The 135,195-nt window shown below is 55.3% G+C and overlaps 35 protein-coding genes across 38 annotated transcripts; 13 read left to right on the plus strand and 22 right to left on the minus strand.

Annotated features, from left to right (window-relative positions):
• Positions 1–27,516: 27,516 nt before the first annotated feature.
• IUM83_15019 (Coatomer subunit beta) lies at positions 27,517–29,442 on the minus strand (the record flags this gene model as incomplete). Its single annotated transcript, XM_067939802.1, has 3 exons — positions 27,517–27,525; positions 27,628–28,763; positions 28,902–29,442. The coding sequence occupies 3 exons, from the start codon at positions 29,440–29,442 to the stop codon at positions 27,517–27,519; spliced, it is 1,686 nt and encodes a 561-aa protein (XP_067791251.1).
• A 79-nt stretch (positions 29,443–29,521) lies between these two features.
• On the minus strand, positions 29,522–29,947 carry IUM83_15020 (Coatomer subunit beta; the record flags this gene model as incomplete). The annotated part of the gene is made up of 1 exon (XM_067939803.1): positions 29,522–29,947. The coding sequence occupies one exon, from the start codon at positions 29,945–29,947 to the stop codon at positions 29,522–29,524; it is 426 nt and encodes a 141-aa protein (XP_067791297.1).
• A 62-nt stretch (positions 29,948–30,009) lies between these two features.
• Positions 30,010–30,348, minus strand: IUM83_15021 (Coatomer subunit beta; the record flags this gene model as incomplete). Its single annotated transcript, XM_067939804.1, has 1 exon — positions 30,010–30,348. The coding sequence occupies one exon, from the start codon at positions 30,346–30,348 to the stop codon at positions 30,010–30,012; it is 339 nt and encodes a 112-aa protein (XP_067791390.1).
• Positions 30,349–30,551: 203 nt separating this feature from the next.
• On the plus strand, positions 30,552–32,172 carry IUM83_15022 (NAD(P)-binding domain; the record flags this gene model as incomplete). Its single annotated transcript, XM_067939805.1, has 6 exons — positions 30,552–30,982; positions 31,061–31,171; positions 31,259–31,341; positions 31,432–31,549; positions 31,761–31,782; positions 31,849–32,172. 6 exons carry the CDS (start codon positions 30,552–30,554, stop codon positions 32,170–32,172), a joined length of 1,089 nt encoding a protein of 362 aa, XP_067791307.1.
• Positions 32,173–32,269: 97 nt separating this feature from the next.
• Positions 32,270–33,031, minus strand: IUM83_15023 (Acidic fibroblast growth factor intracellular-binding protein; the record flags this gene model as incomplete). The annotated part of the gene is made up of 1 exon (XM_067939806.1): positions 32,270–33,031. The coding sequence occupies one exon, from the start codon at positions 33,029–33,031 to the stop codon at positions 32,270–32,272; it is 762 nt and encodes a 253-aa protein (XP_067791334.1).
• Positions 33,032–37,231: 4,200 nt separating this feature from the next.
• IUM83_15024 (Acidic fibroblast growth factor intracellular-binding protein) lies at positions 37,232–38,023 on the minus strand (the record flags this gene model as incomplete). Its single annotated transcript, XM_067939807.1, has 2 exons — positions 37,232–37,907; positions 37,986–38,023. The coding sequence occupies 2 exons, from the start codon at positions 38,021–38,023 to the stop codon at positions 37,232–37,234; spliced, it is 714 nt and encodes a 237-aa protein (XP_067791327.1).
• An 884-nt stretch (positions 38,024–38,907) lies between these two features.
• On the plus strand, positions 38,908–40,036 carry IUM83_15025 (Midasin; the record flags this gene model as incomplete). The annotated part of the gene is made up of 3 exons (XM_067939808.1): positions 38,908–38,947; positions 39,074–39,943; positions 40,023–40,036. The coding sequence occupies 3 exons, from the start codon at positions 38,908–38,910 to the stop codon at positions 40,034–40,036; spliced, it is 924 nt and encodes a 307-aa protein (XP_067791383.1).
• A 510-nt stretch (positions 40,037–40,546) lies between these two features.
• IUM83_15026 (Peroxisomal trans-2-enoyl-CoA reductase) lies at positions 40,547–41,785 on the minus strand (the record flags this gene model as incomplete). Its single annotated transcript, XM_067939809.1, has 6 exons — positions 40,547–40,813; positions 40,882–41,089; positions 41,168–41,240; positions 41,305–41,486; positions 41,570–41,658; positions 41,726–41,785. 6 exons carry the CDS (start codon positions 41,783–41,785, stop codon positions 40,547–40,549), a joined length of 879 nt encoding a protein of 292 aa, XP_067791295.1.
• Positions 41,786–42,281: 496 nt separating this feature from the next.
• IUM83_15027 (Peroxisomal trans-2-enoyl-CoA reductase) lies at positions 42,282–43,517 on the minus strand (the record flags this gene model as incomplete). The annotated part of the gene is made up of 6 exons (XM_067939810.1): positions 42,282–42,542; positions 42,611–42,818; positions 42,879–42,951; positions 43,027–43,208; positions 43,281–43,369; positions 43,449–43,517. The coding sequence occupies 6 exons, from the start codon at positions 43,515–43,517 to the stop codon at positions 42,282–42,284; spliced, it is 882 nt and encodes a 293-aa protein (XP_067791296.1).
• Positions 43,518–43,814: 297 nt separating this feature from the next.
• IUM83_15028 (Cyclopropane-fatty-acyl-phospholipid synthase) lies at positions 43,815–45,047 on the minus strand (the record flags this gene model as incomplete). The annotated part of the gene is made up of 1 exon (XM_067939811.1): positions 43,815–45,047. One exon carries the CDS (start codon positions 45,045–45,047, stop codon positions 43,815–43,817), a length of 1,233 nt encoding a protein of 410 aa, XP_067791293.1.
• Positions 45,048–46,251: 1,204 nt separating this feature from the next.
• On the plus strand, positions 46,252–47,046 carry IUM83_15029 (uncharacterized protein; the record flags this gene model as incomplete). The annotated part of the gene is made up of 4 exons (XM_067939812.1): positions 46,252–46,433; positions 46,510–46,555; positions 46,629–46,940; positions 47,026–47,046. The coding sequence occupies 4 exons, from the start codon at positions 46,252–46,254 to the stop codon at positions 47,044–47,046; spliced, it is 561 nt and encodes a 186-aa protein (XP_067791294.1).
• Positions 47,047–49,410: 2,364 nt separating this feature from the next.
• Positions 49,411–49,738, minus strand: IUM83_15030 (Acyl-CoA dehydrogenase; the record flags this gene model as incomplete). The annotated part of the gene is made up of 2 exons (XM_067939813.1): positions 49,411–49,423; positions 49,482–49,738. 2 exons carry the CDS (start codon positions 49,736–49,738, stop codon positions 49,411–49,413), a joined length of 270 nt encoding a protein of 89 aa, XP_067791246.1.
• A 281-nt stretch (positions 49,739–50,019) lies between these two features.
• Positions 50,020–51,433, plus strand: IUM83_15031 (YjeF family domain-containing protein; the record flags this gene model as incomplete). The annotated part of the gene is made up of 8 exons (XM_067939814.1): positions 50,020–50,089; positions 50,148–50,596; positions 50,661–50,755; positions 50,821–50,882; positions 50,949–51,001; positions 51,071–51,123; positions 51,200–51,271; positions 51,328–51,433. The coding sequence occupies 8 exons, from the start codon at positions 50,020–50,022 to the stop codon at positions 51,431–51,433; spliced, it is 960 nt and encodes a 319-aa protein (XP_067791245.1).
• A 380-nt stretch (positions 51,434–51,813) lies between these two features.
• On the minus strand, positions 51,814–53,677 carry IUM83_15032 (uncharacterized protein; the record flags this gene model as incomplete). Of its 2 annotated transcripts, none has more annotated exons than XM_067939816.1 (7): positions 51,814–51,928; positions 52,019–52,330; positions 52,515–52,606; positions 52,704–52,808; positions 52,913–53,260; positions 53,339–53,431; positions 53,606–53,677. In XM_067939816.1, the coding sequence occupies 7 exons, from the start codon at positions 53,675–53,677 to the stop codon at positions 51,814–51,816; spliced, it is 1,137 nt and encodes a 378-aa protein (XP_067791368.1). The 2 variants fall into 2 exon arrangements, with proteins under 2 accessions (XP_067791368.1, XP_067791367.1); XM_067939815.1 differs by having other exon boundaries at positions 53,339–53,434.
• Positions 53,678–54,682: 1,005 nt separating this feature from the next.
• Positions 54,683–59,020, plus strand: IUM83_15033 (xanthine dehydrogenase, molybdopterin binding subunit; the record flags this gene model as incomplete). The annotated part of the gene is made up of 1 exon (XM_067939817.1): positions 54,683–59,020. One exon carries the CDS (start codon positions 54,683–54,685, stop codon positions 59,018–59,020), a length of 4,338 nt encoding a protein of 1,445 aa, XP_067791262.1.
• A 2,458-nt stretch (positions 59,021–61,478) lies between these two features.
• On the minus strand, positions 61,479–62,865 carry IUM83_15034 (uncharacterized protein; the record flags this gene model as incomplete). Its single annotated transcript, XM_067939818.1, has 4 exons — positions 61,479–61,580; positions 61,649–62,243; positions 62,320–62,539; positions 62,652–62,865. The coding sequence occupies 4 exons, from the start codon at positions 62,863–62,865 to the stop codon at positions 61,479–61,481; spliced, it is 1,131 nt and encodes a 376-aa protein (XP_067791365.1).
• A 448-nt stretch (positions 62,866–63,313) lies between these two features.
• IUM83_15035 (Chromatin-remodeling complex ATPase chain) lies at positions 63,314–67,577 on the plus strand (the record flags this gene model as incomplete). Of its 2 annotated transcripts, none has more annotated exons than XM_067939820.1 (2): positions 63,314–63,709; positions 63,807–67,577. In XM_067939820.1, 2 exons carry the CDS (start codon positions 63,314–63,316, stop codon positions 67,575–67,577), a joined length of 4,167 nt encoding a protein of 1,388 aa, XP_067791385.1. The 2 variants fall into 2 exon arrangements, with proteins under 2 accessions (XP_067791385.1, XP_067791384.1); XM_067939819.1 differs by having other exon boundaries at positions 63,828–67,577.
• A 140-nt stretch (positions 67,578–67,717) lies between these two features.
• Positions 67,718–68,098, minus strand: IUM83_15036 (SCP-like extracellular protein; the record flags this gene model as incomplete). Its single annotated transcript, XM_067939821.1, has 1 exon — positions 67,718–68,098. One exon carries the CDS (start codon positions 68,096–68,098, stop codon positions 67,718–67,720), a length of 381 nt encoding a protein of 126 aa, XP_067791269.1.
• Positions 68,099–68,520: 422 nt separating this feature from the next.
• Positions 68,521–68,913, minus strand: IUM83_15037 (SCP-like extracellular protein; the record flags this gene model as incomplete). The annotated part of the gene is made up of 1 exon (XM_067939822.1): positions 68,521–68,913. One exon carries the CDS (start codon positions 68,911–68,913, stop codon positions 68,521–68,523), a length of 393 nt encoding a protein of 130 aa, XP_067791369.1.
• A 5,978-nt stretch (positions 68,914–74,891) lies between these two features.
• On the plus strand, positions 74,892–76,352 carry IUM83_15038 (skp1-like protein 21-like; the record flags this gene model as incomplete). Its single annotated transcript, XM_067939823.1, has 3 exons — positions 74,892–75,102; positions 75,177–75,276; positions 75,344–76,352. 3 exons carry the CDS (start codon positions 74,892–74,894, stop codon positions 76,350–76,352), a joined length of 1,320 nt encoding a protein of 439 aa, XP_067791241.1.
• A 253-nt stretch (positions 76,353–76,605) lies between these two features.
• Positions 76,606–78,212, minus strand: IUM83_15039 (putative acetyl-coenzyme A transporter; the record flags this gene model as incomplete). The annotated part of the gene is made up of 2 exons (XM_067939824.1): positions 76,606–77,302; positions 77,386–78,212. The coding sequence occupies 2 exons, from the start codon at positions 78,210–78,212 to the stop codon at positions 76,606–76,608; spliced, it is 1,524 nt and encodes a 507-aa protein (XP_067791366.1).
• A 201-nt stretch (positions 78,213–78,413) lies between these two features.
• On the plus strand, positions 78,414–80,435 carry IUM83_15040 (early endosome antigen 1-like; the record flags this gene model as incomplete). Its single annotated transcript, XM_067939825.1, has 4 exons — positions 78,414–78,596; positions 78,676–78,756; positions 78,833–78,916; positions 78,996–80,435. The coding sequence occupies 4 exons, from the start codon at positions 78,414–78,416 to the stop codon at positions 80,433–80,435; spliced, it is 1,788 nt and encodes a 595-aa protein (XP_067791370.1).
• Positions 80,436–80,760: 325 nt separating this feature from the next.
• IUM83_15041 (Myosin-like protein) lies at positions 80,761–82,500 on the plus strand (the record flags this gene model as incomplete). The annotated part of the gene is made up of 2 exons (XM_067939826.1): positions 80,761–81,507; positions 82,030–82,500. 2 exons carry the CDS (start codon positions 80,761–80,763, stop codon positions 82,498–82,500), a joined length of 1,218 nt encoding a protein of 405 aa, XP_067791271.1.
• Positions 82,501–83,056: 556 nt separating this feature from the next.
• Positions 83,057–84,190, plus strand: IUM83_15042 (Protein phosphatase; the record flags this gene model as incomplete). The annotated part of the gene is made up of 1 exon (XM_067939827.1): positions 83,057–84,190. One exon carries the CDS (start codon positions 83,057–83,059, stop codon positions 84,188–84,190), a length of 1,134 nt encoding a protein of 377 aa, XP_067791272.1.
• Positions 84,191–84,863: 673 nt separating this feature from the next.
• IUM83_15043 (putative protein phosphatase) lies at positions 84,864–89,861 on the plus strand (the record flags this gene model as incomplete). Its single annotated transcript, XM_067939828.1, has 4 exons — positions 84,864–85,990; positions 89,481–89,514; positions 89,603–89,745; positions 89,825–89,861. The coding sequence occupies 4 exons, from the start codon at positions 84,864–84,866 to the stop codon at positions 89,859–89,861; spliced, it is 1,341 nt and encodes a 446-aa protein (XP_067791273.1).
• Positions 89,862–91,552: 1,691 nt separating this feature from the next.
• On the minus strand, positions 91,553–92,626 carry IUM83_15044 (uncharacterized protein; the record flags this gene model as incomplete). Its single annotated transcript, XM_067939829.1, has 1 exon — positions 91,553–92,626. One exon carries the CDS (start codon positions 92,624–92,626, stop codon positions 91,553–91,555), a length of 1,074 nt encoding a protein of 357 aa, XP_067791359.1.
• A 545-nt stretch (positions 92,627–93,171) lies between these two features.
• Positions 93,172–95,061, plus strand: IUM83_15045 (uncharacterized protein; the record flags this gene model as incomplete). The annotated part of the gene is made up of 1 exon (XM_067939830.1): positions 93,172–95,061. One exon carries the CDS (start codon positions 93,172–93,174, stop codon positions 95,059–95,061), a length of 1,890 nt encoding a protein of 629 aa, XP_067791394.1.
• Positions 95,062–96,159: 1,098 nt separating this feature from the next.
• IUM83_15046 (Ornithine decarboxylase 1) lies at positions 96,160–97,599 on the minus strand (the record flags this gene model as incomplete). Its single annotated transcript, XM_067939831.1, has 1 exon — positions 96,160–97,599. The coding sequence occupies one exon, from the start codon at positions 97,597–97,599 to the stop codon at positions 96,160–96,162; it is 1,440 nt and encodes a 479-aa protein (XP_067791371.1).
• A 1,256-nt stretch (positions 97,600–98,855) lies between these two features.
• IUM83_15047 (Anaphase-promoting complex subunit 7) lies at positions 98,856–101,102 on the minus strand (the record flags this gene model as incomplete). The annotated part of the gene is made up of 5 exons (XM_067939832.1): positions 98,856–99,129; positions 99,198–99,939; positions 100,026–100,428; positions 100,511–100,633; positions 100,704–101,102. The coding sequence occupies 5 exons, from the start codon at positions 101,100–101,102 to the stop codon at positions 98,856–98,858; spliced, it is 1,941 nt and encodes a 646-aa protein (XP_067791361.1).
• Positions 101,103–101,393: 291 nt separating this feature from the next.
• Positions 101,394–102,117, minus strand: IUM83_15048 (FK506-binding protein 2; the record flags this gene model as incomplete). Its single annotated transcript, XM_067939833.1, has 4 exons — positions 101,394–101,529; positions 101,608–101,628; positions 101,740–101,753; positions 101,860–102,117. The coding sequence occupies 4 exons, from the start codon at positions 102,115–102,117 to the stop codon at positions 101,394–101,396; spliced, it is 429 nt and encodes a 142-aa protein (XP_067791323.1).
• A 200-nt stretch (positions 102,118–102,317) lies between these two features.
• On the plus strand, positions 102,318–104,136 carry IUM83_15049 (Signaling protein RIC-8/synembryn (regulates neurotransmitter secretion); the record flags this gene model as incomplete). Its single annotated transcript, XM_067939834.1, has 7 exons — positions 102,318–102,369; positions 102,440–102,544; positions 102,771–102,901; positions 103,104–103,270; positions 103,336–103,569; positions 103,666–103,925; positions 104,066–104,136. The coding sequence occupies 7 exons, from the start codon at positions 102,318–102,320 to the stop codon at positions 104,134–104,136; spliced, it is 1,020 nt and encodes a 339-aa protein (XP_067791358.1).
• A 2,251-nt stretch (positions 104,137–106,387) lies between these two features.
• Positions 106,388–107,925, minus strand: IUM83_15050 (trehalose-phosphatase; the record flags this gene model as incomplete). Of its 2 annotated transcripts, none has more annotated exons than XM_067939835.1 (2): positions 106,388–106,394; positions 106,550–107,925. In XM_067939835.1, 2 exons carry the CDS (start codon positions 107,923–107,925, stop codon positions 106,388–106,390), a joined length of 1,383 nt encoding a protein of 460 aa, XP_067791355.1. The 2 variants fall into 2 exon arrangements, with proteins under 2 accessions (XP_067791355.1, XP_067791356.1); XM_067939836.1 differs by lacking the exon at positions 106,388–106,394 and having other exon boundaries at positions 106,568–106,623; positions 106,752–107,925.
• A 609-nt stretch (positions 107,926–108,534) lies between these two features.
• IUM83_15051 (TRM112 protein) lies at positions 108,535–109,158 on the minus strand (the record flags this gene model as incomplete). The annotated part of the gene is made up of 1 exon (XM_067939837.1): positions 108,535–109,158. The coding sequence occupies one exon, from the start codon at positions 109,156–109,158 to the stop codon at positions 108,535–108,537; it is 624 nt and encodes a 207-aa protein (XP_067791279.1).
• A 17,563-nt stretch (positions 109,159–126,721) lies between these two features.
• IUM83_15052 (uncharacterized protein) lies at positions 126,722–127,783 on the minus strand (the record flags this gene model as incomplete). The annotated part of the gene is made up of 1 exon (XM_067939838.1): positions 126,722–127,783. One exon carries the CDS (start codon positions 127,781–127,783, stop codon positions 126,722–126,724), a length of 1,062 nt encoding a protein of 353 aa, XP_067791278.1.
• Positions 127,784–130,639: 2,856 nt separating this feature from the next.
• IUM83_15053 (uncharacterized protein) lies at positions 130,640–131,791 on the minus strand (the record flags this gene model as incomplete). The annotated part of the gene is made up of 1 exon (XM_067939839.1): positions 130,640–131,791. One exon carries the CDS (start codon positions 131,789–131,791, stop codon positions 130,640–130,642), a length of 1,152 nt encoding a protein of 383 aa, XP_067791319.1.
• Positions 131,792–135,195: the final 3,404 nt, after the last annotated feature.

The raw sequence follows: 135,195 nt of genomic DNA on the forward strand, positions 1-135,195 counted from the left end.
TGCACCGTTCGACTCGCCCACCGTTTCCACAGTTATTACAGCCTTGCGGACCCCTTGAGACGACTTGTACAGGTATTTGACTGCTGTGAGGGCTGTACAGACCTCCACATTGATATGGCAGTTGTACTTCGAAAGGTAGGGGTTGTACGGACACCCACTGGTTAATGGTGGCGTTGTCGTACCTTCCCTTGAACTTGAGTACTCTGGAGGCCGGCGGCGACGTCGCAGAAGGAATCCGTTCAGGTTCCTTGGGTAACCTCTACCAACGGCTTCGGGTATCCCTTCGCACTTTCCGTCCTTCATGCAGGGCTGGAGGGTTAGCTGCGCCACATGGACCATGCATCATGCAAGTGAGGATAGTCTCTGACAGCTGGGGTTTGATCGGCGTCCGGGAGCCCGAAGAGCACAACTTGTCGATGATTTGTCTTGCGCGGCTTGTCTTCGTCTGCGAGAATGATAAGAATGTGTGCGTGGGAGGCCCCGCTCTGGAACTCACCACGTAGATCCTCGCCAGAACACGTCCCAGCTCGCCTTCATCCAAGTCTTTCAGCATCGCCGCGAGTTTCTGCTGCCAAACGCGGGCTACGATGTCGGGCGGTCTTGTGCGCTTTGGTTTGGCTCCCGTATCTTCTCCTGGATCTCCTCCCACGTAGGATTGCACGTCATAGTGACGAAGACGTCGGTTTCCGTACTCGCGCACGATAGCCATGGAATCTTGGTAAGACTTGTACTGGCCCGCGGACTCCCCGAATGCGTAGCTGGTAAAACGATGCGCTTGCCGATTTGGTTCAGGAAGTGTCCCGAGCGACGCTGCGGTTCATCGGGGTGCTGGAGCGCCCCGTTTCGCGGTTGTACTCCGTCAAAGGGCTTCTCCTCGCGCAGAACCGCTGTATTCCTTAGAAGCGTCTCGAACCCCGCTGTACTGATCGGCCGTAGTTCGGCTTGATGAGATGCTACCCAACGCAGTTGCTCTTGCTCGCACTCTGGCCCGTTGATCTACGCAGTATGCTGAAATAATCGTTCACCTTGGTGCAGTACCGACTCGTCACCGACTTTCTGGAATAACCGGTAGGCTACATGCTCGCGGAGGACATTTCACGCTTCTTTCTGCGCACCACGTTGTTCGCATATACGTCTGTGTAGGTCCAACCCAGTTCTCCATGCGGAAGAAGGATACTGTAACGGGTCATACACAGAGGTGTGTCTCGAAAAGGCGCAACAGAGAGTGATCTTTGCACACAGAAGGATGTCGCGCGGGCTGTCCAAGTTGCCCTCTCGATAAGAGTCGCCCCAATTTCGAGACCGTTGGTAGGTTGTTTCGCGGGTTCGACCTCTTCTCGTGAGCGGAACACCATATCAACCACCTCCTTTCCGCAGCCTGGTCGGCGCGCAGTCTCCGCGAAATTGAGAAATTGTTGCGCGAACGGATGCACTCTCCATCATCTGCTCGATCTCCAGCAGCGTTCCAGAATCGAGGTCAGCGAAGATACCTCGGCGACGCCCGCTCGCTGTTGCATGTCTGGATCGACGATGTAGATCTGGGCAAACTTGGGAGGCATGGGTGTTTGTGAACGTATTATACGCGGAAGTAGAGATCCCAGGTAGTGCCCCATGGCCTCGAATACGATACGTGTATACACCACGTTGTCCAGCAACGCACTCTCTTGGTTCACGTCCCTGAAGTTGTACGGTTGCTACAGGAAGCCCCAATCGATGTGAAGGCAAACACTGGTTGTAGGCACGAATGCGGCGACGAAATCGGCATCCGATACACACGTGCAATCGCGGAGGCGCAGCGTAGTGGGGTAGTTGCACCGCTCCAAACAACAGCCTTTCTTGGATTCTGCAGGCCATTTCCACGCGTTGCAATGAGGGCAGACCGTAGTCGGAGGCAATCTGTGCGCCCATCGACGATATTGGAACCGCTGAGCATAGAGACTCTGAAATCCTCTTGGTTTGCGAGTGCGACCTCTGCGAAGCGTACGCGCCGTATCGCTCCTGTTGTCGCCGCTCCTCTCTCTCCTCCTCCCGAGCATCGCGAACCATTGCTTGATGCTCCCGGCGGGCGGCTCGTCTCGCTTCGACGACTTCCTGGCTGAGCGCAAGTCGATTCTTCCCGGCGAACGCGCTCGCGTTCCCTGCGTTCTTGACGTTCACCAGGGCCTCTTTGCTGTCGCTGCGTTCTGCATGTTGGAGACGGTCGGTCTCCTGCACGATCTCCCGTTGTTGCTCGGTTTGGTTAGATCTTCTATTGGCCCGTCCTAAACGGTTTTGTTCGCGCACTGAGCTCGTTCGGCCTCGGGGACTGACGCTCGACGTGCACGCTGGAGTTCTGAGTCTATGCCCTGACGCTCGCGTGGATCCCGTCATGTTAGCCCTTCTACTCTCCCGCGCTCTCTGTTGCGTGCTCGAGTGCGTTCCTCTTTGAGAGCCGACATTGCTGCGCGCCTCCTACGTGCTGCCTCCGCCGAGGTAAGGTGGAACTGTTCCCTTGTGGTGGCAACCGCTGCTGCAACTGTAGGAACAACAGGCGCCACTTCCGGGACAACAGGCTGTTGCTGGAGGACTCGTGAGGCGCAGCAGGCTCATCTGCGACCGTGGTGCGACTCGACCGTGACCGTTGCCGCTGTGTCTGCAGTTGCTTGCAATTCCTTGTTGCTGTATCGTTTAGCCCTCCGACGCGCTTGGCGGCTTTTAGCGCAGGCTCCTCTGGGGCAGCCGGGGTTGCGTTGATACGCTCATTGTCCCGCATGGCCTGCCTCGATCTCCTCGCGCGTCCTTTTCCTTTCGTTCGAGCCATTTTGGCCTGCGTACACGCAACAGAGTCAATGACGCGTTGAGACATAAAGTCCAAGAACACCGCCGCCATTTCCTGGGTCCTATACACGCGCCCGCCGCGGACAGAAGCGCAAAAGGTGCGTCCACCTAAAGCGCCGGTCCCATACACGACCATCGCCCGAGAGAGGCAGGTCACCGGCTTCGCCGAGATCTGCCCCATTTACCCTGGATTGGTATGAGATTTCCACGCCGCTGGCGGGCGGACGTGGGCACTCAGGTCGCGGCTCCCAAGAGCGGTCGCTGCGGCAAGGGCACGCGATCCTACGTCGGCGGCGGTGCCAGCTGCAGTCTTTCTTATCATCTTAAAATGATGTTCACCTTTAGAGAAATTAACGGTCAGTATAGTGGAGAGCGCAGTACCAAATGCCATTCCCGCGTAATTAAACCCGGCGGTAAGGAGTAATGTTCAGATCTGGACGGCCTGCTCGGCATCTGTGCACCAACGGGGAGTCTCGACTACATGGCCGTGACGTGGAACCCACTGCAACCCCCCGTGGCCCCACCGGAGTAGGCACCAGGCCGCCCTAATCCCACACTATAATACCTCGACTGCCCTGAAGGTACCAGTTATCCCAACAGGCGGAACTCCCGAAACGCACACTTCTATTACAGTTAGGAAACTATGTAGTAAGCGTACCTCAGTCCTGTGCGGCGCTCGCGTCCTGTGGGGCTCGCTGTAGCGCTCCGACGTTCGAGGCTTCCTCGCTCCGCCGCGCGCGGAATTCAAAAAAAGGAAATGTGAGTGAGGCAAATCAACCGGCCAATCACAGCACGAATAGAAATCACGCAAAAATAAGCCAGTCCGGAAGATGGTGGGATGCCATAGGGCGGGTTACTAATGCGTTAATGCAGGGCGGTAGGACGATGCTCTATGGTAGGCTAAGGCCCGAGACAGAGAACGGACCTTCGGACATGCAAACACACCGGAGACTCGGTTAGTTGTAGAGACTAGTCGATCGCCGCCGCTTCGCGGCGGTGGATGTGGTTAGTCATAGCTGGTTACGCTCGCTGTTCCAGCTCGCTCACTACTTGTTATATCCTCCGCTCTGCTCCGGCGGGTGACAGTCTGCTGTAACACGTTACATGCCTTTCGTCCCAACCCGTTAGCTCTGCTGTTCCAGTTCGCTCCACTACTTGCCATATCCTTGCCGCAACCCGTTACGCTCGGTGGCCAGCTCCTCCACTGCTTGCCATACCGTTGCCAACCCGTTACACTCGCTGTGCCTGCTCGCTCCACTACTTGGCCTACTGTTCGTCAACCTGTTACACTCGCTGTGCCAGCTCGCTCCATTACTTGACCTACTGTTCGTTCTATTCGTTACGCTCGCTGTGCCAGCTCGCTCCAATACTCGACATACCGTTTGTCCAACCCGTTACGCCTGCTGTGCCAGCTCGTCTCTACTTTGCCTACCATTTGCTACTGCCCGTTGCGCTCGCTGTGCCAGCTCGCTTCACTACTTGCCATACCGTTCGTCTCAACCCGTTCCGCTCGCTGTTCCAGCTCGCTCAATACTACGCGATCGCGCTCTGCTTGAAGGTCGGGCGAAGGTCCGACGTGGTTGAAAGTCTGGTTACCGTTGTCCAGCACACGTCTTGTATTTCGCGCTGTATCACGACATGTGTGGCACCACGAATAGCAAATATTCTAACAGAGAGGGTTTCCTGGCCAATCACAGAGCAGTTATGTATTTAGCTCACGCCCAGAAGGTCGTCCTCTATTTATTTATAGCGCTATCGCGCCATGTAAAGGTTGCTTGGTCGCGCCGCAGCGCACCGTCGTCGCTGTGCGGCGCTTCGCGGACGCAGGGCTCGCAGCGGCGCCCGACGTCCGAGCGCTTCCTCCGCTGCGCCCCGAATTCGAATTCAAAACGTAAAATTTAGCGCGGAGGCAATTTCAGCTAATCACAGGGCGTTATAAATATAACGCACAGCTATTTTGTAATATCGGGCATAGATTAGCAAGTCAAAGGATGGTGGGATGCCATAGGGTAGGTATATAATACACTGTCGCCAGGCGGGAAGGGCCCTCGACGATGCTCGACGGTAGGCGATGCCCCAGGGCGGGCGGAACAAACGAACAGTGGACAAACTTACAGGATACTCTGTTAGTTGTAGTAGACTAGTGATCGCGCCAGCTTCGCGGCGGTGTGTGTGCGGTTAGTCATAGGTTACGCTCGCCGTTCCAGCTCGCTCCACTATGTCATAGCCCCTCCGCATCGCGTTCGGGTCTACCGTTCCGCAACCCGTTCCGCTCGCCAAGACAACTTCCTCTACTACCGAACATACCGTTCGTCTTACCCGTTCCGCTCGCTGTTCCAGCTCGTCACTACTTGGCCTACCGTTCGCTAACCGTTCCGCTCGCTGTGCCAGCTCGCTCCACTACTTGCCATACCGTTCGTTGAAACCCGTTACGCTCGCTGTGCCAGCTCGCTTTACTACTTAGCCTACTGTTGTCGCACCCGTTCCGCTTGCTGTTCCAGCTCGCTCCACTACTTGACATACCATTCGTGCAACCCGTTCCACTCGCTGTACCACCTAGATCCATCACTTGCCATACGTTGCATCCCAGCCCGTTACACTTCGCTGTTCCAGCTCGTCCACTACTTAACTTCCTCTCGCACGTATTACGCCTCGCTTGGGTCAGCTCGCTCAACTATTTAGTATACCGTTCGTTAACTCCGTACCGCTCGCTTTCCAGCTCACTTTACTACTTGCCATACCGCTCGTCCTAACCCGTTACGCCTGCTGTTCCAGCTCACTCCACTACTTGGCCTACTGTTCGTCTCAACCCGTTACACTTCGCTGTGCCGACTGCTCCACTACTATACATACCTTTCGTCGTACTTCCGTTACGCTGCTGTGCCAGCTGCTCCACTACTGAATATACCGTTCGTTGTGCCCGTTCCGCTCGCTGTGTCAGCTCGCTCCACTACTCGACTGTACGTTCGACTCAACCCGTTACGCTCGCAATGCCAGTCGTCCATACTACGCGATCGCGTTCGGTGCTTGAAGGTCGGAGGCTTGTAGGTCCAGCGTTCTTGAAGTTCCGGCTTTCGTTGAGGTCCTGCAGGTCGCGCTTGAAGGACCATTCATCGTGACTCGTTACGCTGCGTGCCAGCTCGTCTATCTCTTGACCTACCGTTCGTCCTACCGCACGCTCGCTGTGTCAGCTCGCTCCACCACTGAATATACCGTTCGTGTACTCTACGGTCGCTGTTCCAGCTCGCTCCCCTATTTGGCCTACAGTGTATCGTAATCCGTTCCGTCGCTGTTCCAGCTCGCTCCACTACTGCGCGATCGCGCACGGTGCTTGAAGGTCCGCCCCGCGTGAGGGTCCGCGTGATGTGGGTCCACCGTGCTTGAATGTCCTGTGGGAGGTGCTTAAAGATTCCCCCTGGCCACCGCACGTCTTGTATTTCGCGCGCTGTATCGCGAAATGTGTGTGGCACCCCGAATAACAATGTATTCTAACAGAGGGTTCGGCCAATCACAGAGCAGTAATAATATATTATGTATTTATCACGCCCAGAAGGTCGTCCTCTATTTACTTTATAGGCCTATCGCGCACATGTCAGTTAAGTTAGTCGCGCACGCACGACCGTCGTCGCTGCGGCGCTCGGACGGTGGGGTCGCTGTGTAGCGCCCGACGTCCGAGCGCCTCGCTCCGCGCGCCCGAATTCGAATTCAAAAACGTAAAATTTAGCGCGGAGGAATTTGAATCACAGGGCGTTATAAATATAACGCAAAGCTATTCTGTAATATCGGGCATAGATTGCCAGTCAAAAGGATGCGGGATGCCATAGGGTAGGTTCTAATACACTGTCGCCAGGCGGAAGGGCGCTCCCGACGATGCCTCGACGGTAGGCTGATGCCCCAAGGGCGGGAACAAACGAACAGTGGACAAACTTAAGATACCTGTTAGTTGTAGTAGATCAGTGATCGTGCGCTTCGCGGCGTGTTTGTGGTTAGTCACGGTTACGCTCGCTGTTCCAGCTCGCTCCACTATTTCATTACCTCCGCTTGCCCGGAGGGTACAGTTCCGTTTACCCCGTTACGCTCACTGTGCCTGCTCGCTCCACTACTACGCGATCGCGCACGGTGCTTGAAGGTCCGGTGTTGAAGGCCACCGTGCTTAGGTCCGGCAGGCCGCGCGTGTAGGACCATTCATCATAATCCGTTACGCTCGCTGTGCCAGCTCGCTCACTACCTGAACATACGTTCGTCCTAACCGTTCCGCTCGCTGTGCCAGCTCACCCACCACTCGGCCTACCGTTCGTCACAACCCGTTACGCTCGCTGTGCCAGCCTCGCTCCACTACTACGCCGATCCTGGTGCTTGAATGTCCAGTATGCTTTGAACGTCGGGCGGGATGTGCGAAGTCCCAAGCCGCGTTTGAAGCGTCCGGACTACTCCCTGTCCAGCGCACGTCTTGTATTTCGCGCGCTGTATCGCGAAATGTGTGGCACCCCGAATAACAATGATTCTACAGAGAGGGTTTCCAATCTCAGAGCAGAATAATATATTATGTATTTATCAAGTCACGCCCGTACCCAGAAGGTCGTCGTCTATTAACTGTAGAGCACATATGCAGGTTATGTCCGGACAGCAGCGCACCGTCGTCGCTGTGCGGCGCTCGCGTCCTGTGGGTCTGCAGCGGCGCTCGCCGTCCGCGCGCCGGTGTCGCTCCGCCGCGCCCGAATTCGAATTCAAAACGGAAATTTTACCGGGAGGCAATTTCAGCCTATCACCGCACGAATAAATATAACGCAAGGCTATTTTTTGTAATATCGGGCATAGATTAGCAAGTCAAAAGGATGGTGGGATGCCATAGGTAGGCTACTAATACACGTCGCTTGGCGGGGGCGCTCCCCGACGATGCTCGATGTAGCTGATGCCCGCGGCGGGGAAAACGAACAGTGACAAACTTACAGGATACTCTGTTAGTTGTAGCAGACGTTGAGCCGCTTCGGCGGCGGTGGGTGTGTTGGCCACAGTAGTATCCCGCTTCGCCCGGCGGGCTGGTTGGTTCGCTTACACGGCTTTGACGTTGGGTATAGAGCTTCGCTTCCGTGCTCCGGCGGACGATGGTTTCGCACAAGGATATACTGCTAAACAGAAACGCACTTGAAAAAGGACATAGATTTTACGTAATTATGAAGTGTGTACTGCTGAATGCCTACTCCGCCTAAGCATCTTCGAATATTGCTGCGCTGAAGACGTGTCAGTGTGATGCACCGTCGTCTCCTCCAGCCCGGATAATCGATCAAAGCCTTGAACTTGGACCTGATGTAACCCGCGACAGCGCCACATAGAGCTGTCCGTGGAGAAGCAGGGCGTCGCCAGATACAAACCCAGGTTCTGGACAGTTTGGCCTGGGCTTGCTTTGTTGATGGTCCAGGCGAACGCCAGGTACACTCGGAAACGCTTTGCGTCGCAGCGGAAGGGGAACTTCGCGCGTCTCCATCGCTGACGAAGACGATCCTTGAATTAGAACGTTTTCCAGGCGCCAAATGAGGAGCATGAATAACGTGAGGCTGAGCTGGACAACCCGTAGTCGCGTTCCGTTGCAGAGGCCGCCGGGGTTCGGTTCTCATCATCATAATTAGCACCTTCCTTCGCTGTAAGCTTGTGTGGAGAATACCGTTGAAGTAACCGAATGCAACACCTCCGGCTCAAGAGAAGGCCTTCGTTGTCACTCATCCACTGAATCCACCGATGAGATACTGCGGGCCTCCCGAGAGTCGTTCGAGACGGCTTGTTATGCGCACCACGGCGTGGTAGTCGTCAAGATGGTCCTGTTGGCGAGAATTTCGTCCGTAGCGTACAACTCGATCGTTGATGGCGGCGTACATCTTATCGATAATGTTCTTCAAACCCCTCGGGGCAGCTCCAGGTGTGATTTCTTCGTCTTCAGTCGTCACCCTCTTCGTAGATGTTGTCGATCAGCATATCGCGCGGAATCTTCACAAAGCCCTGCCCAGGGACCTGTTGACCTCGCCTACCCCCCCAATTTGTAGGAGAACTCGAGAAAGCCGCGAGCTCTGCGGCGCTGCTGTCGTTACTTGCGATTGTACACGCATGTTTTCCGTGAGATGCAGCTGCTTGAAGCGTCGCCATAGCGTAGATGACTTCAGACGCGTCGATGGTCTCCGCTGGCTGCGTACTACACCGCAAAATCCGTCGGAAGTCACCGAAATACAATACTTTCCTCCCAAAAGGTCTCCTGGTCTTACTATGATGTCACGCAAAGACCTGTCGACTGCTTCGAAGGCGTGCCTGTGAGTCATCGGAGCTTCGTCCCAAAAACCAAACTGGCCCGCTCGATCAACATCTTGAGGCGCGATTGTTTGTAAATCGCACACGTCGACTTGTCGTTCAGCTTGAGAGGTATCTTGAACGTTGAATGCGCTGTGCGCCCACCATGAGACAACAGCGAAGCAATTCCACTGAAGCCACAGCAATGCGCGATCTTCTGACAGTCGCACCTTCGCAGGATTATGCGCAGCAGAGCTACTTTCCTGTCTCCTGGCCCAATAAAGAACAGCTTCGTTCTTGAACTGGCGCTTCGGCCGCCTGGATGATTTCGTCGCAAATAGCTTCCGTTGGGCGTCGTTCAGCTGGCTTTCTTGGTCCACAACGGTTTGGGTGAGAGGCGGTACCTCCAGTTCGCGTCGAATGATAGTTGTTCCGCAACAGCGAATCCAGCACCAGCCGCGGGTATACATCCAGCTGAGGGAGGTCAATGTCCGCCACTACGCCATTGATCTGGATCAGGCCGTTAAGGTCCTTGCGTGTGTGTGGAACATAATCATGTCTTCCTTCTCCTGTCCTTCCAGCCCCGGTATGTGTACGCGAAGTCTTCAGAAAGAACGTCGTAGAATCGATTCCACAGTACGCGAACCTCCGAAACTTGAGAATAAACAATGATCGTCGCGAAGAGCTGGCGGATTGGTACGGCATCTTGGTGCAGCGGCTTTTTCCATACACGCAATCCATTCTGCGTCGTCTTCAAGGTAGCCCAGTTTGAGTGCGGCCCTGGCGGTACGCGCATACGTAACACCATCCACTGTCCGAGCTTGGCAAAGGACTGAGGTCCTGCGGCGCACAGCAGTACACGCATGTAGAATCGCTCCATGTCCTGAGGGTCACATGAACATCCGCCCAAGCGCCGCTTGGTATTGTTTGCGACGAACCCATCTCTTTGCCTTGTCATCCCAGCGGAATAGCTTCTGGAATGTCTTGGTACAATCAGCGGTTTCCACTTGGTTCTCCGGGCCTCGCTCGCACAAATTCGAAGAACGGTCAACATCGAGTGGCGACCGCGCGTGAGAACTCGATCCGGGTTGTCGCTCGAACGGAAGGTCAGCAAATTGCCTGCTCCTCCAGGTGGATAGTCAGCTGTACGATGGAGTGCGTCTTGCCTTGAACGGAGAAGTCGAGAAGCCGACATGCATGCCTCTATCGGAGGTACTATACCTGCAGTTCAGGTACCGGAGAATCTCGCTGGGCTCCATCCTTGCACGTTCGACTCCCCGCCCACAGTTTCCACCAGTTATTACAGCCTTGTACGGACCCCTTTGTAGACGTATCTTGTACGGTATTTGACTGCTGTGAGGGCCGTACAGACTCTCCAACTGTGGATATGCAGTGTAATTTGGTGAAAGGTAGGCGGTAGGACCACGCACTGGTTAATGGTGGCGTTGTCGTACCTTCCCTTGAACTTGAGTACCGAGGCCGGCGGCGACGTCTTCGCAGACAGGAAACCGTTCACGTTTCCTTGGGTAACCCTCACCAACGGCTTCGCATCCCTTCGGCACTCTTCCGTCCTTCATGCAGGGGTGGGGGGTTAGCTGCGCCACGTGGACCATGCATCCGCACGTGGAGGATGGTCTCGTACAGTTGGGTTTGATCGCGGCGTCCGGGAGTCTGCTACATATAACTTGTCGATGATTTGTCTTGCACGCGTCTGTCTGCAAGAATAATCAGAATGTGCGTGTGGGACCGCCCCTGGAACTCCACCACGTAGATCCTCCAGAACACGTCCCAGTACGCTATCCAAGTCTTTCAGCATCGCCGCGAGTTTCTGCTGCCAAACGCGGGTACGATGTCGGGGCGGTCTTGAGCGCTTGGTTTGGCTCTGTATCTTTTCTTTGATCTCCCCCACGTAGGGGGGTTGCACGTCATAGAACGAAGATCCGGTTCTCGCGTACTTCCTCACGATAGCCATGGAATCTTGGTAGACCGGTGATTACGGCCCGCGACTCTCCGCCCGAATCAACACCTCCGGCTCGAAGAAGTTTCCTTCGTTGTCCTCATCCACTGAATCCACCGATAGATACTCGCGGGCCCCCGAGAGTCGTTCAGAGAGCTTGGTTGATGCGGTGCACCACGGCGTTGGTAGTCGTCAAGATGGTCCTGTTGGCGAAGTACTCGTCTGTAGCAACCTCGGGATCGTTGATGTCGGTACATCTTATCAATAATGTTCTTCAAACCCCGTGGAACAGCTCCAGGTGTGATTTCTTCGTCTTCAATGTCGCTTCTTCGTAGATGTTGTCGATCAGCATATCGCGCGGAATCTTCACAAAGTCCCTGCCCAGGGACCTGTTGACCTCGTGTCTACCCTCTCCCACTTGTAGGAGAAACTCCGAGAAAGCCGCGAGCTCTGCGGCGGTGCTTTCGTTACTTGCCGATTGTACACGCATGTTTTCCGTGAGATGCAGCTTTGAAGTGTCGCCATAGCGTAGATGACTTCAGACGCGTCGATGGTCTCCGCTGTGCGCACCACCACCGGCAAAATCTGGCGGAAGTCACCGGAAAGCACAAATACTTTCCTCCAAAAGGCTCCTGGTCGTTACCCATGATGTCACGCAAAGACCTGTCCACCGCTTCGAAGGCGTGCCTGTGAGTCATGAGCTTCGTCCCAGATAACCAAACTGGCTCGCTCGATCAACATCTTGAGGCGCGATTGTTTATAAATCGCACACGTCGACTTGTCGTTCAGCTTTGAGAGGTATCTTGAATGTCGAATGCGCTGTGCGCCCACCCATGAGCAACAGTGAAGCAATTCCACTGAAGCCACAGCAATCGCGATCTTCCCGGACAGTCGCACCTTCGCCAGGATATGCCGCAGCAGAGTTGACTTTTCTGTACCTCCCGGGCCGTCAATAAAGAACAGCTTGTTGCCTTGAACTGGTTCTTCGGCCGCCTGGATGATTTCGTCGTAATAGCTCGTTGGCCGTCGTTCAGCTGGCTTTCTTGGTCCACAATGGCTTGAAGGGTAGAGTGCTGGTACCCCTCCAGTTCGCGTCGAATGAGGTTGTTCCGCAGCAGCGAATCCAGCACCAGCCGCGGGTAGTCATCCAGCTGAGGGAGGTCAAAGTCCGCCACTACGTAGCCATTGATCTGGAGCAGGTCGTTAAGGTCCTTGAGTGTGTGGAACCTGATCATGTCTTCCTTCTCCTGTCCTTCCAAGCCCCGGTATGTGTGCGCGAAGTCTTCAGAAAGAACGTCGTAGAATCGATTCCACAGTACGCGAACCTCCGAAACTTGAGAATAAACAATGATCGTCGCGAAGAGCTGGCGGAGTTGGTACGGCATCTTGAAGGCAGCGGCTTCTTCCATACACGCAATCCATTCTGCGTCGTCTTCAAGGTAGCCCAGTTTGAGTGCGGCTTGGCGGTACGACGCATACGTAACACCATCCACTGTCCGAAGCTTGGCAAAGGACTGAGGTCCCTTCCGGTGACACAGCAGTACACGCATGTAGAACCGCTCCATGTCCCGAGGGGTCACATGAACCATCCGCCCAAGCGCCGCTTGGTATTGTTTGCGACGAACCCATTTCTTTGCCTTGTCATCCCATCGGAATAGCTTCGAATGTCTTGGTACACCATGGTCTTTGCAACTTGGTTCTCCGGAGCCTCGCTCGCACACAATTCGAAGAAGCGGGTCAACATCGAGTGGCGACCGCGAGTGAGAACTCGATCCGGGTTGTCGCTCGAACGGAAGGTCACGAATTGCTCGTTCTCCAGGTGGATCGTCAGCTGTACGATGGAATGCGTCTTGCCTTGAACGGAGAAGTCGAGAAGCCGCATACATGCCTCTATCGGAGATATATACCTTGCGTTCAGGTACCGAAGAATCTCGTTGGGATCCATCCTTGCACCGTTCGACTCCCCGCCCACCGTTTCCACAGTGATTACAGCCTTGTCGGACCCTTGTAGACGTACTTGTACAGATATTTGACCGCCGTGAGGGCCGTACAAACCTCCACGTTGATATGGCAGTTGTACTTCTGCGAAAGGGATTGTACGGGACCACCCATTGGTTAATGGTGGCGTTGTCGTACCCTTCCCTTGAACTTGAGTACTCCCGGTGGCCGGCGGCGACGTCTGCAGACAGGAAACCCGTTCACGTTTCCTTGGGTAACCTCTACCAACGGCTTCGGGTATCCCTTCGTGCACTTTCCGTCCTTCATGCAGGGGCTGAGGGGTTCGCCGCGCCACATGGACCATGCATCATGCAAGTGAGGATGGTCTCGTACAGCTGGGGTTGATCTCGGCGTCCGGGAGCTCCGAAGAGCACAACTTGTCGATGATTTGTCTTGTACGCGGCTTGTCTTCGTCTGCGAGAATAATCAGAATGTGTGCGTGGAGGCCCCTCTTCTGGAACTCCACCACGTAGATCCTCGCCAGAACACGTCCCAGTACGCCTTCATCCAAGTCTTTCAGCATCGCCGCCAATTTCTGCTGCCAAACGCGGGCTACAATGTCCGGGCGGTCTTGTGCGCTTTGGTTTGGCTCGGTATCTTTTCCTGATCTCGTCCACGTAGGGTTGCACGTCATAGTAACGAAGACGTCCGGTTTCCCGTATCCCGCACGATAGCCATGGAATCTGGGTAAGACTTGTACATGGCCCGCGGACTCCCCGAATGCGTAGCTGGTAGAACGATGCGCTTGCCGATTTGGTCAGGAAGTGTCCCGAGCGACGCTGCGGTTCATCGGGGTGCTGGAGCCCTGAGTTTCGCGGTTGTACTCCGTCAATAGGGCTTCGCCCTCGCGCAGAACCGCCGTGTTTTCTACCTAGAAGCGCGTCTCGAACCCGCTGTACTGATCGGCGCGAAGTTCAGCTTGATGGGATGCCACCCAACGCAGTTGCTCTTGCTCGCACTTGGCTCGTTGATCTACGCAGTACTGCTGGAATAATCGCCCACCTTGGTGCAGTACCGACTCGTCACCGACTTTCTGGAATAACCGGTAGGCTACATGCTCTCGGAGGGACATTTACGCTTCTTTCTGCGCACCACGTTGTTCGCATACACGTCTGTGTAGGTCCAACCCAGTTCTCCATGCGGAAGAAGTAGTGGGTACTGCAACGGGTCATACACAGTGCGTCTCGAAGAGCCGAAGCAGCGAGTGATCTTTAGTACGCAGAAGGATGTCGCGCGGGCTGTCCAAGTTGCCATCCTCGATAAGAGTCGCCCCAACTTCCGAGACCGTTGGTAGGTTGTGGGTTCGTGGGTTTGACCTCTTCTCGTGCAGCCGGAACACCATATCAACCACCTCCTTTCCGCCGCCTGGTCGGCGCAGCTTCTCCGCGAAGTTGAGATATTGTTGCGCGAACGGATTGCACTCCTCCATCATCTCGATCTCCAGCAGCGTCCCGCGTGGAGGGTCAGCGTAAACCTCGGCGATGCTCTTCAGCTTGGTGCAGCGCGACGATGAATCACAATGGGCCAGTTTTTCGGTACGGGAATTGGGAATAGAGCGCTGGAGAGCCTGATGCGATGGTTTCGCTGAAGCCGCCCCATCGTTCCATTCAAAGCGACCGTGAAGTTCAACTTGGTTGTGCGAATGCTGCCGAAGCACAGCCGTCAGCAACCGGCAACGAAAGCGCAGCGTACCGCCTCAAACACAGCCTTTTGAAGGCCATTTTCGCTGGCGGCAAATTTCAATGCGACGTTGAAAAGTCGCCTCAAAAGCGCCCACACCATGCCAGCGAGTGCATGACCGGAGCGGATAGTGCCGCCGCGCCCGCCCTTCACCTCCCCTGTTCCATCTCGAGGACTCCAGCTTCTGCTTCCGCCCGTTGTCGACGCTTCCCTTGACGCGCGCGTTCCTGGCGTTCTTCACGTTCATCTGGCGTTTCTTGCTGGCGTTGTTGGGCGTGTTGTACGAGATCTCCCGCATGATCTCCTTGTTGCGGTTTGGTTCTTCCAGTCGCCTGTCTTCGTTCGGCCTCTGTTATCTGTCCTGGCGTTCTGCATCTCCGTCGACGCGATCCGTCATGTTCGCCCTTCTAACGCGGGCTCTCTCTCTCGCGCGCGCCTCTGTTTGAGACGCCGCGCCCGCCCATCGAGCCGCAGCCAAAGTTTGCCGCCACTGGCGCCCAACGGTGCGCCGCTGCCGACCATCTTCTCTGCGGAGGCTGGCGAGATACGTTTCCGGCCGATTCATCGTCGTGTCTGTCGCGATGCGGGAAATTCCGTTGGTTTTATCGGCATTCTCCGAGCGCTTCGGCGGAGCCGCTCCGCTGGAGCAGCCCGTTCCAATACGCCGTTCGATCCCCAGTTTCGCGCGTTTTTTCCTTTTCGTTCGATCATTTTGGCCTGCGTGCACGTTTGACGCGTTACATGAAGTCTAAGAACACCGTCGCCATTTCGGTCCTATACGCGCCCCGCTACAGAAGCAAATAGTGCGTCACCTAAAGCGCCGGTCCTCATAATGGCGGAGATGAACCGGTTTTGAGATCTGCCCCATTTACCCCGTGATTGAGATTTCCCACGCCGCTGGCGAGCGGACGTGGCAAGGTCGCTTCCCAAGACGCTGCGCGCACGCGCATACGCGTCGGCGGTATGCCAGCTGCAGTCTTTCTTATCATCTTAAAATGGGTATTGCTACCCACTTTAGAAAGTAACGGTCAGTATAGTGGAGGCTGCAGTACCCAAACGCGTTATTCCGGAGCATTAAACCGGTAGCAAGAGAGCAATGTTGCGCTGATTCGCGACTGGTTTGTTCTCGATCTTAACGGAGTCGACGTGGAAAGCGTCGCGTGGAACGCAACCCAAACCCCACCGAAGTAAACCGCCCTTAATCCCACACCATAATACCCGACTGCCCTGAAGGCCCAGTTATCCCAAACGGAACCTCGAAACCTTCTATTACATAGGTAAACTATGCGCTAAGCGTACCTGTCCCTGTGCGGCGCTCGCGTCCCTGTTGGGTTTCCGTAAACGACGCCTGAAGCGTCCGCATCCGGGAAAGGATGTGAGCGAGCGTAACCAGCGCGTACCCGGTGCCGCCGCCTGGCCGCAAACACGATCCGGCGTGATGCGCTGGCGGATGTCCAATGCGCTTCGCAGCATGACGCCCGCATATGACGATGCCCAGGGCGGTGACGATGAACTTAAGGATAACCGAACCAGATGCTCGTTAGTTGTGGCACGATCGACCGCCAGCGAGTATCGTCTGGTTAGTCCTCCGTTACGTTCCGCTGGTCGCTGTCCGGACCTTTGTCGTTCCTTAATCGTTCCGCTCTTCCGCTAAGCCAGCTCGCTCTACTTACTGAACATACCGTTCGTTCAACCCGTTCCGCTCGCTGGTTCCGCAGCCTTCGCTCACTACGGTTTCACTGTTCGCTCTTTCAACTCCACGCCTACCGTTAGCCAGCCTTCGCTCCACCACTTGCCATACCTACCGTTCATCCCAACCCGTTACGCCTGCTGTGCCAGCTCACCTCCACTACTTGACTTCCTGTTGGTCACAATCCGTTACGCTCGCTGTTACAGCTCCCTCACTACTCGTATATACCGTTTGTCCCAATCCGTTACGCTCGTCCGTTACAGATCGCTCCACAACTTGTGTACAGTTCGTCTCAACCCGTTACGCTACTGAACATACCGTTCGTCTCGACCCGTTACGTTCGCTGTGTCAGCTCGCTTCACGACTTGGTCTACAGTTCGTTCAACCCGTTACGCTCTTCAGCCAGCTCGCTCCACTACTGGACTTCCTGTTGCTCGTAGCCCGTTGCGCTCGCTGTGCCAGCTCGCTCCAATTCATTGACTTCGTAACCCGTTACGTCAGCCAGCTCGCTCCACTACTACGCGATCGCGTTCGGTGCTTGAAGGTCGTGGGGCTTGTAGGTCCAGCGTTCTTGAAGTTCTTGCTTGCTTGAAGGTCCTGCAGGTCGCGCTTGAAGGACCATTCATCGTAATCTTACGTTCGCTGTGCCAGCTCGCTCCACCACTGACCATAACCGTTGCCGCTCGCTGTGCCAGCTCGCTCCACTACTGAATATACTGTTCGTTGTATCTGTTACGCTCGCTGTTCCAGCTCGCTCCCCATTTGGCCTACAGTGCATCGCAACCTGTTCCGCTCGCTGTGCCAGCTCGCTTCACTACTGAGCACATCGTTCGTTGTGAACCCGTTACGCTCGCTGTTCCGGCTCGTTTACTACGCGCGATCGCGCACGGTGCTTGAAGGTCCGCCCTGCGTGAGGGTCCGCCGTATGAAGGTCCACCGTGCTTGAATGTCCTGTGGAGGTGCTTAAAGGTCCGGGTTCACCCCTCGTCCAGCGCACGTCTTGTATTTCGCGCGCTGTATCGCGAAATGTGTGGCATCCGAATAATAATATATTCTAACAGAGAGGGTTTCGGTCAGTCACACAGCAGTAATAATATATTATGTATTTATCTCAGGCCCAGAAGGTCGTCCCTCTATTCACTTTAGGCGCTATCGCGCACATGTACAGGTTGCTATGTCGCGCACGCAGCGCACCGTCGCTGCTGCGGCGCTCGCGGACGGTGGGGTCCGCTGTGGCGCCCGACGTCCGCACGCTACGTCGCTCCGCCGCGCGCGGAATTCAAAAAGGAAATGTGAGCGCTGACGCAACATCGGCCAATCACAGCGCGTTATAATTATCACGCATGGCTATGTTGTAATATCGGGCAAAGATAAGCCAGTCCAGAAGACGGTGAGATGCCATAGGGCAGGTTACTAATGCGCTAATGCAGGGCGGTAGGACGATGCTCTATGGCAGGCTGATGCCCCAAGGGCGGAATACGACGAACTTACAGACAAACTTACAGGATACTCTGTTAGTTGTAGTAGATCAGTTGATCGCGCGCTTCGCGGCGGTGTGTGTGGTTAGTCATAGGCGTTACGCTCGCTGTTCCAGCTCGCTCCACTATTTGCCATAGCCCCTCTGCTTCGCTCCGGTGGTGTACTGCTTGTCCCAACCCGTTACACTACTGAACACACCGTTCGTCCCAACCCGTTACATTGTCTGTGCCAGCTCGCTCCACTACTGAACATACCGTTCGTTGTAATCCGTTCCGCTTCCGTTCCAGCTCTCTCGTCACTACTACGCGATCGCGGTCGGTGGTTGAACGTCCGCCGTGCTTCAAAGTCCGGCAGGTCGCGCTTGAACGTCCGAGGTGCTTTGAAAGTCCGGCGTACTTGAAGGATCATTCATCACAATTTCGTTACGCTTGCTGTTCCAGCTCGCTCCACTACTTGGCGTACTGCTCGTTAGCCTATTCCGCTCGCTGTTCCAGCTCGCTCCACTACTGGCCTAACGTTCGTCGTAACACGTTCCGCTCACTGTGCCAGCTCGCTCTTCTACTTGGCTTCCTGTTGGTCGCAACCCGTTACGCTCGCTGTTCCAGCTCGCTCCACTACTTGGCCTACTGTTCATTGTAACCCGTTACGCTCGCTATTCCGCTCGCTTCCCTATTTGTCATAACCCTCCGCATCGTTCCAGCGGGTCTACAGTCGGCGCAATCCGTTCCGCTACTTGGCATACTGTTCGTTCAACCCGTTCCGCTCGCTGTTCCAGCCTCGTCACTACTTGACTTCCTGTTCGTCGCAGTTCGTTACGCTCGCTGTTCCAGCTCGCTCCACCTCACTTCTGGCCTAACGTTCGTCGTAACACGTTCCGCTCACTGTGCCAGCTCGCTCTTCTACTTGGCTTCCTGTTGTCGCAACCCGTTACGCTCGCTGTTCCAGCTCGCTCCACTACTTGGCCTAATTTCGTTCATTGTAACCCGTTACGCTCGCTATTCCCGCTCGCTTCCCTATTTGTCATAACCCCTCCGCATCGTTCCAGCGGGTCTACAGTCGCGCGCAATCCGTTCCGCTACTTGGCATACTGTTCGTTCTCAACCCGTTCCGCTCGCTGTTCCAGCCTCCTCGTCACTACTTGACTTCCTGTTCGTTACGCTCGCTGTTCCAGCTCGCTCCACTACTTGGCCTACTGTTCGATCTACTGTTACGCTCGCTGTGCCAGCTCGCTCCACTACTTGCCATACTGTTCATCCTAACCCGTTACGCTCGCTGTTCCAGCTCGCTCCACTACTATGCGTGCGATCGCGCTCGGTGCTTGAAGGTCCAGCGGGCTTGGTCCAGCGTTCTCGAATCTCCGGCGTGCTTGAAGGTCCGGCAGGTCGCACTTGAAGGACCATTCATCGTAATTCCCGTTACGCTCGCTGTGCCAGCTCGCTCCACTTCTTGACCTACCGTTCGTCTCTGCCCGTTACGCTCGCTGTGCCAGCTCGCTCCACCACTGACCATACTGTTCGTTGTACTCGTTACGCTCGCTGTTCCAGCTCGCTTCACTACTTGCCATACCGTCATGTCTGTTCCGCTCGCTGTTCCAGCTCGCTCCACTACTGAACATACCGTTCGTCCTAACTCGTTCCGCTTCCGCTGTGCCAGCTCGCTCTACTACTTGATCTACTGGTCGTCACAACCTGTTACGCTCGCTGTGCCAGCTCGCTCCACTACTACGCGATCGCGTTCGGTGCTCGAATGCCCAGCATGCTTGAAGGTCCTGCGTGCTTAAAGTTCCTGCAAGTCGCGTTTGAAGGTCCGGGTTTACCCCTGTCCAGCGCACGTCTTGTATTTCGCGCGCTGTATCGCGAAATGTGTGTGACACCCCCGAATAACAATGTATTCTAACAGAGAGGGTTTCGGCCAATCACAGAGCAGTAATAATATATTATGTATTTATCTCAGGCCCAGAAGGTCGTCCTCTATTCACTTTAGGGCGCATGAACAGGTTGCTATGTCGCACACGCAGCGCACCGTCGTCGCTGTGCGGCGCTCGCGTCCTGTGGGGCTCGCAGCGGCGCCCGACGTCCGCGCCCTGCGTCGCTCCGCCGCGCCCGAATTCGAATTCAAAAAAGAAATTTTAGCGCAGAGCCCAAATCGGCCAATCACAGGACGAATAGATATCACGCAAAAATAAGCCAGTCCGGAAGATGGTGGGATGCCATAGGGCAGGTTACTAATGCGTTAATGCAGGGCGGTAGGACGATGCGCTACGGCAGGCTAAGGCCCGAAGACAGAGAACGGACGGACTGACGGACAAACACACAGGATACTCTGTTAGTTGTAGGGGACTAGTTGATCGTTGCCGCTTCGCGGCGGCGGTGTGTGTGTGGTTAGTCATAGGCGGTTACGCTCGCTGTTCCAGCTCGCTCCACTATTTGTCATAGCCCTCCGCATCGCTCCGGCGTGTCTACAGTTCGACACAACCCGTTACGCTACTGGCAAAACCTTTCATTCAACTTCGTTACGCTCGCTGTGCCAGCTCGCTCCACTACTATACATACCTTTCGTCCCAACCCGTTACGCTCGCTGTGCCAGCTCGCTCCACTACTTGCCATACCGTTCATTGCAACCCGTTACGCTCGCTGTTCCAGCTCGCTCCACTACTTAACTTCCTCTCGCAACGTATTACGCTCGCTGGATCAGCTAACACGACCATTTAGTATACCGTTCGTTGCAACCCGTACCCTCGCTCTCCAGCTCACTTCTCTACTTGCCATACCATTCGTCTTACGTTACGCTCGCTGTTCCAGCTCGCTCCACTACTGAACATACCGTTCATCCCGTTCGTTACGCTCGCTGTGCCAGCTCGCTCCCACTTTGCCTACCATTTACATTAACCCGTTGCGCCTGTGCCAGCTCGCTCCACTACTGAATATACCGTTGTCCTGTTCGTTACGCTCGCTGTTGCAGCTCGCTCCACTACTACGCGATCGCGTTCGGTGCTTGAATGTCCAGCATGCTTGAGCGTCGGGCGGGATGTGCTTGAAGGTCCTGCGAGTCGCGTTGAAGGTTCTTCTGTCCAGCGCACGTCTTGTATTTCGCGCGCTGTGTCGTGAAATGTGTGTGGCAACTCGAATAGCAATATATTCTAACAGAGAGGGTTTCGGCCAATCACACAGCAGTAATAATATATTATGTATTTATCCAGTCAACGCTCAGGCCCAGAAGGTCGTCCACTTTGACTTTAGGGCGCATGTACAGGCTACTTTGTCGCACACGCAGCGCACCGTCGTCGCTGTGGCGCTCGCGTCCTGTGGGCTCGCAGCGGCGCCCGACGTCCGAGCACTTCCTCGCTCCGCCGCGCGCGGAATTCAAAAAAGGAAATCTACTACAACTAACCGAGTCTCCGGTGTGTTCGTCTCCTGTTCGTCGTATCCCGCCCTTGCGGCATCAGGCCTGCTGTAGCGCATCGCCCTACGGCCCTGCATTAGCGCATTAGTAACCTGCCCTATGGCATCTCACCATCTTCCGGACTGCCTTATCTTTGCTCGAAATTACAACGCATAGCCATGCGTTATTTTTATTCGTGCTGTGATTGGCCGATTTTGCCTCAGCATTCACATTTCCTTTTTTTGAATTTCGCGGTCGGCGGAGCGAGAAGCGCTCGACGTCGGCGTTGCTGCGAGCGCCGCACAGCGACGACGGTAGCGCTGTGTGCGACATAGTAGCCTGTACATGTGCGCGATAGCGCTATCTACTACAACCAACCGAGTCTCCGGTGTGTCTGTCTCCTGTTCGTCGTATCCCGCCGTTGGGGCATCAGCCTGCCGTAGCGTATCGCCCTACCGCCCTGTATTAGCGCATTAGTGATCTACCCTATGGTATCCCACCATCTGCCAACTGCCTTAACTTTGCCCGATATTACAACACATAGTCATGCGTTATTTTATTCGTGCTGTGATTGGCCGATTTTGCCTCTGCGCTCACATTTCGTTTTTTTGAATTCCGCGCGCGGCGGATGAGGAAGCGCTCGGACGTCGGCGCCGCTGCGAGCGCCGCACAGCGACGACGGTGCGCTGTGCGCGCGACATAGTAGCTCGTACATGCGTGCGCGATAGCCATAAAGTGAATAGGACGACCTTCTGGGCGTGAGCTAAATATATAGTATATTATTACTGCTCTGTGATTGGGCAAACCCTCTGTTACAATATATTGCTATTCGGGGTGCCACACACATTTCGCGATACAGCGTGCGAAATACAAGACGTGCGCTGGACAGGGTAAACCCGGACCATCAAGCACCTCCCACAGGACCTTCAAGCACGCAGGACCTTCAAGCATGCTGGACATTCGAGCACCGAACGCGATCGCGTTGTAGTGGAGCGAGCTGGAACAGCGAGCGTAACGGGTTGAGACGAACGGTATGTTCAGTAGTGAAGCGAGCTGGAACAGCGAGCGTAACGGGTTGAGACGAACGGTATGTTCAGTAGTGAAGCGAGCTGGAACAGCGAGCGTAACGGGTTGGGACAAACGGTATGTTCAGTAGTGAAGCGAGCTGGCACAGCGAGCGGAACGGGTTGCGATGCACTGTAGGCCAAATAGGGGAGCGAGCTGGAACAGCGAGCGTAACGGATTGCAACGAACGGTATATTCAGTAGTGGAGCGAGCTGGCACAGCGAGCGTAACGGGGTAGGAAGAACGGTAGGTCAAGAAGTGGAGCGAGCTGGCACAGCGAGCGTAACGGGTTACGATGAATGGTCCTTCAAACGCGACCTGCAGGACCTTCAAGCAAGCCGGAACTTCAAGAACGCTGGACCTACAAGCCCCCACGACCTTCAAGCACCGTGCGCGATCGCGTAGTAGTGGAGCGAGCTGGCACTGCGAGCGTAACGGGTTGGGTCGAACGGTACGTCGAGTAGTGGAGCGAGCTGACACAGCGAGCGGAACGGGTTGCAACGAACGGTATATTCAGTAGTGGAGCGAGCTGGTACAGCGAGCGTAACGGGTTGCGACGAAAGGTATGTATAGTAGTGGAGCGAGTCGGCACAGCGAGTGTAACGGGTTGAGACGAACAGTAGGCCAAGAGGGAGTGAGCTGGAACAGCGAGCGTAACGGGTTAGGACGAGCGGTATGGCAGTAAAGTGAGCTGGAAAGCGAGCGGTACGGGTTGCAACGAACGGCATACTAAAATAGTTGAGCTGAGCTGACCCAAGCGAGCGTAATACGCTGCGAGAGGAAGTTAAGTAGTGGAGCGAGCTGGAACAGCGCGTAACGGGCTGGATGAACGGTATGGCAAGTAGTGGATCGAGGTGGTACAGCTGAGTGGAACGGGTTGCAACGAATGGTATGTCAAGTAGTGGAGCGAGCTGGAACAGCAAGCGGAACGGGTTGCGACCAACAGTAGGCTAAGTAGTAAAGGAGCTACCAGCGAGCGTAACGGGTTTCAAACGAACGGTATGGCAAGTAGTGGAGCGAGCTGGCACAGCGAGCGGAACGGGTTGAACGAACGGCAGGCTGGCAGTGACGAGAGCTGGAACAGCGAGCGAACGGGTAGAGACGAACGGTATGTTCAGTAGTAGAGCAAGTTGGCTTAGCGAGCGGAACGGGTTGCGCGGAACGGTAGACCCGCTGGAACGATGCGGAGGGGCTATGACAAATAGTGGAGCGAGCTGGAACAGCGAGCGTAACTGCCTATGACTAACCATTACAATACCGCCGCGAAGCGGCGGCGATCGGCTAGTGTGAAAGTTGAGGCAAATCAACCGGCCAATCAGAGCACGAATAGAAATCACGCAGAAAATAAGCCAGTCCGGAAGATAGTGGGATGCCATAGGGCAGGTTACTAATGCGTTAATGCAGGGCGGTAGGACGATGCGCTACGGTAGGCTAAGGCCCGAAGACAGAGAACGGACGGACTGACGGACAAACACACCGAAGACTCTGTTAGTTGTAGTAGACTGTTGATCGTGCCAGCGCTTCGCGGCGGTGTGTGTGGTTAGTCATAGGCGGTTACGCTCGCGGTTCCAGCCTCGCCCACTATTTGTCATAGCCCCTCCGCATCGCCCGGTGGGTTTACAGTTCGGCGCAACCCGTTACGCTACTTGGCAATCCTTTCGTCTCAACCCGTTACGCTCGCTGTGCCAGCTCGCTCCACTACTGAACATACCGTTGTTTCGTAACCCGTTCCGCTCGCTGTGCCAGCTTGCTCCACTACTGAATATACCGTTCGTCCCAACCCGCTCCACTACTGAATATACCGTTCGTCACAACCCGTTACGCTCGCTGTGCCAGCTCGCGCCACTACAACGGATAGCGCTCGGTACTTGTAGGTCCTGCGGCCTTGCAGGTCCGAAGTGCTTGAAGGTCCGGCGTACTTCATCGACAATTTATCGCAACCCGTTACACTCGCTGTGCCAGTTCGCTAGGCCACTACTTACCATACCGTTCATTGCGGCCCGTTGCGCTCGCTGTCCCAGCTCGCTCCACTACTTACCATACTGTTCGTCCCAACCCGTTACGCTCGCTGTGCCAGGTCGGTGCTTGAAGGTCCCGCAGGTCGCGCTTGAAGGACCATTCATCGTAATTCGTTACGCTCGCTGTGCCAGCTCGCTTCACTACTGGATATACCGTTTGTCCTAACCCGTTACGCTCGCTGTTCCAGCTCGCTCTACTACTACGCGATCGCGTTCGGTGCACGAATGTCCAACATGCTTGAAGATCCTGCGCTTGAAGGTCCTGTGGAAGGTGCTTGAAGGTCCGGGATCACCCCTGTCCAGCGCACGTCTTGTATTTCGCGCGCTGTATCGCGAAATGTGTGGCACCCGAATAGCAATATATTCTAACAGAGAGATTTCGGCCAATCACAGAGCAGTAATAATATATTATGTATTTAGCTCACGCCCAGAAGGTCGTCGTCTATTAACTTTATCGACTTTAGGGCGCATATACGGTTGCTATATCGCGCACGCAGCGCACTGTCGTCGCTGTGCGGCGCTCGCGTCCTAGGGGTTTCGTAGCGGCGCTCGCCGTCCGCGCCCTGCGTCGCTCCGCCGCGCCCGAATTCGAATTCAAAACGGAAATTTAGCGGGTGGCAATTTCAGCCTATCACAGCACGAATAAATATAACGCAAGGCTATTTTGTAATATCGGGCATAGATTAGCCAGTCAAAAGGATGGTGGGATGCCATAGGGTAGGCTACTAATACACTGTCGCCAGGCGGAAGGGCGCTCCCCGACGATGCTCTACGGCTAAGCCCCAAGATAGAGAACGGACGGACTTACAGACAAACATACAGGATACTCTGTTAGTTGTAGTAGATTAAGATTATCAAGTGTACCTGCAAACGTCTTGTGGCTACATCGCACAATCAGGGGTTGGTAGTAATATCGATTTCGCCCCTAAAGTATCGTTAATAATGCGGGTGACGATTTAATTTAATAACTGTATTAATATTACTAATTGTGGTGCGTGGAAAATGTAACATTAATAAATGCAGTTACTAAACTACTAAAACGCCCTAACCACACATTCCGCTCGCACTTCCTCATCCTCTCAATCGCTACGTCGTTGTGATGAAGCATTAGCTGGCGCTGGGCTCGCGCATTGCTTGTGCGTGTGCGGAGAGGGCTCAATATAAACGAACCTGTCGAAAATACGCTTGAAAAGCTGTTACCACCCGTTTCAGAATACTTGTCCTCTTTGCTTAAGTGCTTCGGGATTCGTCAATATTTGCCTAAAACGACTACGATTGGTCTTAATAGAACGCAGGCGCTCTGACGGTTTGAATGGTGGGTAGACCTTCACAGAGCTCTCAAAATTGACAACGTGATGGCCTCAAAGGAGCTTTTGCATCCGAATCGGTCCACAGATGTCGCCCAGCCTTCCCTCGTACCCCAAATGTCAGCTATGAATGTCAAACGAATCAGGAGAGAGCTTACAGTGATGGAGCGTCGACAGGCAATCAGCTCTGTCCTCGTGCGTTCAAACGGAGGCAAACCGCGTCGAAAAGTGGTGCATGATGTAGCCAGCATCTTTGGCGTTCACAAGAGGATGATTGCGAGGCTGTGGAAGCGCGCCAAGGCGAATGCAGAGCTTTTGGGGTGTACGAGGCGCCGTCTTTGAAGCACCGATGTGGCAGGAACGGATGCATACTGGGAGTTGCCGGATGAGATGCTTAACAGTATTTTCCTGAGTTTGCAGTGCGCAATGGAGTCATGCATTCGCGAAGGAGGAGAACACATACAAGGTCGCTCACATGGCAAAAGCGAGGCTTCGCCGGGAGGGAAGACTTCCTTTATGCATCCCCTGCTCTGACCATACAGTCTCGGTTATACGAACAGTAACACAACTGGCCATAGTTAAACCAAGTATATTTGGCGACAAGTTGAGGGGTGACAAGTATTCTGAAACGGAGTGGTAGGAGCAACGGGCGTCTCGAGCTCGGGAGGATTTGTAATGGCCAATATCGACTGGAATCCCAACATCGGATTATGACTTGCTGGTGCTTGGGTAAGGTTGTCAGATTCCGTGAGAGTAGCTTCATACACCTCCGTAACGTGATTCGACACAGATATCCCTTGACTGCTCGCTGGGGAGGGCTCACCGTCCGGTTGATCGTTATTCCTGAAGGTTAGAACGCACCCAAGACTGCAAAATTCTACGCATAGAGGTGACCGCGCTAGATGCTAGCAAACTATGGACCCTAGTAGATCTAGTCGTACCGTTTGGAAAGGTCAGCCTCACCGCAGAGTTCATTGCTGCAGACATGATAATAGGATGACTGCAGATGCAACACGGCCCGATATTGTCACTGCCATCGGCCTTGGAGCACCTCATCGGACCCGGTAGCGATCTTCAGGGAGGAAAACGCAAAATGAGTGGAAGAATACGACAGAGCGGATCGGCAACCACCCGTTTGCCACACATTGCGCGCGTCCTTTGAAGATATTGACCTTGAACTTCAAACTTGAATTTAGTAGTGTCTAGTATATTTTTAGTACTAATATCGCGTTATTTTGTCCTACTGTCGATGTTAGTACTAACAACTATACTTTGTAATAATACTATTCATATTATTACTATATTAGTAGTAGTGTATAGTACAATGATTTTACTACCAATTCCTGTTCGTGAGCATTCTTCGATTTCGCCCAGAATAACAGTGGTTGCATCGGAAGGTAATACGAAATCGTATGCGCACAGACGCAGACAAAACGCAAAAGTTTTCATACAAAAGGAAGTCAAACGCCAACGAATTCAAGAGAATCTCCGCGTTCAAGCACTGCCGAAAAAGAGCAGGAACTAATTCACGAAAAACTGTTTTTGCGTTGTTACCTGTGCTAGATCTCTCTCGTCCATTGCAACCGAAACAACAACCACTACTCTCTTACCTGCCTCACACTCCAACGCTGTGACGCCTCTCTCTTCATCATTCCCCGACGTGGTGCACTTCTTACTTCGAGTGCGACGTCTACGCAAGGAGTTTCTTCCGCTTGCCTTGGTCGTCCTTACCGCGCTGCACAGCAGTAATGCGGTCACCTAAGCTGAGCGCGATACCCTGAGTCTTACTGCGGATGCGGATGTAGCCGGCAATACGCCCGCTGTCCTGCTTCTCGACGCTGAGGTTCACTAGCGCATCTTCACCAAATACACTCTTGGCGTACAGGTTAGCAGCCAAAAGTTCGTGTCTCCACCCAGCGAAGCTGTAGGGGTCATACAACGCATGTTCGTCTTGTCTACCACGTGCTGCAAGAACTCGAACACGTTTGAGAGCTCTGTGTGCACAGCCACCTTGTTCTCCCACTCGAACTCGGCCCACATAGCACGGAAAGCTGCGTCTGTGCACGTGGCTGGCTTGATATAGTCCATGATGTCCAGGTGGATATCGTTCAAGTTCACGTATGTCTTCTCGGCTCCTGATGCCGAATCGTACACAATAGTACCAAAGATGTGGCCCGTTTCAGTGGAGCTAACCTTGATATTAGCACGAATCGTGCGCTGGTCAAGTGGTCCAATAGTTTGCGGTTGAGGGCGCTCCACGAGCTTGAGATCACCAATCGTCGAGAGGTCCACCGTCAAGTTGGTGAGTGTCTGAGGAATACGGTTAACCACCAAAATCTCCAGCACAATATCATAGTCGTGAACCGTGACATACGCCTCAGCGTACACAGGGTCAGCGAAACCGGTCAGCTGGTGCACGTGGCGCATCGCACCAGCATACTCGTTGTCGGAGCCATCGCCCTGTTGACCAAGAGCGCGGTTGATATCGGCGCCATCGTCGATGTCGATATCCGTCGATCCCAGAGCCTTCTTGCCACGAAGCTGCCTGAAATTAATAAGATCGTCCGCCTGTGTCACTGGCTCACCTCCAGCACCGCCAGCAGCAGCACGGGCAGCTTCAGCCTCTTGCGTCTTTTGGGTATCCAAGAGGTGGCGGTATGCAGAACGGCACTCTTCTGTGATGATCGTGTGCGTGGCCTGCGCGCTCGCTGGGTCAAGCAAGACACGCACGCCCATAAGAATGCGGCGGGCCGAGTCCTGGTCAATCTCGTGCTTGCTCGCCTTAGATTGTCCGTAAGCAACAATAGCGCACATGCACCGTGTAGAATCCACAACCAGCTTCTTGACAGCAGCGTTACGCGCCGTAGCGCTGGCGACGTCACCATTCGACACACGGAGGCACAATTTAGTCAGCGTCGACGCCACGGCGGCACCGAGGAAGAAGTCACCGTTCAGCAGCAGGCGGCGCAAACCCGGCACGTTCTCCTCTTCTGCCGCACCAGCTTTTGCAGCAGGAGCAGCATACGACGTCTCGGTAGCGTACGTGCCGTCCGCCAGCACAACACTCTTAGTGACAGGCTTAGAATAGGCAGCACCTGCAGTAGCGGGGTCTTCTGCACCTTCTGGGTTCTCCGTGGGCGCCTTGAGCATCGCCTCAGTGGCTAGCGGAAGGCTACCAATTGCAGTGAAGATGGTACTAGCCGCTTCGAAGATGGATGTGTCACTCTCCGTGCCGTCCTCAGGCGGAAGAGTGGCGTATTCACCCAGGATCCAGAGACCAACACGGTACACCTTCGCCAGCGAAATGTCGGTGAATGAGATCATCAGCTTCTGCAGGATGCTCTCGCGCAGCTCCGGGTAGCTCTCGCACATCGCGCGCACGAAGAGCACGACATCCATAGCTCCATCCGGTTGGTTGAGGAACTCCATCAGCAGGTGCACCACAGCGTTGGCAACTTCCGGGAACTTGACGGCGCACGCGTGGATAGCCTTAATGAGCAGGTGACGGTACTCTCCAGCCTTCTCGCGGGTCTTGTCCTGCGTCTTGACCACTTCGCGCTTCAAGTGGGTCACCACCTCGTCGATGTTGCGGACTGAGACGAGGTCCATGGCGATCTCCAGCACCTTCTTGCAGATGTCGAGGTTGGGCGAACTGAGCGCGCGCATGATGTCCATCAAGATCTCCTGCAGCACCTTAGTGTGGTGCTTCTTGAGATCTGCGAGGCGGTCCAGTACGATGAGCTTGACGTTGTTGTCGCTCTGCGAGTTGAGCAGGCCGCAGTACGTCTTGGCCGCGGCGCGCACGGCCGTGGGGCCGCCGAGAGCGTCACGAGCGTCCACGCGGCCTCGTAGCTCACGGCGGGGACGACGAGTTGAGCAGCTGGAAGACGCAGCGCACGAAGCGCGCCTTCTGCGCCGGGTCCTGGCGACAGACCTTGCGCGTCATCTCGAGGATCACGAGCGAGAAGCCGTCGCCGAACTTGGGCACCTGGTCCATGGCGTTCATGAGGAAGGTGACGGCCCGGTCCTGCGCGCAGTCGTTGAGCATGAGGAAGGCGTTGCGTCTGGCGCCGGCGTCGCTCTCGTTGAGGATGAAGCGCTCGATGAGCTCGGGCGCGTCCGGGATGAGCACGTCCCCGAAGGTCTTGTACATGGTGTAGACGGTCATGACGGCGTTCTTGCGCACGTACGAGTGGCGGTGCTCCAGGTTGCTCTTGACGGCGTCCTTGAGCGGCTCCAGGATGTCCTTGTCCTTGATCTTGCACAGGAAGCGCAGCATGCAGCCGCGGATGTACTCGTTCGGGTGGTTCAGGTCGTTCAGCAGCGCGTTGCACACCAGGATCATCTCGGGTAGCAGCTTGGCGGCGCCTTGGGCGCGCCGGGCTCGCCCGCGGGCGGCTGCTCGTACTTGGGCGCGATCTCCCAGTAGACCATGAGCAGCTTCTTGAGCGTGTGGTCGCTCTGCGTGGAGCAGAAGCGGATGATGTGCATCAGCACCTTGGGCAGCTTCTCGCCCTGCAGCAGCGCCAGGATGGCGCTCTTCACGGCGCGGATCTTGAGCTCCACCTTGGGCGACTCGAGGCCCTTGAGGATCTCGTCCTGCGACGGGGGGAGCGCCTTCTCCCCCGTCACCTGCTGCAGCAGCACCGTGCAGTAGCGCTCGTTGGTCACGCCCGCCATGGTGAGACTCTTCCGCTCCGGGATCCTTCCTACGCGGCGGCCCTCAGTCGGTATTATGAGGGGGGAACGACGCGGCGGCAAAGTGGCGGCCTGCGGTTGGCTGAAATGCCAGGATTGAAGTGGCAGGATATCGTCCAATCCCGAGGCAGCACATGCAGGAGTGATGGTCAGTCGGCAACCGAGTGCGCACTCGAGGAAGCAAGATGCGCCCAACGGTGGGCGTCGTGTACTCGGCGGGCAGCGCGCTGTCGAGGGAGGAGGCTCAGCTGGCGCGCTACGTGGCACTGTGCGTGGCTGCGAGCGGCCGCAGCGCCAAGACGTGGCTCGTGGGGGTCCCTAGCAGCGACAAGATCCAAGAGACGAAGGAGGAGACGGATGTGCTGGCGCTGCGCTGCGACGGCGCGCTGCTGGACGGCGCGAAGCTGGGGACGGCGCTGTTCGAGGAGACCCGCGACGTGAAGAAGCTGGACGCGTGCGACCTGTGGCTGCTCGTGGTGGAGGCGGACGCGACGCTGCGGGTGGCCGAGCTGCTACGCAAGAAGCTGGGCAAGCAGCCGCAGGAGGACGCACAGCCCAAGCGCGTGGTGCTGAGTCTGCAGACGACGATGCGGAGGCTCGCACAGCTCAACTCGGCGTACGTTTGCATTGGCTGTGAAGGCGTTTGGCGGTGGATGGAGCGGTGATGAAGAGGATGTTGCGTTGTGTGCGGCAGACTGCCGGACGCCATTGTGCTGCACGGAGGAGCGGCGTTCCAGGTCGTGAAGGACGAGAAGGGGGTGCTGCGCCCGCTGTCCAGTGGGTGTTTCTTCGTGGAGAGACTCTCGTGGGTAGATGGTTGGTGTTGGTTGGGGAGTTGATGGAGCGAAGAGATGCTGAGCCGTTTGAGTTTTATTGTTTTGGGGTGGTGTAGGAAGGAGAAGGCCTCGGCTCTTTACGCGTTGGATGTGCTGGAAGGAACGGGCATTCAGGTTCTCAGTCGACGCAATATTCAAGGTAGGGAAGGTGTTGTCTGTGGCGAGGACAATTGGCTTAGCTGGCGAGGCTGAATTTACGTTTTGTTGTTGTTGTTTTGTGGTGTTGCAGCGCTGAAATGGGGCTGTACGATGCTGCGCAGTTTCTACTACATCAACGCGCTGACGGGGCGGAGCGTCCTGGATGGGCTACGTGATCGAAAACGCGTTTCTTGTTTCTACAGGCGCTGGTGGAGATGGATGAACTGTTCAGCGTTGTGGTGCAAAGTGTTGCTGCGGCGAGTAATAAGTCTGGGCGCGCGGGTGGTGACTCCAAACCGGACACTAGCGCTGCCACACTGTTTCCTGTGCGGTCTCTTATGGTGCTGCTCCCCCTTCCTGATTGGATCTTTAACGCGTTTGTTCTCCGAGTATTCGACCTCGGTTTGGGCGCTCCTCTAGCAAAGATACAGCTGTCGTCACGGTACGCCGCCGCTTCTTAGTTGTTGCTTGTTAGACCGAGTCAAATTAACCAACACTCGGTATGTAGTCCGACTTACAGGCTACGCCACCACTACAGACAAACTTTGAAACCGAGTTCCGTGACATTTTTGAGTTGGCATCGGGACGCAACATGGCTCTGCCAGCTTTGGAAATGTTGCAGAAGACGCTATTGTCTGCCAAGAAGCAACAGCTTCAAGAGCTAAAGGATGGTGTCAGTGCCAGAACGCCGCTGCGCATTGATAGTGGCGTGTTGCTGGCAGGGGTGAAACTATCACCTAACTGTACTGCAGCCTCTCGCACCTTCTTCTTGAAAGTGTTTGTTACCTTCGCGCTTACATTGCTGCTGGGGCTCTACCTCTTTGTCTGGTAAGCTAAATTGTACGTGACCTTTTTCCAGTTGTGGAAAAAAAAATCAACCATATCATTGCCTCGGACAATTATGCCTGCAAGGGTTCCGGATATGTCTTCTAGACTTCTTCGATCTGTGCCAACCTTTGGGCCTTTGCTTCTGCTCGAGCCTTGGCTTCTTCTTGTCGTTTTCGCTGCTCTTCCGCGTACTTGAGAACTGCCAACTTGTGGACCAACACTTTTGCGTGTGCTTGTGAAAACGGTATTAGGTAGGCCACGATGCGCGTCCAAAACGAGATGGGCGGCAGCTTTCCACTGTGAAGGCCCATGGACTTCACGATTACTTCGACTTGCTGTCGACGTACTGTGACTTTTGCCCAGAAGTGTTCGCCGAGTGCGCAAGCACGTACGTTTTGCTGCAGTTGCATTAACGGGTAAAATGCCACCTGAAATTCGGTGGATCCTTTCACCAAGTCCTCAACATCGACGAGCGTGTTTGCCTCGTCAATCTGAAGTTGTCCTGAAGGGGCTTTGTTCAGCTGTCTTGAAGAGTTCTGGTTTAACTGTCGCGAGGATTCCTGGTTTTGTTGTTTACGGTCCCGGGCTGCAAGCTTTTCACGAGCAATGTTGACGTTTTTGGCGAAGTAGAAGCTGCTATCGTTCTTGAGACCCTCGCAGAAAGCACGGAGTTCACGACTGTCCATCACTCCAGAATCATCGACGTCAAACTGTTTGAACGCGTAATGCAGCAACTCGCTCTTGGACCACGTTGCGATGGTCGCCACACTAAGAACGAAATCATCGAAGCGCAACCTCTTGATATCGCGAGCAAGGCCCACCTCCTCAAAAAAGCCCCTTCGTGAGTTGCCGTGGCTGCTCATGTAGCATTGTGAAGAATTCCCCGATTGTAATTTCTCCGGTTCCAAGCTGTTCTTCGTGCTTAAATGCACGATGCAGAGCTATCACATGGCGCTTTTGAAGTGCTAGTGAAATACAGAGCATCTCAGCTCGTTTTGTTTCCAGGAGCATTCCGTAATGTCCACTCGCAAACCCACCCGCATCGGTAACCACTGAAGCTGTAGCCCCCATTAGACGTTGCATCGCCTATGGCGATGGTGGAGCTACTAGTGATTAACCGCGGCTTCACCTCAATTTTCGTGGTGGTGTCTTTGGCTGAATTTCAATTTGGACCTCTACCCCGTAGTCGGCATCGCTAACACTTGCAGTCTCCTTGGTGACGTTTGGTGGAGTCTTTCTTTCCTTGGGTGTTTTACTATTGCTGCTCGTAGAGGTGTCTCTTTTGGGTGTTTTCTTCTTCGGAGCTCCGGACCCGCGCTCTGAGGTTACTACACGTTCTCTTGACTTTGTCATTGCTTGCGGGTGTTGGGCCACCATTCATCTCTATGCGATCAGGCGATTTCGACCTGCGAATCCAAAATGCACATTGCCGACAGAGAGATGGAAGTGAATGAACCCTGCAGCCAGCCAGAGGCTAACGCTGGAATAGCTGGAGCCAAAATATCTGACTATATTTGCTGCAGCGCAGTTCGCAGTTTGCTTTCTCGGGATGTTGTGAAGTGACTACCATCTGCATCCACGTTCAGAAACATGAGTACGAAGTTCTTACAAAAGATCAATGGTCAGCAGCGACAATCTCTTAGCACCACGAAGATAGTGGTCAGATCCTCGAAAACCTTGGCCATATCAGCATCCCCAGCAGAAAATGCACCTGCACGAAAGGACTCACACGTTTCAGTGCTGTACGGCCGATTGCTTGAAACCACAGAGGCAGAGAAAATATGTAAGCGTCTGGGAATGACACGTGACAATGTCCGTGATTTACGGCGGAAGTTTGACGAAGAGGACGGGACAAACAGTGACACTGTGACGATACGGGGCTTTTTTCACCTTATCAACGATGATAAAGCATATGAGAGAGCTCGTCTGTTAACCAAAGAGTTGCTTCGCCTCGGGAACATCACAACTTCGGTGGCGCGGATTACGTTCGATCAATTCCTGTGCATAGTTTGCACTTTTGCAGCGTTTTCAGAAGTTCAGCTTTGGCGTTTCTACTTCGATGCATTCTTTTCTGAAGGGATTGACTCTGTGAGCGCTCGCCGCCTTAATGAGATTTTACAGGCTGCAGGCGGCTCTTATATGCACAACGTCGAGGTGGCTGCCCGAAACTTTACCGCTAATGCGGCATCACTGAGTATGCCGTCGTGCTTCACATTCGACGAATTCCTGGAGCTTGTGCATCGCAACCCCGTTATATTCTTTCCGTTGGTGCAAATCCAGCACAACGTCCGCAAGCGAACACTCGGCAAAAAGTACTGGGAGAGGAAAGTTCGCGAGCAAAATCTCGTGCAGCCTCTCGTAGCACATCTTCATCTTCACCACGGACGCCTTCCTCCCATGGGTTTCAAAAACTGGATTATAAGCGTGCTGCTCAGAGGAAATACCGTGGTGGCACAAGCCCGAGCATTAGCGCGACGGCAGTATCTTGATGAAGTTCGAGCAAAAGTTTGACGAAAAAACTCTTTCTGAACCGTACTCCACAATTTCACCCGCCCATATATCTATGACTTGGCGGAATCACGATTTTCTTCTTGAATGCCCTTTAATGTCTGAGCCTGAGCCTCTGCTTCTGCGCGAGCCTTCGATTGCTCTTGCCATAGTCGCCCTTCTTCTGCAAACTTGAGCACTGCTAACTTGTAAACCACCAACTGCGCGTTCGCACGCGAAAACGGCATCAAATACGCTATAATGCGCTTCAAGATGGAAAAGGAAGGCAGTTTACCGCTGTGAACGCGCATATAGTGTACAATCACTTCTACTTCCTGACGGCGCTGAGCAACCCCAGCCCAAAAGCCTTCTCCAAGGGAGCATGCACGTACGTTTTGCTGCAGTTGCAGCAACGGGTAAAACGCAATCTGGAATTCTGTCGTCCCCTTGGCCAAGTCTTGAAGATCTACAACGGTGTTGGCATCAAGGTCGAGTTGTCCTGGAACCCCCCTGGTCAAATGATTTTGTTCACGTGCTGCAATTTTTTCACGAGCCGTGTTGACGTTCTTAGTGAAGTAAAGGCTGATATTACTATCGTTTTTCAATCCTTCGCAAAACGCGCGAAGTTCTCGGCCATCCATCACCCCAGATTCGTCCACATCGAATTGTTTGAACGCGTAATGCAGCAATTCAGTTTTGGACCACGTCGCGACGGTGGCTACGCAAAGCACAAAATCGTCGAAGCGCAACCTCTTGATATTTCGAGCAAGACCCACTTCTTCGAACAACCCTGTCGTGAGTTGCCGTGGTTGCTCGTGAATCATCGAGAAAAACTCGCCGGTAGTTATTTCTCCATCCCCTAATTGCTCTTCACGCCTAAATGCACGTAGCATTCCTCCCACGTGTCGCTTTTCGAGCGCCAACGATAGACACAGCTTCTCAGCCCGCTTTGTTTCCAATAGCGCTCCGTATTGCCCACTTGCAAATCCTCCTGTTTCATCGACTACCGGAGCAGTGGCCTCAGTATCATCCGCTACATCACCAACAGCTATCGTAGAGCTACCAGTGTCAATTAGAGTGGTAAATGATCGCTGCTTAACCTGAACTTTTCGTTGCGAGGGTTCTTTTCGAAAAACGGGATGAACTTCGACAGATGCATCGCTGACACGGCGTTCTTCGCCGTTCTTGGGAGTTTTCTTCTTCTTGGTTGTCTTTGTATTGCCGGCAGTTGAGGATATGCTGCCATCCTTGCGTGCCTTCTTCTTTTTCTTCTTTCGAGTTTCCGGGATGTCTGTTGTAGCTTCTTCGCTTCCTCTGGTTTTTTTCGAGTTATTCGACACGGACGCGGTTCTGCTGCTTGCGCTGTCAGGCTTGACTTCTTCATGAATATAAGCCAACTTCGCACCAGCCATAACGATTAATGGGATCGGTTGATTTCGATGGGTAGTGTACGCTTGGCTAAATACGCTTTCCACGATTACTAGGGAAGTGAGGGCAGCATCTAGGCACTGACGCGTTATCGAGCTGCAAATATCGAACAGATCTCCTAAATTTATGCAAGGAGCGCTTTAACGGAACGAATTCATCCCAACGCACCTCGCACCCCCACCCAGCAAGGAGGTTTACCTTCATTCGGGCTTTGAGTTTATCGAACGTTCAAGTATTCTCGCAACCATGAGCATTAGACGAATATCGTGGGTCAAAGTCCAGCGTCGATCACTCAAGCCGACGAAGATAGTGGTTGGCTCTGTGGCAGCCCAAGCACCAGCAGCAGAATCGAGGAGAGCGTCTTATGTATCAGCAGTCTATGGTCGACTACTTGAGAGCAAAGAAACCGAGGATATGTGCAAAAGGTTGGGGATGACCCGTGAAGACGTACGTACGCTACGGCGCAAGTTTGACGATGAGGACGGTTCGCATAGTGATACCGTGACAGTGCGTGGCTTTTTCCATTTGATTAATGACGACAAGGCTTTCGAGAGGTCTCATCTGGTGACTAAGGAGCTACTTCGCCTAGCAGGCATCACGACTTCAGTGACCCGAATTACTTTTGATCAATTTCTCCGAGTTGTATGTACGTTTGCGGCGTTCTCCGAGGTTCAGCTTTGGCGGTTTTTCTACGACGCATTTTTCGCTGGAGGAATTGACACCGTGAATGCTCGTCGTCTCAATGAGATATTGCAGGCAGCGGGGGGATCGTATGCACACAACATTGAAGTGGCAGCTCGCCACTTTAAGACCAACGCAATATCTCCGTTAACAGGGTTGCCTTCAACTCTGAGCTTCGAGGACTTCCAGGAGCTCGTACGCCACAATATTGTGGTTTTCTTCCCGCTCATTCAAATGCAACGCACCATCCGCGCGCGAACGCTTGGTGAAAAATACTGGGAGAGGAAGATGCAAGAGCAACAACTTCTGCCGCCGCTTCTCGCGTACCTCCGCGAGCATCGTGGACGGCTACCACGAATGAGTTGGAAGAGTTGGCTCATGGGTTTGATGCTGGGTGGATACAACGCCATGGCTCGGGCACGAATTTTAGCGAAACGCCAGTATCTAGATGAGTCTCGCGTTAAAGTTTAACCCTCCTCGACTTCTCCAGTGTCCAGACGACGTCGTTGGGCAAGTTCAAGCGCGTAAAGTTCGCCAGCACGTTTGCGGATATTGAATATCTCACGAGAGAAAATGCTAGCTACAGATTCGCGGAACGAGAGCTGAGGTACGGCACCGTGATGGTGCCGCATGTAACTTACTAGTTCCTGGACGCGGAGCTTATTGGCTGTGATACGGGACCAATACGACTCACCGAGTGTAGATTCACGCACATTTTTCTGCATGTTCATGATCGGGTAGAAGGCCACAGGAAAGCTTTTCGCGAATTTCATGAATTCACCGAGGTCTACGAGCCCGTCGTCAGGCGCCAATGCAGAGCGACCATCTTTGCCTTGAAGCATGTTAATGGCTGCAGTAACATTGGCTGGGAAGTGGAACTGTTTGCTTTGAAGCTCCAAACTCATCTTGGTAACCTCACGTTCATCAAGCGCACCGGATTGATCAGCATCATAGAGGTCGAAGACGAACTGATACAGTTCTGGCTTTGTGAGCGCTGCAAAGTTCACGACGCACAATAAATACTGGTCGAAGGACAGGAACTTTTGCGACTCAGGCACGTCAGCAAACTTGAAAATACCTAGCGTTAGGGGTCGTCGTTCCTCATTGATCATGAAAAAGAACTCGGCCTGGGTGATCTCGCCGCTGCCGCAGATTAGAAACACAGTCATCAGCTGATCTTCCTAGCCAATCATAGTAGCATAGAGAAATTGCAAGACTTACGAATGATACATGTCGTTATCGTCGTACTTCCGCTTCATTTTCCGGATATCGCTTGTTGTAAGGCCGAGGCCCGAACACAGTTCCTCGCACCGTCGTGTCCGAACAAAGATGCCGTACAGACCTTTGGCGTCTTCTTCCGGATCGCCTGCTTTGTTATCTTTGACCTCTTGTTCAGGATTCGTAGCTGCTGCAGTTTGCACCTCCGATTTGCGTTTCTTCCCAGCACTACCGCTGCGTTTTTGAGCGGCAGTCGACGCCGATTCCTTGACCACTGGAACGCTGCTCCGTTTTGACGCAGCAGCGGTTATCTCTTCGGGCTGTGTCTTGACTACTGGAGCGCTACTTCTCTTTGACGGGGGAATCGACGTTGATTCGGACTTCTTTCCTCCGGCGATGCTACTTCGCTTTGCAGGTGCTGCGGTCTGGAGTGCACTAGCGTCAGTAGAGTTTTTGTGCTTCTTGTCGTGAGCTTCCGGTAATGTGGTGATTCCCGGTGTAACTTTGCTGCCGCGAGGTTGGGGTGGCGTTGCATCCTTCGTGATCTTGGGGAGGAGTTTCTCGCGGTTCAATGCATCGCTAAAGTCGTTCGAGACGTCAAACTTCTTCTTCGAATCCGCTTTTCTGCCCTGATGCGCCATTCAAGCACGTGTACTGTGACAGCGATCCAGGGGGCAACAACCGGTTTGACCTGGCGCTTGAGCAACAGCAGCAGGTGACGACCATGTATCGTTCTCGACAAGGGTGCGAGACTGAAATACCCCCAACAAACTTCAACGTCGTTCCAGAATTAAAATGGCTGCACAAACTTCAACGTCGTTTCAAAATTAAAAAGTTAGAATTCCAAATGTAAAAAAATCAAAATATTCTTAATTCCAAAAGCAAAACTTCTGTCATTCCAGAATTTACCCGATCCAGCGTCAAGATGCGTCGCCGTCCCGGCCACCCGAGCGCCAATGCAGCCGGTACGCCGCCTTCTCCTTCCTCTCACCTTCTCCACCGCGCTCTTCTACACGCCGGTGTCTTTTCCGCCTCTAGAATCCCTCCCAGGCTAATATTCCACCATTTCCGCCAATGTGTCAATCCTCCAGACTCCGACGCCATGCAGCGCGCCCACTACGCCAACGACGGGGGCGATCCGGGCGTCGCCCTAGTGAAGGCTGTAGCCAGCAAAGCGTTGCAGTCGCCCAAGGTGCGCGTGGGGCTCGTGCTGTGGGCTGTGGGCCTCTTCTTCATGCTCCTGGCGCCGGGGCTGCGCACGGTGACGCCGGAGATGAAGGCCACGTACGATAACATGGTCGTGGAGGCCGCCAACATGCCAGAGTACCATGAGGCCTACGCCAAGTTCACGGAGGCCCAAGCCTACGCTGACGAGGCCAAAGTCTGGTTCTGGCGCTTCCGGGAGCCGTACAAGACGCTGGTGGACCAGCGCCAGCCAGTGGCCGACAAGTGGGCGGCCGAGGTGGCGCGAACGGAACGCGAGCGTGAGGACAAGATGAAGAAGGCTCGAGCCTTTGTGGGGCTCTGGTCCGACTTCGGGCTGGCCGATGTGCGCGCGCGCTTCTGGAGCGCCTTTGAGAAGGGCAAGATCTTCGCGCAGCAGCAGACGTTCTACCACATGATCATGCGCGTGCTGGCGGCGCGCGACGAGGACGTGCTGAGCACGGTGCTCAACTGGGTGTTCGTGGCCGTCATGAATTTCACGACGGGGCTGCTGGGAGCGCTCTTCTACTTCTTCTTCTCGCTCGTCAACATGGTCTTCTCGTACCAGCCAGACCCGCTCAGCGCCACGGCGTTCGTGGTGTTGGCTTCATCGGCGCCGCGAGCGTCGTGGCCTCATATTTGTTTGCGATCTACGGAATGGTGGCGAGTGGGGTCTACGTCGTGGGCAAGGTCGTCGTGCGGGACGCACTGGAGCAAGAACGTCGCCAACAACAGTTGCGTGGTGAACGACAGGAGTGGTAAACCCGAAAAAATGCCGATGCTCGGTGCACGAGCGAGATACGCTTTAGTAGTTTTTTTTTCTAACGTGGGTCTTAGTCCAAGATTTGTGAATATCACGGTGGTGGTATCTGCCTCCCTCGAAGCTAGAATCATGCATCGATCTCACGCCTAGACAGTTGATGATCGCGTCGTGTTTCAGTATCTTCGCTCAGCTCTGGCTTTTGCGTACGTTAATTCGCGTTTGAGATTCCCTACAGCACTCAAGGTGATGTTTTGTCTTGGCGTTGTCAGCTTTGCAGCGTTTGCTTTGTTCTAAGCCACTAGCAAAAACCAGTGGGGGAAGTGCTTGATGAATAGATTTCGTTTGGAGCAGAAATATAGTGCTTAAAATGGTTAAGCACGTGAGGGAAAAAAATCGCAGTAGAGCCGACATCGCACGTTCTTGACTGATACTACTAGTACGCAATTCTGAATTGGCATGTCTTGAGTTTCTCTCAACATTATCAGCTTTGCTGCGGGCATTTTGATCGAAAACTACGACAAAGATGTCGAGTATTTACGACTGCAAGCAGAAGTGGTAACTTACGCAAAGTGCTGCAAGCTGCAGTACAAGTTGTAGTCTACAACTTGGCGCCAACCGTGCCGTACGGGGGGTTGTTTTCGTGAGTAGGGACAGCAAGCAGCGGACCCAGCAGATGCCAACCGCCATCAACGTGCATGGTGTCACCCGTCACGTACGCTCCAGCAGGAGACAGGTAGTACAGCACGCCTGCCGATACTTCTTCGACACTCCCAACACGCTTCGCCGCGGTGGCCTTTCTCGCTCCCACGTGGAACTGCTCAGCTCCGCCCTCGTAGTTGTCCACGCCACTTGACAGGATGATTCCCTAGCACCGCATTCACCATTAATCCAGGATTTCACAACAAACCATCTCAAGTTGTCATGCTAACATACCGGTGCGACGCAGTTCAGAGTAATGCCCGACGCAGCCCACTCCACGGACAGCGACTTGCTGAGGTTCTCGATTGCAGCACGAGCCGCGCCGCTGTGCGCCATCAACGGGTAGCCCTTGTCGATCACGAGGATGATGTTGACGATCCTGCCGCCGTGCTCCTTCATGTGCGCGTGGTACGCCTTCTTGGTGACCATAAACGTGCCGTTCCTGCCCAAAACCGTCGCCATAGCACTATCAGCACAAGTTGCAGCCAAGTTCCAAGTAGTTCATCTCTCTACAACGTACAGGTTCGTGCGCATGATAGCCTCCCAGCCCTTCAGGTTGACCTTCTCGATCGGGGCGCGGAACTGTCCCCCAGCTAGCATCCAATCACCAATTAGCCACCTCACACAGGAAAACTGTAGTATTGACACACTGCGCACCATTGTTGATGAGGAAGTCGATGCGCTTGTACTTGGCCAGCGTCTCGTCCACCAGGTTGTTCACCTGCTCCTCCTTGCGGATGTCACACACGATGGGGTGGATGACGTCCTTCAGGTCGCGACCGGTGGCGCTCAATTGGCTGCGGATCGTCTCGGCCGCCGCACGAAGGCGCTCCTCGTTCCTGACGATTCAGATGCACAATTAGTTCAGAGTCAGCCCTCGGTCAATTGGCCGGCAATTTAGAGGAGTAGTTATGTATCACACCTGGCTGCGATGACCACGGAGCAGCCGAGCGACGCGAGTTCGTGCGCGATGCAGCGGCCGATTCCAGTGCCGCCTCCAGTGACGATAGCCTGCCATGGAAGGTATCAGAAAGATCAGAGGTTGGGTGGTGGGTTGGTGGGGCGTGACGAGACGCACCACTTTGCCCTGGAACAGGTCGGGGCGGTAGATGCTCGAGGCGGTGGGCGCGCGGATCATGATGCGGCGGTGGCGGCAGCGAGGCGAATGCAGTTGTGGCGATCTATGCTGAGGTTGATGAAGCTGTTGATGCATCAAATAGCTTCAACAGCTGTTTAACATCGATTCAAAATTGAATTGCAAAGTTGAAGTTGTTGAGAAAGAGCCCAAGCACATGTAACGGGAAGATGTCGTCATAAGCGGTGCAGTCTTGAGAACTTGGATCTGAGAAAGCTTGGCCAGGATAATAAACGTCCTTTAGTTCTCCTATGGTATCGTACTCACACATGTCCTCGATGACGAGAACTTGCGCAGGTCAGCTTCCTCGTTGGTGAGCACGTGGCATACACCTCTACTCACGTTTTTTTCTGCTTTGCCACCCCTAACGGCAAAGCAACCACTAAATCCCTCGCACAATAATCCTCCAAACCACCTGATGTGAAAGTAGAAATTCAAGCATTCCATTTACCGAAGTCCGAGGCGAGTAGCGGGGATCCCGAGGATATCTTGTAGTAGTCTACAATTTGCTTGTGCCGTACGGGTGGTTGTTCTCGTGCGATGGGACATCGAGAAGGGGTCCCATGAGATGCCAGCCGCCGTCCACGTGCATCGTATCACCCGTCACGTAGGCACCGGCAGGAGACAAGTAGTAAAGCACGCTCGCTGAGACCTCCTCAACGCTGCCCATTCTCTTTGCCGCCGTTGCTTTCTCCGCCGCGTACTCAAACATTTCCGCGCCACTGGGGTAGTTCTCAACGCCGCTGGATAGGATGATACCCTGCACGACACAAAGCTCGTTACAAATTGGTGATCCAGATGCAGGTGGTAAACTTCTTCTTCGCGTACTGGAGCAACACAGTTAAGAGTGATGCCGGAGGAAGCCCATTCCACCGACAGCGACTTCGACAAGCTTTCGATGCCAGCGCGAGCAGCAGCACTGTGCGCCAAGCATGGGCTGCCCTTATCCAGCACGATGATGATGTTGACGATGCTGCCGCCGTGCTCCTTCATGTAGGCGTGGTAAACCTTCTTTGTCATCAGGAAGGTTCCGTTTCTACAGTAGAGCATTTGGTTAGCGATTGTTTGCTTGAACTGGAAGGTACACACAACTTACAGGTTGGTGTCCATGACAGCCTGCCACCCGTTCAGCGACACGTCTTCAAGGAGCGAACGAAACTGACCGCCAGCTACAAACAGGCACAAGCGGGTTAGCTTAACGCTATCGAGACGTTGGTAAGTAAACCGAGGGCTTGCACGCTCACCATTGTTCACGAGGAAGTCCACGCACTTGAACTTAGCCAAGACTTCGTCGACCAGGTTCGACACCTGCTCCTCGCTGCGGATGTTGCACGCGATCGGGTGCACCGAGCCTTCGGACGCCGGGTTCGCAGCCTTCACGTCAGCTTGAATCTTGTCTGCAGCTTCTGTCAGCCGCTCAAGATTCCTGGATTGCAGCACCGACAAACAGGCTTCAATATGGCTCCTCCATTATCAGCGCCGGAGCTCCAACACCTACCGAGACGCGATCACAACCGTGCAGCCCAGGAACGCCAGCTCGTACGCGATGCTTTTGCCGATTCCTGTTCCTCCTCCTGTGACGATGGCCTACAATGGCAACGGTGCACTCGTGTCAATCAGAGTTCACCCCCGCCTCTCCTCTCCTGGCGCTCGCACACGCACGCACCACTTTGCCGTCGAACAGACCGGGCCGGTAGATGCTCGGCGCCGCCGGGTTCCGCGTCGGCTTCGCCATGAGCTCCGAAGCGATTGTGCTGATACGTGGCAGGGGAGAGTCGATTACTGTAGCGCCCCGATCCCCAGCGATACTGGCCCCTCGTTTTACAGCCACAGCGCATGACGTACGATATCCTGGACCATGATGCAGTCGTCACGTCCCGACAGAACTTCTGCTTGGATTACTACTATTATCTTCAGAGTAACCTCTTGTCTACGTTGGTTGTATCCTATGCGCAGGCAAGGCCATGCTTTCCACCTCCAGATAGAGCTGTGGTGAGCTGCTGGTGCTGCTGGCGCTTACCTGATGCCTCGTTTATCTCACGGCGTCGTAGCGGTCCGCGCGCTTCTTAGAGAAGACGATCTGCACGAGCTGGATGGTGCGCGCGCGGAAGCCGGCGGCGCAGTACTGCAGGTAGAAGTCCCACATGCGGCAGAAGACCTCGGGGCGGTCGATGTCGCCCTTCTTGAGGTGGGCCTGGAAGCGCTCGTACCAGCACATGAGCGTCTTGTCGTAGTCCGGGCCGAGGTTGTGCACGTCCTCCACGATGAGCTTGCGCTCCGAGAAGGTGACCATCTGCGCCACGGACGGCAGGAAGCCGTTGGGGAAGATGTACTTGAGGATCCAGAGCTGGATCGGCACCTCGATGGAGCGGTTGGCGGCGATGCCGTGCACCAGCGCGAGGCCGTTGTCCTTGAGGCAGCGCTTGATCACGCCGTAGTACTCATCCAGGTTCTTGAAGCCCACGGCCTCGATCATGGCGATGGACACGACGCGGTCGAACTGGCCGTGCATCTTGCGGTAGTCACAGTACTCGAAGCTCGTGAGGTCGCTCACGCCCTCGCGCTTGGCCCACTCGCGGGCGCCCTTGAGCTGCTCGTTGGAGATGGTGATGCCCGTGACGTGCACGCCGTACTCCTTGGCCAGGAAGCAGCCGAGGCCGCCCCAGCCGCAGCCGATCTCGAGCACGCGCATGCCCGGCTCGAGCTTGAGCTTCTTGGCGATCAAGTGCAGCTTGTTGCGCTGCGCGGCGTCCAGGTCGTGCTTGTCCTCGACGCCCTTCCAGTACGCGCACGAGTACTGCATGTACGGGTCAAGCCAGAGCTTGAAGAAGTCGTTGCCCAGGTCGTAGTGGTGCGCGCCCACGATGCCAGCGCGCGAGGGCGACTGGTAGTTGAAGATCTTGCCGCCCAGCGCGACGAACTTGGCGTTCCAGGCCTTGAAGATCTTGCGGCGCTTGTCCGCGGGTAGCGACAGCAGGCGCGTGAGCAGCTCGTCCAGCGGGATGATGGCGTCCCACTTCTTGGCCATGTACGACTCGCCGATGGCCAACATGCCGCGGTGCACCCAGTCGAGGAAGATGTCCTCGTCGTACACGCGGATATCGCGGTCCAGCACGATGTTAGCGTCCGCCAGCATGCCCTTGAAGAAGGTGGCGGCGCGCGCGCGCAGCACGGGGCGCATGGCCGCCCGCACCAGGTACGAGCCGACGGCGGCGCCCGTGACCACGGAGGCGGCGATCAGGGCCGATTTCTGCTTGTCCGACATGGCGCGCTGGTGCGGGAGAAGCTCTGCTTTGACGAGGGGATCTTGGGGAGTGAGCGCATTGACACGTCGACCCTGACTCGAGCACCAGCGCCGGCTGCTGACGTGTGGACCTGCTCGGTCAGGTGCAGAGATCGTGGGGCTGAGGATTTTCGCGCAGAGGCAGGGTGGTCGTCAGATGCGGTTGTGAAGGTACGCTTTTGTATGCTTTATACTGGAAATCGGCAGTTATGAACGACTGAGCAACTTGTGAAAATAAAGTCTGGCAGGAGGTACTACCGGTCTTTGGCCGATTGCCCCAGGCGTCCAACCCAGGGGAGGATAGTCGAGGCGGACAAGAGCACGAAATGGATCCATGACGCCGGCCCATGGGCGCTTTGCTCGATTCAGCGCGCAGTGCGCTCGGGGCATCCTGTGCATGCACTCAAAGGTTGAATGGCACTGCTGCTCTGCTGCTGGAAGCCTCTGCCGGCGGCAATAGCTCACTCACGCCGCAGCCGCGCTGCGGGGATCCGGACGTGCGCATTGCAAGTGCAGAGCTTGACTTACCGCCAGTGGCGGCGGCCCCATCTGTGTTGTTGTTGCTTGCTCGGGCCGAGCGGCGGGCCCGCGCTTACGAGGGGGTGTGAGGTGGCACCGCGCCACTGGCACAGCGACGTCGAGCTCGTGCCGCCGGTCTCGGAGGGCATCTCTTTATCGCCGCGACTTCAACTACGCACATGCAGCCTCGCTTCAAGTCGCCTGGCATCACCAGCTCACGCGAGCACCGGCAGCGCGGCCTGACATCACCGCCTCACGCGAGCGCCAGCAGCGCGGCCTGCTTCCACTTTGCTTGTCAATGCGTTGCACAATGCAAGCTGAAGTTGCGAAACGGACCCGTTTCGGGTAGTCGAGCTGCGAACGCCATCGCAGAGCGGGTCGAACCTTCAAGCTGTAGCACAACGCTATCGTCCCCTTCAATATGAGCGCGCATAGTTAGTATGTTAGAGCCAGGAAGCTCGCCGCAACGTTTAACATCGCGTGCAGCGTAGATGGCTACATACCGATCTTGTACCGGTACGTTACCGACTGTGCATTGGTCAAAATCAAAAATCTCTTTTCGCGCATGCGCATTGGCTGAAAATGCTGTGCGGCCTCAAACGCGCCGCAAACCCGACGTGAAGCCGGCAGCGGGGATCGGGAGCGAGATACCAGCAGCAGCAGCAGCATGGGCGCCAAGCAGTCGCGCGTGGTGACGAACGAGGCGGCGGCCGAGCTGCGCCCCGAGGACGAGCACGACGGGAAGACGCGCGCTTCCATCCGCCTCACGCCGGCGCTCATCGATCAGATCAACGGCACGCACGAGGCCTCGGCCAAGGCTCAGCAGGCGGCGGGCGGCATCAACGCGCAGTACGCGGGCAGCATAATAGTATACTACGGTATCATTATCACTAAATTGTTTCGCCGTGGTATTACTACTTCGCAGGCAGCAGGCGGTCATGAAGAAGCAGCTGCAGATGGCTTACAACAAGGTGCGTCAATCCATGAAGGGATCAACGCTGAGACCGTGGATCTGTCTGACACGTAGTAATGCTCTTGATGCAGGGCGCTGACGACTACCGGAAGAAAATGGAGGTGGAGCTCAAGCAGAAGCAGCAGCAGGCCGCCACCACTGGAGCACCCAGTCTGGCGCAGCAGGCGCAGCTCGCCAAGGAGCAGGAGGAGCGCGAGAACCAGCGCGTGGAGCAGCTCGTGGCCGAGATCAACAAGAAGAAGTACCGCGCGCCGCTGCGCGACGTGCAGTGCTCGACCGAGCGCGAGGCGTGCTTGCAGTGCTATAGAGACAAGAAGACAGACGTCTTGAAGTGCAAGGAAGTGGCCGACGCCTTCGTGCGGTGCGCCCGACAAAACACCGAGGTGCGTTGAGCAGCAATGGCAGGGGGAACGAACCTGCAGTACTGACGTTGTCGTGATTATTTTGGTTTTGCTGTTGTTTGTGCAGAAATTCGTCGGAGAGAACTGAAGTATCTTGCCGATTCAGATCATCTAGCGGACTCGATAATTCACGACGATGATGAATGTGGGCATTCTTTTTTTGCTTGGACCCCGTGTATGCTAGTGACTTGATGAGCCTCCTTAAGGAACAAGCGCTGGCGCAAAAGCAAACTGCTTGCCCAGAAGAAATCAATCAAAAGAGAGATGGCGATGTAATAAAAGCCTTGTGGAGATATGCACTCTTCCCGGGCACGTAATTTGCTTCTCCTTGTGGAATGTTCGTCCGGATGAATGGTTCAAGTAAGTTTGTACTGCATTAAATGTTTTGGTTTCTTGTGTCTTCCTACTGTCGCGCGAGTTTGCCGTGAGGATTCATTCCTTCACGGTCTCGCGGCCTTCACTAGGTCATTCCAGCCGGCGATATCTTAGTTCTTCTTCTCGAAGATGCTGCCAACCATGCCGGGACGCACGTAGTCCTTGGGCTTGCCAATCTCAGCGCCGAGGGCGTCGAAGTTGTCCACTTGGATGATGATCTCGCGCGCAGCCTCGACTTCGTCAATGAACTTCTGCTCGTCAATGGTGGCACTGCGCTTCTGCTTGCGTAGTGCGGAGAGCGTCTTGTCAGCCTTGACAGCCTTGGGGAGCGTCGCGTTCAGCAGGGTCACACGGTCCTTCGGGTTCTCCGACACGAAGACGTTGTCACTCAGCAAGTTACGAATACCCGAGTCGGTGGAGATCAGGTCCGAAATCTGGCGCCTCTGCTTGTCCGTAGGGGCGTCGTACGGCAGGCCGAACGGGAATGACAAGCCGCGCATGATCGGACCAACACCAGGAACAGGGAAGTTTTTGCTGATGCCCACGATGCCCTGCTGCGCTTCGTAGCAAAGCTGGGTCATGGCGTAGTCAAACATCGCGTCAATCCCCTCAACGTGGCGGTTGTTCTTGTAGAACCACATTGCCGAGTAGCCGAGGTACAGGCTTGAGAACACATCCGCAAACCGCCCCGAGATCATTTCAGCAAACTTTAGCTTGCCGCCAAGCACCAGTGAAAGATCTGCGCACATCGCGAAATTCTTCGAGAGCTTGTCCATCTGAGACTCGTAGTGCTCAAGCAGGCTACTTTGCTTTTTGATACGCGAGCGCGTGACCGCCGTCTTCAGTGAACCAGCCGTGTTCGTCACACCGTGCTGCACCAGGTTGACCAGCTCCTTCTTGAAACCTTCCAGATCATCGCCGTGTTGAATCGTCTTGATGAGCTCGTACAGGTGAGGGTGAGCACGGGTAAGACCTTGACCGAAGATGATGAGCGAACGCGTCAAGACATTCGCACCCTCAACAGTGATGATCACCGGCAGCGTTGTGTACATGTTGGCGAGGAAATTGTTCGGGCCCTTGCAGATACCGGCGCCACCAAGGACGTCCATGCCACGAACGACAGCATCACGACCCCGGTCGGTAATCTGCTGCTTGCATACACCACTGATGACAGCGGGCTGCTCGTGCTGGTTGATCATTGCATTAACCATGTGCTGGCCACTCGTCATGATGAAGGCGTTGCTGCCGATGATAGCAAGCTGCTCCTGAATGCCCTCGAGGCTGGCAATGGGGACCTTGAACTGCTTGCGGACGCGCGCGTAGGCACCGACAGCATTCACCGACAGCTTCGCACCAGCGACTGCTGCGGCAGGCAGACTAATCGAGCGGCCTTCGGCCAGGCAGTCCATGAGCATGTTCCAGCCGTAGCCAACACGGGTCTGGCCACCGATGACCTTCGACATCGGGATGAACACATCCGCACCCGTCACAGGGCCGTTCATGAAAGGAATCGAGATGGTATCGTGGCGTTTGCCCATCTGAAGACCAGGGTGGTTGCGTTCAAGCAGCGCCACCGTGATACCCGGGTGGCCCGTGCCCTTCAGCAGCCCCTGCGGGTCCTTCACATCCACAGCCAAGCCTACACACGTAGCAACCGGTGCCAACGTGATGTAGCGCTTGCTGAAGGTCGCACGGATGCCCAGCACGCCATCCTGCTCACAGACAACGCCCGTGTCACGCATATTAGCGGCGTCTGATCCCGATGACGGGCCTGTGAGACCAAAGCAAGGCAAATGCTTGCCGTTGGCCAGGCCCGGGAGGAAGTAGTTCTTCTGCTCCTCCGTGCCGTAGCGCAGCAGCAGCTCAGCGGGGCCCAGAGAGTTGGGCACGCACACTGTCACGGCCGCCGTGCCACTGCGGGTGGCGATCTTGGTGATCACGACCGAGTGGCCGTGCGCGCTGAACTGCTTGCCGCCGTACTCCTTGGGGATGATCATGCCGAGGAAGCCCTTCTCCTTGATGAACTGCCAGACCTTGAGGGGCAGGTCCTGGTCGCGCGTGACGCCGTAGTCGTCGATCATCTCGCACAGCTGCTGCACCTCGTTGTCCATGAAGGCCTGCTCCTCGGCGTTGAGCTGCGCCGAGTACTTGTCCAGCGTGGCGAGCGACGGCGCGCCCGAGAAGATGTCGCGGTCGAAGCCCACGGTGCCGCTGTCCAGCGCCGCCTTCTCCGTGTCCGACATGCGCGGCATCACGCGCTTGGCCAGCTTGTACACCTGCTCGCCCACGAACGTGCGCGTCTGCGTCTGGTGCAGCACCTGCACGGCCGGCAGCGCCGAGCGGGCCGTTACGAGCCGCAGCCCGCTGAGCCGTGTCGAGCTCTTGAGCAGCGCCGGAGACAGCATTCGTTGATAGGAGAAGAAGAGGGCGAGGAGATCCTAGTGTCGGCTAGCGCGTCGATTCGGAAGTGGCTTGTGTGGGTTGCACTGCGGCCTCTCGTCGGCGTTGAAGTGCGACGTGTCGTCCTCTCGCTGATTGGTCCGTTCGGGCTCACGTTGGAACTGCCGCAGATTCCGACGTGGTATTTGAACCTACCCAATAGCATACCGTACGGAAAATTCTTAGTCATTTTAATCACCGGTATAGGACCGGTTATACCGCTTTTCAGACTCAGTTGAAGCGAAGCATGTCTGCGCGCTCGCTGGTGTCGCGCTTGATCCCGCCGCTCGCGGCGCACTGGCACAAGGGCCAGCAAGGTGCACCGCCGTTATGCATGCTCTCTGTGCTTGGGTGCTGATGTGCTGGCTGCTGTAGGGCGCGTGGGCGTAGTGGGCGGCTCGTTCGAGTACACAGGGGCGCCGTTCTACGCCGGCGTGTCGAGTCTCAAGACGGGAGCAGACCTGTGCCACCTCTTCTGCGTGGAGGAGGCCGCGGTCCCCATCAAGAGCTACAGCCCCGAGCTCATCGTGCACCCGCTGCTGCGCTCGGATGCGTCGCTCGCGAGGCTCGACGAGTCGGAGCGCGTTGCCGCCTTGGCGGAAGCGGTCGAGAGGATCGCGCAGGTCCTGCCGAGGCTGGACACGCTCGTCATTGGGCCTGGGCTCGGGAGAGACGCCGGTGTGCAGGAGATCACGCGTCGGATCATTGCGAAGGCCAAGGACGCCAACTTGCCGCTGGTTCTGGACGGCGACGCGCTGTACCTGGTGAGTCTGGAACCCGAGACGGTAAAGGGCTACAAGAACGCCATCCTCACGCCCAACGCGGTACGTGCTGGGAAATAAGCGTCGTGGCGCAATGTAAGCCTGTTGATGGAGTAAGTTCCTGTAGATGGAGTATGCGCGGCTGTGTGCAACTACACGACTGCTGCCGAACGTTGACGTCGCGCAAGCTGCGAAGATCCCGCCGGCTCAGCTCAGTGAAGCGTAAGTGGTTGCAACTGTTGTTGTTTGGCTGTAGGTCTCGCGAAGGCACACTAACTATTTCGCAGTCTAGGATTCCCGGTGGTCGTTCAGAAGGGCAGTGTGGATACGTTCTCCGACGGCAAGATCAGTACGGCGACGGTAATTCGTGGTGATTCATTTACGTACGTACTAACTTCTTTGTTTGGTCGTTTAGCGCTAACAAACGATGAATTTGGATGTCCGCGCCGATGCGGAGGACAAGGAGATGTATGCTTGCGATGGAGTTGTATCGTAGCTGCTCTTGGGAAATTGCACTAACTGCTGGTGTATGTGAAGGTGCTGTCTGGGGCCATTGGAACGTTTGCGGCGTGGACGAAGCACCTTGATCTGTGAGCTGTGCTTCACTTTGCTGGAATCACTTCGGCATGGATCATCTCACTAGTCCTTTGTCTTCCTATGGCTCAGATCGAACGTCGACTTCACGGGCAATCCATTGCTTCTTGCTGCGTACGGAGGCTCTCTTGTGACGCGAGCTAGGTTAGTTGTGCCATACCCGTTGTCTCTTGGAAGAAAGGCTGACATTCAGTTTTCAGTTCATCTCTCGCCTTTGATGAGCATCAGCGCTCGATGACGGCACCCGACGTCTTGCACAGCGTTGGCAAAGGCTTCGTCAAGGCGTTCCCTAACGCATCTATGTAGGTTAGCCGAAGTCGGAGTGCCTCAGGGCTGAAGATGTTGGTGGGTCATGTAGAGTCTGGATCCCACTGCAGGTCCAGCTTTAGTTGGCATCCACCTTGAGCAATGGCGACAATTTTGCGGCTTCATGTGGCATTAAACATTTTACAATAGCCATCGAGCTCCGAAGCTCGCGAACGTAGGCTGAAACTAAAGACGACCTCGTTCTACCATCGCTCCTCTCAAGCCACGATGGTAGGCATTCGTCAAGAGGCTGAAGTGCCTCCACCCGCGCATTTCTAGCCTCCGTCTCTGTGTCATGCTCTCGCTGTTTTCGTGATCTCCCGCCTGATATCCAACGTCAGGCGCCCACCTCCACCTTCACCCTCCCTTCTCGTACTAACCTAACATACGGCGTTAATGGTCTTGTAGAGATCGCCAGCGAGCTTTTTCGTCGACTCTTTCTGCGAGAGCGTCAAGATGTCGCGAAGCGTTTCAGGCAACCGAGGCAATTCCAAGCTGTGATGCACGATACGGTAGAAATGTCAGTACCGTTGAATTCTAGGTCCATATCGAGAAAAACTGGGCTGGAAAGCACGGTGCACGTACTCGTTGAGTGTCGAAATATCATCAGCGAAGTTCAGGATGGTATAGATCGCAAAGCGCACGATATCTTCGTTGTCATCCTTGAGCATCGACTGCAATCCGGTGACGAACTGCTCCTTGAGCAGGTCGGCAAGCGCACGACGGTTCGAGTCGAACTGACACAGCTCTTTCAACCGCTTGGCCACCTCGTAGCGCGTGAACGGTGGGCACTCCGAGTTGATTTCAAGCAGCAACATCGAAAGTTCTTGCGAGTCTACCGACAGAGCCCCTGGGAAGAGTTCGCCTGGGCTCGACCAATCCGCCATGATGTCAAAGCTGCACACAGACAGCACGGGAACCAGACGGGATCCAGCAGCAGAACACACAGAGCAATACATCCACTTGAGTTAAAAATCGTTTTTCCACGTGTGCATGGCGCCAGTTTGCTGTTGCCAGCACCACAGCGAAGCACCAAGCATAAATAAGCCAAGAAATAGCAGCCGTGGCAATATGTTCCAACCTGAGTTCAGGGAGTCCAACCATGTCCTTGTCAATTGATCTGCACTCCTTGCGAATGGAGTCCGTCAATCCGAGGAATTTGAACTCGTCGCCCTGCCAAGGAGCAGCACGAACGTAGCATCAAATTCCACTAGCCCGATACAGACAACGCCGCAGCAACGATTGGCAACTGAAAACAAGCAATACGCACCGAGCGCAAATTGAAGTCGACACGGATGGTAGATTTCATGGCCAAGCGGTGCAGCTGCACGTTGAAGAACACTTCCTCCGCTGCAATCAGCGCGTAAGCGTCCATCTACCAATCGCATCCCCCGCACAAAACGTCAGCACCAAGCGTCAACTCACCGTTCTCCAATACCCCGAAAGGTTGCGAAACAGCAGACTCAGTTGTCAACATACCGTCCAGTCGGCATTGCACGAAAACTCGACGTCTTGTGCCCGCATGGCCTTATGCAACGTCCGAAAAACCACGTCGGGCTGCTCGCACGACTCGAACATGGGGTTCACTTGGCGATAGCCAACCTCTCGGACGTCGGGCACGTCTCCAGTGGGCACGAACACCTGCGACTTGGTCGCGGTGTCTGTCCCTGCGTCGCCCGCAGCGGCGTCGAAGACGAAGTTCTTCGGCTTGTGCTGCATGGGCCCGAGCCCCAGCACCGTGGAGCCGTCCTCCAGGTCCTGCAGCGTGGCTGGACTGGTAGTGAACACCACTTTGCCCGGCGGGGGCGGTGCGAACACGTCCTCCGTCTGCAGATAGATAGCCACATTTGACCCATTAGCCGGGAGTTTTAACCCATTTCTGCCGAGAATTGGGTCAAACCGCACCTGCGAGTCGAAGCGGGACGTCATGAACTGGGTCTCCACGTTGGCGCGGCGGTAGGTGACCTCGCGGTCGGGGATCTCCAGCGCGCTCATGCTCTGCTGATAGGTGACACTTGAGTTTAGTATGCCCCAACAGTTATACCGGTGTCATTTGACCCGCCAAGAGTGCGCCACTTGCGCGCGCGCGTTCGCGGCCGCCACGGCGCGAGATGACGCACGAACACGTGGACGGGCTAGAAGACACGCTGGAGAATGTCTGGGGAGACTCACCTCGTCCAGCACGAAGCCCTCGCGGTGCTGCACCTCATCGATCCAGTCGTCTTCCTGCTCACTCCTCGACATGTTCGTCCCTGCTCCTTTTCGTCGGTTTTTAGTGTCGGGGCCAGCGCTGAACTCTGTACAGGGGACGAGAGTTCTCTTGTAGAGGGTGGAGGGACCAACACTCACACAAACCAGGATTTTGAACGTTAACGGTTATGGTTAAATTCGCATTCACGTCCTCAAGCTGAGGACCTTGAGCGGCACGGAGCAGAGAGAAACGAGTGCTTTGCTCCAGGGATAGAGCCTCCAGCGAGAAAAATGGTGACGAGTTTCAGTGCTGATCCAAACACCATTCTTTACTTTGTACTTTGGATTTGGTACACAGGTTTGTCACCCACCCAATGCATCGACTTGGGATCTTGTGGGGCTGAAGTTCAGCCACTGAACACTGGGTCGAAGTCGGTGAGACTTAAAGGTTTTAATGATGGGTACAGCAAAAACATTGTGTCTTTCGTGCACGTACTTGGCCGCCAATGTGCTGTGGAACACTGTGCTGTAGAACACTGACGTCAACTCGTATCCCGCGAGGCGCCAGTGCCATAGCGCCAGTGCCAGGCAAGCGCCTCAACATGAGACCGTGTGCGCTGAGCGCACTGCTCTCCAACGCCTCGCAACGGAATGGCGCCAGCACGGAGAAGTCCGCAAACAACTTCAAGACCTGCCAGAACTCCTCCTACCCACCTCCTGGTTGATGAATGAATAGGGGCAAGTGCACCTCAAGTAAAGTTAAACAACCGACCTCTCCATGGTGACCATTTGCTACCATGCGCTTCGTAATACAGTGATAAAATGCACGGGCACACCTTATGGCTCGGCGTGAATGCATGCAGTGAATGCCAGCCATCACGCAAACTCTGTCGGGCCGACGGAGGCTCTGTCAGCCAGCCGCGATTGGCATGTTGAAGCGGTCCCCGTGCATAGCCGGCAGTAGAGTATCAGATGCCAGTGCATGTACCAGAGGAACGCCATTCTTCAAGTGGCGGCCCAGGAGACACCACCAACTCCTCGTAACCTCCTCCACCTCGGATGCCGCCGCACTTTGCGTCTCCGCCCTCTCCCGTCTCCGTCGACGGCGTGCGCCGCGACCTGCTGCTGTACGTGAACGGGCGGCGGCTGCAGCTCGCCGAGCGGGACGTGCGGCCGGAGCAGACGCTGCTGCAGTTCCTGCGCCAGGAGCTGGGGCTCACGGGCACCAAGCTCGGCTGCGGCGAAGGTGGCTGCGGCGCCTGCACCGTCATGGTGTCCAAGTTCGACGTGGCCACGGGCCGCGTGCGCCACCTGTCGGTCAACTCGTGCCTGGCGCCGCTGTGCGCCATGGACGCGTGCGCCGTGACGACCGTGGAGGGCGTGGGCGCCGCCTCGGAGCTGCACGAGGTGCAGAAGGCGCTGGCCGAGTCGCACGCGTCGCAGTGCGGCTACTGCACGCCCGGCTTCGTCATGGCCCTCTACTCCATGGTCAAGCAGCGCGAGACGGGCGCCGAGCTCTCGATGGAGGACATCGAGCACGGCATGGACGGCAACTTGTGCCGCTGCACGGGCTACCGCCCCATCCTGGACGCCGCCAAGAGCTTCGGCGACGACGCGGGCAACGCCCACTGCAAGGGCACGTGCCCAGGCTGCCCCAACGCCAAGAACGGCGGTGCACAGGTCGACATTGAAGATTTGCACGGAGACGGACCCAAGGAGGCCACGAGCTGCTCGTCGCGCAAGATCCGCGAGCTCGCCAAGCAGCGCGAGCTGCGTGCAAAGCACGAGGGTGAGGCTGTGGCTGTTACTAGTGAAGTGAAGAAGGCTGCTGCTCTGGAGGTGTCGACGTTCCCCAAGGAACTGGTGGACCAGGCCATGACGCCGCAAGTGCTGCAGATAGATGGGAAACACGTGCAGTGGTTCGCCCCCGTGACGATGATGCATCTGCTTCAACTCAAGAGTCAACACCCCGACGCGAAGATCTCGGTGGGCAACACGGAAATGGGCATCGAGACCAAGTTCAAGGGCTTCAAGTACGTGCACTTGATCAATGTGAGCCGGATCTCCGAGCTGGTGGCTACGCGAGATGTTACACGTGACGATCATATCAACCAAACAGTCTTCGCTGGAGCGGAGCCGTTCGAAGGAGTCAAGTTTGGCGCCGCTGTCACGCTTACTGATGTCAAGCAGCAGTTATCGGAGCTCATCAAGACTTTGCCGTCGTATCAAACGCGCGCGTTTGAGTCCATCGTCAAGATGTTGAAGTGGTTTGCAAGCACGCACATCCGGAACGTAGCCTGTATCGCCGGCAACCTCGTCACGGCGAGCCCGATTTCAGACATGAACCCCTTGCTCGCTGCTATGAACGCTTACATCGAGCTCCAATCTACAAGAGGTGCGCGCTATGTCCGAGTGCGGGACTTCTTCCTATCATACCGCAAGGTGGAGATGGAACAGGACGAGGTCATCACGAGTGTGTATGTGCCTTACACGAAGAGATGGGAGTACATGCTCCCGTTCAAGCAGGCACGTCGGCGTGAGGATGATATCAGCATCGTAACGGCAGGAATTCGTGTGAAACTCGAGTGTTCTCGAGAAACTGGAAGTTGGACGATCCAGGACGCGTCTGCAGTCTATGGCGGTATGGCGCCTATCACGAAGGCTGCATCGGAAACGGAACACTTTCTCATTGGTAAAGCTTTTGACGCTTCCACATTCGATGAGGCTTGCGATGTTCTTCACTCGAGCGATTTCAAGCTTCCCGATGGCGTTCCTGGTGGCATGGCGAAGTACCGGGAGAGCCTCTGCTCATCGTTTCTGTACAAGTTCTTTATCGCATCGTCGGAGCGCCTTCAGCTTGACTTACAAGCTAACGTGCACACCGCGTCATTGCTATCAGAAGCTCCAGTTGTCGAATCCAAGGAGCACTCTGCGGGTAAGTCGTTCTTGCATCACGTGCGCCCTGCTTCTCAAGGAGTCCAAAGTTTTGGTATGGAGACTGGTGGCCTTCAAAATTCAAAGCATCAGCCAGTAGGCGATAACACCACAAAACGCGGACCTGTGGGAGACCCTCTGATGCACAAGTCGGCGTATTTACAAGTGAGCGGTGAAGCACTATACACTGATGACATACCGAACACTCCAGGAACTCTCCATGGCGCTTTGGTTCTGTCTACTTGTGCTCACGGATTAATCAAGAGTATCGATGCAAGCGAAGCGCTGGCTATGGAAGGTGTTCACCGCTTCTTTGATGCCTCGATCTTCGAGACGGAGAAGCTTGGGTCTAACAAAATTGGCCCTGTGCTGAAGGACGAGGAATGCTTTGCGTCGAAGGAGGTGCTATGTGTTGGTCAACCTGTGGGTATCATTGTAGCAGACTCGCACGAGCTGGCCATGGCGGCTGCCGACAAGGTGAAGGTCATGTACGAGGAATTGCCTTCAGTGACCACGATTGAAGAAGCCATCCGTGAGAAGTCATTTATCCTCCCAGTGCACACCATTGACAGTGGCAATGTCGAAAAGGGACTGGCTGAATCGGATATTGTGCTTGAGGGCGAGGTGCACATGGGCGGACAAGAGCAGTTCTACTTTGAAACAAATGTTTCCCTCTGCACTCCCCAAGAAGGTGGCATGAAGATTATCTCCTCCACCCAAGCCGCAACGAAGGCACAGGTGTTGACTGCAAGAGTACTTGGTATCAACTCGAACCGGATCACGAGCACGACAAAGCGAATTGGTGGGGGATTTGGCGGCAAGGAAACTCGGACCGTGTTTGTTACGTGCGCTGCTGCTGTCGCGGCCCATGTCATGAAGCGGCCTGTAAAATGCATGCTAGAACGTCACGTGGATATGCTAACCACCGGTGGTCGTCACCCGTTCTACGCAAAATACAAGGTTGGTATCAAGCGCGACGGAACCATTTTGGCACTTGACGTTGATATCTACAACAACGCGGGTTACTCGATGGATCTATCGTTAGCAGTGATGGATCGCGCGCTTTTCCACTGCGATAACTCGTACAGAATCCCGAACCTTCGTTGCAATGGCACTGTATGCCGCACCAACTTGGCAACCAACACCGCCTTCCGTGGATTTGGTGGGCCCCAAGGGCTTTTCGTGGCGGAAACGTACATCGATCACATCGCGCGCACACTAAAGCTCAGCCCGGAAGAAATTCGCTCTCGCAATATGTATGTCGAGGGTCAAACTACGCACTACGGCCAGCCGTTGGAAGATTTCAACTTGAAAACGCTCTGGCAGCACACAATTGATCGCAGTGGCTTCGAGGCTAAGAAGGCCGAGGTCAAGGCATTCAACAAGAGCAACCGATGGAAAAAGCGAGGCGTAGCGATCCTACCCACGAAATTCGGAATCAGCTTCACGTCAAAGTTTATGAACCAAGGTGGTGCTTTAGTGCATGTGTACGCAGACGGAAGTGTGCTGGTGTCGCATGGGGGAGTTGAGATGGGTCAAGGTCTTCACACCAAGGTGATTCAAGTGGCTGCGCGCGCTTTCGCCATTCCGCATGAGCAGGTGCATATCGAGGAGACCTCAACGAACAAGGTGCCGAATTCACAGCCGTCAGCCGCCTCCATGAGCACGGATCTGTATGGAATGGCCACGCTAGACGCGTGCGAGCAGATTCTGGCACGTCTTGCACCTATCCGAGAGCGATTGGGCCCAGATGCGTCATTCAGTGAGATCACAAACGCTGCCTACATGGAACGGATTAACATGTCGGCCCAAGGATTCTATATCGTTCCGAACGAGCGATGCGGCTACGACTTCTCCAAGTCTGTTGCAGAAAATATCGAGGTTGGGACAGCGTTCAACTACTTCACGACGGGCGTGGCGTGCACCGTCGTGGAGCTGGATGTCCTCACCGGGGACTTCCACATGTTGAGCGTTGGCATCCTCATGGACCTCGGTGCAAGCATTAACCCTGCGATCGACATCGGCCAGATCGAAGGCGCGTTCATGCAGGGCTTCGGCCTGTTCGCCCTGGAGGAGCTGGTGTGGGGTGACAACGGACACTCGTGGGTGAAGCGAGGCAATCTCTTTACTCGAGGTCCTGGAGCTTACAAAATCCCGAGTGCCAACGATGTTCCCCTGGACTTCCGCGTGTGGCTCGAATCCAACCAAAAGAACAAGTTTGCCGTGCACTCGAGCAAGGCAGTTGGTGAACCACCGCTCTTCTTGGGCTCCAGTGCGTTCTTTGCTGTCAAGGAGGCGATTTACTCGGCAAGGGCGGACGCTGGTCTCCACGACTACTTCGAGCTGCGCAGTCCCGTGACTCCTGAGCGGGCTCGAATGGCGTGTGCAGACGACATGCTGAAGAAGGTGTTCACGGCGCGCGGGGCCGACATGGTTAGTTACCAGCCCAGTGGGAGTTTCTAAGAGAAGGACGCAGTATGTGCTTGAAATTCGATGAGTTGACATTTTGTGTTACAACACTGCACATATATTCATGGATCGTATCCTTCACCTGAGTCTACAGGTAGTCTACGAGGCTCCATCAACAGCAAAACATCGAGGTCAAACTGAGACAAAGGTCTGTGCCATGCACTCGTACACTTTCTTGGCAGCGTTGTGCCGAATACCAATGAATGACTTTTGCGCCAAACCCTGTCGATGTCAATACATCGAGATGCAAACCCGGTCGATTTCAATAAATATCTTAGCGAATTCTTCCCCTCCCTTCTTCCTCATTCCAGAATCCGCCGTCTAGAGGAAAAATGGTGAAGCTTCTGTGTGTAATTGTTGGACGGCCGAGGGCCGTGTTCGGTGTAGAGATCGACGCCGCCCTGCAGGTGTGGCAATTGAAGGAAGTGATCAAGGAAAAAATCGACTACTCGGGTCTAGCCTATGAGCTGCAGCTCTTCCTGGCGAAGACTAAGGAAGACAAGGGAGACATCCAGTGGCTGTCAAACGAAAGCGAGGCTGCACTGGACCTGGAGAAAGGGATTATCCACCAAGACAGTCGGACGCTGATCGATGGAGAGAAAATGAGGGCGACGTGGACAATTAAGGACGTAATGAAAAGAATCACATGGCGGCTCCACAGTCGAGGCAACTTCACTTCACGTGCTGGTGGTGGTTCCGAAAAGTCTACCGATTCCCGAGGACATACCAGGCGAGAAAGACGAAGAACGGAAGTCACTGTGGGTAGCGATTCTGCGCTAAAGACTTTAGTTTCAATTACTGAGTTCGCACGGCAGCTAAACCGTGAGACTCACCTGGCTGTGGGGAACTTATTGAATATCCCACTTTCAACCTTGGGCACATTCGAGACTGGCATGTACATCAGGCAGGAGTTTTGGGATCTCCACAATATGATCACGCAAAACTGAAGTCAGTTAAAGGCATCCGCCGAGTTCTTGTGATTGGCAGTCCTGGGATCGGAAAGTCAGTGTTTGGAGTGTTCTTGTTGCCGGTGTTGTTGATGGAGAAAAAGGATGTTGCCTACCGCCCGCTTTATGACCAAGAACCGTTCTACTTTAATTGGAATGGGACGAAGCACGAGATATCTGGGGCGCCTGTTGCTGATAAAAGATACGAGGGTTTATTTGATGGAGATGCCACCGGTGGCGCACTCAACGATTATCTTTTTCTTCACGCCTACGTGTTTGCTAGTCCACGCACTAAAAATTACAACAATTTTGTGAAGAAAGACCACTTCAAGGTGTGGATGAATCCATGGACCAAAAGTCGAGTGTCAGCGACTCGCTGGCGCGCTTCACTTGAATAACGGACGCCAAGAGGAGTGCTTACTGAAATACAATCTCGTTGGAGGTAAACCAAGATTTTTGTTTTCAAAATCTGACACGGTGGATAATTTGTTGAAACTTGTGGAACGAGGCATCCCACGCGACATTGACGACTTGAAGCGCTTGGTCAACCTTTTTGAGCTTGGAATATTCAATAAGCGGATGAAACACATTATGTTCCATTTCTATCGCTATGATGACGATCCCAGCAGTTTTTATTTGACGTATTCGTCTTTAGCAGTGGAAGTCATCGTCAGCGCGCGTTATAATATTCGATCAGCGGATCAAATTCGTTCGTTGTTGCGAACTCCAGAGCCGCCTTTGCAGGCGTGGCGAGGGAAAGAATTAGAGACATGTCTGCTACAAAACCTTGCCACGCGCAAGTTCTGCATGAAGGCACTTGAAGGAAGTGTTGGTGCTGTTACGCAACTTGGTGAACTGAACGCAAGGTCGCGGATCATTCAAGCTGTGTCCGATATTGAAAATGAGTTGGTGCTCTATGTCCCCCTTTCGAAGACATTCCCAGCCATTGATGCCGTGCTTGTTATACCGACCGGAAACAACTCCCGCACGAAGAAGACGAGTAAAGGTCAGATTATCTATGTTCAGTGGGCAGTGGCCGAATCGCATCCCATCAAATACCAGCGTCTGAAAAACGTCTATATGGCCTTGTTTCAGCGCCAAGAGTTTCAACGTTATACGCAGTCGCTGCTCTTCATCGTCCCGGACGACATTTATGACGGTTTCGGCGTGCAGCCGTACATGAATGATAACAACACGACACGCAATACGAAAATTGATATCCCCGTGACACAGTACGTTGGCAAGGTCATCCGGCAATAACTCGAGGTTACGACGAGAGTGCTTGCTTGCCTGATGAGGTCTTCGCGATAAGCGTACTCGAGGCTTCTGCATCGTGAACGCGGACATTTTTGTCGATCTCGGTGCAAGGCTGGAGAATTGGTCCAGTGCAAGTACTAAACTGAATAAATCCATATTGAAGAAGTTATTGACACCTCTCAGTCCATTCTTATAAACCATCTTTTGGAAAAGTTTTGTTTTGCCTGATGAAGCGAATGTTAGTCGCCTTACGTTGGCGTCAGGTACTCTGTGCACTTGCAGAGGCCGCGGTCATACTCGGCCCCGACTAGGAACTCGACGTCCGGGGTTGACGACGAAATACGATAAATCTGTAGCACCACAAAACCATTGGTAAATAGGCATATTCCTTTATACAGCAAGGCAGCGATGAACATACCTTGTATCTTCCCCATGTGATGGAGCCGGTGATCGTCGCGTTAATCCGGAAGATGAGCTCGTTCCTGTTGAAGTCCCTCCACAACGCAATCCCCTCCGAGTATCCTGGCCGGATGTTAATGCCAGCGATCACGTCACTGATGGAGCCCGCTTTGGCCTCCCACGGTTTGTCCAGCTCCCACTTGCCCACGAGCGTCGAGTTGTGGTAGATATCAGCGCTCCCGGACTCCAGCACGAAGCCGAAGCGGTTCTCGTTGATGACGCTCACAAGCACCTGGTACTCCACCTTCGGCTCCAGCCCCATGATGCTGTGCAGGATGGACTCCCACTCAAACTCACGGTTGCACACGTTGTACTCCGGCATGCGCGGGTAGAACATGAGAGCGAGCACAGTCATGGAGATGAGCGCTGTCAGCCACGTCACCCGCGCCGCGAACGCCTGCCAGTTAAATTGCCGCTCCTCGTGCTCGTAGCGAGTGCGCAGCCGCTCGAGCGACGCCTGGTCCACCTCGTTCTCGAACAGTCGAACCTCTCCCTCGCGGATCTCCTCCAGCAGCAGAGGCTGCCTCTGCGCCTGGGCGCGCTCTTCGTCATCTCTAAACCGATTCACCATGAACCCAACTGTCAGTACCACCCACAATACACGAGCAATACCAAGGTAGCAAGACGCACCTCAGCGTCGTGTTCTTCTTCTTCCTCCGCTTGTCCTTGTCCAATGCCGCGGCAAGCTCCGCTCGCCTGGACGACGGCCGCTTGGCCCGACAGAACACCGAGCAGATCGCAGAGATGCCGCAGAAGCAGCAGGTCAGCGTCACCATGAGGCACAGCACCGCGATCACCACGGACGGCGGCGGCCCGTAGCCCACGTACTGCGGGTCCTTCCGCTCGCAATCTGCAACAACCAGCAACACTTGTCAACATCTACGTCGACTGTATCATATCACTGTATCATTGCATCTTTTGAGTCTTTTTCTCTCGGATCTGTCGAGTCCAGCGCCGCGCACCTTCGAGGTGGTGGCAGACCGAGACGCCAATGGAGCAGCCGTAGGGCGACCCGATGGCGTGGCACTGGAAGTCGTCCTTGCAGAAGTGGCACGCGAGGCTGGCGTTCAGGCACGAGTCGCAGTCCTTGTGCGAGGCGCAGGCGTCCCACTGCACTGCGGCGTCGATGGAAGCGACCTCGCTCCCCAGCAGCTCCAGCGCGTGCGTCTCCTCCATGGCTCGAGCGTCTCTACAGACAGCTAGACAGACAGTAAGCAGCTCGTAGCTTCTCGCGCCGTTCGCTTTTCTTCCTATGGCTCGGGCTTCAACCTGGCGCAGCTCCCTCCCCGTCCAAAGCGATTAAAACTCGTGTATGTCCACACCAACCTTCGACGCATAGACCGTCCCATCACCAGCTCGTCCGTCAAAGACTGCTCCATTCGGTGATGTCATCCCGTCCACTTTTTTTCCACCCTCCGTGTGTCGCTATCATTACCGTCCACTTCGAATACAGCGCCGCGCTCTATTCGTCGGCGCCACCTTCGCGCCACCTCGCACGTGGCGCCAGCGAAGCCGGCGGGTCGTCACTATCATCAGGAAGAGGCCAACGCCAGCCAGGCCTTAGGTGGACGCCGTGTCGGCGGCCTTGTATCTCTTCTTGCAGCGCCCGCAGCCCCATCGCGCCATGGCCAAGGGCGAGGAGAAGGAGAGCCGCGCCGACTGGGTGGCCGTGGAGGCGCAGTTCCAGAGCGGCGAGGCGCTGGCGAGCCAGCCCGCCAAGGCCAAGTCGGCCTACATGTTCTTCCAGAAGCACGCCATGGACGCCGTGAAGCGCGACCTGGCGGCGCGCGCGGCCGAGCGCAACGAGCCCATGGAGCTGGGCAGCATCTCCAAGGAGATGAGCGCGCGCTGGGCGCAGCTGTCGGCGGGCGAGCGCGAGGAGTTCGTGGAGCTGGCGGCGGCCGACAAGCAGCGCTACGACGACGAGTGCCGCGCGCGCGACGAGGAGGTGGAGCTCCAGCGCGCTCGCAAGCGCGAGGAGCTCTACGGCGCCGTGGAGGGCAAGCGCGAGCGCAAGAAGGTGCCGTTCTGCCGCTCTTCCGGCGGTTTTAGCCGCATTATTGACGGTTTTATCGTGTTTTTTCTTGTTTTTTTTAATTGTTTTTATTATATTGTAGAGTCAATTGGTAGTGGAGGAGAGCAAGCCCAAGCGCCAGCCGCGCGAGCTCTCGGAGAAGCAGCTCGAGGCCAAGCGCCTCCGACAGGAGATCCGACAGCAGGAGATCGATGAGCGCGACGAGCTCAAGGCCGAGGAGCGGCGCCAGAAGGAGGAGCTGGCCAGGAAGAAGTCCGAGATCGCCTCGGCCAGGCTCAAGTACCTGCTGTCGCAGAGCGACATCTTCGCGCACTTCAGCGGCCAGGTGAAGAACAACAAGAAGGGCAAGAACAAGGCCGTGGACGCCGACGCCGACGCCGAGACGACCAAGAAGAAGGGCAAGAAGCGCGCCGCCAACGACAACGACGACGAAGACGAGATGGACTCGTCGCGCCACGTGGGCGTGCGCCTCACCAAGCAGCCGTCGGTGATCAAGTTCGGCACCATGCGCGCGTACCAGCTCGAAGGACTGAGCTGGATGATCAACCTCGCACACCAGGGCATCAACGGCATCCTGGCTGACGAGATGGGTCTCGGAAAGACCCTGCAGACGATCTCCGTGCTGGCCTACTTCTACGAGTTCGAGAACGTCACAGGCCCGCACATCGTGCTGGTGCCCAAGTCTACGCTGAGCAACTGGCTCGCGGAGTTTGAACGCTGGTGCCCGTCGCTGCGGGCTGTTAAGTTCCACGGCAACAAGGAAGAGCGTCAGCGCGTCGTGCAGGAGGTGCTGTGCCCCGGGTTGCCCGACGACAAGCGCAAGTTTGACGTGTGCGTGACTACTTTCGAGATGTGCCTGAAGGAAAAGACGGCTCTGTGCAAGTTTGCGTGGAGATACCTTATTATCGACGAGGCCCACCGTATCAAGAACGAAAGCTCCCAGTTTTCTACCGTCGTGCGTATGCTCGACACGGAGCACCGCTTGCTGCTGACGGGCACGCCGCTTCAGAACAACCTGCACGAACTGTGGGCCTTGCTCAACTTCTTGCTGCCCGATGTGTTTGCATCGTCGCAGGAATTTGACGACTGGTTCAACCTGGACGTGGATGATGATGAAGCCAAGAAGCAGATGATTAGCCAGTTGCACAAGATTCTCCGACCCTTTATGCTGCGTCGCCTGAAGGCGGATGTCGAGAAGAGCCTCCCGCCGAAGAAGGAAACGTTGCTGTTCGTGGGGATGTCTGAGATGCAGAAGGCGCTATACAAGTCGCTCTTGCTGCGTGATATGAACACGATCATGGGTGGAGCGGGCGGTGTTTCGAAGAGCGCCCTGCAGAACATTGTCATGCAACTGCGAAAGTGTTGTGGTCACCCGTACTTGTTCGAAGGGCAGGAAGACCGTTCGCTCGATCCGCTGGGAGAACACGTAGTGGAAAACTGCGGTAAAATGGTATTGATGGACAAACTGCTTAAGAAGCTGAAGCAACGTGGGTCCCGCGTTCTCATCTTCACTCAGATGACTCGTGTGCTGGACATCATGGAGGATTTCTGCCGCATGCGCCAGTATGACTACTGCCGTATCGATGGTCAGACATCTTACGAAGATCGCGAAAGCTCAATTGATGAGTACAACAGGCCAAACTCGTCCAAGTTCCTGTTCCTTTTGTCTACACGTGCAGGTGGTCTAGGTATTAACCTGTACACAGCTGACGTTGTGATTCTGTATGATTCAGACTGGAACCCGCAAGCCGATTTGCAGGCCCAGGACCGTGCGCATCGTATCGGTCAGAAGAAGGAAGTGAATGTGTACCGATTGGTTACAACTGATTCTGTGGAGGAGAAAATCATTGAACGCGCACAGCAGAAACTGAAGCTGGATGCCATGGTGGTGCAGCAAGGCCGTCTGCAAGAAAAGCAGGCAAAACTTACAAAAAACGATATGCTGGAGATGATTCGCTTCGGTGCTGATCAAGTGTTCCGTACAACAGACTCCACCATTACCGATGAAGATATCGATGCAATTCTTGCCAAGGGTGAGCAGCGCACTGAGGAAATGAAGCAAAAGATGCAAGCACACGATAAGGGTGATATGCTTGACTTCAAGCTTGACGGTGGAGGTTGCCAGAATCACGATGGTATCGATTACTCGAACGAAAAGGAACGCCAAGAGGAGTTGAAGCGTCTTGCTGATGCAGAGCTTGCGCGTCAAATGGCGGAGGGCATGGGCAAGCGCGAACGGCGTACCGTTCTCCGTCATAGCCACGTGTCCCTGGAGAGTAAGCACAGGTCGAAGCAGAAACAATTGCCAAAGGCTTTGCGCTTGCCCCGCATGGATGAATGGCAATTTTACAACCGCAAGAGGCTGATTGAGCTGCACGAAATGGAGTGTGCTAACTACGAACAAGCCAAGGCTGAAATGGAAAAGCCGCCTCTCCCTCCTCATGCGCAGTATCTTACTGAGGAAGAGCTTAAGGAGAAGGAAGAGCTGCTGTCCGAGGCCTTTGGGGACTGGAACAAGCCTCAGTTCTTCCTGTTCATTAAACTGCTCGCCCGTTATGGCCGTGCAAACATTGAAGCAGTGGCTCGTGAAATGATGAAGCCGCTGGAAGAGGTTGAGCGCTACTCGAAAATATTCCTTGCGCGTGGTCAGGATGAGCTGAGTGATTGGCACAAGATCATGAAGTCGATTGAAAAGGGCGAGTCCAAGCTGCTCGAAATCGAGCGTTTGACCGAAGAAACCGCTCGTAAGGTAAAGCGTTACGCCAACCCATGGGAGGACATGCCGATTAACTACCAGGGTAAGGGTGGAAAGGTTTTCACCGAAGAGGAAGACCGTGTGCTGCTGTGCCTGGTGAACCAGTTTGGCTATGGAGCATGGGACCGCATCAAGCAGGAAATCTGCAGTATGGAGATGTTTGCGTTCGACTATTACCTTCGCTCCCGCACAGCTGCTGAAATTGGTCGTCGTTGTGACTCCTTGATGCGCATTTGCGGGAAGGACAACGCTGACCTGGAAATTCGTGAGAAGAAGGAGCACGATGCTCGCCACATTTTACAGGAGCAGCGCGAAAAGCTTGACCGCCAACTTGCCGCAGCACGTGCCGATGTGAAGCAGCACCAAGCTCGCGTGGATGAGCTGATCATGAAGGAAGCGAAGCGCATGCAGATGCAACGTGAAGCCAAGCGTGCTAAGAAGCGTAAGGAGCGCGACCAGAACGAGGACATGGTGGACCAGCACACGGAGGCGCTGGTGTCGTTTTTGCTCAAGGCAACGAGCATGGACGCAGCCAAGGTTGCGCTTGACTTTTGCGCTAAGATTCGCCAGGAGAAGCATGAAGAGCTGCAGCCGTCGTATGTTCTTAAGAAGATTCGCCAGGTCGCCGAGCTGGACGAGAGCGCCACGAAGGGTTCCTTGGCGTGGACGATCAAGGAGGAGTTTGCGAATTTCAGTATGAAGAAAGAGAGCAAGGTGCTCAAGCACGAGCACATGGCTGATGTTAGCGGCTCCAGCTCGACGCCTGTTAAGTCTGAGGACAAGAGTCGCTTGCCCAGGTCGCCGTGGTCTCCGACGGCTATGAAGCATCAGCAAAAGGTCAAGAAGGAGAAGAAGGTCAAGAAGGAAGGTGGAATCAGTCGTGTGCGTAAACCTCGCACCGCGTACGTGCTGTATAGTCTCGCCTCCCGTTACGAAGTGAAGCAATCGCTTGGTGAGAACGCGCAGATGGTTGAGGTCATGCGCGTGATCTCGCAGAACTGGAAGGACATGAGCCCCGAAGACAAGGCGCCATGGGTGGAGGCAGCCAAGGAAGACCAGCTGCGCTACGAGAGCGAGATGAACGAGACGTCGGCGTAAGTTGGAGACGAAGGCAAGAAGGTACATACGGACCCGATATGCAGTTATATACATTTGTTTTCAAAGCCAACAGTATCGTTGGAGCTTATTGATTAGTTTGGTCAGCGCCACATTTGGGTGTACCAGGCACCTGTAGTGAATCACTTGTCGTGTTCTGTGCGCAGTTTGCGGCCGGTGAAGGTCGAGGCCGCGTTGTCATCGGTGCTGGTGAAGCTCTGGGCGGTATTGAGCAGACTTTGCAGGGCAGCGTTGAGTTGATTGTTGGCTTCAGCATTGGCGTCGGCTAGCGATAGGATCTGCTGGAGAGTTTGCGCAACTTGGCCACTCAAGGAGTCGCCGAACTTGACGATTTCTTGGCTGACGGATGTGGCGAGTGATGCAGTGACTTGCGCGTTACTGGTGACAGTACCGCTGAGCGCAACAAGTTGGCTGGCTGCATCTTGGGCGACACTGGTGTCGAGCAGTCCAGCGGCGAGAGCGAGCACTGCGGCGGGCTTGAGGAATCGAGCGAACTTCTGCATGATGGTTTGGTTGTCACTGGATGCTTGGAGTGCGAGTTGCGGAATGAAAGACACTGCAGCCAGCAACGATCAAGAGCGGAGACTCGCCATACGTCGTGTACCTATGCACTCGTTGAAGCTGTCCGGTGTTAGAACTGTGGATACTGCGGTAAATCAACGGTCACCTTGTCAGCCGATGGCTACGGCGGGGTTTGACTGTGAGGCGCTTGGCTCGAGGGTGTCTTGGTTCAGATAGGTTCAAGTGTGCTCTGGGACTCGTTGTACACTCTATCAATCGAACTTGTAGCAACTTACAACTTACTTAGTACTGCCAAACAAATCTATGCATTAATTGATCTTACACATGCACTTTGCTAACTCACTACTTGTCTACCACACGCATTGCCTATTTTCCCCTCAGCCAAGATCTTCGAGCTGCCTGCTTACGAGGAGCACGACTCCGAGCTGCCGGCGCCGAAGTCCTGAGTCCAGTAGTGTTGGTACGTGCTGTCGGCATTGTACGCGTACGCGCAGCCGAACATGGTGACCTTGCTGCTGAGGATGTTGGCTCGGTGACCGGCGGAGTTCATCCAGGCCGTCATTACCGCGTCCACATCGGTTTGGCCAGCCGCGACATTCTCTGCGATGGCGTTCCACGAGTACCCCGAGTCCGAAATGCGCTCCGACATGGTGGATCCGTCGGAGCCCGTGTGGCTCATGTAATTGTTAGCTGCCATGTCGTTTGAGTGGCCTTGGGCTGCTGACTGGAGCTTGGTGTTCGTGCAAAGCTTCGAAAGACCCGCCGCCGCGCGTTGCTTGTTCACAGCATCCAGCATTTGCTTCTGCATCGTGCTGGACGTGGGTGTCTTCGTGGTAACTGCGGGGGTCTTTGTAGTGACAACAGGAGCCTTTGTAGCTTTTGGTGCCACCGTCGCTGGAGTGTAGGTCTGACTGGCAGATGAAGAAGAGGTGGAGCAGGACTCATCGCTCCCAGCGCCGAAGTCCTGAGTCCAGTAGTGATTGTAGGAGCTCTTGGTGCTGTACGCGTAACCACAGCCAAACATCGTGTAGCTTTTGCTGAGGATATTGGCTCTGTGACCGGCTGAGTTCATCCAGGACTTCATCACTGCCGCCACGTCCTTCTGACCGGCCGCGACGTTTTCAGCGATGTCAGTCCATTGGAACCCCGAAGCCGTGATACGCTGCGACATCGAGGAGCCGTCCGAGCCCGTGTGGCTCATGTAGTTCTTCGCCGCCATGTCGTTCGAGTGCTTTTGGGCCGAGGACTGCAATTTGCTGTTCATGCAGAGGCACGAAAGTCCTCGCGCAGTTCGCTCCTTGTTCACAGCAGCAAGAAGTAGCGACTGGAACCCCGTCTGCGAGTACGTTTGGAGGTGGCGAGAGGTGGCGTTCACATCGGAACGGTCGCTGTTGTTTGGTGGATTGCTGCTAATTTCTTGAGCAGCGGGTTTCCCGACGGCCGTGCGTGGCGGCGACAAGGAGTCTTCAATAGCCCAGGCGGCGTTGCTGACCAAAGCTGCAACCACGACAAGCAGGACAACCGCTCTCGGGTGTTGATAGCGTTGCACGGAGGCTGGCATGCTGGTGCGTGCAGATCGAAGACGGAGAAGCTGAACTCTGCTGCGAACGGTAAAAAGCGGAATGACGCGAAAACAGACCGGCAAAACGTGCCACGGTCTCAAGGGAATTGCTCCGACAGAAGATAGTCTAGCTTAACATCAAACACTGTTCTCTATAGTGTTGCGCAGTATTGAGCATCACTGGTCGGCTCTGACGTGGCTTTCGGTTCAGCCTCGGGTGCCTTTCGCCGCAAGACGAAAGCTTTTCCATTCGCTGCAGGCGCTACTGCCGTCAGGGTTTGTGGCCACGAAGCTGGCAAGGACAGGCAGCCGATGTCAAACACCGGCGAGGAAATGCTGCGACGGCAGAGTGCACGTCAACCAAAACAACCTGGTGAAGCAAACCCATACCTGCGACGATTCAAAACCAGCTGTAAGTAGGAATGATCACTTCGACTTGCTCAGCTAAATCGTGGCCCAAGCGTTTGGGCGAGCTCTTGCGTTTGCTTCGGGTGCTGTAAGACGAGAAGCCATGTATGGCCACAAAATCCACGCGCACTGTTCTGCCGACACTGGAGGAAATGAGCGCAAGTAATTGTGACCCCTTCGTGATCAGAAGTCAGAGTCGGCCGAGAAACGGCTATCAGCATTGGTGGTCATTTGACCGCAGCCGGCGGGTATGTGACCCGCTTCATCGCTGTTGAATCTGTGGACGCATCAAACACTTGCCTAAAAGGATGTGGACCAGCGGTTCCTGCCAGGAGGAACTTCCTGGACCAGGGATGCATCGAGAACCGGCCCCACCGTCGTCATCACTGACCAAGTCCTTGCATCAAAGATCACCTTCAAGATGAACGCCAACGCCTGTCTTTAGGCGGCAGCGTTGTACAAGGCTCATCTAGCGAGTTCTTGGCTGTCCCGCGTTGCAGTCTACAGTACGCAAGTTCCGCAAGCAGGCTCAGATGGTTAACGCGCAAACTGCACCCCGGCACTAGACTTCGAACGGAGGCCCCGAACACCGCACCCAGCACCTAATGCTATCATTTCCACTGCCGGGTTCTCGGAATTCGACCGCACAGCGGAAGGCAACCGCCACCTGGCCACAGAAGCCGAGGAATTTCGCGCGAACTCCCTTGCAAGTACTGTTGCTCAGCGGCGGTTCACAGCTTTTACATGCAGCATTCTCCTCCAGCAGCCTGCGTCGCGCGTGGCCAGTTGGAGCCAAACGTTCGTGCCCCTGAACAGCTTTCGTTGCGCGACCAGCACGTGCTGCGCATATGCTGGCTCTGATTGATTGCCGCCTCTCTTTCAAAGCTGTTTTGCTCCATATGAGTCAGGCTGCTGCTGGGGGAGTGGAGAGTGCAAAGGCGTTCATGTTCGGCTGCGGCGACGGCAGCAGCGAGCGGTTGCGGTTCATCGAGCGTGCCCCAACTGCTTCTACAGCAGCACTGCAGCCATGGATTAACCTGGCGTGATGTTCCTGGCATTAATCTTCGCCCACATTGATCAAAGAGAGACCGTCGTGCCCATCCGCAACAATGAGCAAGGTACAGAGCTCCGTCGAGCGATTACGTGGAAGTTCGCAAGCCCCATTTCAGGCACGGGATAGCCCCGGTCTACGTCTGGGTGAGTCCCACCGCTGTCTGCGGTGTTGACAGCTCGGCGTTGCAGAAGCTGCGGCTCGAGCTCACGACGAAGCTTGCGGGACCTGTCTTGGTGGAGAACGGTCCACCCCGAGGTCCAGCTGGTTTGCGAGCAGCTTTCGACATCGGTTAGCCCGGTTCAGCTGGACACCCCGTTGCGGCTGCCACGCTACTGCTCCTGCAATCTCGTATCAGACCATGGGCTCTCGTCATGGGGCTCCCTCTGTTCGGCCTGTCGTCTTATCCCGCCCGTGAACTTGCTGTCCGCAGTGTCCGCAGCGCTGAAAAATGGCGTTCGTGGTAGGTAGGGCGCACTCTTCATCTAGCCGACTCGGAGCGATTCCTTCAAACCAAAAAACATCCGACGTCGAACATGATGACCATCACGCGTTCCTCGCTCGTCCTTTTGCTTTTCATCTCGGTCGTGTCCTCGAATTTGTCGGCCGCCTCCAGCTACCTGCGCACCACCCCGCGCAACCTTCAATCGGTCAAGCAGTCGGTCGAGCAAACGGCCGGGCAATCGAGCACGGTGAGCGGCGACTACTACAAGCAAATGCTCGACGCTGTGAACGCTGAACGCGCCAAGGCCGGTCTTTCAGCTCTGTGCACCAACAGCAAACTGCAGGCGGCGGCTAAGCGCCACACGGACGATATGGCCAAGAACAATTACATGGCCCATGACGGCGCAGATGGCTCGACGATGTCACAGCGAGTCACCGACGCTGGTTACGCTTGGACTGCCGTGGCGGAGAACGTCGCTGCCGGCCAGGAGGACGTGAAGTCCGTGATGGAGTCCTGGATGAACTCACCGGGCCACCGGGCCAACATCCTTGGCGCCGACTACACCATGATGGGCACGTCTTACGCGTACAGCGAGAGCAGCACGTACAAGCATTACTGGACCCAGGACTTTGGCGCCGGTGATACCGAGACGTGCGAGGGTGACAGCTCGCAAACGGCGAACCAAACTAATCAGTCTGCTCAATCCGACCAAACCGACCAGACCCAGCAGCAAGACCAAGTCGCTGGCGAGACTTCGGTCAAAAGTGACTACACCCCATCGACGACGGCGCCCGCCACCAAGGCCCCTACAGCCACTTCTCCCCCGGCAACGACGACACCGCCCGCCACGCCTTCTCCAGTTGCGACTGAGCCTGCTACCAAAGCCCCAGCGCAGACTCCTGCACCGCAGACGCCTGGCTGCAAGGCCAAGAAGTAAGCGGATGCTATGTTCGTCAGTGTCCAAAGGTGAGACTTTTAGTGCTGCGTCCACCGTCCGTACCGTACCAGACCCGTGTGAACCAAAACGAAGCTAGGCAACAGCTATCGAGAGAAGTTAGTGCTCCTGTAAAGATCAATGGCAGTAAGTAAGTAGCGTGTGTGCAATAGACTTTTTATATCTCGAAACATCAAAAACAAATCGCTTCTCCTCGATCGATGGCCTCTTCAACTCGGTGTCGTAGCATTTGACATGCAAGCACATCGAAAACGTTTAGAGATACCAGGTCAAATAGCCGAATCCGGAGGTTGACTCATTCCGCACCTTCATGCATTCGTTCGGCACGGGCGCTGATAGCTTCCTGTGCTAGCATTCGTAAGGAAGAGCCACACAAGGAAGGCGTTCGACACTCAGACCCGTACGACGCTACGCAGGATTCCTCACGTGCCGAATCAGTCGCTGCGAAGCAGTATAGGTGCAATGTCGGCCGCGTGGTCCAGCTGCTTTAACAGCAGCTTTTCGCCCTTGTCCTCTTCCACAAAACGCGGTGTGGTCGCTGTCGGCTGGTGCTTTCAGTGCGATGCAGGACGCGTATTCGTGGGCGCTGCAGCAAACAACCGTTGAAGCCGAAGCTGTTGCCTGCTCGCACCGGCTCAGAGAGCACTCCTCGCACTGCCCCAGAGGCATATGCCTTCGACCTTGTCCTTCTAGCACGTTGACGCAGTGCCTCCTTGTCTTCGGCAGTACCTCGATCATTTTTCATTTCACCGTCTCGGATCAACATCAACAACACCTTCCAATCCACAGCAACTAGTCATAGTCGCAATGACCGCTTCAATCCGCTCGCCGATCGGTCTCATACTCGTGGTCGCCGGTATCTTTGCCAGCACCACGGAGGCCGCCGGCAACCTGCGCCACATCTCGCGTAGCTTGCAGACGTACACGCAAACCGACGGCTACCAGACGAAAATGCTGGAGCTCGTCAACGAGCAGCGCGCGGCCAACGGCCTGTCGTCGCTCTGCATGAACAGCAAGCTTGCGGCCTCCGCGCTGCGCCACTCCAAAGACATGGCAGCGAAGGACTACATGGCTCACGACGGCTCGGACGGCTCCACCATGGAGGAGCGGATCACCGAGGCCGGGTTCATCTGGACCGCCGTGGGTGAGAACGTCGCCGCCGGCCAGGAGACCGTCTCGGACGTCATGACGGCCTGGATGAACTCGCCTGAGCACAAGGCCAACATCCTGGGTGACTACAAGATGTTCGGTACGGCCTACGCATACAGCGCCGGCACGACGTACCAGCACTACTGGACGCAGGACTTTGGCACGGGCGACGACGAGTCCTGCGAGAGCAGCAGCAGCGGCAGCAACGCTACCAGCACGACCAGTTCGGCCTCCACCGATCAGACGCAGCAGCAAGACGCAACGCAGAAGGACAACGTGGCCGGCGAGGCTTCGACCGAATCGACGACGACCTCGCCTATCATCCAGGAAACCTCGACGCCGGCCACGACTGCACCTGCCAGCACGACAGCGGCCCCCATTGCCACCACAGCGACTCCTGTAGCCACCACAGCGACTCCTGTAGCCACCACGGCGACCCCGAGGAGCGGGTGTAAGGCCCGGCGAGTGTAAGCAAAGTGCGTAGATAAAGTGAGTGTGAGTGAGTGAGTGAGTGGGTATTGTCCGTAGAGAGTGAAAAAAAACTCAATGGGATTTGTGCAACAAGCACATTAGACTGCGACTTCAACATGGATACTTTTTCGTCGCGCACCGGTACGTACTGATGGGCGCGACCTTTCGCGCGAACTGAACTCTTTTTACCAGTTCCAACTTGAAATGGGAATTTCCAAGCCCCTTTTTGTTCCTCCTTTATGGGGACAAGAGCCGACACTGCAGAGCACGGAGGCGCAGGTCACTGTACTGTACCGCCGCCGCGCAGTGAATCCATTTGAGCAAATCGGATTTTCGGCGGACGGGCTCACCTATCCCGCGCACGTTTCCAGCCAATGGGCGCGGCGGCATCTGCTTCGTCGGAACATTTTTTGTGCACTTGGTCCGCGAACTGTATCGACTGACTTGGCCTCACTATGGCGTCTCCAAATGCTCAAAATTTGTGCACTTTTCGACGAAAAAGTGAGCGAGGGGAGACACAGTAAGAAAGCGCAGACGCCACACACAAAGGCGCCGAGCGCGGACGACGACTGCGCGGCCCGGCCCCTCCTCGCGCCCAGAACGATCCCACCGCGCGCCCCAAGGCGGCACTGCACGCACAAGACACAGAGCTACCTCGTGGTGCCGGAAACAGCGGCGGACGCGCGCCGGTTGTCGAGATACGGCGCTTTCTGCAACGCCCCAAGGTCGTTCCCATGAGGGTGAACGTCGGCGACGAGAAGCGCAGCAAGCGGAAGCTCCCGGCCGCTGCAGCTGCGGCGGACGAGGGAGACGCGAAGCCTCAGGACGCCAAGCCAGCGACAGCGCGCCACTCGAAGCTGCAGCTCAAGTGTATGGACGGCTCCGTGTTCGACGTGACCTACGAGCAGGCGATGATGTCATCGACGCTCTGGGTGCTCATGCAAGGTGAGGAGGCCGGCAGAGCTCGGCGCTAGGTGAGGCACAGGGGGCTGATGTGTGGTGCAATGCTGTGGCGGCAGATGTGAGCGGGAAGAAGCCCAAGAACGGCATCAAGCAGCACATCATCCCGATGGAGGGCGTTCCGACGGACAGTGTGCAGCGCGCGCTGGACTATTGCAGGTATGTTAGGGGTTTCGTGGTTGGTTCGAGGGTGGGGAGAGGTGGCTGATGGTGCTGGCTGGTGCAGTTGTCTGTACATGCAGCAGGTGGACCGTCTGGAGACGGCGATGCTGGACTGGGAGGATGAATTCGTCGGTCTGGAGTCGAAGGAGCTATGCGACTTGGCCAAGGTGGCGTCGAACTTGGACATTCAACCACTGGTGGATCTGACATGTCGGTCCATCGCGCAGATCATGTCGGCGACGTCGGAGGCGGACGAGTTGAGGAAGAAATTTGGACTCGAAGACCCGCACGACGTCGAGTGCAGTTGCGAGCTGCGCACTGACATGGCCGGATTTGATTTCGACATGTTTAATTCGATGGATCACGACCTCTCCACAGAAGAGTATGAACTGGTGGAGTTCGACCAGCCGAGCGTTGACGAGTTAGTTAGTTTCATCAACGGCAGCGGCAGCAACCCGAACGTGACGCCGGGTCAGCTCCAGCAGCAGCAAGCCGCGGCAGCATCTAAAAAGAACTGCCACCTCCACGGGGAGAACTCGTCCGATCCGGGCGATTCCAACAACGGCAGCACTACCTCCAGTAAGAAGAAACGCAAAAAACGCAAAAAGAAAAAATCGCCGCCGCCTTCGCGCGAAGCTATCGACCAAGCGGATGCGAAATCAATGACTGCGGTTGAAGAAAACACAACAGGATCAGATAAGCACACTCAAGACTCCAGCAGCAGTGACGAGGAAAAGGAAGAACCCGATCGCGAAGAGAAAAAAGTGCCGAGCTCCAAAAGCACAAAAAACGCCAAAAACAGCAAGCCACAGACTCTGGAAGAAAAGGTTCGGTTAGCCCGCCAAAACCCGAGTGCAGTGTTCAAGGAGTCGCAGTTCGAGGACGACGATGACGAAGATATGGCAAAGGTGATCAAGATGTTCGAGCTTAACCTCGAGTCTGCGTATCGTGAGTGCGACAACAAGAAGAAGCCCCGTCTAGACTTTGCACCACGCGAAGTGTTCCGGTCCTCCCTTGTGCGCTCATCGCAATTCGACTACGTACAGCGTCGTCTGTCGGCCACGATGACGTAGTGAACAAACACATCACCAAAGCAACACAACCAACAATCGGGTCGTTCTCTGGACACGCCTTACATCTTCAGGAGCAATCGTCGAAGTAAGTGGAAGGACCAGAGACGCCTCGTCGATAATGTTTTATTCGTGGCCACCGCTCTTAACTATGCCGACCGCTTCCATTATAATATGACAAACATCTTCACAAACAACTTCGAGCACACACGCGTATGGTTCAAGTGCAAGTCTATTGCTTTCGTATGTCAAGGACCTAGTCGGCGGTGGCATTCACACGCCACTTGTCGATCTTGAGGTTTTGCAGAAACTGGATGCGGCGGTAGAAGAAAAGGAGCCAGACGAACCCGATCACTAAGCAGATGACAGTCTCCACGTAGAAGCCGTCGCGCACAATGAGGCACTCACCTCCAGCGTCAGCGCAAGCCTCACGCTCCTCGGCGTTCGAGCACGTACGGGAACCAATCGCCAGCACTTCGTCGTGGAAGTAGCCGCCCAGGCACTCGCGCGTGGTGAGATGGTCCACGACTGCAAGACTGAGCGAGTTTGGCCATTTGGATCCCAAGTTCGTGACCGTGTTGAGGAAAGTCATGTACGTGCCACCGATGGACGGGTCACTGATACGCGCGTAGAAGGCCATCTGCGGGACGTACATCATGTTGGCAGCAACTTCATGGAGCGCACCAATCGCCAGAATCACACCGTAGAACAGATAGTGGGAGCTCTCGTCCTGCGCCATGGCCATGGGCGTAATGTACACGAGCCCAGCGTACAGTAGTCCCACCGCAAGTCGAACAGGGTATCCCCAGAGGAAGAGGTTGAGCGGCTGCGACGGCTTAATCCACCGACCAATCAAGACCGGAATGACGATGCCGAGCGGGATGAGGATCGGCGTCAGCAGTGCCAGCTTTTCCTTCTTCATGCCGTACTCCACAAGCTTCAGCGAGGCGACACTTTCCGCAGCGGCAAAGCCAATCTTGCTCGTGAGCAGCACCACAGAGAGGACACGACGCTGGGCAGACGCAGCACCGAGTACATCTGCGAGTAGGTCTGAGCGATGGTGAGCCGCTCGCTGCCTTCATCCTCCGGCTTCTCGTGCTTAAAGAGCCACACGCCCAGAGTGGTGAAGAACATGACCCATCCCCAAAAGCTCATGAAGCCCGGCAGCGAGACCATGCCGTCGTCCTGCGGCTCGCTGCGCAGGTAGCTGTTGCACGTGGCGGGGTCGTTGAGCGCCAGGAAGCCCACGTACGCCACGAAGAAGCCGACCGTCTGCCCCACCGTGTTGCACGTGGACGCGTGGCCCACGTTCTTCTCCGATAGCATCGTGATGGCCCAGCCGTCCACGGCGATGTCCTGCGTGGCCATCATGAAGTAGAGCACGAAGAAGAAGGCCGTGAGATAGATGACGTGCGGCTTCTGGCCCTCACCCTCGCCCAGCATGTCGTCCATGAACCAGCTGCCCACCACCATGAGCGCGGCGCACGTGAACTGCACGGGGATGAGCCACGACTTGCGGCGCCCGAAGCGCTCGCTGTAGAGCGAGTCCACGAACGGCGCCCAGAGCAGCTTGAGACTGAAGGGCCAGGACACGAGGCTGAAGGTGGCCTGGTCTCCGTATCCCACCTTCTCCTGCAGGATGAACGGGATACTGCTGGACAGGCCCATGGGGATGCCCTGCAGCGTGTACAGCAGCAGCAGAAGCAGGATGGACGGCCAGTCGTTCGCTTCCTCCTCGTTCTCGGGCTGTACGCGCGCTACGGGGGCCGGGGAGGGTTCATCCGACGCAGAAGAAGACGCGCTGCCTGTGGTGGACGACGGTGCGTCGCTCGACGCGCCCTTGCGCTGCCGCAGAGACGCCATGTCGGAGGTGTCGCTTCGAGGTCCGGCGTTCAACTTGGCGAATGACGTGTTCCGTGTTGGAGGGTGCGTGTCTCCCGCGCTCCGATTGGTTAAAATGAAAATTTTATTTTAGCGAATCAGAGAACTTAGTGAAAAAAATGACTTGTCTGCTCCTTCCTGCACCAGTTCACATCAAGCTGTTCCTCCCCGCTCTCTGCAGCCATGGCCACGCTGTTCGGCAGCCTCCCGTCGGCGGCGATGCGCAACCACGGCCGCAGCACGGCGCTCGTAAGCGCGGCCGGCAACAGCAGCGGTGGCGGCGAGCGCGCGCTGCAGTGGGTCTTCGACGACGAGACCAACAACTGCATGCACTGCAACACGCCCTTCACGGTCATCACGCGCAAGGTGAGAGGGGATGTAAGACACCTCTAGCAGTGAAATAAAATGGGGGATTATTTCACTAACGACTGGTGCGTGGCTGCAGCATCACTGCCGTCGGTGCGGCAACGTCGTGTGCCACAACTGCTCGCCTCACAAGCGCCGCATCTCGTCCACGGACCCATTCGTACGCTGCACAGTGGACGTGGAGGAACTATGAGCAAGAGGAGGGGAACCCTGACTGTGTTTATATGTTGCTGTAGCCGATGCGCGTCTGCAACACGTGCTACGCGGCGGTGGACGAGCATTTCGCGTCGCTGGAGTGGTCGGGCCACTCGTCCGCTGAGGTACGCAATATCTTTTCATGACACATGGTGATTGATTTTGGCAGTGGTTATTAATCCATGCTGGTCGTGTGGTAATCAGATTCAGAGCAAGCCTGACCCGGTGATTGAAGGCCGTGTGCACATCGGGCAGCTGTATGTGAAGGTGGTGGAGGCGATCGGATTGCCGTCGACGGACTCAATCACGAGCGACCCATTCGTGAGGGTGATGCTGACGGGCAAGTGGTCGCACGGCCAGGAGTGGGGCAACGACCTGAAGAACATCAAGTGCACGAAGAAGAAGTCGCGCACGCTCAACCCGCGCTGGCACGAAACCTTCGTCTTCAACGTGTGTGCCCCTGGAGCCGAGTTGGTCTTGGAGGTGTACAACTATGGTCAATTGAGTCAGCCGACTAAGCTCGGCGAGGCAACCATTCCGCTTTCCCAGATTATGGATCAGCGTCGACACAACAAGTGGCTCGATCTATTGCTACCGGAGAAGCTCCACCGCGCGGGACTCAATAACGACGCTCGAGCGGGACGCATCCACGTTCTGCTACACTACAAGTTCTCACGGATGGCCGAGTTTTGCAGCTACTTTTCGTCGGAGCAAGGCTACGTCTACGAATGGCCGGAGTTTCAGGCAGCCCAGCTATACAGCAACTTCTGGGTGCTGCTGGACAACCTTTGGCCGTACCTGGAGGTGATATGGCAAATTCTGCCAACGCTCAATTGGGAGCATCCGACACATTCGTTCATGTGCTTCGCGCTCTGCGTGTGGCTTTGCCTGTCGCTGCAGTGGCTGCCGGTGGTCATCCACCTCGCGCTCATCGCGTTCGTGCTGCGCAACTACTTCGAGTTGAACTTCCATTCGTTTGCTTCGGCAAACGACGCCAAGGATCACCCAGGTGGTCCGAACGTGAACCTGGACAACGACATGAGCAACGGCTCGTTCCGCCAGTACAACCTCCCATCCGGATTCAACCACCTCATGAACAAGATGACCCACGTGACGATTGACCAGGAAACTAAGCGAACACTGCAGTCGGTACAGAACAACATGGCTTGGTGGTCGAGCATCATCAACAACCTCGAGCTCATGTTCTCGTGGGAAGACACGTTCTACACCGCGCGCATCCTGCTCTACCTCATCGTGAGCTGTGTGCTGCACATCGTGATCCCCAACAAGTATCTGCTGCTGGCGTTCGTCGTCTACCTCTTCGTGCAGTGGACGGTGCCGTTCATGTGGTTCACGCACTTCATCTACGCCATCCGCCAGTCCATCCGCTCGCTGGTGCATCAACACCGTCTCCGTAGCTCCATGGCGCAGGCAGATTTGAATGCGCGACTGCCTGGCGTCGGTCTGGGCGGAGGTCTCAGCTTGAACGACCAGCCGAGAGGCATGCGTCGCACGGTCTCCAACGCTAGCGCCCGCGCTCACGCCCGTGTGTCCAAGAAGGAGGAGGCCTTCGGTGCCGCTGCGTCCGCCATCTCCGAGCGCTTCGTCGTCTCGGGCGAGCCCGCGCTCCGCAAGCGGCAATGACAAAGACGCCATAATATATAACTGTTCGTGCCACGATAGAAAGCATGCATCGATGCGTCTTGAAGGCTCACGTTACGCTGTCGCTATACCCGACAGACATGGATACATTCGGTGTAGGTCGCTGTTGCACACAGTGAAGTTGCCCATCGTCCGATTGTGGCGGTACCAAAAGGCTGGTACCTGCGTCACTGACAGTGTAACGCATAGCAAAACGTTCAGCCTAGGGGGCCCGAGCACCTTGGTCACCTGCGGCCGTCGTGTCTATCGCCTTCGCTCGCCCGAGATCACCGCTGTTGCTGCTCGTTGAGTGGGTCGTCGGGTCGGGATGCTGCTGCAACGCCTCGTGGTGATGCTCTACTCGCTGTGGGCGCTGCTGCAACGTGTCAAGCACAAGAAGTGGCTCCTGCTCGTGCTCGCCAGCTTCTACATGGGCCTGCGCTCCACGCAGAAGAACCCGGTGGTGGGGAAGCCGCGCGACGTGTTCATCAACCAAATGATCACGGTGACCAAGGACGACGGCATTCACATGGCGCCCACGCCCGTGCTGGCGCCCTGGACCAACGCCAGCTTCGAGTGCGTGGGCTGGAAGCGCATCCAGACGTGCCGCGAGCCCAAGCCGGAGGACAAGGAGGAGGAAACGACGCCCGAGCCGGAGAAGGACTTCCTGGGCTGCTCCGAGGAGATCGGCACGCAGATGGCGGGCTACTGCATCGTGCGCAACCGCACGTCGGGAGACCTGTACAAGCTCATGGTCAGCTCATGCGACTCACTTCCGAATGGGTACTACACGTGCGATATGGCCCGCGATTTCTCGGAGTTTGGATACCATTCGGTGAAGTACGAGCACACGCCGGTGGCTCCGTCGCTGGCGCTGCCGTATGTGGCGACGAGCAAGCGTCAGCCGACGAATGGAGTGCTGATGATCATTTACGACCGTGTGCTGCCGTCGGCCTACGCTACGATTAGGATGCTGCGCATGCAGGGCTGCGAACTGCCCGTAGAGCTATGGTATCGACCAGATGAAATGTCCATTGACAACCCGATCATCCACAAACTGCTGTCGGACTACAATGTGCGGATGCGCCCTATCTTCGACCGTCGCGCGATGGGATTCCACGTCAAGCCGTACGCAGTGTACTACAGCAACTTTGACAACGTGCTTCTGCTGGATGCTGACAACCTGCCGGCGAAAGATCCGACATATCTGTTCGAAGAACCGGAGTTCCTACGCACCGGAGCAATCTTCTGGCCGGACTACTGGCAGCCGTCCAACTCGCTTTTCCAGCTATCGAACACGAGTCTGCTGTGGCAGCTTACAGGTGTGAATTACGTGGATATGTTCGAGCAGGAGAGTGGTCAAGTGTTGATCGACCGACTGCGCAGCAAACGTGCGCTGGACAAGCTCATGTACTACTCGACGCACCAGCCCCGGTTACTGGAGCAATTGCACCTCATCTGGGGAGATAAGGATCTCTTTCGACTTGCCTGGCTGAATAGCAGCCAGCCGTTCCACTTCATCAAGTACCCACCCGCAGTTGGCGGACTCGATCTGCAGAAGGAGAAGGGTGTCTTTTGTGGTCTGGCCATGATCCAGCACGACGTTCAGGGCAACCTCGTCTTCTTCCACCGCAACTCCATCAAGCTGGACGGCAAGCCGGACCAGCCGCGAATTATGGGCCACATCCAGGAGTATTCGCTGGAGGGCAACCCGCGCGACTACCGCATCTTCCAGGCCGTGAATGCGCACAAGGAGTGCTGCTACTACATCGGCACGGACTCGCTGCCCGACGGACGGCCTGCTACGCAAGTCACGCCGATCGACTCGACCATCTACGCGTCTATCGAGGACCTGGCTATCCAGTTCTCCGTCGAAGCAAGACAACTGCTGATCGACGATGCACTGGCCAACGATCTCGGCTTCCGATCCATGCGCGTGCAGTACATCGTGGCGCTGTTCTTGTTGGCCTACGTGTTAGCCATCATCACGTTCGTGTGGTGCAAAGGCCGCCCGGCACGGGAACGATTGCCCAGCCGGTGGAAGCCCGTAGACTCCAAGGAGAGCTAGCAACCAGTGAGTGAGCGAAAGAAAGATAGGTTCCAGCTTAGAGTAATTGAGCGCAGCAATATAAGCACAGTGCAACATCATGGACATCATGGTAGACGCATGTTGACCCGGCACAGGCGCCAAGCAGCAGGCTCGCAAAGACATGCGCCCCCTAAAAGTGGGTGATGTGGCGCACACTACCACGATTTAGAGGTTTCCCACCCCTTACAAGGTGTTCCGGAGGTTGAAGTTTGACCATTTACGCCCCATCCCCCCAGAGAAAACCCGGCGTTTAACGCCAGGCAGTCGAGTCTCCTCCCGGTGGTGGTCATGCAGTCCGTGATGCGAGCGCGAGGCCGCGCCCTGGCCGCCGCGCGGCAGCCCCGGCCGTCGCGCTCGTCTCCCGCGGCCCTGGCGGCCTCGCGGTCGTGGCTGCAGCCCGCCGGCGCGCCGCGTGCGGCCCTCTGGACGTCGTCTCCGTTCTCGCACTCGAGTCCGGAGTTCCCGGCGTCCGAGATCGAGCGCAGCGAGGGCCGCGGCTCGCTGTGGATGGAGTCTGGCACTGGCAGCGGCGGCCATGGCGTTTGTATCGACGGACGCAGCGGCGGACGCGAAGGAGCCGCCCACGGAGGACCCGAAGGAGATCGCCAAGCACATCCAGGAGCACAAGGAGGAGGTGAAGGCCGCGGCCAAGAAGAACGAGAGCAAGAAGCGCACGCTGCGCAAGAGAAAGACCAGCGTGCGGGACGGCAAGATGGTGGTGAGCACGGCGGCGGTGCGCGGCGACCGCGCGTACATGGAAGACACGTCGTATGTCTCTGCCTGCAAGCGGTTCGCGGCGGTGTACGACGGCCACGGAGGCGCCGCCGTCTCGCAGCACCTGCGCAACCAGCTCTTCTCTATGATCGTGCCGGAGCTGGCGCAGCTGGACCAGGAGGTTCTGGCGGAGAACAAGGGCGAGAAGAACGTGATGGCCAAGTCCAGTCGACGCCAGAAGGTCGCCACTATGTTGCAGCAGGCGGTGCACAAGCTGGACCAGGAGGTGATCGGCAAGAACGAGTGGAAGTTCCAAGGCTCGACGGCGGTGGGGGTGCTGCTCTTTGATGACGTGCTGTACTCGCTCAATGTGGGAGACAGTCGAGCGGTGCTGTGTCGGTCAGGAGACGCAGTGGAGCTCACGCGGGATCACAAGCCCAACGACCCTCAGGAACGTGCCAGGATCGAGTCGCTAGGTGGCCGCGTGCAGTGGTACGGCTACGTGGACGCCCAAGGAGAGCCGATCGAGCCCTACGGCGCGTACAGAGTAAATGGCAACTTGGCGGTGGCGCGAGCTATCGGAGACCGCGACTCCCGGCCGTTCGTCATCGGCGACGCCGAGATTCGCCAGTACGACCTCGAGTACGACAAGGACGAGTTCATTGTGATCGCGTCGGACGGGCTCTGGGACGTGTTCACCAGCAGTGAGGTGGTGGAGTTCGTGCAGGACGTCATGAGCGGCGAGCTGGGCGGGCGAGAGGCCTGGAGCAGCGGCGGCCACAGCGACACCCGCGTGCCTATTTTCGAGTGGTCGCAGCAGTACACGAGCGACCGATCCATGATCAAGGCCGCGCGGCGGCGACGGAAGGTGCAGATCGCCAACTACCTCGTGCAGGAGGCGCTCTTCCGGGGCACCTCGGACAACGTGTCCGTTGTGGTGGTCTGGCTGCGCTAGCACCCCGTCATTCTCAGACTAGGATTCCCTCACATGATGTGTCGAAGCTCCGGGTTACGGGCAGCTCGGCACTTTTATTCGTAGCGTGACGTAAGCTATCTTGATTTTGTATTCTGATTGAAAAAATGAACATCTTTTTTCTTATCTTGCGCTCGGTATGCGAAACTTTCGCATAGAAAGTTGCCATTCGCACGCAGCAAAAGGCAACTTGACCCTGTTGAAGTGCTTTGCATGGTGGATTTTGCGCCGAGAAACGTGGTGTGTGACACACCACTTCCCAAGCGTGTTGCCGCTCGGTGAGTGCAACACGCGTGCGCATGTATACCAGACGCAGCGGCGTGCCTCAGCCGAATCCAGTAGCTCTCTTGCGAGCGTCTTCGGGCGGAATAAGGCGCTGCAGCATCCCAGTACGGCACTGCGATCGAGCGGAACGTTCGTCTGGTCGAGGCGATTACACTTGCTCCGAGTATGCACAACGTCAAAGTGACCATCACTCATATGCCTGCGGATTTTCGGCCAATCGCGCGGCCGCAGAGTGCGAATTTTCTCGCGACAAAAAAGACTGTGCGTCGGACATAGTCCCAGGTCAAGCAAGTGCAAGTATTCGGCCGAGCTCATGCTCATTGCCAAATTGACCGACTAGTGCACAAGCCGCACTTCCAAACACAATCTAATGAGCAGCCCAACGGCGTCCTCTACTGCCAGCTCGATGGACGATAGCCCGCTCTTCCAGACGCAGAGCGACTTCGACGACGAGCTGCAGCTCCAGTTCGCACCCGCAGACACCACGCCCGTGTACATCGCCGGCGAGCTTTCGTCCCCCGTGACGCAGTACCGTGACGCTCCGTTCCAGTTCGCTACCTCACCCATGGACCGACTGGAGGAGCTCGACAGCTTCAGCCTCTTCACAGCTACGAGCACGTGCCAGCCGGCGATGCAGTTGGCCACGCCCGGTTCCAAGCAGAAGCAGGTCATGGCGTCCCCGTTGTCGCCGTCGGCGGCGGTGGAGGTGCCACTCAAAGAAGGATGGGACTCGTTCTTCGGCTCGGCGTTCCCGAGCTTCCCGTCCTTTGCAGCCCCCGAGAAAATCATGACAACGGTGCAAAACGCACTGAAACCTTTCGAGTGCTGCGTGCGCGTCGAGAACTGTTGGACTCTACGTGTGTCGTGGCTTTGTGTGGCCGAGGAGATCGCATTCTCCATCTCGCTCTCGAAACTACAGGGACAGGATGGAGACAAGTACGAGGTGGCATTCCGCCGCGAGTTCGGAGATGAGATGGTGTTCCATCAGCTGGTTGAGTGCGTCCGCGCTCGCTGTAGTGATGTAGACGCCGAGCCGCTGTTTTTCGCCGAGTCGACGTTGGAGCCGTGGCTGGATGCTGCACAAGAACTGAAGGGCCGACGCTACGCCATTCGCGACACGGAGGCAGCACAGCTTATCAAGGAGATGAACGCTCAGCTGGACGCAGACTCACTCTACGAGGTGGCCAAGATGGTCAAGAACCATTGCCGGCATCACGGCAATCGCCGTCTTTTCCTCGAGACTGACCGGTCTGGGTTCGTCCAGGCCCTCAAGTCGATGCTTGCGGACTCGGATGTTCTTGCGCGCTTTGCAGCGTTCATTTTGCTGCAGTATGCCAAGGAGTCGTGCGACGAGGGTGTCGAGTTGTTTTCATCTGCCTTTGAGCGCAACTCGGTCGAGCTGTTGCTATCCGAGCTGGAGCACCGCGAGAGTGACAGCGCTTGCGCTCAGTTTACAATCCCCATGCTCGCGGAGATTCAGCGGGGTCGGATATTCGCGTAAGAAGCGATACGCAACTCCCGCTCAACACAAACCGTGATGTTTGGTGTTGATGGAATAAACGCGGAAGATTACCAACGATTCGTGCCTCCACCCACTCTCAGCGCGCATTTGCACTGCGAATTTTGCCCCAGCTAACTTATTTCATAGTAGATTACAATAACAAGAACCTTCGTTCACACATTTTCCTTTTTCTGTTAGTAGTACGTTGTTTTACTTTACCTTCATTCACAATGACCTGACCGACACGTGCACCCGTCAACAGACCATCACTGGTCAATTTGCTTCTGGTGATTGCTCAACAGCCATGCGAGTGTTGTGAAGTTGAGCGAGGAATAAATATCAAGCCCCCCCCCCCTTTAGCGGAACCTAAGAACGTAAAAATAATACCTCGCGAGCGACATCGTGGATGACAGCAGTCAAATCGATGCTCTTGCCGGGCCCCTCTGCTGAGTCCTTGCCGCCAACACTTTTCCCAGCGAGCGAGAGCTTGAGCGAAAGCCCTTTCTGATACCTGGCTCGCGCTGCAGATTATGCACTTTGGAGGCAAATATTCAATCGAGCGGATGCTTTCGCTTGAAGAGTACACTCGAACTACGTCATTTTGGCGGGTCCTACTGGTGATCGTCGCTACCCCACTCCCAACCATCATCATCGTGTTGTGTCGGGAAAGTATTCCTCTCCAGAATCCATCCAAAGGGTGGAGCGTCAACTACGGTTTTTGGGCTCCCATGGGCATACTTGCAATCGGGGAGTCGTATGCCACACTGGTTCAAACTGGATGTCTTATTGACGGAGTTTCGCTCTCATCGAAGAAGACGATTATCTTCTGCATTTGTGTGGCAAGCGGTAATACAGCAGCAGCCATGCTTGTTGCGAAGTACTGGGTGTTCCCTATTCCGTTCGCGAGCTTCACTCTCTCCCCGGTTTTGTTGGTCCTATTCGTGGGTACATTTCGTGTGCTGGCAGGGGGTGAGAGGTGTTGACAAATACTTTCTCAGCGCATGCAGCTGTGTCGGTGGGGCAAGTACTTGTTCGTACAAGCGCTCATGGTTTTTATTTATCCAGCATACCAGGTTTTGTTTGAAATGGCGAGCCAAGCCAATTTTGAGATGCTGGTGTTCTTGCTCCATCCTGTTCTCAAGCTCATCTTGAAAAACATTATTACCTTCGCCATTTTGGAAAAAGCAGACATGATTCCAGAGCAAGTGATATTTACTGTGGATTTCTTCGACGCATTCAACTTGGAGATGTGCATGAAAAATATATCGTCGATATACCGTGATAGCGATTATGGTTGCTGATCTTGTTGAGACGTGTGTCGAAATGCAAGAACTGAACCAACGAATCTACAGTATCCATAAACAACTTGACTTGATGCTTGGAACGAAAATGGAAGGCCGAGATTTTCTTGCAGGCGTTCAGCTGTTGTGTTCCCGCATCGAGAACCTACCAACCCAAGCGTACAAAGGTTTTCAAGTACGGTGGTGCGTTTCTCACAAGATATCATCTGAAGGGAAAACCTTTCTCAAAAATATGGATAACCATTGGCAAAATGGGTCGATAGATAGCACACTCAAACCGCCCCGCAGTATTATCATTGAATTCACACGAATCTTGTCGATTTCAGATCGGGTAACGCGACTAACATATGGGATATCACGAGTGCTGAGTTTTCAGGCGAAGGTGGGGGTTGCACCTGCTCATTTCGACCCCGCGATCGTGCCAAACAACAGTAGCCATAAATGTGAATTGGCGAATCGACAGACAACAATCTCAGTACTCTTCGCGAGTCCCTTGAAGTCTTATTCACGAGTGAGTGTATTGTTCTGACGGAGTACTTGGAAAGCATTGTACCCATGCTCTACTCGTGCTTTGTGCTCGTCATGGTGCACCTTCCAAGTGCTCGATACAACGCTGAAATGTTCGGAGTCTCCACAGAGAATGTCGACAGCATTGTTCATAACGTGTTCATCTACGCAATGTTGCAATTGACATCCTTTGTCATGCTCGTACTTGTGATGTGGCGAAAGTGCGGTATTCACTCGCTATATCAGTTGGCTTTTGTCATGGAGACCCACGCGACGTTTGTGCAACCGAAGCTTGTTCTCTGGGTGTTAACAACTCTAACTTACCGCATAACACACTTTGGTACGTCATTCAATTCTTTTAGATATTGCAATCATGGTCTGATTGTTGTACATGTAAATAATGTCTGATTTGTGCTCACACGCCGGTACATTTGTTTGGTGACATGCAGGAGTCGATTTCTCGTTCAAGTTTGCTTGGGTTGTTTCATGATACCGTGCACGTACTACCCGAAGTCGTGCAGAGTCAGGATTTTTCATATCTTTTACTTCTCACTAAATCAGCGTTGAACATTGTCATTCGTTCAGGCACGGTAGAGTTAGTATCATATACACGCAAATTGTTTGATGACTCAACAACATCACAAAAAAATATCACGCTGGAACGAAAGTTACAACAAAAAATAGTTCACCCCAACCGAGGTCCCTGAGCCAAAGCAACCTAGATGTCGGCAATTAGCTCAGTGTCACCACCGGGCCCCTCTGTCGACAACTCCTGTGCCAGTGGGTAAACGATATCACAGGCGGGTCAGAGCAGCGGCGAAAGCCCTCTCCGATGGGTGGAGGAAGAAGTACACTCCAACTACGTCATTATCGCCGATCCTCCTGGTGATCATCGGTGCACCATCATAGTTGTGTTGTGCCAAGAGAGCATTCCTCTACAGAACCCCTCTGAAAGCTGGACTATTAACTACGGATTTGGATTCGCATGGCTAGGAGTTCTGAATAATGCTGTCGACATTCTCTGTGGAGACTCCGAACATTTCAGCGTTGTATCGAGCACAATGCACGAGTAGAGCATGCGTACAATGCTTTCCAAGTACTCCGTCAGAACAATATACGAACTAATCTGTTCGTTCGGTGGCATGTAGGTGTCGATTTCTCGTTTAAGCTTGCTTGGATTGGCTCGTGCGTGATACTTGTACCGTGCATACTTCTGACTTTGAGAGGTCTCGCAGTCATGCCCACTGTACCGTTCATGCAAATCAAAACAGTTCGATCACCGAAACCTTTCCTCCAATTTCTAGCCAATATTAACGATTCACACTGTAGCACGACATTCACCACCATGCTGTGATTGTGGAGGAGTCCTCGGCCGCTGCTGCCGGCGGTGGCGAGGGGCTTCGCAGTGGCCCCAGCGAATGTTGTACGGAATCCGAAGCAAGAGCGGAAAGAACTGTCGGAGTATTACGCTATCATCAGGAAGAAGTACCAGACGCAGGCGCTAGTTCCGTATTCTGTAGAATCGGTGGAGCGCACGACTCACTTCCTGATGGACCGAGGGATCAGCGAAGTCGAGGCCATTCGTTCCATTTCTCTCTTTGTCCCGGTGGGTTTGAATAAATCTTTGTCGATGCTGACGGGGAGGGCTGCTGTACTAAATTGGTGTTCTGCTGCGCAGATGTCCGGCTGGTCGGCAGACCCTGGAGCGGAAAGTGAGGCCTTTCACGCACTGCTATATTTCTATGCGTGGAGTTAACTGAGAAATGTTGTTGATCTTGTCGTTGTTGCTACTAATGGCAGATAGCTTGGTTCGGTTCGTGGGGTCTCAGCCACGACAAAATCAACCGGTTGATCCTGCGGAGACCGTCCATGCTGGGAAACACGGTCGAAAAGTATAACAGTGTAGTGGAGTGGCTCGTGAACAGGGTGTACCTGAGGAAAAAGTAGGTGCTACTCTTCAGTTAGAGTGTCGCTATTTTTCTTTGACATGTGCTGTGAATGTGTTTTTGCTATCTGCCCAAGCTTCCCTACGTGTTCCTTGTCGGCCGTCAAGTGTTGACCTTGAACATAAAAAACAACTTGGACCCAAAAGTTGCCTTTTTTGGAGAAGTTGGCTTCGACAGGGACCAGAATCTGGTCCAGATCGCGCGTATATTGACGTCGATGCCCACATCTGTTGTCTCAGCTGCGAGCAAAATTGGACTACATTGCGGAGTTGGGTATCCCCCGTGAGTCACGGGGGGTACCAGCTCACGGCGTGAGCGCATTCCACAACTCATCGCAAATGTGCCTGGAGGCCTATCACTGAAGACCACCAGAATCCAAGAAACAATTAGCTTTCTGGACGAGATGTTTGGTGAGGGATCAGGGGTCCCAGCTCTGATGCGAACCCCCGCATGCTGATGCACGATATCGAGGAGATGCGCGAATCGTTCGACTACCTGGTTTCAACGGTGGGGTTCACACCGGAGCGACTAGCCAGGTGCTTATCGCTCGGAATCTTGACCGATCCATCCAACCGCGCTTCGAGTTTCTACAAGTGAGGGGCGTGGATACAGTTGCCAGAACGGTTTGGATTGTGGAATTTGACCGTGCGTTCATTAAGAGGTACCCCGAGTATGAAGAGTATCTAGTTGAGAACAAGGCCGTCAAAGTAAGAGAGCAACATTCTAGTCCACCGTAGGTACCGAAGCGATGCGATCACTACCAGCTCATTCCTAGTGCATGTTTGTCGCTTAAGTTTGATGGAATAGATACGTCGATAGATCTGATTTTCAATGGATCTCTTGTGTCGAAGTCTGGGGTTACTGCTAGCAGCTTGTTTGCCTATTTAATACTTCTGCAGCACCAGTTAGCTTTCTATAGTAAAACGTTTTGCAAACTATGATGCGACAATTTTTCCTGCAAAATCTCGGTTTATCGTTGTCAACTTGCAGAGATCATATTGACGTTCTTCAGACAGTAACTGAGTTGCATGATCTTCATTATCGAACACAGGGCGATCGAGACCGTATCGGAAAAACAGCAAGCGCCAGAGGAAACGATGGCAAAAAAACTGCTCTCAGCTGTAAGATTAACGTTACTACGTAGCAATTCGGAACCGGAGGCACGGGTTCGAGTGCGTTCAACTGAAATTCATTCATTACCGCGTGAAGGGCAAATGATCCTAGTGAGGCTCGAAAACGAACCCCAGATCCGGAGACCTCAATTCCTTCCTTGGGCGTAAGCAGAGTTTGGTAGTCGTACTAGCACAACCCTCCTCTCCAGCACCAAAACTAACGGACACACAATGAGCTACCGAGTCAGTAGTGCTGCAGTACTACCAAAAGATGCTGCCCTACTGCCAACTAGTACAGCCCCGGACAAAGGCTTAAGGGGCGCTACATCAACTGGCTTTCGTCTTAAAACTTTGTACTACTACCAGTAGTAGTATTTGCCCTGCTGACACTAGGCGGTGGTGTGCTTTGGTTGCTGGAGTACAGTTGCAAATTTTTAGTTCCGTTTCGAGAAGATCAAACGCTGAACACGGCAAATCTAATCTCCTTGAAATAAAACCACGACGAAATCACTAGGAGTGCGTTCGCTGCGTTGATCTTCACCACATCTCTTGTATTGCTAGATTCCCTGAGTCTCGCCATACCTCTGACGCTTCCTATTTGCAGCTGGCCAGCCATCCGCGCCAATGCGTGTCTCTATACTAAGCACCGGAGCGCGGATCGCCTTCCCGAGCGATACGGATGAACAAACTACTTAAGCCAGCTCCTTGTCCAGTCCGCGGAAGTAGGCTGGTCTGCGCACCCACGTGCGGGGCAGCACTTCCTCGTTCGTGGCCAGCCGCAACTTGCGGCTCTCGTCGCGCACCAGCAGGTGCTTTTTCTTGGTGGTGATGTCCTTGACGGCCAGGCGGAACTTGGCCTTGGTCTCGCCGGTCTTGGGGTTGGCGAAGCTCTTCTGCAGCGTGATCTTGTTGTTGCCCGCGAGCCGCTGCAGCTCGAGCGCCTCCTCGGGGTACAGCTGGTCCGTGTGTCCGTGCTTGCCCATGCGACGCACGAGCGGCGGGTAGCCCTCGAACTCGTCGCTGAGGAAGAAGAAGTCCGGGTTCCGGAAGGCCTCGTCGTCGATGCCCATGAGCACGGCCTCCTCGCGGGCGTCGAGCACCTCGTCGGGCTGGGTGGCGTCCTCCTCCTGGCGCGCGCGCTTCTTGAGGCGCGCGACCTCCTTGTCGTTGCCGGCGGCCTCGGCGTCCGCGAGCTTCTTGGCCTGCTCGTCCAGCTGCTGCTGGGCTTTGTCCTTGGCCGCCTGCACCTTGGCGCGGAAGTCCTCGGGGGACAGCTCCGCCTCCATGCGCTTGAGCCAGATGATGGCCTCCACGCGGGGCTTGGCCAGGCTGAACTTGCGCGCCAGCACGGTGGGCGTCCACCGCAGCGGGTCCTCCATGAACAGCTCCATCACCAGCTCGTCCAGCTCCTCGTTCTCCTCCACGCCGCCCTTGTTCACGTCGGCGATGGCGTCCACCTCGATGTCGCCGTCCTTTCCCTCTGCGTCCGCGTCCTCGCCGGCCTCCTCGTCTCCTTCAGCGGCAGCGGCAGCGTCTCCCTCGTCCTCGTCCTTCTTGGCCTTCTCCTCGTCCGCCAGGCTCAGGAAACGCGACGGCGTCGACTCGCTCGACTCGCTCGACTCGAAGCGCACGGCGCCCGTGCAACGCGCCACGGCGTGGGAAGAGCCAGCGGAGCGCAACTGGCAGGCCACGCGAGCACTGGCCAGCGTGCTGCGCGAGCTGCGGCGCGCCGCGCGCACCAGAACGCGACCCCAGGCGTGCTGCATCTTCCTCCTGACAAGCTGCGGTGGCGAAGTGAGCTCTCGGCTTTTTGGAAGGCTCCGAACCGCCCATTGATTGGCCCACCGGTAGCGTACCGGTACACGTTGAATTCGACGACTTTGGAGATCAGATCCAGATCTTGAATCTGGACTTTAGGCAGTTCAGATTTAGATTCAGAGATACCGTGGACACGGATTGGTAATTCTTGATGCCGTATCACTCTGAAGTAAAAGTAGTCAACGGATAATTGATGGCATTGGTACTACATGTTCTGAGGGCGCACTGAAACGACGTCGCCAGTGGTATTACATGTAGTAGTAATAGTGATACTAGTCCTACTACCCCACTACTACTACTTTCGAGCGCGCGAGGGCTCCTGCTGGTTTGGCCCGCGAAGATCAAGCTCATATCACTGCTAAGTAGTATAACTATCCATCTAATACCGGTAATACTCACACCCTGGTTGCAGAACCGGTAAGGTATCGATCGGCTCACGGAGCTGGCTCATTCAGTGCTGCATCCGCCACCGTCTCCGATGCCGGTGAAAGCCATGGTGGCGCGCTTCCTGCGGCGGCACCTGGTGCTGGCCGCGTTCGTGTGCGTGGCCTCCATCATCTCCGCCATCGTGTACGAGGTGACGGGCGGCGGCAAGCCCAAGGCCTGGAGCTACGACGCGCCCGAGCTGGACGCCGTGGACCTGGAGGGCCCCGACCGACCGCGCAGCCTCTGGACGGACGACGACTTCGAGTGCCTCGGCTGGCGGGCGACCCACGACTGCGACCCGTACGGCCCGCGGGACGAGGCTCGCGACCGCCCGTGCGACGAGCCCATGCCGCGCTCCAGCGGCTACTGCGAGGTGCGCAACCGCACGAGCGGCCAGGTGCTGCGCGTCATGCTGGCCACGTGCAAGAGCTGGCAGTGGTACCTCGTGCCCAAGCTGTCGTGCAGCGACGCCCGCAACTTCACGGACTTCAGCATCCTGGCGGCGGGCTACACGCACCCGCCGCCGGAGCTGCCGCCGCCCCTGCCGGCCAAGAACTCGGGCGAGCAGGGCGACAAGCGGGGCATCGTCATGATCGCCTACCCCAAGGTCGTCGCGGGGGTGTACGCCATTGTGAGGACGCTCAGGTCGCTGGGCTGCGCGCTGCCCGTGGAGGTGTGGATCGACCCGACGGAGATGAGGGCCAAGCACTCGGTGCTGGTGGAGCTGGTGAAGTACTACAACGTGCTGGTGAGGGTGGTCCGAGACCCGAATGCGTCCAAGTTCCACGCGAAACCCTACGCGATCTACAACTCGAGGTTCGAGAGCGTGCTGTGGCTGGACTCGGACAACATCCCCGTGCGCGACCCGACGTACCTGTTTGACGCGCCCGAGTTCGTCAAGTTCGGCGCCATGTTCTGGCCGGATTTCTGGAGACCGGCGATCGACACGCCGTTTAACGTGCACCAGCAGAGCGCGCTCTGGACGCTGCTGGATATGCCGTTCACGGACATGTTCGAGCAGGAAAGTGGGCAGCTGCTGGTGAACCGATCGCGATCCAAGGCAGCGCTCTCGAAACTCATGTTCTACTCGTCACACATGCCGCGACTTATCACGGACTGGCAGCTTGTCTGGGGCGACAAGGATTTATTCCGCCTGGCGTGGCTGAATACGTCCACGCCGTTCTATATGGTGCAGCATCTTGTTGCGCTTGGTGGACTCTACGACGCGGATGAAGACTTTTTCTGTGGCGTATCAATGATTCAGCGGGATCATGTGGGTGACATCATCTTCATGCATCGGAACCAAGTGAAGCTTACAGGCCGTCGCGACCAGAAGCCGCTCATTACTCATTTGCAGAAATTTACAGGTGGTGATGGGACAGCAGCGTCGCTGACCCGCGACTTGGACAAATACCGGGTGCAGTGCAAAATGCGCCGGCTAGGCCAGTACACGTGTTTCATGCTCAACCCGCGTACACCTGACGGCAATGGCACTCCATCACTGATTGTCAGTCTTGAGAACACAAAGTACTTGCAGTTAGAGCAGCATGCTATTGGGTTTTCGATCGAAGGCCGTGGACTGTTCAACAAGGACGAAGAGGCCGAGGTGGCGAAGATGGAGGCTGTCGTGCAGGCAACGCAGGATGAGGAAACTGCGGCGATCATTGCAGCGCGTGAACGCTCAGAGAAGCAGACTCGCGGCATTTTTGGTATCGTTGTCGTAGGCGCGCTTGGTCTATGGCTCCGGTGGCAGTGGATACGGCGCTGCAGGAAGAGCAAGCCCAAGCTCGAAACTAAAAATTCTTCGGTGGCGTCTGCAGAAACCTCTCCGTCTCATGTAGCTCTGGCAGTAGACCCTTCTTCTCCTGAGGCTTCGGGGTCGTCGTCCGCTGTATTTTCAGGAACGACATTCAATTCGCGGCGACGCAATTCTTCGTTCCAGATCGATGATAAATGAGCGAGGTCCTAGATGAAGATACAAGTTAGAGTTTAAATGCCTAATAGATAACCAATCTGTTCGGCGTCTTTCACGTGCTACATGTAATTCGCAGCAATGAAAAAGCACTATTACATGTAGTGACCGAACCGGGTCTGAAGTTTAAAATCAAACGCGCTGGTCAGAAGAGAGCGGAGAGTGCCCACGAACCGAATGTCAAGGATTTTCCTGGTCGTATTCGAGCCATTCGTCTTGATCGACAGTCCAACGATACTTGAGTACGTATCACCTAGGATGCTTGGCGCTTTTCTGCGTGCAGTCTCAGAGGTTACCCACCTTTCTCAACGTGGTACTGGAAGAGCGCTAAGAGCTTATTAAGCGCCGCTTAACGCTACGGAGATAATCTTGTTGCTTGAAGATACCAAGATACTAAGTTTCTAAGATACTAAAAGTCTCTTCAAGCAATAAGATTATCAACCTTCGCGCCCACGTCACAAGTAGTTTTAATCGAAACCACTTGAATCCTGAGTGATACTTGAAAGTTTTTGAGAATACGAAGTAATACTTAGTGAAAATGAAGCTGACTAACCACGAAAGTGCTGTACACCTTGATTTTCATTCTGTTGCGCACTTAGAACCGATTGCTTTGTTTTGCACTATGCCCTGCACCTTTCTTCAGCGTCAATGGGACTATCTGGTTCACTACCTGCACACAAGCTAAGGATGGCATTAATTGCGCTCATGGACGCTGGCACCACCAATGTGCTCCATCATTTGCGGTGAAGTACCAATCCTTTAGTTGCAGTATTCGCTTGGTTGGTAAGGTTATCAGAAGATAGCCAGGGGGCGTGATGATAGTCGGTAAGTGATAGTATTGTATTGTGTGGGACTTTTAAAAGAGAAAGCAGACTAATAGTAGCAGGGCGCCGTCTCTCGCTAGTTCTACCCCCGAGGCTGAGCTCTTCTTCCTCTGTTGAAAGAACTGGTAGACCCTGCTGCTACAATCTGTCTGGGTATTAAATCCTGTTGGTCCAGGACCTCAGCGCCGACTCGCTGGGTGCAATGGGGAGTTGGTCCTCGCTCTGTGTCTTCACTCTTCAGTCGAGCGTTCGGTTGATCTTAGTGCACAAACTGCTGCTGGTCATCCGCCACGAAGTTCGAGTCGAAGTAGATCTTCTGGGGGCGCTGGAAGCCGTTGAAGTCCGAGCCGGCGGCGCACGTGTAGGCGCCCATGCTCGGGAACAGCATCCACTGGCCGATGTCCATGAGCGGCAGGTGCACCTCCTTCATGATGCAGTCCATGCCGTCGCAGGTCGGGCCCCAGATACTAGCCTTGTACATCGGGGTGGCGTCCGGCGAGGCGGCATCCGACAGAATCACAGGCTGGATCGACGGGTGGTCGTAAACCATGCAGTTGAACGAGGCGTACAAGCCGTCGTTCACAAAATACATATAGTTGGGTACTTGTCCCGCGGCAGCCGCGGCGCTGGCGAGCACGGGCGGCTGGCCGGGGACGTCAAAAGTGGGGGCCACCTTGCGGCCGATCACGTTGACCGCAAGCGTGTGCGTGGAGGCCGCGAAGAAGCGGCCTGGCTCCGAGATGACCTGCACGCCGCTGCCGTGCGGGAAGTGCTGGGCGAGCGACTTCTTGAGCTCGCGCGCGCAGTCCTCGAACCGGATCGGGGCGTTCTCGGTGCCGGGGAAGCCGCCGCCGATGTCCAGCAGGTTGAAGTTGAAGCCGATGGCGTGGCCCATGTCGAAGACCTTGCGCGCGCGCGCCACGGCGTTCGAGTAGGCCTCGACGTTGAAGCAGCCGCTGCCGACGTGGAAGCTCACGCCCACGACGTCCAGGCCGAGCGCCTTGGCGTGGGCCAGGATGTCCGGGCAGTCGTGCACCATGGCGCCGAACTTGGTGCCGAGGCGGCAGATGGAGTTGGAATCGTCCACGTACACACGCAGCACGAGCTTGGCGCCGGGGTTGATGCCGTGGATCTTAGTGAGTTCATCCTGCGAGTCGAACGTCATCATGTCGACGCCGTGCGCCTGCGCGTAGGCGATCTGCGAGCCTTGCTTGCACGGGTTGGCGTAGATGATGTCGCTGGCGGGGACGCCGTTGCCCAGCACGGAGCTGATCTCCGTCTGGCTGGCGCAGTCGAAGCCTGCTCCGAGGCGGGCCAGGCCCTCGATCAGGGCCGGGTCCGGGTTGCACTTGACGGCGTAGTACGGCCGCACCTCGGGCAGGTACTGGTGCCAGAGCTTGAAGCGGTCCTCCACGGCGGCCGTGTCCACGACGTAGAAGGCGTCGCGCTGGCTGCTGGGGGCGGCCCCGAGGCTCTGGATCTGCGTCTGCAGCTGCGCCAGGATGGGCGCGCTGAGCTGCAGGCGCTGCAGCAGCTCGGGCGGCGGCTTGGCGTTCGTGGACGCCGTGGCCAGGTCGCTGGACAGCAGCGCGGCGCGCGCCGCCTGCTGCGTGCTGAGGCAGCGCGGTCGCTCGTGGCCGAAGCGGCTGGCCAGGCTCGGGCGCAGGCTGCGGCGGGGGCCTCGGAGGAGCAGGGCCATGGCGGCGGAGCGGAGCGGCGGGGGAGCGGGGCGGAGCGGACGCTGTGGAGTGCGCAGGCGCGGGCCAATTCGGAAATGAAGCGAGACACGAGCCGCGCGCGCGGCTTAACGGATGGAGAGGGCCAAAACCACCGCCGTCAGGTTGCAGTGACCGAGTGCACGGACTGTGACAAGGACTTCGGCGAGCCAAACACGTCGGATCTTTGACTGGCGCGCAGTATGTGGGCCGTCAGGCGCGGCGCTGATTGGCTGCCGCGCCCCACCCAGCCGTTACGAGTTGAAGCTGAATAAAGAATCGGCCAAAAAAGGCAACTATGTGTGCTGCCAGGGTAAGTGGGTTTCAGCGAGGTGCGACGGGGGAAACACGCTGGCACTCCCTTGGCTCAGTTGATTTCCCCCCGGGTATAAATACTCCCGTCGCACTGGGACGGGCTCGCTGTGACTCCAACCGGAAAATAGCGCCGCATCGCACGCTGTTCGTCGGTTTTCACGCGTCCTGTGAGCGAGGCGCGTCAAGACGCTGGCCTCCCTCTCTTGCATGCCGGGAACATGCCGTCTGGACTGCGCGCCGACCAACGGCGCCGCTAATTCGAGCGGCCTCCGTGACAAGGTCGCATAGCTCACGCGCGCATTTCGCGCAAATTGGTAGATTGTTGCAACACCGAAAAGATCCGATTACCGCCATCCTATCCTGAAGTTGAAGCTCAACTTCAGATTTCAGACTTAGTAACTTAACCGCCCTGATTCGTCTACGATCCTAAGATGCACTAAGAAGCTCTATTATTTGCATTCCGCTCCCTGCGGCCCAGCCCCATATCGAAGCTGAAGCGGGCGCATTGTCCTCGGGCCATCATGCCCCAACTATCTGCTTGCTTGCGCGAGACGCAAGGTCCCGTGCAATGGAGAGTGCTTGTCGAATATTTTGCCGAGAAAGCGGTTTCCGCGCGCGGTGACGTTACCACCGCGCGGCCTGTCTTCCTTCCGACACCTCCCCTTTGAAGCACCGGCGCGGGAGGTGCTGCTGGGCACAAGCCCGCACTGCAGGACAGGAAACTGCTCGCCCCGTTCCCATCTTTAGCGGCCCAATGAGCGCGGTGTCTACGCCTCACAGCGTGTGCGCTGCTAGCGCTGCGGCTGGACCGTGAGTCCATGGGACCAGAAACCCGTCGGACATCGTCGACGGCGCAACGCCTGGGAGAGCTGAGCAAGCCGAAGTAAACGCTCTACTTACCTGTTCGGTGCAGTTATCTCTCTCGCTACGGCGACAGGTACTCGCTCGCCTCCATCGACTCCTCCGGCTCCTCCGGGTCCATCTGTTCCATCGAGTTGCTCAGCTCGTCCGGGTCTTCGCCGCGCATCAGCTTCTCGAGGCGGTCCAGCCCGCGCAACGCCTCGGTCGACCCGGGATTCAGGCGGAGCGCTTGGTGGAAGTACTTGAGCGCCTCGGCGTACTGCTTGTCCATCGAATACACGGATGCCAGCTTGGTGAAGACTTCTTCCCGCGGGTGGCGCTCGCCCAATGCTTGCAGCCTAGTTAAACAAGAGTTCGTTAGATAAACCGAGTGAAGCGAGTCAACAGGACGATCGATGGTGCGCACCTTTCAATGGCGCCGCGCAAATTACCCTCCTCGACCAACAGGTCAGCAAGAGCGAAGTTGGTTGAGAGCTTGCGAGGGTCCATAGTCAGCGCCTTTTGCAAAGCCTGTCGCGCTTGCTCCCGACGCTCCGGGTTCAGCGCGAGAACGCTGCCGAACAGCACGAAGCTCTGCGCCTTCTGAGGGAATAACCTCACGACACTCTTGGCTGTTGCAAAGGCTTCTTTGTACCGGTTGACGCCAATGGCAAACAGGTCACAGTAGCTGGTGATGATGCCGGTGTATGCTTCAAGTGAGCGCTTGAGGCGGCACGCTTCCCAGAACGCCTTCAGTGCAAGTTGCGGACGATTCAATCGCAGCAGTAGCTCGCCCCGCAACAGGTGAGCTGGCGCGTGACGATTGCGCTCCTCAACAGCGCGCTCGCAGAACTGCAGCGCCGTCTCGTAATCACCCTTCACATCATTGTAGTAAGCGGCAGCAAGCCACGACTCGGTGCTCGAGTTGCTGATCTTGAACAGCTCCTGTACCAAGTCGTTCAGGTTCGTACGAGAGCTTCCTTTTCGCAAGCAATTGGCATAGCTGTCCATAAACAACAAATTCAGGTCGTCAACTTGCCGTGCGCGCTTGAAGGTTACGTGGGCTTGGTGAAGCAGCTCTTGGTCGATTTCGAGCGTTCCCTTTCGGAGCAAGCAGTGCAAGTTCTTTGGAAATACTCGATCCAGCGCGTTATATGCCTCCATAGCAGCTGTATATGTTAAAAGGCAGGCAAAACGGCAAGATAACGCATCAGCCTAGACGTGCCAAAACGCATACCACCATGATGCCACGTACTTCGAAGATTTCCGCGCTCGGCATCCATGGAAGCTGTCACAAGCATCTGCATCCAGTGCGCATCAACGCTCGAGAGATCCAAGTTTGTGTTCCTTGTCGTCGTAACAGCGTCGGCATAAAATCGTTCAATTTCGTGTTGTCTAATAGGCGTCGCCGCCCCCGTCGACCGTGCATTTTCACCAGTTTTTGTCGTTCCATCCAATCCCGCGAATGCATCCGGAGACGCATCTTTTGCTGCCGCCAGCTCGGTGAGTGCCAAAGCTGCTTCAAGTGCATACGGGTTCTGCCTCAGCGCTGCAGTGTAGCTCTCCTCAGCTTTGTTCTGCAGTCCTTCGTTCGCATACAACTTCCCGAGCAGCAAATTCATGCTCAAGCTCCGTCCTTCCGGCGGCGTCGATTTCAACTGCTCACAACAACATCTCGCCGTTAGACCATCGTCACACCATTGCATTGTCTGCAAGCTACCAGTGCTAAATGGACGGTACCACTTCAATAGCTTCGTGCACGCAGTCGAGTTGCACGTAGCACCTCGCCACTTTCAGCTTCACCTCCAGCTCTTCCTCGTTCGTCACGACACTCATATCTCTGCAGCTGTGATGGTAGTAACGCTGCGAGAAGCATACCACCACACTAATTAGCCCTCCTCTATAGCCTCCTCCTCTGCAGCCTGCAACTCACAATGGCGCGCTTGAACTCGCGCTTGGCGAGCATCAAGTCCGCAAACAGACGCAGCGTCTTGGCATGGAACGCGGGCGGCAGCGTCCGCGCACTGCCCACAGCCGCCTCAAAGCGCTCTGTTGGTTTCCGCGACAGGAATTTCTCGTCTGAGGCTGCGTGCGCATCGTTCCTGGCGCTGCGCGGCTCGGAATCGGACGGAAAGAGCGCCACGGACACCAAAAGTTCGCCCAGAATCTGCGCCGAGTCCGCGTCCCCGCTGCGAACAAAGAGCTCCAACTGCTGCTGCATCATCTCGGCATCGAAGGTGGAGGCTTGGTGGACACTGCCACGGTCCTCTACGCTCTCCGAGAGCACCGAGGCCAGCTCATTAGCGCGCCGCTTCTTGCTCGGGCGCTCCATTGTTTTCAAAGTGCGCTAAGTTCGACTTAAGTTCGTATGAAATGAAGTTGAGTTTTTTATGCTGTAAAGTGTAAAAGCTTTTGAGATGTCCTCTGATGTCCACGTATTTGATATGGACGATTTTGTCGGTTAGTTTAGTCGACGTCTAACATGTGTGTGTGGGAGAAGTAGACAGACAGACAGATACCGGAACAAGTACGTCACATTCTCATTTTACGATTCTTCTTCTGCAGCCTGCTCGGTCTAAGCATAACGAACGGGGTGTGCGATATGTTGTGCGCCCTCATCCGTTTACAGCTCGTCGTTGTTGCGCTTGATCTCGAGCAGCTCGACGTCGAACACGAGCGTGGCCTTGCCGGGGATCTTCGGAGGCGAGCCGTGGTCGCCGTAGCCCATGTTCGATGGGATCGTCAGGCGACGCTTCTCACTGCACATGCACAACAACAAAAAATATTAACACGTCAGCAACAGCACCAACAAAGTGTTGCAACGCAGCAGTACGCACCCGACACACATGTTCACAAGTCTGCAAACAACAACAAAAGCAAAAAAAAACACACACACGCCACCCAACAGCACGTTAGCCTCCACTACACCGCATCCTCATTGTCTACAGAGTATTCTGCGCTGAACGCACCCTTGGTCCCATCCCTGTTCATTGCCAAGCAACAACAATCCACGAAAAGCCATTCCAAATGACGTCAGTACACCACCTCAACAGTTACACAGCTCCGCATTGCTGCAGACAAGGACCGACCTTGATAACGCGGCCGGCGCCCAGCGGGAACTCGAAGGGCTGGTTGCGGTCCAGGCTCGAGTCGAACTTGGAGCCGTCCTTGCGCAGCGTGCCGGTGTAGTGCATGGACAGCGTGTCGCCCAGCTGGCTCTTCTCGGTGCACTCCTCGGGGCGGAACTTGACGCCGATGCGCAGCTGCGCGTCGGGCGGCAGGTCGTCCTTAGCCTGCACCTGCACCGCCGCCATCACCGCCGCCACGAGGAACGCCGTCCACTTCATCTTCTGCTTGTCTGTTGCTCGAGGTTTTCGATTGTGGACGTCAAGTTGAAAAGAGCGCGGCCTTCGAGCTCCAAGTGGTCGGGCGCCATTGGGCGAAAAGCTCCATGTGGTCGGACTCCATTGGACGAAAAGCGCAGCCAATCAGAGGAGAGAAAACGCGATCCACTTCAACTGCGTCGCTTCGTGCAGAACTGGGCAACATGGCGTGGCCGTGGACTGAAGAGTTCGCGCGGGCGGTGCAGAGCAATTCGAGTGTGTTGTGGGATATGAATCGACGGAGTGGGTTAGAGTAATGCGTATTAACTAGTTGTTGGTGTTGTAGCGGATTTGGACGCTGTACAGGCTCGCGAGCAAGCTGCACGCAAGATCGTAGATGTTTTGACGGAGGCAGCAACGGTGGAGACGCCCACTTTAGAGCAGAACGATGGTGCCGATACTTTTGCTGTGCTGGGTTGAGTATCAGACTAATGTATTGACGTCACTTCAACGCGCAGCGATCTACCGGTTGTTGGATGCCTGCCGAGTGTTCATGCGAGACCGACGCGGCATCGACCGGTTGCTATCCGCGGAGGTATTTGCTTTATCGTAGAATGCAACGATGACAACAGTACTAATGGTAGGGATGAAGGTACTTGACCGGTTTTTGGTGCTAGGTGAAGACCAGCGTTGGAGCTCTCGCGTGCGAGAAGAAGCGTTCAAGTGCATGATCAACTCGGTGTACTCGCGGCCGGAGTTCGTTTCGGAAACTCTTATTGCAAAGGGTTTTGTGACTCGGTTGATTGAGGTGGCGAAGCGCGGAGGGACTGCTGCATTGCATTGGCTCGTTTGGAAAGTCCTATTGGTCTCCTGTGAAGCACCGGAAGTTCCCCGATACTTGAGCACCTCACTTGAAGCCTGGCAGTTGATCTATGCGGTAATGCAAGAACGTCGCCAGCAAATAACTGCTGTCCCCAACTAATTATGCCCTTCCGGTATCCATCGTGTAGACACTCTTCTACGGCTTCACACATGGAGACCAGGCTGGCATCGTCATCGCAGACCGCGCAACCTTACTTCTCGACTTGATTAAGTTGATCACTGTGCTTGTAAATGACATGCAGTGGACAGCTGAACAGGAGAAACTACTTTCGGATGTCTTCAATACTGTTCATCAGTACGGTAGACGCATTCAACATTCACACACTACTCACTCTGACACTTCTGATGCGCTTGACACAGACTTGGGGGGCTGCTGTTGGAAATTCTTCGTTTCAAGCATTCGGAGATATCGCCGCTGAATAGCAACCTCCTTGAACTGAAGAACAAGGCTATGGAGGTGTTCATGTTCCTACCAGGAAATCTTCTTGCGGCTTTTATTCAACAGCAGCACAGCACCAAAGAAGAAGAAACTGGAATAAGCGATGGTAGCGACGGATCTTTGATCCCAGTGATCGATCATCTTCACGCCATGTTGTTAGTTGTTCGCACCGAGAAAATGAGGTTGACATGCCCCCCCTCCATTATTTTTCTTACGAAATCCACGCTAACGTTGCAACTGCCGCTATCTAGGCCACTCAAGGAGATGCTGCCGACCCTGATCGTGTGCCACAACCTGGCAAAAACTGGTGACCCAGACATGTTATCTTGTTTCAAGAAGGCAATTCTACCAGCGACAAAGACTGGCGATTTAGTTCCTGTGGCACCGCCTACAGCAATTGACAGGACGAAGGCGTTTTTCTTCAAACAGCTAAAGTTCTTTCTTACATGCCTGGACACCGACGTTAGGCGCTACACCTCCGAGTGGTTGTTCCTGCTCTGCGACGAAAATGGTAAGTTCTGGTCGTATTTCTCTTTAACTCTTTATATTTGCTTGGTGGTTCGCCCTATAAGTTCACTTTCAAAATCGCATCACGCGGCGTCCCACCGAATAAAATAATAACGCTATCCATGTGTCTTGTTCGCACTGCAGCAAAGGACTACACGCACCACACTGGCGTTGGGAATGCAATCGGGCTACTCCGCATGAAAGGACTTGCGTAAAACGTCGGCGGCAGGTTACCAAACTTAAATATCTCCGACGCTGCCCATGGAAAGCATTCGTTGCTTGCGAATATGACTGCTCATACCCATCTCCTGTACAAGCTGAAATAAATCGCCGGAGTTCTTGATAAAGTATGGTGCCTGAGAGAGTTTCCGGCCCAGTGTGCACACGAATGTGTTGACAGGAAAGCGATACCTTCCATCGTCAGGGTCATCTGTAGACACTGAAGTCGTTTGGCTGGCTGGCGCTTCACTTTCCACAGTTTCTTTTTCTTCGTGAAGTTGTTTTTCGTAGATGTTCTTGTCTGACTTGTCCTCAACCTCGACTTGAGTCTGCTCCCCACCGCTACTTCCGTCACGATCAACTCCGGGAGAAAGGTCGCTAGTGGAAGAGGCATTATCTGGGGAACTGCTTGCAGTCAAGCCTTCCAAAGCTGCGGGGGATGCTGAACACACTTGAGCAGCTGTAGGAGGGCTTCCGGTAATCGATGACTTCCCCTCCGACGGCGTCTGGGAACTATTGCTCTGTCCTCCAGCACCGTCCTCTAATTTCGCGCGCGCGGTAGGAGGACAAACAAGGGCCCAACAAGCTGCCGGGGTATCCGGCAGTCTGTGGATGCCGAAGTTGTCGCCATACTTCACCTTCATTGCCTTGAACAACGCAGCAGACGGTGGGAAATCTCGACGAGGAGTGAATTTACTCTTCTCAGTGATCTCATCGCGCCGCGCATTGGACGGCCGGTTGAGCATTGCCACCGGAAACATATTGGCTGCACCGTCAGATATGGATGGCTTTGCCAAAGGTGTCAACTTGGTCATGTTTTCCCCCAGCATGAGGAAATCAGCGTCGTTGGGCTGTGAAGAAAGTCGAGCCAACGACGCTGCAGCTGATAGACCTCCTCGCTCTCCAGGGGATCCTGCAGCAAGCGACGATGAACTTCCATCTCGTCCCAAAAGACGTCTAAAGGCATTGTAGGATATATCGTCACTGATATCACCAAAGCTGGATGAACCAATTCCACCTTCACTGTCGCCTGGGTCCTGAATAAAGCTTCGACGATGAGTAAACGACGATGACGACGATTCTTCGGCATCAGGCTTCGTTGTCAATACACCGTCTTGTTGTAGTTGACTTTCTGACATATCATCGAATTCATCCTTCTCGAGCTGCCGGCAGTATGCCTCCAAATCGATTGGCGGTGGAACCAGGAATGCGAACAGATCCTCATCCGTACGGTCATCGCCAGAAGCGATCACCAGCACGAAATCAACCGGTTGCTTATCGTCCACAGCATCCAGCGCGCCAGCATCCAAACTAAAACTTACAGAATCCTTCCTGCCCGTATAAGTATAATCGCCGCTCGCTTCCGAGAGGTGTCGACCATCCAAGCTCAACTCCGGCATCTCTTCCGGCGGATTGTTGTAAAATCCACGTGGTCTCATCATCGGCGATGACGGCGAGTGCACCAGTTCCCCGAAATACTCGGTAGTCACCGGATCTTCATCCGGAAACAGCGTAGACCAATTCATAAACTCCCAGATTCGCTCGAAAAGTGTGGCTTTGCTAACCTTCTGTGGCCGAACCTCAAGGTACCGATTCCCAGGGCATACCGATACTGGCAGCGATCGTGTAATTTCACGCAAGGAAACCAGCAGCTCACTCGCCTGCCACAGTCCGTGATCCAAATCGCAATCACGATAATGCCAAGCAACAGAGCTTTCCTTCCGCTCAATATAAGCACCTGGGGTGCGTTCTGTGTAATACTCCAGCAACGGAACGACGTGCTCCCACCAGCTCATGTCCATGTTCGGCACCATGCAGTGCCAATACTCCTTTTTGCCAACCCACTTCACGTATACACCGTATTCTGCCGCAAGAACAAGGTTGCCAGACAGACCTGCAAACCATTGCTCGCACACCGAGGTGCTTCGCGCGCTCACTAACACCACCGTGTTACGCGGGTCCTTCGTCAGCATAGATAACTGCCAGATGAGTTCTTGCGGCGGATAGGCCAGTTCCGGGATTGAAGCCTCTGCAGCTAATACACCTTCGTAATTGATGAAGATCAGTCGTCTCGATGACCGCGAATAAGCGGATGTCATATCCCGTCGACTCAATTCGCGTCCTGATACTGAAAGCGCGTTCTCTTCGCTGCACTCGTGAAGTTGTTCCAGGAAATTGTCTGCCCAGTGCCATGATGTGAAAGAACTAACGTAGCTATACATGTGTTGGTGCGCACGCATCACTTCGTCATTGTCTTGCAGAGATTCTTGCAGCGCGTCCGTGAGTTCTTCAGTATTCCATGGGTTCACCAGTCTTGCTCCTCCTAAGGACTGCGCACAGCCTGCAAACTCACTCAGAATCACGCGAGCATGCTTGCTTGTGGCCTCCCGGCAAACAACGTATCCGAACGGAACAGTGTTCATGCCGTCACGGACAGGAGTGATCACTAGCGCATCTGCTAGCGCGTACAACGCGATCAGAGCCTCCACAGCAATTTCTTTATTCAAATACTGCACAGGGCCTTCGGTACCGATATCTTGCAACTTGCTGTTGATACGTGAGACGAGAGACTCAACTTGAGACTCAAGTGCTGACTCGAACACTGATGCACCCGTAACGATTTGCAAAAACACCACCTCCTTTGCGAGCTCCGGCTTCTGTGTAAACAATTCTTCAACGGCCAGCAACTTGTGCACCAGGCCCTTCGTCTGGTCGAGCTGGTCAACGCCAAGTATGACCTGCTTGCCCGCGAATTGGCTCTCGAGCTGCTTCATCTGCTCCTGCACCGAGTCCGACTGCACCATCGCAATATACTTGTCAGCGTCAATTCCTACAGGGCAGATCGTCACGCGCGCAAAGTGTCCGTTAAAGTCCACGCCCTTGTGGCTGCTCTCCAGTCCCAGCAGTCTCACGCATGCGCTCTGGAAATGCCGTGCGTACTCGTACGTCTGAAAGCCGATGAGATCGGCGCCCAATATCCCCGTCAAGATCTCCTCTCGATTGTTAAGTATCCGGTACAGCTCCGCCGACGGGAACGGGATGTGCATGAAGAAGCCCAAGCAGATATTATCGTTCGGGAACAGGTTCTGCACCATTTGCGGCACCAGCGTCAAGTGATACCCTTGGATCCAGACCAAGTCTCCTTCCTCGTAGACCTCCTGCACGGCGTCAGCGAAGGCCTGGTTGGCGGCCACGTAGGCCTGCCACATCCTCTCCATGCTGCGCTCGTCCTCCTGACCGCCCTCCATCATTTCGTGCTGGATGATCTGGTCGTCGGTCGTGGGCGGGCACGAGTGGAACAGCGGCCACATGACGGTCTTGCAGAAGCCCTGGTAGTACAGCCGCTCGCGCTTCTCGTCCAGGAACACGGGGTAGTACTTGCGGTCCTGCAGGAGCTGCTCCTTGAGCGTGTTCTGCTCGCTGGGCTCGATCTCGCCGTGCACGGAGCCGATCCAGACGCAGTCGTAGCTCTCGTGCAGCGACTGGAAGATCTCCATGGCGCCGTTCAGGCTCGCGTGCTCCGGGAACTCGGCGCGCCACTGGGACTGCGCGTCCTCCGACACGAGCCAGAAGGGCAGCGTGCGCGTCACCAGCAGCACGCGGCGGCGGCGCCTCGAGCCCCTGGCGCCGCCCTCGTCGTCCGCCTCCAGGTCGTGCGCGCCGGCGCCGCTCTCCTGCTCCGCCTTCACGCGCTTCTCGCGCACCTGGTTCAGCTTCGTGTAGAGCGCCGACAGCTCGCGCAGCAGCGCCGCCTCGCGCTCTTGGAAGCCGGCGCCGTCCGTCATCGCGTCTCGAACCTCTCGAACGGAATCGGATTCTGCGCGCTGTAGCGTCTCAGAGGGAGAAGGAGCGACGCGGCGGCTTGGGACGCGGCGATGGGGTTCAGCTGCCGCTGTAGTCGAACTGGGGGCGCTGTCAAAGGGCCGCCTTGGGCCGGTCGGTACGCGGCGGGCCCGCTGCGCGTCGGCCGAGCCAAGCGATGTGGTGGCGAAGTGGCTTCGGGAAAATGGCATCGCGACCTGTGCTGGCGCATGGAGACATGCTGTATCGGAGGTTCAACTATAAGCGACTTTTCAAGGCGGTGGTTGAAGAGCTTTATCAGCTTAGTTGTGGTGGAAGTGCGTTGGTGCTGCTAAGCATTTAGGTACTGTATGGCCATCGTCACGGTATCTTCTGCTTGGGTTGTTGTGGGTGTGCTTGTGTGAGGAGTTTTTGGCTTGGGAAGAAGAAGAAGAAGCTGTCGGTTCCCTGGCGAGTGAGATGGCGAACGCCGACAGTTTCTAATGTATTATCTAGTGGGGTTAATAAAAAAGCGTACAGCGAGCGGCTCGAGCTAATGACGGCGGCCCTCTGTGCTCGTCGACCGACATGGACTGGGTGGGTGGGGGTGGGGGTTACATTTGCGAGACGAGGTAGTAGAAGACGATCATCATGAGCAGGATGAGCGACGCGCCCAGGAGCGAGAAGAGCAGTTTGCGCTGGCGCCGTCGCCGCAGCTCCTCGAGCTCCGAGAGCAGCAGCACCGTGGGGACGAGCTCCAGGTCGGGGCGCACGCGGTAGAGCGCCGCCTTCTCCTCGATGGTGAGGCGGCGCGGCATGCAGCGCGCGGCGCACGAGCCGTCGAGCCGCCGCTTGGTGTCCTCGTCCTCGTCGCTGTCGATGTCGAGCGAGAACTCGACCGACGCGTGCTTCTTGAGGCTGCCGCGGCACGACGGGATGCGCAGGATGGACTGCAGCGAGCCGCCCGTGCTGCTGCTGGCCGTGCAGCTGCCGTCGCTGTCGCTCTCGGTCTCGCTCTGGTTGCTGCTGTGCTGGTCGGGCGTGGCCGGCATGGTGCCGTACATGGCGCTGAGCTGGCGGCGCTCGGGCTTGAGCGCGTACGACACGTAGCCCGTGCGCTGGTACGACGGCGCCGGCTGCTGCGACGCGGTGGCGGGTTTGGCGTACGCCATGTCGCGTTTGATACTGGCGGCGGCCTGCAGCGCCAGCAGCGGGAGGACCTCCTCGGCTTCCCGCATGCGTGTGTCGGTTCTGCCGGTCATGGGAAGAAGGCGGCGGCAGTGGCAAGGCTAGCAAGGCGGGGCGTGCGCCGTGCTTGAGCGGATATTCACTTGTGGCCTACTGGTGCCATGCGGGCGGTTGGCCGCCATGGGGCGATCCTTGGTCAGTCTGTCTGTCATCTTTTCCACGCTGTGGCCCTGATTCGGCAACGCGGACTGGCGCTATACTGGACGCAAGTCAGCGCGGCAGTTAAGTCGCCCCCTCGACGCGCAACTGGCAAAAAGGTTCCAGGAACGGCACAGAAACAGGCGCGGACGTTGCGCGCTAAAAACGAGGGAAGGCGGCGTTGGCTGCCCCGCCGGCAAATTCGCGCGAGACGATAAGAATGCAGGCGCTCTTATCGGCGACCTGAGGCGACGGCGACGGCGGCGGCAGCGACCGAGTTAACTTTGTGAGTACTGCCGCCGCGGCTTACTGCCCGCGAGCGTGCCGTGCCTCTCCCACTCTGGGGTTTTGAGCCCGCGCGCAGAGACGGGGCCAAAAGATCCTTTCGCAGCTTCAACTTGCACCGATTGCCACGAGATCAGGCTCAAGGCCACCAGCACCGGCGGCAACATGCTGGCGCTGCAGAACAAAGCAAGGTAGGGGCGAGACGGCGGCGCGTTTCGTCATGGCGAGCGCGGCCTCGATTTAGCTGCCGCGCTGCCATAGCGCCGTCGGCCCTGGACATGGCGGAGGTCGTCGACACCAGGAAGATCGGTCGGTAACGGCCTTGGGCCCGAGGCACAAGGCAGCGCGGACTTGGCCTGGTCCGCAGGCTTTATAGCTGGCGGTGCCAGCTAGCAGCGTCAGCCGAGCAGGTCGAGGTGCTGGTTGCGTGTCGATGACAGCGTTTGTTTCATTGGCGTCCCACAGTGCGGCCCGCGCGATTTCGGTGTAGCGGCGCGGATCCTGTTGCTCAACTGGAGCTGAGCTTCACCAGTCCTAGCTAGATACTGGTACCGCAACAGCGACGAAGTGCAAGAATGATAATACTACACTTCACTCACGCCGGGTTGCATGTTACCACTTTGAAGTCGATGAGTCTTTGACTCGGGCCCTCACACTGTGCGTTGATTGAGAAAAATGCAACGTCATTACACCGAACTCGAGCAGTGTAATGGTGATATAATGGCGATATAGTCTTGAATTCAATCGTATAGGTTCTTGTTCCTGTCGAGCACACGTAGGTGAAGTCGTTGGTAAAACTTATCGTTAAAACCCAGGAAGATGTCAAACGAACCACTTCAAAATATGATGGCTTTTGAAGTGAAAAGCTGTTGGTTATTATCGGCCATGCTTTTGCCAAACATTCCGCAGCGTTTGTGTCAGGGAATTTCGCGCGTTACTCCATGGTATTTTACGCGATGTAGACCTTGAGCACGCGTTGATAGGACACAGAATATCTGTCGCGCACGTAAACGACGTTGTCTGCCGCTGTTGCAATTGCCTAGATCACGTTGAATGGACCGCGCGCAGCATAAGTAGTGGTCTCATTGGTGCTGAGACTAATTTGCGGATAGAGTAATTTCCCATGTCGGCAACATACAATCCACATCAAGAGAAAATGGTATTTAAAGCGCGCAAAAGTACCAGCGCCATCGATAAAGCCATTTGTAGAGGATCCTTGCAGAATAGTTATTATACCACCCGTCGTGAATTCAATCACCCGATTATCCGCGACGTACATGTTGTCAGATGAATCAATCAAAATGCCCAAGGGATGGGATATACTCGTACTGAGAATGCTAGCCACGCCGTTTGAAGCGATTTTAAATAGTTATTTTGCCATTAGAGTAATCCGTGGCGTACACGCTTCCACTAGAATCCACTGCAATGTGTTGGAAGCTCAACCCCAATGCTTATTGAAAGTAGAATGCGCAATCCAGGCGCATAACAGAATTGAAATGAATGTCAACCAGTAATCGGCGTTGCCAACAAGCATATTGGGCGTTGCATATTGTTACTCAGCGTTACCAATTCCAGTTTGCCACTACTATTCAATAAAAATATCTTTCGGATGAGTTGGTTGTTAGTGTCTGAATCTTCGACCATCACGTAAAACACTTTTTCAGCAATAATACTGGGCCAACCTAACGTGGCGCCGGTACCACCGGCAGAATCGTATCCGCTGCCATATACAACATACGTGGTAACCTCGACGGTGGTGAGATTGCCTTTGCAGATGCAATGATTGTACGTACAAGCTACCATCCAACCCAATCGCTAAAGACTGTAGGTCGTTAAATTGACGGAAGTTCCAACGCCATCTTCGTATCCGCTGGTTTTGGGTCCGGCCAGCACTGTTATTACACCAGTCGGCGTGAATTGTAGCATTCTGCTGCTATCTGTGACGTAAATGTTGTCTGACGAGTCGACCGGAATGCCAGTGGGTTTGGTTAAACCGAAACGCATTTTGTACTGAGAAGCGTTGTAGCCTAAGCTGGTCATGAACATCCACACCCCCCATGTTGTGATGATAATCCTTGACTAGTTTAGGGCATGGAATCTCGGATGGTTCTCCTTCCGCCCAGGTATTGCGCCCTATATCACGTAGACAATCTTTCAGTACACCACCACCATACACTAGTGCTACATTTTTCATACCAACAGTCAGTTCTTGTAGACTTGCGCCAGTTGCAAGCAAATGCACTGGTTTGGAGTCCCACCAGCAGCAAGCTGACATCTCTGGCACTGCTTTCGACCGCGCCACTTTATACGATCCCCGTGAAATTTCGGTTGGTCGCTTCTTTCGTTTCTCTTTCAACGCCGAGGGAAACCCGATTCGCCGTTGTTGAATCGTTCCAACAATATATATCTTGTTAGCTAATAGCTCAAGAGCTAACGCAACCGATGTATAAAACCTGTCAACGACGACAACGTGGTACGATTGGCGATCTTTAGGTAGCACCATATCCAAGTTGCGGAGTACGGCTGCTGGGCCCGACTTGTCATCAATCGTTTGTGGGCCACCAAGATGCGCCTTCTTCCCGCAGTAGACTTCCAGCCTGGTAGTAGTACATGCGAATCTGGTTAATACTAGACCTACCATATTTATACTGAGCCAGCGTACCTGAGACAGTACGATGTTTTTGGACAACACGTGAGGAACAGCTTCGTTCCCCATTTATGTGGCTTATCGCGCATATACATCCGCGTGCCATTGTATTTTGAATGAGAAGGAATCATACCTTCGTCAAACGAAAGGAAACCCCTGGCTTGTACCCACTCAAAAATGTTGACTGTAACGTGTCGACAATTGGCCTGATTTTCCATGCTCGATCATATTTTGCCATCTCGCTCTGATTATCCGAGAAATGGAGGTGTTGCATAACTTCGTCAAACCTATATGCATTTCCAAATACGCATCAGCGGGAGGAATCTAGTTGTATAACGATTCAAATGCTACGTACCGATTACGGGGCATCCACGCTCCGAATGTCCCGATTGGCAGAGCTCCAACACTCGATGTGCTCCAATGCGTAGATAGACGCCGCTTTGTGGACACAACATGCGCGCAATCAACAACCCAAAGGTTACCGCATACTCGTGCGGTTGAAACATCCTCGTCTGCCGAAGTCGCTGTCGTATCTGCGCCAATGATTCTACCTCCTTTGTCCTGGACCCGCGGCGTTGGCTGGAAATTTGCCGGTCTCTGATTCTACGAGCGCGGGTTACCACAGTTTGGGCTGCATAGCGATTGCTTTCGTCAGCAATTTGTCGGAGCAAACGTTTTGGGAAGAAAAACCAAAAATTATCGATTGGGGATTCTGCATGGCGTAGCACATCCGGGGTCGGCCCCATTCGCCTGTGTAGATCCCACGATACTCTGATCGAGGTTCAACGCTGCCAGATACTACACAAAAACAGAAGATGGTAAGTAAGTTTTTTTGTTAAAAATCGATCTTCACGCAACGAATCCATTACCTTCTTCCCATCCTGCTTCCTCCCAAGCCTTGATCTCGTTCCTGTTTTTGGCCAGTTTTAAGAGTGTATCGTCATCATTGATATCGTCACCTAACGTTTCCATGTACGCAGCAACAGCTTCATCACTCCATTCTGCGTTGTAGTTCACATGTAGATCCTCATCTTCAGATCCCGATCCTTCGTCAAACTCTGACGAACAGTCCGATGTCAGCTCTTCATAATCACCCAGTTCATCTTCTAGGCCGACATTCACATCCCTGTGAGTAGCTAAATCGGCTTCCCGATGTTGCACCCCGTTTTCTTCACGGGCTTGTACCTCCTCCTCTCTTTGCCTTTACTCTTCATTATACTCACCCGCCACCAAATCAGCTTCTTTGGAAGCACTGTCGTCATCCGGAGAGGACAGTAGCGCGGATATCGCCTCCAACAATTGCTGATTCGTCGCCCCCGTACCCACTGGAACATCCCCGCTTAAACAATCCAGCAAGGCTTGCAGCGTTACCCCACGCTAGTCAGTCGTATCCCCTTCCATCAATTCTCGCGATATTTTACTTGTTACACACGTCTTCTTTCGCGGGTCTGATCTCATGGTTTTGGCAGCGTTGGTGGTCAGTCGTCGTTTTCGTCTGGGTAGCGATGGGGACCTCCCAAGTTCCGTTGCGCGAATATCGCACGCTCTTATCGCCTCCATCGCGCTTTCCTTGTCGCTAGAGCTGGGCGCGTCGGCTATCGTCGCTGTGTTGCCCCCACCGCTGAGCGTGGCTACACGTCGTCTGGAAGTCCGTTTTGGTGGCTCCGTGGCCGGCGCACCGCCCGCTCCCAGAGCCGGCATGGCGTCTCTGATGGCTATCGAGCTGGGCGCGTCGGCTATCGTCGCTGTGTTGCCCCACCGCTGAGCGTGGCTACACGTCGTCTGGAAGTCCGTTTTGGTGGCTCCGTGGCCGGCGCACCGCCCGCTCCCAGAGCCGGCATGGCGTCTCCGATGGCTATCGAGCTGGGCGCGTCGGCTATCGTCGCTGTGTTGCCCCACCGCTGAGCGTGGCTACACGTCGTCTGGAAGTCCGTTTTGGTGGCTCCGTGGCCGGCGCACCGCCCGCTCCCAGAGCCGGCATGGCGTCTCCGATGGCTATCGAGCTGGGCGCGTCGGCTATCGTCGCTGTGTTGCCCCCACCGCTGAGCGTGGCTACACGTCGTCTGGAAGTCCGTTTTGGTGGCTCCGTGGCCGGCGCACCGCCCGCTCCCAGAGCCGGCATGGCGTCTCCGATGGCTATCGAGCTGGGCGCGTCGGCTATCGTCGCTGTGTTGCCCCCACCGCTGAGCGTGGCTACACGTCGTCTGGAAGTCCGTTTTGGTGGCTCCGTGGCCGGCGCACCGCCCGCTCCCAGAGCTGGCATGGCGTCTCCGATGGCTATCGAGCTGGGCGCGTCGGCTATCGTCGCTGTGTTGCCCCACCGCTGAGCGTGGCTACACGTCGTCTGGAAGTCCGTTTTGGTGGCTCCGTGGCCGGCGCACCGCCCGCTCCCAGAGCCGGCATGGCGTCTCCGATGGCTATCGAGCTGGGCGCGTCGGCTATCGTCGCTGTGTTGCCCCACCGCTGAGCGTGGCTACACGTCGTCTGGAAGTCCGTTTTGGTGGCTCCGTGGCCGGCGCACCGCCCGCTCTCAGAGCCGGCATGGCGTCTCCGATGGCTATCGAGCTGGGCGCGTCGGCTATCGTCGCTGTGTTGCCCCACCGCTGAGCGTGGCTACACGTCGTCTGGAAGTCCGTTTTGGTGGCTCCGTGGCCGGCGCACCGCCCGCTCCCAGAGCTGGCATGGCGTCTCCGATGGCTATCGAGCTGGGCGCGTCGGCTATCGTCGCTGTGTTGCCCCCACCGCTGAGCGTGGCTACACGTCGTCTGGAAGTCCGTTTTGGTGGCTCCGTGGCCGGCGCACCGCCCGCTCCCAGAGCCGGCATGGCGTCTCCGATGGCTATCGAGCTGGGCGCGTCGGCTATCGTCGCTGTGTTGCCCCACCGCTGAGCGTGGCTACACGTCGTCTGGAAGTCCGTTTTGGTGGCTCCGTGGCCGGCGCACCGCCCGCTCTCAGAGCCGGCATGGCGTCTCCGATGGCTATCGAGCTGGGCGCGTCTGCTATCGTCGCTGTGTTGCCCCACCGCTGAGCGTGGCTACACGTCGTCTGGAAGTCCGTTTTGGTGGCTCCGTGGCCGGCGCACCGCCCGCTCCCAGAGCCGGCATGGCGTCTCCGATGGCTATCGAGCTGGGCGCGTCGGCTATCGTCGCTGTGTTGCCCCACCGCTGAGCGTGGCTACACGTCGTCTGGAAGTCCGTTTTGGTGGCTCCGTGGCCGGCGCACCGCCCGCTCCCAGAGCCGGCATGGCGTCTCCGATGGCTATCGAGCTGGGCGCGTCGGCTATCGTCGCTGTGTTGCCCCACCGCTGAGCGTGGCTACACGTCGTCTGGAAGTCCGTTTTGGTGGCTCCGTGGCCGGCGCACCGCCCGCTCCCAGAGCCGGCATGGCGTCTCCGATGGCTATCGAGCTGGGTGGGTCGGCTATCGTCGCTGTGTTGACCCCACCGCTGAGCGTGGCTACACGTCGTCTGGAAGTCCGTTTTGGTGGCTCCGTGGCCGGCGCACCGCCCGCTCCCAGAGCCGGCATGGCGTCTCCGATGGCTATCGAGCTGGGTGGGTCGGCTATCGTCGCTGTGTTGACCCCACCGCTGAGCGTGGCTACACGTCGTCTGGAAGTCCGTTTTGGTGGCTCCGTGGCCGGCGCACCGCCCGCTCCCAGAGCCGGCATGGCGTCTCCGATGGCTATCGAGCTGGGCGCGTCGGCTATCGTCGCTGTGTTGCCCCACCGCTGAGCGTGGCTACACGTCGTCTGGAAGTCCGTTTTGGTGGCTCCGTGGCCGGCGCACCGCCCGCTCCCAGAGCCGGCATGGCGTCTCCGATGGCTATCGAGCTGGGCGCGTCGGCTATCGTCGCTGTGTTGCCCCACCGCTGAGCGTGGCTACACGTCGTCTGGAAGTCCGTTTTGGTGGCTCCGTGGCCGGCGCACCGCCCGCTCCCAGAGCCGGCATGGCGTCTCCGATGGCTATCGAGCTGGGTGGGTCGGCTATCGTCGCTGTGTTGACCCCACCGCTGAGCGTGGCTACACGTCGTCTGGAAGTCCGTTTTGGTGGCTCCGTGGCCGGCGCACCGCCCGCTCCCAGAGCCGGCATGGCGTCTCCGATGGCTATCGAGCTGGGTGGGTCGGCTATCGTCGCTGTGTTGACCCCACCGCTGAGCGTGGCTACACGTCGTCTGGAAGTCCGTTTTGGTGGCTCCGTGGCCGGCGCACCGCCCGCTCCCAGAGCCGGCATGGCGTCTCCGATGGCTATCGAGCTGGGCGCGTCGGCTATCGTCGCTGTGTTGCCCCACCGCTGAGCGTGGCTACACGTCGTCTGGAAGTCCGTTTTGGTGGCTCCGTGGCCGGCGCACCGCCCGCTCCCAGAGCTGGCATGGCGTCTCCGATGGCTATCGAGCTGGGCGCGTCGGCTATCGTCGCTGTGTTGCCCCACCGCTGAGCGTGGCTACACGTCGTCTGGAAGTCCGTTTTGGTGGCTCCGTGGCCGGCGCACCGCCCGCTCTCAGAGCCAGCATGGCGTCTCCGATGGCTATCGAGCTGGGCGCGTCGGCTATCGTCGCTGTGTTGCCCCCACCGCTGAGCGTGGCTACACGTCGTCTGGAAGTCCGTTTTGGTGGCTCCGTGGCCGGCGCACCGCCCGCTCCCAGAGCCGGCATGGCGTCTCCGATGGCTATCGAGCTGGGTGGGTCGGCTATCGTCGCTGTGTTGACCCCACCGCTGAGCGTGGCTACACGTCGTCTGGAAGTCCGTTTTGGTGGCTCCGTGGCCGGCGCACCGCCCGCTCCCAGAGCCGGCATGGCGTCTCCGATGGCTATCGAGCTGGGTGTGTTTGACGGGGACACGTTTGTGTTGGCCGTTTGTGCGTTGCTGCTGCTGCCTGCATGACATCATCGCATGACGTCACACAGGGTTTTTACAAGCAAATGGGTAAGGTGTGGACGTAATTACTAAATAGGTCCTCGTACCCAATTCGTAATAATTGTTTGCGCCATATCGTTGGGACTACGTCGCCCACCCTGATTTTATGAAGTTATTGTATCGCGACAGGCACGTCAACCTCGGCAATGTCGCCCTTCCTCGTTTCATACAGTGATCAAAAGCGCAAATTATGTCATCTCTTTCCTCCCTCAGCTGTACAATTCCAACCACCACGACAGTCCTCATTTGGGAACTCGCAATGGACCCCAAGCATGGATCGAGCAACGAAAGAAAGACGGAAAGCGACGACGACGCCTACACCCCGAGGTCCGATCCGGAGATCCCGCTTTCGACCCAACCGATCGACCCCGTTCGCCAGAAAGAACCCGCCTTCTACGTCGGCGGTGTAAGCCCGCACGCCTCAGTCGTCACCTCGGACGAAGTTGACGAGATCGGGGATGGTGACGCGTTGAATACTGCTGGTGTTATCACCGGCGGTAATTCAAGTCACGGTGAGAGTGGCGTTGGATCTGCTAGTGTGATCACTGGTGGAGCCGAACCACTTGGTCTCCGTTTGACAAACACTCACTATCCCTGGCTGGACGACTTCATGCCGTTGATGGGTGGGCATCGGAAGAACGGTCGCGGTAGGGCATTGTTCGACTGCAAGGAGTTGTCCCACGTCATCATTCCTGATGGCTGGGATTCGCGTGTTTATTTGATTGACCTGTTCTTCCAGAAACGTTTCTACGCCAAGTCCAAGGGCATGAGGTACGATCCTCTATCCCGCTCGAGCCCCGACGCGCTCTCGGAAGCATGGGATACATATGTGCAGAGTTTGATCAACGACGAAGCCAATTGGATGCAGACATTCATGGCGTTGAAGAAAACGTTCATGACCTACAATATAGAAGGTGAGAAGGTCCGCGTCCATCTACAGTCCGTTGGCGAAGGTGTCCCGTGTTGCGTCCTTAGGGAGCAAGAGTGTCCTATGTGCTACACCGACTCGATCAAGGCGGCAGATTCTATCCGGAAGGGTGCGGTAGGGGCAATCTCCGAGCGTCTCGCCCGGTTCGTCAAGCAGCTCGACAAGCGTTGGGCACGTCATGCTATCCGCCGGGGTGAAGATCGCGAACGAGAGCGCGCCGCCCAAGAGGATGTGATGGACGGAATTTCCCTCGCGCAAGTGGAACCGGGTAAAACGAAGCAGCGGATCCGCGACATCGAGTCTGATGTCTATTTACAAGGTCTGGATAGCCACCAAGTTCGCCTTGCGGTGACGACGCTGATCAAAGATGGCGAAGACAGTAGAAGCAGGATCAAAACACTACAGCACCAGCTAGGACAACTCGAAAAGAGTCGAAACCAGATCAAGGCTTTGGAGAATCAGCTAGCACAAATGCAAAATCAAATGTACCAGGAAGGTTCCTTTCAGCGACCTCGACACAAATAACAATATCAACAAAGTAGCGTTATGAAGTGCTTACGATTAGTACAGTACCGCAAACTAATTCCGCAGTTCAGAGACGTCACCAGGCATCCACTTCTTCTTTCCGTTATCGCAAAGTGTGGGTAAGTATGCCCAAGGACGTTATAGAATAACGATTGCGGCTTATGGTTTTCGCGCTCACATCTAACGTGTCAAGGACTTCGAACCTTGTAAGTTTTCCAGTTTACTTGTTTTTCATGGTTGTGGCAGGATTAATATGGTGTGTTTACTACAGAGTGCTCATTCACATCAGTGTAGAAGTGTTTCCATCGTGGACATCAACATCGCTTACCAAAATGGAGTACCTGTACGTTGCTCTAGCGTCTTACATGCCCAGTTTATATCGTACTAACAACCCTGATTCCACCGCCACCGTTAGCCATATCGAAGGCAACACTAGTGCCCCCTGACTTTTTACGCAACAGCGTGCGTTCGATTTCAAAAGCCCCAGGGTTCGTCTCGAACCTCAGGCCAACGCTCACAAGCAGCCCGCGGTAGCCTTCATCGCCAAAGCATCAAAGGTTAGAGGCTATTACCACCAGACGAAATACGCAGCACTCACCAAAGCTGTCCTGCATTCGCTTCTTCGGGTCGCCCGACGAGTAGCCGCGCACGTAGACGATAAACCTGAGAACGCGCACCATTCTGGCGGTCGCGGCAATCGGGGACGGTAGGCTCTGCAGGGCAACAGAAGTACAACAATGTAACCCTTTTATCGATCCTCATTTCAACTCCAAGTGCAATAATAACGTACGATGAGGTTGACAACAGAGCCAGGAAGAGCGGGATGTTTTGATGATCTGGTAGCCGCGTTGCACGCAGTTGAAGGCCTTGGCGTTCTTGTCACGCTGCTCCGCGTACATGTGTAGCACAATATCGAATCGGCTTAGTACATACAATGTTGCGTCGTTCTCACATTAGTACAGTATCACAGTGCGTCTCACCTGCGGATTTGCGATGTCGTAGAGCTTGTGAGCCTTGCCCACCTTCATACCGGCCAATCGAGTGCCACCAGGCCTCGAAAGCCCACGTGAAGGAGGTCCAGCATTTCCATGAAAAAAGTGGAACATGAGGAACTCCGTGCTGTCGTGTTCCACAAGATCTTGACAGCACGGTCACACTTCAGGATCCTCCTGCTTTCACCTCACATTAAGCTTCACTAAATACGTACATCATGCGTCACCTGGTAGCTGACGATGCAAAAACATCGGAGAGATGTACAGGAACGTCATGAGCTACCACAAAAAAGTATCTAGTCATACCATAGTCTGACGTTAGTAGATCTATTGCGTTTATCTCCACCACTCCAACTCCGTATCCAACGAGCAAACTTGAAGTCTGCATACCTGTACGACTCCATCTGGTCCACCACGACCTTGAACAGGAATCTCCCGGACGCCATAGCCACCAACAGCAGCAAAATGTGGTGTTGCGCACCGTACGCTGGCCCAGACGCATCTGGGTAGGCACTGATATCGACACTGCGGACGCAGGCGTACGTCAGCGTTAACACGTGCTGGTAGGCGCGCAATGCCCCACTGGTGATGAATCCACTTCCGCGCAGGCACTCCACACCAAGATCGATGTCGCTGCCCACGATGTAGTTCAGCACGTAGCGCTCCTCGCCCGTGCTGGTGAGCAACATCTAGCTGTTCACAGAACCCTCGGCCGAGGCATGCTTGTAGTCCTCGGGTGATAGGTACCCGCATTCGGATCTCTTGTCCGGGTTAGTCTCGCCCTTCCAGCCACACCTCGTACAGGTTCATGGACTCGGCCATGCCAATACGGGCACCAGGACTAGCCGAACAGAACAAGCCAGTCGAACAGCGTGTCCTCGCGGATACCGAAGGAACCGACCTTAAACGTGCTGTCGTTTGCGATGATGATGATATCACACTCCGGCGTGTACAGTGTCAACAACCACGCCACCACGCCGATGTCGTTCTGGCTGTGTGGGCGCGTCGCCTTCGTCAGACTTGCCCATCGCATCCAGGGTCGAATCGCGCGTCTTCATCAGCAGCTTCGGGATAGTGATCTTCACACTGCCACGGCGCGTGTGCTGGTGCACGTACTGGCGCCGCTGGCGCAGCAGGCTGTACTCATCAAATCCATGAAGTCGTACATGTACACCTTGTTCGACATGGCCTTGGTCATCTGACGCTTCTTGTCGAATGGGAACACAACCGGGTACGGCGCTGTATTTTGTGTACCCATACACTACATAGGTACGACAAACCACATAGTGTGAGGCACACGACGGGGATCAGGGGGTCTCATGCTGGCGCGGAGGCACTCCGACCGCCGAGCACACACCACTACTGGTGTGGTGGCAGCAGCCACCGAGGTCTCCTACTGCTGCGCTTGGGCCCCAGCCTGCCCGATATGAGAACATTGGGGCGGCCGCGGGCTCATTGCGCTGTAGCTTGAGACCTCGGTGGCGCTGGTGTTGTTGGCTGACGGGGTGGAGGTCTTCTGGGTTGTCGATGCGTGAGGCAGAGGCGTGGGCGGGCTTCGAGGAGCGAGCAGGAGTTGAGGCAGTAGTGCAAGCATTGTTGATGATGATGATGATGATGAATTGAATAATGAACTTGCTAATGTTGTGCTCTAGTTTGTATAGATCTACCTACTTACTACAGCTAAGTGCATCCCTGCCACAGCCACCTGCTGACCATCACCGCTTGCTGCGGTATGGTAGCAGGTGGCCGCTCCAGTGTCGTTGCTCCGTTGAAACCTTGTCGCCGCGCCCACGCTCTCAAAGACTTGCAGCGCTTGAGCACCGGCATGCTGCTGCGCGAGTAGGAACATGACGCACGCGTTGGTGATGCCCTGCAGCAACTTGTGAGTCGCCTTGGGCTGCTGGTACAGGAAGGTCTTGAGCAGCGCCTTGGTGTTGCTGTAGCTGCCCTCGATCAGGTAGCATATGAGCGTGAGCGGGGCGCCCACGAACCCGACGAGCAGCACCTCGCTGCTGATCTTCTGGCGCGCCAGATTGAGCTTGTCCAGCATGTAGTCCAGTATGTAGTCCAGCATGTAGTCCAGCGAGTCCTCGATGTCGTGTCGAGCTTGGCGATGTCCATGGACGTGCAGGGGGGGGGTTGCTGCAGCACGGGGCCCACCTTGGGCACTATGGCGACTCCCATGCCATGGCCTGCGGGATCACCAAAATGTTCGAGACGATGCTCACGGCGTCCATGCGGTAGTGGTGCAGCAGCTGCAGCCTCACTTCCACCGCCAGCTCTGGCACGCAGCACAGGTCGTAATCATGACGCAGCCTCTCGCAGAACTCTGGTAGGTGGCTGTGCATACAAAGAGAGCATAGCGGTAAGGTTTACGATCCGTTGGGCCACAGGCAGCTCAAAGGGAAGCGGATCTGCTCACCTTCCGGTCTGACGAATGCACCACACGGATACGCACTCAGTTCGGTCGCCACACAGCAGCCGGTCTTCTTGAGCTTGGGCAGCTGGCCCAGCGGCACGCGCTCAAGCGGCGTGCACGTCATGAGGAAGGGCAGCGGCTTACTGGGCTTCGATCCTTCTTGCTCTTCTTCTGCTGGTGCTGCACGATGAAGGCAGCGGCCGAGAGCGCTGTGACCAGCGGCGTAGTGGTCACTTCGCCCATGGTGGGTAAGGAGGAGGAAGCGGAGCGAGAGTTGCGGCGGTCTGGCGCTAAAGGCGCGGGCGGACGCCATTGGCTGGAGGAGACGGGCGCTTTTCGGCGAATGAGCGCGCTGATATTACCGGCTAAGTTCACTTCAACTTCGCCCTGGTAGTGCTGCACTGCTGCACTGCTCCGGGTGCGTGTTGCTGTGTGACACGAATGGTCAGTATGGTGCTGTGTGGAGTGGGGCAGCTCGCCATATTTTTAATAGCAAGGTTTTGCTTGTCCAAAACTTGCAAGTGAAGCTTTTACTTTGGTGATCACTTTACCTTCTCGTATTTTTGTTGTACTATAGGGGTTGGAATGGCTAACCGAGCTTACTGAGGGTCTGTGCTGCATATTACTCTTTGAGCTCAGGCTGGCCCGTACCACCCTTTTCTTTTTTACGCAACAGCGTGCGTTCAATTGCAAAAGCCCCAGTGTTCGTCTCGAACCTCAGGCCAACGCTCACAAGCAGCCCGCGGTAGCCTTCATCGCCAAAGCATCAAGGTTAGAGGCTATTACCACCAGACGAAATACGCAGCACTCACCAAAGCTGTCCTGCATTCGCTTCTTCGGGTCGCCCGACGAGTAGCCGCGCACGTAGACGATAAACCTGAGAACGCGCACCATTCTGGCGGTCGCGGCAATCGGGGACGGTAGGCTCTGCAGGGCAACAGAAGTACAGCAATGTAACCCTTTTTATCGATCCTCATTTCAACTCCAAGTGCAATAATAACGTACGATGAGGTTGACAACAGAGCCAGGAAGAGCGGGATGTTTTGATGATCTGGTAGCCGCGTTGCACGCAGTTGAAGGCCTTGGTGTTCTTGTCACGCTGCTCCGCGTCCAGAGTGTCCTTAGGCGGATCCTTCCATTTGGCAGCAAACGCAGCGGTGACCAGCAGCTCCTCGCGGACAGCATTCAGGTGGAAGATGGGAAGGTCATCCAGCAACCCCATTGTGTGCTGGTGAGCGTGCCGGTCGTGTCCAAGCACAGCATGTTCACGTGTGACCGTCTTAGCAGCGGAGCCCTGCGCCGCCACCACGAGTGCCCCACGTGCCGCTGGCTGTGTCATAGGCAGTCGCAAGGTACACCTAAGGTGCGACTGCGTTTATGTGTACGCTGCCAGTAACGACTTTGTCCACTTTGCACCGGATGTAAATTAGTCGTTGTCAGCTCCTCTGACATGTACCAGTCGCCTTTTAGGGAATATTAGGTTTACGTCGGAGAAATGTCGGAGATGTTGTGAGACAAAGTACGCAAAAACATTGCAATAACCTCGTACTTAGAAGAATCAATACAAATCACTAGTATATACTTGACGGAGCCTCCGACATGATTGCAGCTTTATCCTTTTCTCACATGTGCCCGGTGAATGATGGGTTAAAGTAGCGAATGTGCTGACAACCCCAGCCGGAGTGACCTTGGTCAGTGTGGATTGTCCCGTGATATATACGTTCCCGCCAGTATCCACAGCGATGCCCGTCATGCTCAACAAGGAAACCGTACATAAGGTGCTCACCGTGTTGTTAGATGGGGGGGGGGTTAAATATCACAATCACATACATAGAGGTCGCCACTGGAGCTTGAGGTAAGAGAATTCGGTCCCGAATACCTCGCATCTAGGACTGGACCATCGGTACTGCCAGTCTCATCGACCCCCCCTGAGTACAAGATAGGTTTGGCGTCGTCGGTCATCCGGTAGATGACAGCCCCGGACCCGTTCGCCACAGCAAGTCCTTTAATGCTACAAACATGATCAGAGCTCGACGATCCAAAGTCAATAATTGTCGATACTCGCACCCCCACAGTAGAAGAACCAGAGCCTGAATCGCTACTCGTTGACGAAGACGACGAACTCGTATCACTGATTGAACCACGGCTAGGTGACGAGCTGGACCCCCGAAAAAAATATTGTCGCTGCAGTAATTTTGATAAATAACAGCAAGTTATTTATTTTCTCAATCATGCCTAGATGTGCCCGTTATTTATGTTGGGCCACATTATTTCAGGTAATTTTATGTGTATCAAACCCTAAGTTATTTCTTGCAGCGCCAACCCAGTCGTTCTGCTGTTCCTCTGCAAGACCACTTTCAATTTTTCCTCTTGTAGTGACACCAGCGTGGCTCGCATCACGTTCGGACATGAACGTCATGGTCTGATGCCAATCACCTTGGAGATGATTCTTTTCTTACGAGAAAACGCTGCCTATTGGGACGCCAAGACGGTTGATGAGGCCATGCACTAGTAACTTCGCTCTTCATTCAATACACGTGAATGTGGAAAAAACTGTGGCTCTGTGTTCTTATTGACACCAATTACTCAATTATTTATTTACCTTCTTGCGCGCAGGTCATAAAGTATGTTTGGTGCAGCCTCGACACTTGCCATAATTTATCCAGGCTCGAAGCCTATGATAAATATAAATATTATTTTCGGGTCCCCTGGTGACGAGGATAGCATCAAACTCACAACAACACCAGCGAAAACGACCAGTATCACTAGCACCCGGCCAATTTTGTACGACCTGGAATCACTCGAGACCCTGACTTCTGCGACTTTACTTCGTGGTGTTTTGACGGAGGTGGCAGAGATTGTCTCGCATCTGGGCTTTTAGTTTCCTCTTCAAGGAGAGGCAAAACTTTTGCCGGTCGGACACATGGCTAGTCGGCATGCGTTTTGAACGCTTCGGCATCCACCGCTGCATTGACTAGCGTCTCAATCGCTGGAACAGTTGCTTGTGTAGCGAAGCGGAGGCGCAGATTCCATCAATGTTTCAACCTAACCGTAACTTTTTCCATAGTCGGACGTCGATCTGGCGCAGGATCGCAGCATTGAGTGCCAAACTCCCAGGCACTATCACTGATCGATTCTACATGGGATGGAAGCTCACCGTATAATGTACACGTCCGAAGTTCTTCATCACTGGTTATATCGGAATACGGCGATTCACCAATGAGCGTCTGGTAAATCGTCATTCCGAAGGAGTAAATATCGGATTTCGTGTTCGGCAACAATCCTTTTACACACTCTGGCGCCAAGTACCGCACGGCATTCGTGATGTCAATCCCTGCAACCGCTGCTGTATCATTCACGAGACGGTTATCCTTCAACGCGAGAATATCAAGACTGTTCCTGTACCGGTTGGCTCCGTCTTGTCGGAGAAATGTGTCGAGTGGTCCCTTGTCGCAGTATTCTGTTACTACGAAGGGTGTAGCATGCACCATAGAGGCGGCAGACGTTGTCGTAGCGGCTCAGTCGCTCCCATAACTTCATTATACTAAAGAATGTATCTTTTGTTTCTTCCTACTTCTTCGCGTTAGCGTTGAAGACCTTGACTGCCACGGTGGCGTCATCTTTGATCACACCTTTGTAGACCTTAGCGTCCCCACCAAAACCAATGGCCATTGACATATCGATGTCGACTTTGTCCTCCGTCATATACCAGTCCGGGAGATTGCTGATGTCAGCTCGCGTTGAACGGCTCAAGCTCGCCCGCAATTTTTCTTTCATAGCGCTGACCACGTGGTCCCTAGTGTCCAGGGAGTTCTGCATCATGGCATAATTTCGACGACCCCATGTGAGCAATAATCGCGAGAACCTCCCTCTGGTTCCCTGATCACCCATAGCATTTATGGTTTCGGAGGAGTCGACAAAATCCATGTACCGTTTGTTCCGCTCCTTGACTTGACCTTCGCTGCGGTAGGTGGCGCTTGCATCGATGGAGCATTTCGTCGTGGGGCGCTCCGCTAACTATTCTCTAGTTTTCTTCGCATTGGCGCTCGCGTTGTCCACATCTTGGTGAAATACGAGCTTCTTTAGGATATTCTTCTTCGCGTTGACAACGCGCTCGTACTCCTTAACCTCCGTCTCGAACCTCGTGATGAGATTCTACAGTCTGTCCGTGAGTTTAACTTGATTCTTGACACGTTTCAGCATGTCGTGAGCCCACCGGAAGTCCTCCATGTATTCGATGATGTTCATCTGCTGCGTCTTGATTACCGCTGCCTTATCTTTCAACCTGCTCAACACCTGAGCGACCTGGAAAATGACATTGCCGAGCTCAAACGTGCTGTGCCGGAGTCTGGAAGGACTACATTGGCGGTGATGACTACAGTGCTTCGAGCCATATCCATCATCTTTGCCGACGTTCACACTTGGCTTGACCCTAGAGTGTTGCAGCTTGCTTGCAGGTGAACCTTGAGCTTTCTCGATGCCCTGTGATCTCTGCTCGTAGATTTCCGAGGGATGAACGGTGGCGAAGACGGATGTTGTCTATCCGTTGACTGTGAGCAAGGAATAGAGCACCCACACGTACATTGTCGCTAATGGACATTTTAGTCTGCAACATGAAACTAAAGTTTGACGGTTAGGTAGTCTTGGGCGCATAACGCGAAATGGTATAGCATTACGTTTTCAGTTCTTCTCACTAAAAGATGACGACTCAAAACATGCCAATGTACACGCGCTCTGGAGTTCCAACGTCGTACGACTTGCCCGTGTAGGTCAACAAGCCTGTGGCAGCATTAATCGCAAACGTGTGCATGGTGTCTGAATCTTGATTAGCCACAACCATCCAGTCTCCATAGACAACGAAGCTCTTGGGAGTTTTACCGCGACTGCTTTCCCAGCCCAGCGATGTCAACGAGCCATCCGACTCGTCGACCGCAAACATCGCGATTGAGTTGTGGCCGCGGTTGGACGCGTACAGGAACTTGCCGTTGCTGGACAAATGCACGTCGGCAGCAGTGCTGGTGTTCTTAAAGTCAGCCGGTAGCGTCGTAATGTTTTGCACCGCCGTGCTTTCCAGTAGAGCAGCCTTCGTGTTGATCTTGTACACGCCCACAGTGTTGGAGATCTCGTCCACCACGTACACAATCTTACCGTCCGGGTGGAGCGCCATGTGACGCGGTCCCGACCCAGGCGGACGGTTCACGGTCTTCAAGCTCTTGAGCGTCTGCTTCTTCTCGTCCAGCTTGTACTGCAGCAGCTCATCGCTGCCGAGGTTGGCCGCGACCACGTGGTTCGAGTTGGGCAGCCACGTCGTGCTGTGGATGTGGCCCGTGGCCTGTTGGTCCATGACGACTTTGCTGCCAGTTGGGAACTCCTGGTGGAACGTTTCGTTGCACAGGGACCCGTCGGCGTTCAATGAGAACATGGAGAGACTGCCGTCGTAGTTGGACACAACGAGGAAATCTTCGCTGGGGTTCAATGAGATGTGAGTCGGGTTTCCACCGTGCGACTCAAACGTGTTGAGTAGTGCCAGTGTGCCATTGGATCGCAGGGTTAATGCAGACACATATCCGGTCTGCGTTCCTGGGTGTGTCTTGGACTCGTCGGTAACCGCGTTGACAGCGTAGAGCACAGGTTTGCCCCCGGAGAACTTCTTAGTGGAACCCTGGACGAAGACAGGATTGACGCCAACCGGTGTGATCCCGAACGGATTCAACGATCCATCACTCGTGTCGAACTTGTACGTGTAGACACCCTTGCCGGTCCCAACCATCCAGCCTTCGTCGCGCGTGTGTGTAGCCGCGAAAAGTATTGGCTGCGCTGAGCTTAGGCCAACCACTTCAGCCAGACCAGTAGCGGCGAGGGCTGCCAAGCCCAGCAGAATCCTTGGAACATGCATCAAAGGCGTTAGGGATTGGAGGCTCGGGTGCTTCGGCTTGAGACAGTGAAAAGAAGAGTGGCGAGTCTGGTCTTAAAAAGGCGTACAGAACCAACGACAGGTTTTGTCCGCTTTATTGTCACAAAGTGGCCTTCGGTTGTGCAGGTAAACAACAAAACGTTGCTGGGACTCGGTTACTAGTGACCAACCTTCTACGTGATGGCAAAAATATGCTGTGCATACCTGCAATTGTTAACAGTTCGACGTTGTTGTTATAAGCTTAATACAAGTTGCTTTTGTGTCCGTCTACATGTCCAGAATATCCATTCTGCTAAAAAAACAACTATATAACTATTAATCTGAGAACTACGCTTTTGAGCTTGGGCTGAACTCATACCGTATAAACTTGTATCCACCCGACCAGATGCAGATCTGCTGCAGAGCGATTCTTCTGGTCCAGATGGGATTCCTTTGTTAAGTACACTACCGACTTCCCTGGCTTGTAGTGGACAACCGCATATAAAAGCGGCCAATGAAATTGCAGTATTTTGAGCTTCGGCATATAAGTTCCACTATAATCATTTAGCTACAAACTTACCGGTTTGATACCAGTAATATGACAGTAATTCCTCGCTCGCCACAAGAAGCGAAGCGCGTCCTTCACGGCAGACACTCCTCCTGATCGCCAGTAATTCAGCGATGCCCTCCCCCGGCGAGCAGAGACTCCGGAGCGTCCGCACGGACACACACTCGTCGCAGCGCTCCACCTTATCGCGCCCGATGAGCGGCCGGATGCGCACGCGCACGGAGGAGCCGTCGTCGCCCACCATGGCGCGGCGCTAAGGAGCGAGAGGCGCAGGGGGAGCAGAGCGAATGTCAGACGGAGGGCGTGCTCGCCTCGCCGCAAGAAGCGACGTACGTCCTTCTCGGCAAGCTAGAAGCTTACTGTTGCCCGAGCTGTAGACGAGTGCAAAGATGTTCGCAAGGTTATTCGTGAATACTATTCTGGCCTTATTAGGACGTAAACTACCGGTAGTGTACGAATCAAGAGCACACTGTAAAAACGGTGTGCTGCCAAAAATAGCAGCAGCAGTAAGAAGAAAGCGCGTCCTACCGGAATCGGCACGAAACTGCCACTGGAGGCAGAGCTGGAGCTGTCAACGGCCTCTGAACGGAGGGCGTGCCCATTTCGAGTCTAACGCTGACGCTAGAGGCAAGACAGTAGCAGAGGAGTATGGTGTGGAGGGTTTTGAAGGGTCGTGGTCCTGGTTGCACGCCTTCAAAGCCCGCCACAAATTGTCCAACAACCAGTGCTGGATCGACTCGGACGACGACATTGGAGACGTCGAGTAGGCTAGATGCTGATAATATTTCGAATCTACCCTCATTCGGTATGCATACCGGTAACCGAAAAAGGTAAAGGCTTTTTTTGCCTGGTACACTGTGCCGGTAAGTGGGGTGTCCACTATAAGCCAGGGAAGTCGGTATTTCCCGGTCAAGTTGCAAGTTTCGCAAACCAAGGTTCAAATGACTGGTCCATGCAATTTTTTAATTTAAGGCTACGTTTTTTTTGGCGAATTCAAGAAAAAGCCGCATTTTTCATGATTTGCAAAAAACACTTTACAGGCAAGTTGTAAACCCATGCTATTTACAACTTGGATGTTTTAGCAAATCATGAAAAATGTGGCTCTTCTTTAATTCGCCAAAAAACGAAGGATTAAATTAAAAATTGCTCGGACCAGTCATTTGAACCTTGGTTTGTAAAACTTGCAAGTAGGGTGAGGAATGTTGTGTACAAGACGCAAAGCAAGCTGGAGCTTAGCACCATAATCTTGTCATCATCCGCCGATGTTCCTATCCAGGATGACAATGATTTCTACACGTTTCACCAAACTCAGTACATGTGCATAGCATGCTGACTGTACTATCTCTGCGTGGTAGATTAGACGATGCAATTCCAGATTTGCCGGGGACGAGTCGAATCGATTATTCATTTTGGACCATCCCTCGACAGCACAATGAACTTCAGCGCACTTCGTTTCGTGGCGCTCTTGGCAATCTCGACAGTTGACGCGGTTGCGATCGACATCGACACGGTCAAGCCACTCGCTCAACAGGAGCCAACTACAATCTCCGAAAAGGCTGCCGTCAAGTTTAAGCCCCAGATTCGGATCTCCGACGGTTGCCATTCTTATGCTGCTGTCAACGCTGAAGGCCATGCCAGCGCCGATCTGTCGCTAAACTCTACTGGTTGTGTCTAGGGTAGCAAGTATACTGGCGCTCGGCGTGGTACAGCGATATGTGGGGGATCATGTACACTTCGACGGACGACTCTGATGGTTCGCGTCCGTACCGTCAACACAGTTGGGATAACATCGTTGTGTGGATCAACAACCCTGAACGCTACACTTTGTTATTCTGGAGGCTACTACCAAACCCAGCTGGGTTGCTATTCGGTGACGCCAACTTGACCGCTAACCTGGAAATGGCATGACCAGCGATTCCAGGACTCAATGGTACCGACTAGATACTTTACTGTAGCACATGCGAGGCATACAGTACTGTACTGCGCGCAGATCACCCCTCACTGAAGTAAGCGTAACGTTACTATAAAACTTGGCCTCCGTGGATACCCTCAATTCTTTGGCAGTGCTGCCATTGTAGCTACAGCCTGCCAACAAAAATATAGGCTAAGCACGCAACAGCAATGTAGCTTTATTTATGAACGTAGTTCTTCCTCGCACTCACCGTCTAATACTCCGCAACGTAGAGGCTCACAGCTCCGTCAATCTTGTAAGAGTTGCCAGTGTACGTGAGCGCGCCAGTGTTGGCGTTCACCTTGAACACGTACATGTCGTCCGATCCCTGGTTCGCAACGATCAGCCACTCCTTGTAGATGATGAAGCCACGAGGGGTCACACCGCGCGAGCTCTCCCAGTTCAAGGCCTTGAGCGTGCCGTCCGCGTTGATCTGATACGTGACGATCGAGTTGTGGCCGCGGTTCGACACGTACACATACTTTCCGTTGCTAGAGAGGTGGATGTCAGCAGCCGTGCTGGTGTTCGTGAAATCAGCAGGCAGCGTCGAAACCTCCTGGAGAGCAGTGCTAGAGAGAACAGCCCCCTTCGTGTCGATTTTGTAGACACCGACAGTGTTCGAGAGCTCGTTCGTGACATACGCGATGTTTCCATTCGAGTGGAGCGCCATGTGACGGGGTCCTGAGCCCGCCGGACGCTTGACGGTCGCAAGACTCTTCAGTGTCTTCTTGGTCGCGTCAAGCTCGTACTGCAGCAGCTCGTCACCGCCCAGGTTGGCAGCAATAACGTGATTCGAGTTGGGCAGCCACGTGGTGCTGTGGATGTGGCCCGTAGCCTGGTTGTCCATGACGACCTTGCTGCCAACCGGGAAGTCCTGGTAGAAAGTCTCGGCACCGACAGAACCGTCAGCGTTGAGCGGGAACAGTGAGAGGCTGCCGGCATAGTTGGCAACCGAGATGAAGTCCTCATTGGGGTTGAGCGCAACGTGAGCGGGAGATCCGCCCTTCATCTCCTGCGAGTTGATGACCTTCAGAGTACCGTTGGACTGCAGGGTCATCGCCGACACGTAGCCGGTAGTGGTGCCGCGGTTGAGGGCATAGATAACACGCTGTCCGTTCGAGAACTTCTTGTTGGAGCCCTGGACGTACGTGGGGTTGAGGCCCTTGGTCGCAAAGCTCAGAGGTGTGATGCCGTAGGGGGTCAAGGAACCGTCGGCCGTGTTGAGCTTGAACGTGTTAATTCCGTTGGTGGTCTCTTTGGTCCACGTAGCCGCGAATAGAATCGGCTGACCAGCGGACTGGGTGGCAGCAGCAGAAACACCGGCCACGGCAGCAACTAGGCAGAGGAGGAGGCTGGGAAGACGCATAGTGGAGTTGGTCGGTCCGGCGGTGCTGCGCTCTACTCGTCGAATAGAAGTGTGGTCGTCCCGGTGTCCTGCGCATGCTGCTCCCTGGACTGTACCTACCGTACCACAGCAATCGGATGACGGACGTTTAGAGCTCCACGGTGCCGAGTCGGCACTGCCGACGGGCAGAGCACATCCCAGTGATTAATAACCGTTGCTGCTGTTTCTACAGCATTGTACATGCATTGGGTGCAAGGCCGTCTGGCATGAGGCCGTAAAGTTTACGGCACTCGGTGATTCTGCGGCTCGCAACTTGGCACATTTGGCCGATCGTCAACTCAATCAAGTTTTAGTATGCTCGACCTTCAAGACAACTCTTAAATTGTTGTGCAACTGTCACAAACCCACGAAATATTTCTTTTCGCTTGTGACAGTGAAAAGGTGATCACTGGACTATTCTATGTGGAATGTGACAGTGACCAATTCGAGGTTTAGGTTAAATGTTGTCATTGTGCTCTGAGGGTCGTCCTTAACAGAGGTACAGTTTGATAGATTTTGGTATCACGGTACCACTTGTGTCGTTGGTGCCGAATAGCATAGCCAGACTTGAGGTTTCACGAGGTAGCACGAAAGGTAGCATATGAACCCCGTGATTTTTTGCAGGGTTCGCGGTGTCACGGAGGCAAAGTATGGTTGCTTGAGCACAACGAGGGAAATTTGGGAGCAGGAGCACTGCTCGCGGGAACGATCACGAGCAGCAAAGGCCTGCGAGCGCGCTCGTCGGGATTTGAGCGCTCCCTATGAATTCGATTTGACAGGGGAGCACCAATCTGCTCCCGTGCTGATTTCGGGCTTATTGGTAGGGGGGAACTCTAACACCTTACTACCAGCGAGAGTTCTCAAATGAGTTTATTTTAGCTCGCTTGGGGCGCTGCTCGTGGGGTGCTGAAAATGACAGTTGCACAAGGTCTCTATTTTGCCCAAATTAACGTCCGGCTCATGCGGCCACAAGCGTCGAAATACACGCATGTGATTGGCTAACTCTCCCCCTGTCGCATCCGTTGGGGAGCAAAAATAGGCGCTCATGGTACGCATGCGTCCAGATGTTGTGAGTAACTAAAGTTCGTTTTTGTTATGCCAAGAGCGATAGCAAACACCCATTTTCCCCTGTGACTAACAGTGTGAGTGCAAATAGCTGGCACCATCTGTCTAGGAACAAGGATTCCGTCCAAATGTGGCCCCATTTTCATTCTCACCGTGTGGCACATAACTGTGCGTGCGGTGCAGCCGCATGGGTCCACTTGAGAATGTACTGAAAGAGTTAAAATGTTGAGTCGACACTGTTGACAGCCGTCACTCCGATCGATTGTTTTGCTCTTTTCCATGTGGCTCGAGAAAACACAGTGCGAAAACCTTTAAATCCTTCTGGACCACAACGTTATAGTATACTGTACACGAGGAAATTTGCTCTTGCTGTCCCTGCTACGACCTCAGTAAACATCACGAAAGTTGATCCCAGCCGCTATACTGTAATGGAAGGTGAATCAATCTGTTCAACCGCCTCAAATCTGTAGTTGGCGCAGGTGCTGAAGCTCCGATCGTCAATCGAAGCCGAGCACGCCGTGTCCAGCACGGTGTTGGCCTTCATGGACATGGCTCTGAGCGGTGACACCTGCGCAGACGTGGTGCTCGCCTCAGCCCAAACCCGAGCGCTGGACGACACTTGAAGAGCTCCGTCATGAAGGTCTCGTTGTGCATGGTCTTGACGAGCACTGGCAGATCACTAACGGTTTAGCGGCGACTCGTTCCGGGGAAGAAGCAAACTCTCAAACCTTTGGGGCCGGGATCCTTTGGGCTTTCAGGCGCTGGGCGTAGATCATTTCGGCGCCCATGTTCACGATGAGCATGGGCATCGTCGCCAATACACCTGTTATTGATAGCGGCTCGATTGTCGGCTGCGTTGCTGGAGACTTTGAGCACTGCCACCCCTTCGCGGCCACCGACCTGCCACGCTGACGTCGGGAACAACAGCCCGCAACATCAACTATATGAACATATACCTTGGCGAGAGATAATGTGCAGTGCTGTACTAACCGCGAGTTTAGCCGCCGAGCGCAGCGTCAACACCAAACGCGACAGCAGCAGCTCGACTACCAGCTCCAATTCCCCCAGCGTCGAGCCATGCGGACTTGATACTTCGCCAACACCCGACCCCGCGGTCGACACCAGCAGATCTAGCGCTTCCAGCAGAGGTTGAGCCGGCGACTCCGAGCTCAACGGGTCAAGTTGAAGTGGCAGCTTGGATCGGAGCCTCCCACCCGTCTTTTGTGGCGTTCGAGCTATGGTTATGCAAGAGCTGCAGAAGGGAGGCTGCCGTTCCGATCTAGATGTACAGTGCGCGTCAAAACTATAGGACCACCCCTGTGCTCCAGCATAACTCAATCAATTTTTATCATTTTGTGGTGGGATTTCGACAGTAGTTGTGAAAGACGCTGAGAAAGACCTGCTATACGCTAACACTCGCGTTTTTGCACTTTAACGGGTGGCTCGTACATGTACAACAAACTGTTTGTGCAAGGTCGACACAAATTAGGACCACCCCTATCCCAATACAAAATCCAATATTAACTGAAACCCCGTACAAGGCGATATGACTAGAGATTTGTAGTGGGGTGCTTTCGGCAGTTAGTTAGACGCGTTCGCTCGTGCAGAACACGACAGTTACTCGCGATCCTACAAGCAATCTATTAAGTGCACTCGGGTGCGAACCGCGGTGTCTGACTGAGGCGTAGATTGTAAGTACGAGTAGCTATCGACTGAAGCTCCCATTCACTGGTCGTTCTATAGCAAATCATAGGGATACTGCTGACTTACCACTGAGACCTACGTTGGCGATCGCTTCAGGCTCAATATCGCTTATGAGGCTATGTCGTGCTCCACTGCTACAGCTAACACTATTTACAATGCTAGGATACTGTCACAGCGATCTCCCAGAGTGCTAGTCTCAACGTGCGAGCACCCGAAAGCATGTCCACTACAAATCTCTAGTCATATCGCCTTGTACGGGGTTTCGGTTTAATATTGGATTTTGTATTGGGATGGGGGTGGTCCTAATTCGACCTTGCACAAACAGTTTCGTGTATACGAGCCACCCGTTAAAGTGCAAAAACGCGAGAGGTCTTTCTCAGCGTCTTTCACAACTACGGTCGAAACCCCACCTCAAAATGATAAAAATTGATTGAGTTATGAGGGAGCACAGGGGTGGTCCTATAGTTTTGATGCGCACTGTACTCGAACGTGTCCACGCGCCAGATCTTCGACCGCCTCGTGCACTCGTGTGACGTGGACGTCCGTCTGCGAATGAGATGGCAGAGGACTCCCACGTCAATTGCTAATGCATACCTTTCTGTTTACGCTGTACAGCT

The sequence above is a fragment of the Phytophthora cinnamomi genome, assembly GCF_018691715.1.
Source record: "Phytophthora cinnamomi strain GKB4 chromosome Unknown Contig40, whole genome shotgun sequence".
NCBI lineage: Eukaryota > Oomycota > Peronosporomycetes > Peronosporales > Peronosporaceae > Phytophthora > Phytophthora cinnamomi.